The sequence below is a fragment of the Dermacentor andersoni genome, chromosome 10 (assembly GCF_023375885.2).
Source record: "Dermacentor andersoni chromosome 10, qqDerAnde1_hic_scaffold, whole genome shotgun sequence".
NCBI lineage: Eukaryota > Metazoa > Arthropoda > Arachnida > Ixodida > Ixodidae > Dermacentor > Dermacentor andersoni.
Window position 1 is genome coordinate 111,697,480 of NC_092823.1, and position 144,179 is coordinate 111,841,658.

The 144,179-nt window shown below is 46.1% G+C and overlaps 2 protein-coding genes and 2 long non-coding RNA genes across 5 annotated transcripts in view; 2 read left to right on the forward strand and 2 right to left on the reverse strand.

The window, feature by feature from the left end:
* Positions 1 to 9,597: 9,597 nt before the first annotated feature.
* LOC126543634 (endothelin-converting enzyme homolog) lies at positions 9,598 to 50,008 on the reverse strand. The gene is made up of 7 exons (XM_055077803.2): positions 49,724 to 50,008; positions 46,578 to 46,814; positions 40,360 to 40,964; positions 33,910 to 35,239; positions 29,553 to 29,859; positions 18,528 to 18,683; positions 9,598 to 10,548 (listed from the first exon to the last, which is right to left on the reverse strand). Exons 1-7 carry the CDS (start codon positions 49,912 to 49,914, stop codon positions 10,252 to 10,254), a joined length of 3,123 nt encoding a protein of 1,040 aa, XP_054933778.1. The 5' UTR covers positions 49,915 to 50,008; the 3' UTR covers positions 9,598 to 10,251.
* Positions 50,009 to 55,072: 5,064 nt separating this feature from the next.
* LOC126544686 (uncharacterized) lies at positions 55,073 to 119,871 on the forward strand. Of its 2 annotated transcripts, none has more exons than XM_072284992.1 (7): positions 55,073 to 55,405; positions 104,966 to 105,034; positions 106,390 to 106,461; positions 107,591 to 107,683; positions 109,930 to 110,031; positions 114,187 to 114,296; positions 119,722 to 119,871. In XM_072284992.1, the coding sequence occupies exons 1-6, from the start codon at positions 55,348 to 55,350 to the stop codon at positions 114,285 to 114,287; spliced, it is 495 nt and encodes a 164-aa protein (XP_072141093.1). In that variant the 5' UTR covers positions 55,073 to 55,347; the 3' UTR covers positions 114,288 to 114,296; positions 119,722 to 119,871. The 2 variants fall into 2 exon arrangements, with proteins under 2 accessions (XP_072141093.1, XP_050048095.2); XM_050192138.3 differs by lacking the exon at positions 55,073 to 55,405 and adding an exon at positions 101,364 to 101,528.
* On the reverse strand, positions 60,017 to 69,548 carry LOC129387945 (uncharacterized). Its single transcript, XR_008615089.1, has 2 exons — positions 69,442 to 69,548; positions 60,017 to 60,294 (listed from the first exon to the last, which is right to left on the reverse strand). It is a non-coding gene; the product is annotated as an uncharacterized lncRNA (long non-coding RNA).
* Positions 119,872 to 129,058: 9,187 nt separating the features above from the next.
* LOC140213589 (uncharacterized) overlaps positions 129,059 to 144,179 on the forward strand; it is a 19,729-nt gene continuing 4,608 nt past the window's right edge. Inside the window, exons 1-2 of the long non-coding RNA XR_011890476.1 lie at positions 129,059 to 129,159; positions 142,786 to 142,854. This is a non-coding gene — a long non-coding RNA (uncharacterized lncRNA). The remainder of the gene's footprint in view (positions 129,160 to 142,785; positions 142,855 to 144,179) is intronic.

The following is a 144,179-nucleotide window of genomic DNA, read 5'->3' on the forward strand; positions in this document are numbered from 1 at the left end:
TTCAATTTAGGTGCATATTAAAGAACTCCAGGGGGTCAAAATTAATCAGCAGTCCCCCACTACGGCGTGCCTCTTAACCGGATCGTGATTTTGACACGTAGAACTCCCTAATAGAATTGTTTGCCTGCTCCGGATCTAATACAGAAGTTATCGTCAGCGTCTGTTATCGCCGTGGTTGGGCCCGCTTTCTATTCCGCTCTTGCGCATTTCTGGCCCCTTTTGTGATATAAGCACACGGGCCTGGTGACGTTTACAACGACCCAGAGTTGTAGACACATTTTGGAGAAGCACATTCTAGCCACCAACGCAACTTGTATTTCAGTCGAGACATGACGGAACAGCTGATTGAGCGCATTGACAGGCGTCGCCTATCAACTTCATCGAGCTTTCGCTGGCGGGATTCACAAGTGATCCTCGGCGCTTTTCTTCTCGCTTGAACCGGCTTCAGCGCACTGCAAATGTATTTGCGTTTTCTTCAGCGAGATGCTCAAGTTGGAAGACAACAAGATGAAACTGGATTACGAAGAAGTTTCAAGAAGCGTATACGATAAAAGAAACTATAGTAGCAGTACTTAGAAGCGCGACACTGACAAGCACTAATCGACTTCTTGAGAATTTCGATCACGGGCCAATTCGCTCGCCTTATCGAGGCCCCAAGAAAATAAATAAAAAAAAAAAACAAGTAACTAAAGAGATAAAACTTGACACACGTCGTTTCAGAAAACGCATCTTCAAGGAGCATCTGATTCGTGTGCAAGCAACCGACTCTGAAAAGTGTGTCATCAGACTCGAGGCAAGCGGGGTCACCGCGACGTCGGTCGGGAAGGTTTCGTGCGTTTACTTCCCTTCGCGTTGCTCAAGTTCAACTGCACTGCTTCGGCGCGCGTATTACTCATGCGACCACTGTCACGTAGGCACCTCATTTTGAGTGCAAAAGGCGCCCTCGTTGAAGTATCGTGACGAAAAAAAAAAGTACTGAAGACATTCACATCGGGGAGGAGGGGACACACCCTTGGCTCGATGAGTACGTCAAACGGTTCACACATCGCAAGTGCAATGCTTGTTGTGAACGTTCGCAAACCTAGGTTTGAGGACAAGCCTATACCGGATTCCTTTATGTCGAAATTGTTTTTGAGTAGCACCACATTTCGGAACATCTTGAGTGCGCATAATTTAAAGTCTCGACAGGGCGTGGCCCACCGAGCTGTATGTGTAAAGCAGGCAGCGAAGCAGACAAGTATTTTTCTGTTTAGGATACTCTCAGTGACATTGCGAGTGGGGCTGCATGGTTTCTGGCATTCGTCAGCTGCCAGTTTTAGACTGGTGACCAAGCCCATCGACAATCTAGGGAACAATGGTGAATAACGCAGAACTACAGAAGGAAATGCACGCAAATAAAGAGGTCAACAGTTTTCTTTGTGTGTGTGCGTGCTCTGTTTAACTCCCGTTCCTCAAAGATTTACTGACTCGAACGATCGCTACAAATCTCTGTGGTGTCATGCAAAACCCCTGTCTCTTAAAGTTACGCGCAAAATTTTCGTTTCATCCATATTTGCGTGGTCCTTAACTTGTTCTCGACCTTCTTTGTTAAGCTGCAAGTTTTGTGCTCCATACGTTAGCACCACTACAATGCAATGATTGTACACTTTTGTTTTCAACGACAGTAGTAAGCTCCCAGTCAGGATTTGTTCATTCCTGCCGTATGCAATACAAACCATTTTTATTCTTCTGTAAATTTCATTTCATGAGCAGGGTCCCTTGTGACAAAGTAACGTAGATAAACGTATACTCCTGTACACCTTAGAGGCTGACTGGCGATCCTTAATTCTCATTCCCTTGCCAGCCTTTTGAACGCCATCTTTTCCTTCTCCATAATAATTTTCAACCCCACTCTTATTTATAATTTCTCGGTTTAACTCAATCATTCGTTATAATTTGTTTGCAGTGTTGCTGAACAGGACAATGTCATCTGAAAACCGAAGGTTGCTGAAATATTCGCTGTTGATTATCACTCCTAAGCCTTACCAGTCTAATAGCTTGAATTCTTCTTCTAAGCATGCAGTGAATAGGATTGGAGAGATTGTGTCTCCTTGCCTGACCCCTTTTTTGATAGATAATTTTGTGCTTTTCTTGGGGAGAACCTAGGTAGCTGTGGAATGCTTGTAGAAATTTCCCAAGGTATTCACGTATGCCCAGTGTACTCCTTAATTATGCAATCTCTCTATGACTGCTGACATCTCTGCTGAATCAAATGCCTTCTCATAATCTATGAAAGACATACAGAAAGAGTGATTGTACTTCGCAGATTTTTTTCAATTACTTGATTGATGACATAGATGCGATCCATGGCTATCGATCCCTTCCTGAAGTCAGCCTGTTCTCTTGGTTGACTGAAATCGTGTTGCACTGATTATATAGAAAATTAATATGGTGAATATTTCAGAATACTTAAAGCGAGCTAATGGGCTTATATTTCAATTATTTAACATATCCCTTCTTATGGATCAGTATAATGTTCTTCCAGCTCTCAGGTACCATTGAAGTCGTGAGGCGTTGCGTACAAAAGGCCGCAAGCATTTCAAGCATGATATCTCCTGCATCTTCGATTATATTTGCAGCTATTCTATCTTCTCCTGCTGCTTATCCCGTGGATATGTGTTGGAAGGCCCTTCTAGCTTCATCGCTAGTTATAGAAGTAGCCTTTGTATCCTGTTCATCGTTACACTGAATGAAAGTAGCATGGCTGCTCGGGGCACGCGTACGTCAGTATGAAATTCTTGCCATGAGGGAGGTATTGTCTGAATACTGCACCAGGGAGGCGAATTCCTGTTCTGGTGAGGGAGCGTATTTGTTGCAGTTTAGTGGAACTTCGCAATTTAGTTGCACCATGTCTAGTGTAGCCCCACTGGCTATCGGCAATTTTTTTTTCTTGCTGGTGGCAGACGCCACTCGAAGCCTGAAAAAATGTAGTGGATTGGATGAAGATTCGAACTTACGATCTTCTGATTAGAAGCCCTGTCTTCTACCTCTGCTCCAGGCCATCCGCCTTCTGCCTGTAATTGGCGCAAAAAAAAAAAAAAGAAGCCAGCACATAGAACGAGACCGGGCAAACATTCATGTGTACGGTCATGTTCTTCGTCTTGTGTGTTTTGGTGTGATTTACAATTAGGCGCCCAAACCAACTCCCGTGTTTATCTTGCTATTCACGGTTTTATCTCAAACGGAAATCGTATCCACACCCGGTAGATACGATTATGCGTTGCGTCAAGTGGCTTCCCAATTTAGCATTCACGGGCGGACCAGCTATACCCGCGTCCGCCGAAAAAGAAAGAAATGAACAAAACAATGACTTATCGTCTGCCACTTCACGTGCTGTGTGTGCCGTGACCACCCACCAAGACGTGCCGACACCAAAAAGCCGGTCTGACAAAAAAGAAAAATTATGCCTACCCCACGCACTGTGGGAATCCATGTAAGCGAAGTTTTTGCTTGCCTTAGCTGACGATAATTAGCGGTGATGTCCGCGGCGAATGTTTCATTTATTCAGCACTTACGCAATACGAGAGTGGTGAGTTGATGGTAACCGTTACATTGCGTTCGCCCCCGCTGTTTCCCTGCGCAGTACACACAATAGACAGCGAGACCTGTTTCCTTGAGACGTTGTTGGGCGCCATGGTTCATAACCGCCAACAAGATTAGCATTATCATTGCCTCACACGGCGCATCGCACAATGACAGAAATGTCAAACTTTAATTGAAATATGGGGCTGTACGTGCGAGAACTACAACTATAGGATTATGAGGTGCGCCGTAGTGGCGGACTCCGGATTAATTTTGACCCCCTGACGTTCTTTACGTGCACCCAAATATAAGTGCACAAGCGTTTTTTGTATTTCGCCCCCTGTCGAAATGTGGCTGCCCCGTTCGGGAGTGGATCCACTCCCGTCGGATCCACTCCCGATCCACTCAAGAAAGAAAGGCGTACTTCATTGTTGGCGTGGCATGGGTGTGCTCCGTGTGCGCCGGTCAATCGAACACGTGATTTTATGACGTTGGAACACCCACTCTGTAATGAGAGGTGATGGCCTACCTGTCCTTGAAAAGGATATTCCTTTTACGAAAATCCAATTTGCTACACAGTCAGATTTCATAAAAGATTTATATCGAAATTATTACTACAACGAAATCTCGGGCACGTTAGGGCGAATACGATATAAGTGATTTTGAATGCGTCTGGCAAAATACATCTTTTTCCAGGCATGGTCTTTAGTTATTCTAAAAGCAGTTCCAAATTCTGGCGTTTAAAGGCCCGAAGCTGCACAGCAGTTTATGAGGGACGCCGTAGTAGGGGACCCTGGTTTATTTTGACCACCTGGGGTTCTTTAATGTGCTCGTAAACGTACGGTACACGCGCGCTTTTGCATTCCGCCCCCATCGGAATGCGGTCGCTGCAGCCGGCAATAAAACTAGTGACCTCGTGCTCACGCAGCTAAAAGCCACAGCCACTCAGCCGACGCGCTATAGGTGAAAAGTTTTTAGTAAGATGACCGGGTGTAGAGGTTGGTGCTTAAGCTTGGTGCTAGAAATCTTGTTTTTTTTTATTTTTTACCATGCTTACTCCATTATACCATTATAGCCCATTTCATACTTAGCGGGCAACGCTGCAGAAGTTGTGCACGTGCCGCGGTCGTGACGCTCTCACTCCGCGCGGAATAACTGCGTCACATCTTACAACTGAATCTCTCAGAATTAAGGCTAAGTTCTAAACATGCATTAATTGTGCGCCGCGCTGCTTTCGGCTTGCGACGTACGATGTTTTGCTTCGTTTGAGAGCATGGAGGAAGGAATAAGATAGAAGGGAGCATGCTGCAACGCGATTGAAGCTATACCTGTCGGCCCAACACGTGGTCGCACGCCAGAGTGCGCGGTAGGTTTTAATGTTCCCGCTCGCCAAGCAGAGCCACGGCAGGGCAGCTGAACAAGCACGCAGCGAACAACATCTGCTGGCATAGCTACTGGGAACCAAATGTCTCAGCAAATCTCAATTCTTGCTCCGTGATCTCTATGCAAGGGGTCACGTGTCGGGCCACCACTGTGGCTTCACAGAGCGTTCGCTTGCCGAGGCTGGCTGCGTGACGTAATAACCCCTTCTATATTTTTCCTTCTTCCATGTTTGAGAGAGCGACCTGCTGATGCCGTTGGTGGCGGAAACGTGTCACTCATGCTCGTGGGGGGGTCAGTGTAGGTTCAGACCAGCAGCGGATACCATTAACCAATCATGTCACACCTTGCAAGATAAAAGTGTGAGTGTTATAGTCGTATCGAATTACGTGATGGTACCTGTACCTTTCTTTCACGTGGGACGCATTGTTTTGTTGGCTATATCTATTGCGAGCTGTGAAGAGAAGTGTCCGTAGTGTCGCCTACTACACGTGGAACGGAGTTAGAGAATAACGAACTGGAAAATGACTAAGATGGCATAATCTTTGTCTCACTCTTCGAAGGCGGCTTGGCGGAGGAAGACATGAGGTGCATACGCGCGATGCGCTCCACAGAGCAAGCCTCAAAGTGGCCCGATTTGCATGGCTGCCGCGGAGTAGACGGGCACTCGGGTGGCAGTCAAACGCGCTCGCGACGTTATGAGTCATTTCTTTTTTAGAGTCGTTTTCGCTGGATCTCTTTGTGTACATACTTGTTTCGCGTCTCGTCGTAGCGGACTCATCACCAGTTTAGCGGAGCGACGCTCTCCGCCTGTGATTTATCGCTCATTCACGGACCAGCGCAGATGTCCCCCTTACTTTTTCTTCCGCCTCTTGGAAAGTAGAGCAGCTAAAGAACGGAACTGAAGGCAGGGGAGAGACGTGGAGGGGGGGAGGGTGAGGACAGCAGTAGCTTTTTTATAGGGCGTTTCCGCAGGAGTGATGACATATGCCAGTATTATCCAGGTTAGCTGTCACTGAATTAAGTGCACTCTTAAAAAAAAGCTCGCTGTAGTTAATGCTTAGTCGTCATATTTACTACGTTGGTATTACCGCAGTTGGTAATGGTAGAGATAGTAAATTTACTAACTCACCGATGTAACTTAGCCACCAATTGAAAACGAAGCAAGCACTAGCGGATGCAATGTTTCTAGCCTGCACACATATGTGGGACCCAGAGCTGGTCCGATATATGGGATGCAGGCTTTAAACTTTGCATTTGGTGGTGCTAATTGCGTTTGTAATACGCAGCTGAGACCCATATGTAATAGTCACTGCACTTTGTTTTGTATGTAATGTTGCTAACTGTACCATTACCTACCGAGGTTATACTAATGTAGTGAAGAGTGTGACATCTAAGTAGTAACTACAGTGATCTTAAGAGTAAAACAAAGTTTTCGATGTGCATTCACGTACTGAACGTCGACTATGCAGCTTTCGGCCAAATCGCCATGCTAACTTAAACCATCGGCGCTACTGCTGCCGTCTGCGTCACCGATATCTCGGTATTCCGTACTTTCAATACGAATGAACGATTTTCGTTTCACTTTAGGAGCACCGCCATCTTGGGCTGTGAAACAATTTCTCAACTTTGCGCTTAGTTACGTTGCATTAACAAAATCGTCGTGCAGAAAACGCTTTCGTACAAGGTTTTTTTTGTGCTTACGAATCGACCGGATAGTAGAGTGACTTTCGTCATTGCGTTCAGAAAACGGTAGCACCAGCAGACCGGAATGGTGACACTCCAACGATATTGTGAAACACCCTGTGCAGAGAAGTGCGTTTATTCTTTAAAATCGTAGAAGAGAGAGTTCGTGCTCACCGCCCCTCTGCTCTTGCTCGAATGCCGGGGAGAGATTTCACTTTATTGTCCAATTCCTTCAATATAACATTCGGCATTGTTATTTGCCCGCCTTGTCAAGGGGAAAAAAGCGAGTTTGTATCAGCCTGCGCCCTCCGCATCAAGTGATGTTTAAAGCATTGCGGCAGTGTCACTTCCTGCGTCTGCAGTACGACAATGCATAGCGTCAGTTGAGACTGGTTTTCATTTATCTCTCAGGGAAAGAGCGGACGAAGCTGCCAGAAATGGACTCCGATACCGCAAGTTCAAAAGAACATTTTTTTACAAAAGGCGACGCTTCAAACATGACAAAAAAATATGCCTATCAAGAAAAAGACCGCAACTTGAATCTGCCGCTTCACCAAGATGACTTCCTGCGTTACATTGACCCAGAAATGAGACCGAAAATTCCACACCACTTCCTCGACACTTAGAGACATTGTACCATCATCTTCGACTGAACGTGGCATACACGAACAATTATCTGTACCGCATAGGACTTACCACTAACCCATACTGTGATAACTGTCGCAACTTAGAGACAATTGAGATAACTGTCGCAACTTAGAGACAATTGAGCACATATTACTAGAATGCCCCGCGTACCGCGACGAGAGACAATTTTTTGAGCACCAAATGGACACGATTTGCCACAAACCGTTAACGTTACCGAGCATCTTAGGTCCAATGCCTGGCCCTTCAAAACAGCGACGGGTTTTGGATTTATTGTTCAAATACCTGACAGAAATTGGTCTAATAGGAAAGATTAAAAAATTGCACACTTTCTATACAAAAGCCTAAATTCCCCCGCCATGTCACCTGCAAATAGTATCAGGTCCACTCGGACATTTCATATTTACTTTTATCCTCTTTTTCTCCCACTCTTTTCTGGAATCTTTCAATCCCATTCCCCATCCCTTTACAGAGTAGCATGCCAGGAGTTATATACGCGCCGGCAAAATTCTCCGTTTTTCTAATAAAGAGCCCTCTCTCGCTCTCTATCTCTCAGGGGTGGGGCGTCCGAGAGGTCTGCGCGTGGATGTTTGTTCAAAGGCGTCATTCAAACCACACACTTGAGGAGCGTTGGCGTCTCCTCATGTACTGTGGAGGTCACAAGAAGTAATGGTTAACCACGGTAAAGTCGTTTGCACTGCCCAGGCTCAGATCTCTACTTACCTACGCTGAATTTTTGTCACAACTGTATGGGTCTGAAAAGACGTGCCCGCCAAAACCCTGCGCAATCGGACATGCATCTTTTTACGGTTGTCCTCACGCAATAGCCAATCTCTGGGGTCTCTGGAGTAAAATTAATGAACAAATAAAGTGCTCTAGCGGCCGAAGATGGCGCTGTGTGCAGAGCGAAAAAGTTCCTTCATGGGAAATCGGTGGCGTCCTGCTTCGATTGCAGACATTATAGAGCTGGAGGAGCCGCTGATATCTGCTGCTGCTTTTTTCCTTGATAGCTCTCGTTATTTACAACTGACTGGGAATGCAAATTAATGGGAGTTCGGCGTGTGAACACGCTGACCCCTAATTTGAGTACCGGGGCAAGATGTTTTCTGTTTCTTTTTTTCGAGCGGAACAATGGAAACAGCAGTAGACAGTTTCACGCGTCTTTGCGGGTGATATCACTGCAGTGTTCAGGCCACATATAAGAACTACGCTCGAAAGCGTTAGTATTCCGGTCGGCTGACTGGCAATCCTCTAATCGACTCATTATTCTCACAAAACCGGCAGGGGTTCGTCTACAGCTTTCTACTGAATCAACCGATGACGATGGCCGAGAGTCCCACGTGAATTTAGCGATCGCATCAGATGCGCGACCCGTTTCCAGCGAGAACGTGTCGATGTTTATTTTGAAACCAGCGGGATCTGCTAGGCCACTCCTAGATGGCGCTGGAGTTCCCACCGAAAAACTTGCCTGCAGGCGCGAACAATACCTGTCGCGATTTGAGGCAGACGACAGTTGTTTCAACACAAATAGGTTGCTGGGCAGAAATACGCAGCTAGAATCGCGTGGTTATCTCAATGGCAGGAACCGTTCATTTTGCGAACGTGTGCCTATTACTGTGCTTTGTTTGATATTTTTGCGAAAATTGTAGTCGACGCGACACTCCGTCGACACGCCTGTATAACCTGACGCAACAGGCTGTGCCTTATAAAAGGCGATCCATTCTAGATCCGTTCCGGGAACACTAAATGAAAACACTAAATCACTTTACGGACCGACAATTCTTTCAAAACTAATTTGGTTAACTTAGCGGTAATAGGTTATTGGAAGAGAAAAATAAAGGTCACCGGTGCATTCTTTTGAAATTTTCCGCCGAAACCCCAGCGCGCAAACGTCAGTTTAACGCCACCGATCTGAAAGTACTTCTTTTCGTATTTGGGTCATGGCGACTCTAAAGATGGTTATTGAAACTAGCTAAATATAGTATTTGCCTCTTTTAGAATACAATACGGTCCATATTTGCGACTAACATATACCTTAACTTGAGCAGACGGCGCCTAAATTTATGACGGCCCGGCAAGCTGTTGAGGAAAAGTGAAGGTGGCGTTGCCACCGGTTAAACACTTTGCGTCGCGAAGTGTCCTCTCACGGTCACAGCGCCTTATTCTTTTGCTATTTTACAAGGTTAGCTAACTATACTTCGGATGAAATGAGTGTTCTCTTTAGGGCCCGCTTATAAATGTACCTCACGGACACGCCCTGCTTCGTGCTCCTAAATACGCTCACAGCGCAAGGCTAAACGTGACGAGAAAGGACACAGACAGGGCTGACTTCCAACAGATTTTAACTGCAGAAGTAACACTTGTATAGGACTGTCTAATGAAAGCACCAAAAATGCAAAGTAAAAAATAGAAAATCACCAGGCTATGGCATAGTCACATCACTTGAAACCAGCGTTCGTTCTATAACGCCAACTGTTACGTTATACACTGTAAACCCGTTTAGTAGGGCCTCCAAACTAACTGATACTTGTACCTTGCTTCGTACTCCTTTCGTGTGCCTTCGCTGCATGGTCGCAGCACACACGGTTTCAGTTTTCTTCCAGTTCATCTTAACCATAAGCATCGACTCAATTCTGTACGAAAGCATTGGAATGGCTTCGGGGCGCCGTGCACAGCTCATGCACAGGTAGCAGCTAGCACAATAAATACAGGCGCTTTGACCAGTCACAGGCGGACAATAGCGAAATATGCATGACCACATGGAGTGAGAAACAAGCCGCATGAGAAAAAATGCACTGATAGTAGTAGCACGATACGATCAATAAGAAGAGCACATAGATTTCGTCGAGCAAACAAGAAAATTCAGTAGATAAGGCCTCACTTCTCAAGGTATCCCCAGGGTAAGCAAAACTAACGGATCCGGTATATACGTAGGGTGAACGCCGCCGCAATGATCGTCGGGAACTTCACACTGCAAGTCTACATTCGGCAGCGTCCCTTGACGTAGCGCGCGCTGTCGGAGCACCCGAAGGCGTCACTGAACTCTGGCATGTTGTGAACTGGCAGCAAGCACATCTCGCGCGGTGTCAGCGGATGGGGCCGCCGGGATGCGCTGCACCAGAGCAGGCAGTAGCGCATGAAGAAGATGCGCGTCGCCTCCGGCCAGTGAGCGCTGAAGACGCCGTAGTTTGGGGCGTGGTTTCGAAAGTCTGCGGCCATGGCGTCGAAGGCAAGCCGCAGGCCCTGGACGATGGTGTACATGGTCGCCTGCTGCTCCTGCGTTGCGTTCTTGTGTATTAATATATCATTATCTTTTTGTTATAAAAGATGCGCTACGGAAGGACGCCCCAAAGCATAAATTTTCACCAGTACTTCCTGTTCAGAACGTGCATACAATGATTGCTATGATTTGCTATAAACATTTTAGAACAGTACCCACTGACATAACATTTCAAATTTCCTTGCTCTACGTTAAAGGTGAATGTAAGTGCTGGACCTCAACATCCTAGAAAAAATGCCGCAATACGCCAGAGTGTCCTAAACAACTTAAAGGAGCCCTGAACCACTTTTTATCGAAGTGGAGCAAAGGCATTTGAAGTGAAAATAGGCTATTTCCAAAATACATTGCCGCAAAAGGTACTTCAATAGGTTAAGCAGAAGCGGAGTCATTCGGAATGAAACACGGCCTCCGCTGTGCTCCCGTTCCTTCTTCAATGACTTGCACTGTGGGCTACGGCGCACTGGGGCGTGCCCACAATTATGTCACCGCGGCGCGCAGTTCAAATGTCATTTTGGATGGTAACGTAGACGCCACGACTTTCGCCTTTGGTGCCTACGACGCGCTGAACATAAGCCGAACGCGATTGTCCTCAGCTAGCCGCGGTGCGCTTAGCCAGTGGACTCGTGGCGGCACCCAGCGGCGGCGGCGGTATCTACGCGATGTAGCCGACCGCAGCTTGATGTCAGCTATCGGCCAATAGCAGCCGTCTAAGGGAATGACGAAATAGTGCGTCCGATGACAAAACAGTGCGTCTAGAAGAGAGTGGAGACTGGGCCTTCTGTTGAAAAGAGAGTGTTTGAGAGAAAGGGGACTTCGCGATCCGCTTGCGAGCTCCACGCACTGCGTATACGGCAGTAAAAATTGACTGAGATGATCACAGCAGCGTGTGCTAACCCCCGGACTACATTATTTCACCAAGCCCGAGAAGTGGTTCAGGGCCCCTTTAATATAAGAGCTTTTCTACGAAACAGTCTTGGTGTCATTTCACAGGAAGTGCACGTGCCATGAGGTCATGATGCTGAAGCTGGTCCCGTGGATCAAATGGTCGTCTTCAATATGTGCTGCTATACAAGCACGTACCCAGGATCTTTTTCGGGGACGTGGGGTCCCAACCCAAGGTGGCTTTTGTATGCAAAAGAAGGGGGAGGGGGTTACCTTTACTAGCACAAATCTGAAGAATGCCCACCTTTCGCCATAAAGAAGCGTAAACCAGCAAAAGAGAAATTAAATAAGGTGTATAATACACCTCTCTTTTAGAATATATACATATACCTATAGATTTCAGTGACCCCTTCGGCAGAGTCATTTATCGATGGCGTGTGAAATGCACGTGAATGCTGTGTGTCTCAGTATTGCTTCTCTTTACAATAAGCAGCGCTAGCAACTCTGAAAAAACACTTCTAATAATTTACAACATTTATTAGGGTTGGAAACATCTTTAGTTGCATGCAAAGGTCACAACTATTTACAGGGTGTCCCAATTAGTTATATGCACCAAGATTCAAAAGAACAATGCGTTACTCGAAGAAAACCTAGTTCATGTTGTGTACAGTACAGTGCAGTAGCTGCCAGTAATTTTTTCGTTGTTGAAAGTTAATTTGGTAATTGTAAGTAATTATCTAACCCGAGACGTACTATAGTAGTTATGAAAGTGCTAACAAACTTTTTTGCCACTGATAAATAAACCCCTCCAAATATGGAGAATACCACGTGACTGAGCATTCCCCAGGATCATAAAGCAGCGTCCTCGAACAGGCTCTCTTTGAGTTATCCAGAACGAAATAAAGGAAAAAAAAAAACATCCTGCTCGAGCTAGTGCCTAAACTGCCGCGCCCCGGCCGAAGTAACACATCGCGTTTCGTATTGGAAACAAGCTGAGATATAGCTATTCTGTTAGCGTAAGTAAAGTGCCCGGATGAGTTCGTTTTTGCCACAAAACCTACCAACACAAGAGCGAATTGACAACGTCAGTACATAGGTGTAAAGGTGGTTTGGTTTCGTCGCTGTTTCCATGTCTTTCTCTAATGAGCAGAATGTAAACATGATCCTTGCTTTGGGATCTGCAAATGGCAATAATAGTATGGCCGCAAATATATCTATATCAGTCACCAGGCGAAGTGTGGCGGTAGACCAAACGCATCGACTATGATCAGAAATAATGAAAACATGAGAGAAACCGGCAGCTTCCAGAAACAGCGACGAAACACTCAATTTTTCAGTCCTAGCCTACGCATGGATGTTCTAGCCTTTATGGCCTCAAAGCCTCATGCTAGCGTGCGCGACGTGGCAACCCAGGTGTCATTTCCAAGTCGTCCGTTTGGAGGATTCTAAATGGCGGCCTTTCACCCGTACCACCTTAACCAGCACCGATGCTTAAAAGATAGGGACCTGTAGAATTGTCTAAACTTCTCGAATAGGATCCTCACAAAAACCGATGAATCTCAGGACTCTCTGAGCAAGATCATGTGCACAGATGAAGGCAATTTTCGCATAAACGCCCTGGTTAAGTTTGCATAATGCACACTATTGGAGGGACTCAAATCCACACTCGGTAAAGCGCAACCGGCACAAGTGGTCACTCAATGTGTGGTTCGGAATTTACGCTGGTGCTATAATTGGTCCCATGTTCTTCGATCACACACTGACTGGGCAGTATTACTTTGCCGGATTTAAAATAAAGTTGTTGCCATCCATACGTGAACGAAATCCTCGAAGGAGTGGTGGATGAGTTTCTCAGCGAAGTCTTGCTGTCACGTTTTTCACTTCAGTGGTATCAGCAAGATGGGGCACCCGCACTCAGCAGCAGCAGAGCACGAAACTGGCTGGATGCGACTTTTCATGCGCAATAGATAGGAAGACACGTGCCTGTAAATTGGCCGACTAGGTCACCTGACCTATCTCCACTCGATTTCTTTCTTTTGGGTTATGTGAAACATCATGCTAACATGATCAAGACGGACGTCAGATTAGTTCAAGGCAAGGATAAGGGATTTATGCTGTAGAAATCCGGCGTCGGTCATCAAGAAAGCCATTGAAGAAGTGATCAAACGGACACAGTACTGCGTAGCTGCAAAAGGAGACCTATTCGAACACGTCCTCTAGGCTGGTGCTCAACGGAGCTTACGAATTCATAGATAATAAGGGCACACTGAATTCTGATTTTTGTTTTGTTTTGGTGTAGACATCCTGATTGACAATTCGGCTCATTTAGAAGTGGTATATTTACTTTCTTGAACGCATCGGATTTGCCTTTTCTCTACACGTTGGTTGCTTCCCGGTCTGTTTATTTCGCTTTTACTTTTTGACACGAACCTGTTTTTGCAGCACGTATACACTTTCATGGAAAATAAAACGGTCACTTTAATTTGGCTTTGGTCTGAAGCAAGTTTCTGGCGCGAAATATAGCTTCGCGCGCAGTCTTTCGATGCGGTGCGAGCAAAGCCGATATTTTGAAACATTCTATGCCTATTAGATTGTTTTTCGCATTTCAGGCGTGGTCAGAGTGGCGCTTCGGCCACGTTATCAAGGGCCTTTTGTTGTCAATATGATCAATCGGCCTTGTGAGACGGATAATAATTGTGACGTAGAAATGAGAGGAAGGAATAGCTACGAAACCACGAAACCTGCTGTTGGTGCTCCTTCCGTACCATTATCAAGGTGATGCGCTGTCTCTTCGGGTTTGCGACAGGCAATGCAGTTGTTTTGAATCAGCTTATTTGAAGGCGTTGTTTTTTTATGCGGGTGGGAGCGCCCGTAGGTGGTATTTTTCGTACTTCGTGAGGTTTGTTTGCCAGTCGGTAGAAACTGTACGCAATTAGTACGTCGCTGAAAACACCACAGTTAGATGGCATTTTGGGGTGCCTACAAATGCCTCATTCACATTTTGATAATTAGGACAGTACTTCTCGTGTTAGATAATTATTTGCTTTTACCGAATTCAATTTCAGTAACGAAATAATTACTACCGGCTACTCCACTGTACCGGAAAAAAACATGCACTTGGTTTTCTTCGAGTAACGCATGTGCTCTTATTTTAAGTATTAGAGCATGATAGTTGGGGAACACTGTATAATTCACTCAGTAACCGAAATGAGGCCAAGCCGGTATCACTCGAAATCAGAATCAACAGCAGTCATGTGCAGCAGCGCTTATACTTGGACTCACAGAAAAGAGAGAGATAGAGAGGCTGCAATCTCGCTGTAAAGGCGAAGTAGTATTAGTGATAGACAAATATGCGATAATTACACGTAGGAAGATTGCACCCCCGAGAGGACTCGGTGCAGGGAAACTTCCCGGGCAGCCTGGCCTGCTATGGCGGCGAGAGCCATCGTCTTCAAGATCCATGTGCAGCCACCTTTGCTTTTATTTTTCGCTCTTCTTAATTACACGTTCCACATATTTTTCAATTTATTACGCAATAAAGTTTGACTATGTCACGTGGTGTGAAGTAGTCTTGATGCGTTTTAGCCTGCATTCGTGCTTTGTGCACTACAGAGCATCACGAGCTCATTTGTATAGCTTGAGCGAAAATATTTATAACAGCACATTCTGATTTATTTTTCAGTTCAGGTAGCATGTTGTATGCTATGGAACTCACTAATGGGTGGTATGCCGAAGAACTGGCCATTATTTCTGCGTCATGCTACGCAAGTATAGGTAGATATTTTACGAGGGGCCCCCACAAAATAGGTTCCAATTCACATTTAAGTAATGCATGGAAATCAGAAAAAAAAGATGTTTGTATTGGTGGATAGTGTGACGCCGACACTTTTTCCAGGCGTGAAGCATCTATTTCTTTAGGAATTCATTGTAACACTGCATTTTGTTTTGTATGCTGGTGTCACCCGCCGTGGTTGCTCAGTGGCTATGGTGTTAGGCTGCTGAGCACGAGGTCGCGGGATCGAATCCCGGCCACGGCGGCCGCATTTCGATGGGGGCGAAATGCGAAAACACCCGTGTACTTAGATTTAGGTGCACGTTAAAGAACCCCAGGTGGTCGAAATTTCCGGAGTCCTCCACTACGGCGTGCCTCATAATCAGAAAGTGGTTTTGGCACGTAAAACCCCACAATTTAATTGTATGCTGGTGTCATGCTTACTTTCCACCTGTAATTGCAACCATGATGTAATTTGTGGCGGAACCGCAGCATCACGGAGAAAAGTTTTCCCGGCTAGAAACTACTTCAGCTCTCAGGAGACCCAGCAGGGCAACATTTTGGCCGCAATGATGCATTTCATGCAGAGGTGACATGCTTGTTTCGGGCAAACATGCACATTAGCATGACACTCGTATACAAAACATATCTTTTGTTTATTTAAAAAGTAATTATTACAGGCGGCATTCAATGACTGGTCTAAGCAAGAAGTGCTTGTTAACCAACCAGGCTATGCTACAATATTTCCGGTTAACCGGCACTTCGTAAATAAAGGATGGCTCACATCTCGAACAACTACCCGTGCAGCACAATCCGACAACATAAACTTTTTATTATTTCCGTGTTTTATTTATTAATGATTTAGAACTGTGGATACCCCAACCAAAAATTTGTGAATGCCTACTAAAAGTGTTCAGTTCTTCTCGAGATGTCCGTTGCCAACTTTCAGCTTAACTTTAGCAGGGCTCACTGAAGTACCTCTAGCCATTCAAGGCTATAAAATGTTTTATTAAGACAGCTACTAGAATTCTGAATTAGCTGTTCAAGACGTCTGTCAGACCTCAGTTAGCTGCTTCAGTGTTCGATGGGCAGGGAACTTTATCGAATGTTGAATGGTGAACCTTTTCACAATTCACATAAAATAATTTCCAGGTACTATGATAACATTAGCGAGTATCCGTTATTATATCGCAACTTATGAAAAGTTTTTTTTATTGCTAACACGAATGGGGCATTGCAAAGAAATGGCTGCTTCGTTCGCATTCATAGGAGATTTAGAAGAGTGCAAACGACCACTGCATGACCTGTGAAGTCGGTCTCCGTGAGCAACCATGCCTGCAGCACTACCTAAATTTTGAAGTTTCATGCCTATACCATGCTCACAAGGAGGAAATTTGTCGTTATTTTACTTCAATTTTATGTTTTATTGTACCGGTCCCGAGCAAGTGCGCATCGATAAAAATCTATCGGAAGCTAAACATTCTCGCCAATTTTCCGATCTCGGCGGTCAGCTGTAGGGCCAACTTTTCGAGGGAAAAAGCGAAGTGAGTGCCTTTGCGTAGATTTGGCTAGTCAAGGCTGGCTGCATGGTGTAATCTCTCTGCTAGTTTAGTTCCTTCCGCCGTGGATTTTAGGCGACACCAGGCAAAAAGAAAAAAGAAGTTTTATTCTGGACAACTAAGCCACTGTAAATTTTTTTGTGACAACAAAGCCGTGGAGCCATCTATTGCTTGTTGAGCTAAATGAAATGGGAATCCTGTTTTGCCAATACACTGAAAGATGGCGCCACCTATAAGTACCCGCCGTATACCTCAGCTGAAAGAAAATGCGGTATCAGTGTCTCCGCGAGTTTATTATTTTGCGAAGGTAACTTTCAATTGACGTTGCCCCTAATGTAATGCCTTTTCAAAGGTGCGACCGCTCTCATCTGTTCTCCGCAATTATAAAGGCTGTTTGTCTTCCAAGTAAAAAGATGAAATACGAAGTATGAAACGACGTTCTTTCAGCCACGGTCGCCACAGAGCCCACTGACAGGGTTGCCAGGTCCAAAATGTGAAAAGTAGCCAAAAAATCTCAGAAAGTAGCCAGAAAAGTAGCCAACTCTGGCCACATACTGAAATGTAGCCAAAAAAGTAGCCACGTTATGGAAAAACGTTGCATTTTCATTTATTATGCAACTCTGAAGACATTATCACAGCCAACACTTAAAGCTGCTTTTAGTAAATGTAGGAACATACAAAAAATCTGAAGCATGTATAAATGTCTACAGCTAAGAGTGCTTTGATCAGCATGTAATATGACTAGAATATTATCACAAATCAGAATCACAGCTCCAGATCAGGTGTAAATGTTTGAGTTAATCTTGGCACACATTTCTCGAAGAATGTCAAAGCTCGAGGTATCCTCGAGCGATCGCTTTCGCGATTATTTACGTGCGATTTTGCGTCTTGGCATCGGATGCGTCGCAGGTCTTTTGTTCCGCTTTGCAAAATGAGATGCCCAGTCACGCGAAATCTCGCAAAAGTGATCGTATTCCCGAATGCAGCAGTATATTTTCAAGCAGGGAACACATAAATGGACCGACTATGCCGAGAGCGCGCCTGCCAGACCGGCCGCTGACATGCTGGTACAATGCGTTGGCGGGCTAGTTGGTGCGAATCCATGAATACTTTGTTTGAATACTTTGTTATACAATGTATACATGCTGGTAGCATGTTTACGTTTATCCCGCGGCCAGCTGTTCCATGTGTTCGATTTTGCAAACTTCGGGCAGCTTCGGGTTGTCTTAGGATCCCACCTCACGTTGACTTCCCCATCAGGACCGGCACTAGCTGGCTGCCGTCTGACGGCCAGCGGGCTGCCAGAACTCCAAAAATCGAAGCCCAATGTGCGGAAGGCCTGACGCGGAACGTCAATGCAAAGACGGAACACGCTGTGACGTCACCAGTGCGAAATCTTTTGCATGAAATGAAAGCGCCTGAGTCAGATTGACGATGATGATGGATCAGCTTGAAAAGATTTGAAGTGTCGTCATCGCGCGTTGGCCTAAATATTTGCTAATGTTGCTGCATAATATGAGCTGCACAAGTTTGTATCCAATTTTTACAATAGTCAAGCTATTTCTAAAATAGCCAAAAAAGTAGCCAAGTAGCCAAGGCATTTTTTTCCCCGCCAACAGCCTCAAAAAGTAGCCAATTTGGCGCAAAGTAGCCAAATCTGGCAACCCTGCCCACTGACCACTATAACTACCAGCGTGCTTTGCGGCGGCAGCGGTGGCACGGTAAAAATGGTCGTTTTGCGTACACTAGGTTCGCACCGTACCTGCGGAGATTCAGCAACTTGATCCTTGAAGCCGAGCCGGTAGTGAAGGTCGACGAGGCATCGGATGCGGAGGGAGTACCTGTCGTGGGTGTCCCTGGCCCACCAGGACACGCCTTGCCTGAACCCAGCAAAATCTGGGTGCATTATAATTGCCACCTGTAGGTAAAATTGGGTGTTTGATTAAAATCCTAGTGAACGAAACTGGAAGGGTACTCGGCGCCGGCCACTGCAGCCGCATGCAGTATCAAGAAGAGAGCCAAGAAAGCACGGCGAACTGCAGTAAGAGCCCAAACGCATGAACTCTCAAACTGACTGGAAGACACTTAACGCCATCATTATTCCCGGGAGCCGGCAAACGCCTCTCTAATTGCGGGTATCAGCGGCTTCGTGTGCTTCCCGAAGCAAATAATTTTTTTTTCACGCTAGGATGACGTATGAGTTATGTGGATAAGGCTTGAGCCGCGCTTATGCAAGAAGGAATACTTAACCACGCAGCCGTGGAAGGATAGAGGCGCTACTTTTCTACTATTGCACTAGTTTCAGAAAGCCAACGTAGCTACTTATTGTAACTTTCTTTAAACAGGAATGTGCAGTAAAGAGCGTGGAAACTCACATATATAATACAGAAAAAAAGCCTTAAAATTATGGCGCAATTATAGGCAGCCATTTATTGTTGACAAATCGCATAACACTGAACGAACAGCTTCATCATTTGTTTTAAAACATTTCAACGACCTTACAGGGTGTATAAAAGGTGCTCCGTTTATCTCATGTCTAGCGTACTCACCTTTACGCGTGACAACGTTAAGGGGTTGTGTATCATTGGTGAGCGTAAATGAATTTTTTCACGAATTTTTTATGGCACGTAAACGTAATGATAGCTGCGACAGATCACAGAAGTCTGCGGGAAGCAAACTTTGATAGCTCCTACGTCGTACACTCGGTACATAGCAGGTGCTAGCATTCCCAGGGCACTTCCCGCACTTTCCAGGGGCTGTCTGCCTGGCGATGTCTCTGACCGGTTTCCCGCCACTTGGGTCACTGGGTGGCCTATGGTCTAGTGGTTAGAGCATCGCGCCACTGTGATGAGGGAACTTGGGTCCAAACCAATCATCGGGCCAACTTGGGTCAAGAAGAATTTGACATTGCATATGTGCCGCTGGTCACTTAACCAACTGTTTACTGGGAGTGGGTGGTATATGGTCTAATAGGCAGCGCATCGGGAATGCTGTGCTGATGGAAAAGGGTTCGAAACCAACCGTCAGAACAACTGCATGAGGCATTGGGTATATGTCGCGTTTCAAAGAACCGCTTTGATGACAACTTGGAACACTGCTTATGTGCGAATTAGTCTGTGCCGCAATTCAATAAACCTGACGCCAAATTCGGCGACTAGGTACCTGCCATTGTCCAATGAATCTGCTTGAGGCCAACTTGGACAACTGAGTACGTGCCGCTGGGGATACACCACTTTTCAATGACCGTTTTACAGCGCGACAGCGTGACCATTTTACGATGTGACATACGCGCCGCGTAGCGCCGATAGTTCCAAACTTTGCATTGCAGTTCTATTATATTCCACCAGGTGTCCCGACATGTAGCAGTTGTATACAGCAGTGGCATGCTGTGCGTATCTGGACCTGATTAACTCAAGCAGGCTAGGTGGCTATTTGTTACCACCCTGTTTCGAAGGGAATGCCAATAAAGCATCATTATCATCGTCATCAACAGCAAGGTACCGTGCCAAGGGTCAAGAGCTGAGATATGTGCGCCGTGTAGTCTGGATACCTGTGTTTATTCTTCGGTACACGTTATGCCACCTCCTGACAAGGTGCGAAGCGCTGCTGAAGAAGCGAATCGCAGAGCTACGCACGCGGCTGCAACCAAGGCGACATCGGGCTAAACAGACCGCTGTGCAGAGAGCAGGACAAGCCGCAGCTTGTCGCGGGCGCCCGGCGGACAGTTCATTCACATCTTGTGAAAACGACGCGAAGAGGCTTCGCCGCGAAGGCCCTGTAGTGGCGTAGTGCCGAAAATGGAGCTCCTCCAGCTTACGCTGTGATTGTGTTGCATGTAGCGTGCATGTATGTTGCATGTGGCATGTGTTGCATGTAGCCTGTGACTTTTTGGATTCCAACTTGGGTGTCTGGGTACGAGTCACTGGGCATCTGCTACTCTTCAATGAACCTCTTTATCGCTAACTTTTGCAACAATGTTCGAATAGCTATGCACCACATTTTAATAGGAAATAAATTATTTAAAATTTATCCGCTGGGGAAAGAGGGAAAATCAAATTCCTGTCATATATTATCAGGCAAACTTCTCTGAATGTTACATTCACACGAGCGCCATGCGCGGACATCCTGGCAGCGCAGCTGGATGACGCAGCGTGTCCATAGTTAAGCGCCAGAGGGGAGCCCGGCTGCACGGGTGCTCTACATGACGCGTTTCTGCGGTGGCAATACGGCGTTTCGCTAAATTGCTTCGTCGCTAATCGCACTGACGTCGACGTTCGTCATCATATGGTTTCTGCTGCAATTGTTTTTGAGTTTCTTCTACATTTACTTTCTCGTGCCTTTTGCTAAACGTCCACTCGTATTTCAAGCTTAATATTGCTGCATGTAGGCCGGTTTTTATCTACACTTTTGAAAGCTAGACTTTCTACGCGGCCCAAAACTTCGCTGGAGTGGACTTTCAAGGATGCAGAAACATTCAAAGTCTACCGAAGCCTTAGAGTTGCGTGTCGACGCTTTCAGTATTACGCGACTTTTTGGCCATTTTAATATTACAGTACTTCGTTTGAATCACTCACGCTGAGCTCGATTCTATCGACAAAAGCGCATTTTTGTGGCGATTACCATTCTTAGGGAAGTTCGTCTTGCTTGCGGTTCGTATCCAACCTCTATCACATACTCAGTGACCGATGCTATCTCTTAGTTGGGACCACTAGGTGCTCGCCGTGGTCTTGCCGAGCTGAAACATAAGCAACTGTGTGTGTGCCTCAATTGACGACTTTCTGCTGGCTGCTGTCTGATCTAGTGAAAGTGCAAGTAGAAGTGCGAACATGTTCCACCTGGAATTGAATAACCTGAACATGTAACTTGCGATGTTGAACAGTGTTATCGAGAAACATATATCAAACGGCTCTTCTAAGTACCTTAGTAGCCTTCTCACAAATTAATTTTGATAAGTTTCTTCACAATAAAACTACCACTAGGTTTACTTGTCACCTCAACTTTTGTACTGCCTAGAATCCCGTTAGAAGACTTAAAAACTGACATCTTCATTTGCTGCTTAAAACTGTGGGATGGCTTGTCTTATTGCCTCAAATTATCCTGGCATCAATTTGCTGAGCAAGTTTACATTCCTTGTTATTTTGCTTTATGCTATTTCAATGTATTCAGTTAGATCCGAATGTGTGTAATTGCAGCACTGCATTTTAAATCTGAACCGTTGCATGTTCGTTAATATGCGCATCACACGTTATTGTTTGTTCTTTTTGGTTTGGTATCCTTCTTTGTGACGTTTCTTGTGGTTTGGTTCTTTTTCCGATTGATTTTCAATTTTCTATATTAGCCGAGGGACTCGTTCCAGTCTGAAACTTAAGGACAATTGCCGGTATCCTCACAAAATCCAACAAAATTATAGTAACTCAATATTGATACGTGTACTTATCTTTATCGGGCGACCCCGTTTCGCCGCTTAACAAATGCAATCGCACAGCGCGGGACGCGCCTGCATGTATCCGACGTTTCTGGAAAGTTATCGATGCTTCTACCCGGCTGTCTGTTGTCGCCGAACCTTGTGTTATCTGATTTCATCGCGTAGCGCGAATGGTGTAGAACTTTGTGGAAAGCACGCGGGTCCAAACGATTAGTCTGGAACATTCGACGACTGCTTTATAAAAGCCGACGCGCTTGACCCGCTGAGCAGATTTTCGACGATCGCCGAGCGTGTTCGCCGCTATCATTGCGCTATAAGTGTAGCCTGTTTTGTGGGCACAGGTTCGCCCAATAAAAGTTAGTTTTCTTGTTCACAGTATTGCTACTGTGTTCTTTCTTCAACGTCACCACCACGTGACATCTGGTGGAGGTGCTTGTGCGTTCATGTACCGAACGCCCCCGCAAAGCCGCGATCCAAGCCCGAAGCCCGAGGACAAAACCGACACCGCCCAAGACCAGCGTGCTAGCCGCAGACTGCAAGGCCTGCCCCCAGAGCACGGACTTCTACCTGAGGCGACAAAGAAGATCGTGGTCAAGACAACCTCAATGGCTGCCCCAGCGTCCCCCGTTATCCTACAACAACCCCGGGACCCACCGACCTTCCATGGAGCAGCGACTGAAGACCCGGAATCTTGGCTGGAGACCTACGAGCGAATCGCGACATTCAACAACTGGGACTCCGACGACAAGCTGCGGCATGTCTACTTCGCCTTAGAAGACGCCGCCAGAACGTGGTTTGAGAACAGGGAGTCGACCTTGACTACGTGGGACCTGTTCCGTAGCGGCTTCCTGTGCACCTTTACAAGTGTCGTGCGCAAGGAAAGGGCCGAAGCTATGCTGGACGCCCGAGTGCAGCTACCAAACGAGAACGTTGCCATCTTTACGGAAGAAATGACCCGTCTGTTCCGCCACGCCGACCCGGATATGGCCGAGGAAAAGAAAGTTCGCCTACTCATGCGTGGTGTGAAGGAGGAACTTCTCGCCGGGATGGTAAGAAGCCCACCGAAGACCGTCGAAGAGTTTCTTCGTGAGGCGACGAACATCGAGAAGACACTCGAAATGCGGAACCGGCAATTCAACCGCCGTACAAGCTCTACCCCCTACGCAGGAATTCAATCACTGGCCACGGACGATCTGCGCGAGACCATCAGGGCAATTGTGCGCGAAGAACTGCGCAAGGTCTTGCCTTCGTCGCAGCCTCAAGTGGCTTCGATCGCCGACATCGTAAAAGAAGAGGTGCACCGATCGCTTGGAGTTCCTGAGGTGCAACCAGAACCACCGCAGCCTCAGCCGCAAGCGATGAGCTACGCCGCCGTCGCCCGCCGTCAGGGTCCCTTTCCACTACCCCGCCAGGGCCCCGTAACGCCGCAATTCCGTCGACCACCACCGCCGCCGCCAGCACGCCCACCCGTTGCCCAGCGCAGCTACCCGAGGAAGACTGACGTTTGGCGCGCTCCTGACCACCGCCCGCTCTGCTACCACTGCGGAGAGGCAGGTCACGTCTACCGACGATGCCCATACCGAGAGATGGGACTGCGAGGTTTCGCCGTTAACGCGCCGCGTCCACAGCTTGGAGAGCGCCCACGTGACATCGCCGACTACCTCGCCGCTACTCAATGGAGCTCTCGACGACCGTCGCGTTCGCCATCACCAGGCCGCTACCTGTCGCCGCAGCGCCGACCATACAGTGGCCCAGCCCGGGGCCGGTCAGCGAGCCCATATCCGGAAAACTAAAAGCAGCAACCGATGGAGGTGCGGTTGCTGTTCGTCGAACTGACGAAGATCCTCCGCCGCCGACGAAAGCGCCGAAGAAACCATCTCGACGACATAATGACGACGCGCCACCGTCCCGAGGAAGTCAGGAAGCCAAGACTGCACCGACGAAAGACGACTTCACGACGCGACGTACTAGCTTCAATTCAACACGACACAGCCGCGATCCGACGCCAAGACCCAACTGCAACGCAAGACAAAGAACCACCGACCTCGACGTGCTTCTAGACGGCCACGCAGTCACCGCCTTAATCGACACAGGCGCCGATTTCTCAGTCATGAGTGGACACATCGCCGTCCAGATGAAGAAGGTTAAGACTGCATGGGAAGGCCCTCAAATTCGGACCGCTGGAGGACACCTGATTACGCCGACAGGAATGTGCACGGCAAGAATTACCATTCACGACCGGACTTACCCTGTCACCTTCGTTATCCTCCAACAGTGTTCACGAGACGTCATTCTCGGTATGGACTTCCTGGACCAACACGGCGCAATCATCAACCTGAAGTCGAAGTCAATAACGCTGTCGGAAGATAATGCGATACCGCCGGAGAGCCCTCGTAGTCACCACGCCTTGAATGTGCTCGAAGACCAAGTGAGCATCCCGCCCCGCTCCAGCATTGTTATTTCGGTCGGCACCGAAATACCCGCTGACGTAGAAGGCGTCATCGAAGGCGACCAACGTCTACTGCTAGACCGTGAAATTTGCGTCGCAAGAGGGATCGCTCGACTGCGTGGAGGGAAAACTGAAGTGTTGCTGACAAACTTCAGCCAGGAGTTCAAGCACCTCAACAAGGGCACGACGATCGCGTACATCGAGGAAATTCTGGAAACAAGTAATGCGTTTGTCCTCTCGGATTCCGCCGCATCTACCCCGACGACCATGGTTCCCGAACCAGACTACGACATTAATCCAAGTCTCCCAGTGATTAAGCAACAGCAGCTCAGAAGTCTGCTCCGACGATACAAAAGCTGCTTTTCGACGACATCGAGGATTCGACAAACACCAGTCGCCAAGCATCGCATAATCACCGAGGAGTACGCTCGACCACTCCGCCAAAGCCCTTACCGAGTTTCGCCGCGAGAACGCGAAGCTATAAGAGAACAAGTCGACGAAATGCTGCGCGACGACATCATCCAGCCGTCGAAAAGCCCATGGGCATCCCCTGTTGTCCTGGTGAAGAAAAAGGACGGAACCCTACGTTTCTGCGTCGATTATCGTCGTCTAAACAAAATCACGAAGAAGGACGTATACCCCCTTCCACGGATAGACGACGCATTGGATCGGCTCTGCAACGCTAAGTACTTCTCCTCGATGGACCTCAAGTCTGGCTATTGGCAAATAGAAGTCGACGAAAGAGATCGCGAAAAGACCGCCTTCATCACCCCAGACGGCCTCTACGAGTTCAAGGTTATGCCATTTGGACTGTGCTCGGCGCCTGCAACGTTCCAGCGCGTGATGGACACGGTTTTAGCGGGATTGAAATGGCAGACCTGTCTCGTTTACTTGGATGACGTCGTTGTATTCGCCGGAAATTTCGACGATCACCTTAGGCGGCTTGCCACAGTACTAGAGGCCATCAAGTCATCAGGGCTCACTCTGAAGCCAGAAAAATGCCGCTTCGCTTACGACGAGCTTCTGTTCCTAGGCCACGTCATCAGTAAATCCGGAGTACGCCCCGACCCCCAGAAAACAGCTGCCATCGCAAAGTTCCCGCAGCCCACCGACAAGAAGGCAGTGCGTAGATTCCTTGGCATGTGTGCCTACTACAGGCGCTTTGTCAAGGACTTTTCACGCATCGCCGAGCCGTTGACACGTCTAACTAAATGTGATGTTGAGTTCAAGTGGGAAACGCCGCAGGCCGACGCATTTGAAGAACTCAAACGACGCATGCAGTCGCCGCCGGTACTTGCGCACTTCGACGAGTACGCCGATACAGAAATCCATACTGACGCCAGTAGCCTAGGCCTCGGTGCCGTTCTAGTCCAGAGGAGAAACGGAGTCGAACAGGTGATAGCTTACGCTAGCCGGTCGCTGTCAAAAGCGGAAGGCAACTATTCTGCAACCGAAAAGGAATGCCTCGCCATCGTTTGGGCTACAGCTAAATTTCGCCCTTATCTTTATGGCAGGCCATTCAAAGTCGTCAGTGACCATCACGCGTTGTGTTGGCTAGCGAGTATAAAGGATCCTTCAGGACGACTGGCACGGTGGAGCCTCAGACTACAAGAATACGACATCACTGTAACCTACAAGTCAGGACGAAAACACTCCGATGCCGATTGCCTATCACGCGCCCCCATTGACCCGCCGCCGCAAGATGACGAAGATGACGCCTTCCTTGGCATGATAAGCGCGGAAGACTTCGCTGAACAGCAACGGGCAGACCCGGAGCTAAAAGGCCTGGTGGAATATTTGGAAGGGCACACCGACGTTGTCCCCAGGGCATTTAAGCGCGGATTATCTTCCTTCACGCTTCAAAACAATCTCCTCGTGAAGAAGAACTTTTCACCAGTCCGCGCCAACTACCTTCTTGTTGTCCCGTCAGGACTTCGTCCAGAAGTATTGCACGCCCTACATGACGATCCGACCGCTGGACACCTCGGTTTTTCCCGGACACTATCGAGGATACAAGAAAAGTATTATTGGCCGCGCCTGACCGCCGACGTCGCCCGTTATGTCAGAACATGCCGAGACTGTCAGCGACGCAAGACACCGCCGACAAGGCCAGCCGGATTACTACAGCCAATCGAGCCTCCTTGCCGACCATTCCAGCAGATCGGGATGGACTTGCTGGGACCCTTTCCGACGTCAATAACCGGAAATAAGTGGATCGTCGTGGCGACGGACTACCTCACCCGCTTCGCTGAAACAAAAGCACTGCCGAAAGGTAGCGCAGCCGAAGTGGCGAAATTCTTTGTCGAAAACATCCTGCTTCGACATGGCGCCCCAGAAGTCCTCATCACCGACAGAGGAACGGCCTTTACAGCGGAGCTCACCCAAGCCATTCTGAAATACAGTCAGACAAGGCACAGGAGAACCACGGCCTACCACCCGCAGACGAATGGTCTTACGCAGCGGCTGAATAAGACCCTCGCCGACATGCTAGCGATGTACGTCGACGTCGAACACAAGACCTGGGATGCCGTCCTGCCGTACGTAACATTCGCTTACAACACGGCGGTGCAAGAAACAACACAGATCACGCCGTTTAAGCTGGTTTACGGCAGGAACCCGACGACGACGCTCGACGCCATGCTGCCCCACGTCACTGACGAAGAGAATGTTGACGTCGCTAGCTATCTCCAGCGAGCCGAAGAAGCCCGACAGCTCGCCCGCCTACGGATCAAGAACCAACAGAGGACCGACAGCCGACACTACAACCTCCGACGACGCTTTGTTGAGTACCAGCCCGGCGACCGTGTTTGGGTTTGGACCCCGATACGCCGACGAGGACTCAGTGAGAAACTACTCCGACGCTATTTCGGACCCTACAAGGTCATCCGACGTATTGACGCTCTGGACTATGAGGTCGTGCCAGACGGCATTTCGCATTCACAGCGGCGCCGCGCACGATCTGAAGTGGTCCACGTGGTGCGCCTTAAACCCTTTTACGGACGCTGACGAACTTCGTCATTTTGTTCTTTTCTTTGCTACGAGTGCTTTTGTTTATTACCTTCGTTTGTTTGCAGCATCGGGTCGATGCTTTTTAAGAGGGGGGTATTGATACGTGTACTTATCTTTATCGGGCGACCACGTTTCGCCGCTTAACAAATGCAATCGCACAGCGCGGGACGCGCCTGCATGTATCCGACGTTTCTGGAAAGTTATCGATGCTTCTACCCGGCTGTCTGTTGTCGCCGAACCTTGTGTTATCTGATTTCATCGCGTAGCGCGAATGGTGTAGAACTTTGTGGAAAGCACGCGGGTCCAAACGATTAGTCTGGAACATTCGACGACTGCTTTATAAAAGCCGACGCGCTTGACCCGCTGAGCAGATTTTCGACGATCGCCGAGCGTGTTCGCCGCTATCATTGCGCTATAAGTGTAGCCTGTTTTGTGGGCACAGGTTCGCCCAATAAAAGTTAGTTTTCTTGTTCACAGTATTGCTACTGTGTTCTTTCTTCAACGTCACCACCACGTGACAATATCTTCTAAAGTCAGGTCGTGTGTTCAACTGGTCTGCTATGATTGCTGAAAAAAAAATGGCTGGACCACGGTAATGGGACCACATCCGTTCGCGAAGCGTCCGTAATCGCGGCCGTTACCACAGTACGGGAAGCCTCGAGCTCGCTTCTTTCCGACGCCGCCCCGGCTGGGGGAGGGGGGGGGGGGGAGGGGAGGGCGCCGGGGACCTTCTCCATCGGCGTCGGCGCCGCTGGGAGGCGGCTCTCAAAAGTTCAGAGCAAGCCAAAGATGCCGCTAGAGTCCAAGGACTTCGAGCCGCCACCTGAGGCCACCACAACGAAACTGCCGTACCATTCATTAATAAAGTTTCTTCTCTCTCTCTGATCAGATTGACCGGCCACATGCACGTATATATATATATATATATATATATATATATATATATATATATATATATATATGCAGTTTATCGCTCCACTTAGCTTAGATGAAAGCGTCTGTTTTGCTATACAGCTTCTAAAATCACATGGCGGTTCCTCGCCTTCCCATTTCTGCCTAGATTTTTTATTTATTCAGGTTTCCTTACAGGTTCCGTCAGGAACTGTAAGGTGTCATTTGGTGTCATTTGAAATCTACAACACACTTGCATACAGATGCACACAGCCCGTGTGCAACTCTCGTCCTTGGTGGGACGGCCCCTAAGGCTTTGCTACCCACTGTCTTCCTTTCCTAACCTTAAAGATGCACAGTTGAATAAATTCTACATAATTCAATTCGTTTTTCATTGTCGGTAACGATAAAGTATATATCGTACAAAATAGAAATTTCCTCGAGAACCACGGGCAACAAACAATATTGCGAAGCGCTTGATATATGGTGTAGCCTGCACCGAGCTGTATGTTACACCAAATTACTTTAGCTTATAATTTGTTGTTGAATATTTCAAAATTATGAAAGCTGTTGCCCATGGCGGTGGACACAAGATCTAATAAAGAGGGTACATTATGTGTAGTTTACTTGCTTAAAAATAAATTAAATTATAGGGTTTGACTTGCCAAAACCACTTTCTGATTATGAGGCACGCCGTAGTGAGGGACTCCCAAAATTTGGACTAACTGGGGTTCTTTAACGTCCATCTAAATATAAGTACACGGCTGTTTGCGCATTTCGCCCCCATCGGAATGCGGCAGCCGTGGCCGGGATTCGATCCCGCGACATCGTGCTCAGCAGCCCAACACATATAGCCACTAAGCTACCACGGCCGGTTAGCTCACTTCCTGTCCACTGAAAAAGCAAAAAAAAAAAAGCAAGAAAACCCCCCTGAAACCGAAAGTTCGATGGTGAGTAGTTTGGTGTGCGTAGTGAGGTGTGACTGTCAGTCGAGTTTCCGCCACACAACGTACCTGGCTTGCCAGGAGGGCTCCCACCGTGCCGTAGTTGAAGTAGGAAGGCACGTCCGAGCCGTACATGTACGGCTCCCTGTGATAAAGGCCGGGCACCACGACGACGCCTACGCGTCGGAAATAAGCCACGTCGCCAATGTAGCTATGACGCATGGACTGCTGACCCTGCATGGTTGGCGGGCTGACCATGCGAACCCGCTGGTCGTGTCGTCGCGCAAGCCAGTACTTGGACACGAACGAGTGCGCGTGGTCGTCGCTGTCAGTGAAGAGGGAGTCATTGTTGGCTCCTTCGCCGATGTCCAGGCCGCTGGAGAATTTCGGTACGCGTTTTCGTAAGTGTTTAGGCACGACACATATCGAGGTGTTTCAACAATCGAACGAGTATACACGCAAAATTTTTTTTAACGCGTTACGTTTCTGTGACTCTTGAGCCCCCTGTGCGGTTTGTATGTAATATGTGTGTCTGTGTGGCAATTCGTATGGCCTAGGAGCGAATTTGACAGGGTCAAATATATATATATTTGACCCTGTATATATATATATATATATATATATATATATATAGAAGACGCCTACCAACAAGGACGCCAAGAACAACATAGGGGAAATTATTTGTACTTACTCATTGAATATTGAATTACAGAAATCATGAAGTAATGGCAATGACAGTGGACGAAAGCAACTTGCCGTAGGTGAGGAACTATATATATATATATATATATATATATATATATATATATATATATATATATATATATATATATATATATATATATATATATATATATATATATATATATATATATAACCTTCTTGCTATTCTTGGCTTGCAACCTGCTTTCCCCAGCATCGTACTTTAACCATTAGGCCATGGACCCGTGGCGGAAAAGATTGAATAAAACACCTTCAAGAATATCCTTCTTAAAAGCCTTCGCTATGAGACGCTTGGCTTGCTAGGTACGTCTCATAAGAACGAGTTACTTGTAAAAAAGTGAGCATGCGCACGTTGTATATAGCTGACGGCAAAGATAGAAGTCACGGGACGTGTTCATCGCTGAAATTCGCTGCGTGCCTCCCATCGCACTCTGCCGCTGTGTCGCGTTCCCACAAGGCCAAGCGCATAGCGTCTTGGTTCAGTAAGTTTATTCACGGAATAAAAGTTCCGCTCTCTCTGCAACGTCCACCATGGTGTCAAGAGGGACGAGTTCATCACTGAAATCTGTAGCGCGTATCCTGTCGCAATACGCCGTTTTGCTTTGCTGGGTCGTCAAAGCTTCGCGAATGCACCGATCCTCGCGCGCCTGGGATCTATGTAACTTTCATTTCGATGGCTTGATGTCATAGCGCCAGCCTTCATCACAAGGCGTGCCTTCATAAAATCTCTACAGGGCAATTCTCCGTGCAAGCTTACCTTATGAATCTGCTGGGAGCTCGGTTTAGCGGAGGCAAGTAATACACGTTTTGACTGGTTGAGAACGAAGAGTAGTCTGGCTTTATACCACAGTAAAACAGGTTCGCCTAGTGGCAAACCTGTTTGTCCCACTGGAAGGTTGCTCTTTTCCATCACTGTCCGTACACTACAACGTGAGTTAATTTGGACTGTTCGATTATATGCTGGATACAGCGGTTTCAAATGGCTCATACGCCAGAGCCCCAGTTCCCTGCGTGGATTAATGACGAAACTATTCAGGGGTAAACGAAGACTTATTTCGGCAGAAAGTCAAAGCCTGAAGACGTTGAGCCACGTTTGTTGGCTGGACAGGCTAGAATTGGATTATAAGTGTGGTTTGTTGACAAGGCGCCGATGAGCAGAGAAACTTTAACTGCGTGATATATGGAGATGGATTCACCTGAGCGAAGCTTTAAATTCCAGCAGGCATCCTGCAAATGTGTAAATGAAGGGGGGTAGTAGTCAAGGCCGTTAATAAATAGAAGTAGCGCAGCAAAGAGGCAAGGAAAAAACAGATAATAGAGCTGCAGCTCGAGGAACAAATGAGTCATTTCGGAAAGAAGCAGGAAAACAGCTCATGGTCAGCGCATGCGCATAAAAAAACCTGAGCGAGGGTTTTAATAAAATTGAGCCAGAGACAATCGAAGGTGATTGTCAAAGTCAACGATAGCTTTCTTATGCAACCTACTGCATATTCCCACACCATACATATGAGTCACGGAAGCTTATGGGTATATCAGCAGGTGCAGGAAGTTTCGATTGGGCTCCTTTGATTGCACAAAGTATCTCGGCATTGTTTGGCATTGCGGTTGGCAACATGGATAGGCAGCAACGTGGATAGGATAGGACGCGGTTGGCAACGTTGATAGGTTAGGCAGTGTTACACAAGAAAGCTACCGCTGACTCTGGCCATCATCTTCGGTTGCTTCTGCCACAAGTTGCTGTCTGCTACCTGATGAGCTGTGACAATGCGCTTGAGAGGCATCATTTACGTAGGAGTGTATTGGAGTCCGAGGAGATTATGAGCGCGTATCAGACGAAGCGCATGGCGCTGCATCCGGTGAACGCGGTGGCGTGGCGGTAATAACGTCACCCCGGGTTCGCTGACGAGCGTGGTTGTCACGGGATTTCGGGGCTGTCATGCCACGCACTGTTCCTGTCCACGCTTCGACGCCGCTGCCCCACTACGTGACGTCCTCACATATGCCTCTTCCTCCTCACCTCTCCTCCTCCGTACTTGTATTACGCCTTGCGCTTACTTATTGTGCGGGATCGCCAGCCCCCGCTCGCCGTCCATTCTAACTGGAGTAGCTAAACACATCTATCGCTTGAAAACAAACCCCGATCCAATGTTTATTAGAACGAAAACTATAACGCTATCAAACAACCTTTCTCACCCTTCCTCAAGCTGACAGGCTTGTCAATACCGCGAACGGCGCCTCTGTGCCTGGTAAAAAGCTTGATAAACAGCCTTGTGTGTTGTTAAGACCCCTGGTGGCGTTGTTTTCGGTGAATATGCAGACAAATAGCTGTTTAATCAATGATTACTGGAATAAATCAGTTGTTAACTGAATACCAGCACTGCCGTAAGTCTTGTTCATGTCTTCCTTGTGCCATGGCAAGCTTTTAACTACACAATTAATCAATTCCGCCAACAACATGTCTTTGATATGTTCAAGGTGCGTAATCTCTACTCCAGAGTGCAGTTATATTCCATTAAAAACTTACCGGATTATCGTTCATTCTAGACCGGTATCGGTTACGAGATATTCGTCTCTAAATGCGCTGACTAAACACGTTGGCTGTGGCAAAGCAAAAGCGCGAAGTCTAAAACGGACACAGCAGAGTTCTGACTGCCAACTAACGCTTTTGAGATTTCAGCGATAGCAGTGAACATAAAAGCTAAACCCTCAGGAAGAGAAGCAAAGAAGTAAGCGGGAAAATGTGAATTAATTTAATTGCAAATGCGCTGTCGATTATAGCCTCCTTGAGAGAGCATTCTGTCAAGGTTATCGTAGTAGCTTCGCGCCAGTACATTGCACATCAAATGGCCGATCACACACTGTGTCATCATATTGGCCGAAAATGTTTGACCTTGCAATCTATTAGTCGCTACATATATGGTGGATATTAGCATGAAAATAGAGATAAAGTCATCAACAGTGGTTGACTAATAAAAGGATGCAAGCCATCGTTCCGACAAGGGAACTTGTTTTCCTCTGAGCAAGTCTCCTTGTACAAGAAAGGGACAATGCGTTTTTGTTTCTGTCATTGCAGAAAATGAGATAATTTTCTGATCTACATTGAATTTACCATTACGGATGACTGATCGTTATCTGTACACAATGATACCAGGCGACGCACGCTGTTTAGATGCATTGCGCTATATATAAAAGTGAATGCAGGAAAAAAAAAAACTTTCGAAAGGGCATCCAAAAGCGAACCTTGATGCAAGGTTCTTTTGTGTATAAACTGCCAGAAACAACAGCCTATAATTTCTGTTTAAAAATTCACTCAATCCGAAATTCCCCCTGCCATGTTTGGAATAAACTGCCGTAATGTGTAGATTGTGGATACCGCTCCCATTGGCGGCAAATTGTTTTTCTTGTATTTTCGTTTCTCTTAGCTTCTAATTTCTACACTTCATTTAACGCATCAAATAACTTTCCCTATGCTTCGCTTCGCTTCATTATCTGTTGGACTGATATGGTTGTAATTGAGAAAAATCGGGACCCTCGGTTCCCTCTTCTCGTTCATGGCATTACAATGATTCTATTCCGTTCACTGATAGTATTAAAACCGGGCTGTAGGATTCAATAGAGAGAAAACAAAGTGATCGAGCCATCGAAGTGCATTGGTGACACATCGGTGTCACCAATGGTGGCAGACATATACGAGATACCACACCTGTAATTAGTCTTCGGATCGATTGGCTCTTGGACGACCACCAGAGTGCTGGCAACTTCCTGACTGGCTACCCCACGACTTTTTTCGCCGAGCCACGTGAAGACCTTGCGACTCGTCGATTCCTTCTTGATGGTGGTGAATATGTCTTCGAGGAGACTTGCGCTGCTTCGCGCGCGTATCAGTGTGGCTACCAGCTGCGGCCACGTCTTGGTGAGGCACTCTTTGGCCCTGCTTAGGCACAGCCATGCCACGCTCTTCTCGCCGGACACCACTAGACGCTTGTCGTTTTCCATGGTGGCCACGTACGATGCCAAATAGGCGGACAAGTAAAGCGCCGCAATCCGGATGCCTTTACTGAAGAGAACGCTTAAGACGTGCCTAAGAATCTTCGCGTCCCTCATCAGTACGGTGCCTCGACGCCCCAGAGCGCGCCAGGCAGGAAGGATAACGTTGGCAGCCTTCAGCCACTCAGGGACCGTGACGCCGTCGACGAACCCATGAAAGGCGACGTCAAAGGGAGCACGCTCTAGAAAGGACTTGTCATATGTTTCCAACGCCATGTCCAAGTCGGCGTCGAGCCAGTAGAGCACCTGCGCGACATCCGTGGCGTTCTCGACGTCCGGGAAGGCTTCGAGCACCTGGCGCAGAAGACGCCAAGAGTGGCTTTCACTCGTCGTGGCGCCCATGCTGTCGCCGCTCCTCAAGAACCTCTTGTTAAGGGATGAACCCGGGGCTACGTACAGGGGCTCCTCACCTCCGTCCCGAACTATCATCATTGCGACCACGGAGTATAAACCAGTCTCCAGGCAGGTGCGCATGAGAAATCCGGCGACCACAGCTTTACTGTCGGCTCTTTGAATCTTCGACAGGGACAGGAAGGCATCCGCAGACTCGAGGGCTTGGGTGAGCGTCGTCTCGACAGCCGCGTACCGCTCGCAAGTCCTGTAGACCTGACTCAGCACCTTCGCACCTACTCTCTCGTAGTTCCCCAGCTGGTCGGATGCAATGGCCTCTTGCAACTTGACCTCAGACGCCTTGACGCTGTCGTCGCGGAAGCTGCCTCCGGTCTCGCGGTTGACCCATTGCCCGCAGACGTGGTCGTAGAAATCGACGCAAGGGTCTGCACTGGTGTTGAGAAGGGCGTACAAGTGCCCTCTGGCTGCGACACATGGAGATTCGATGCACGCGACTTGCTCGATGGTATCGTAGTTGGTCATGAGCACCAAGGTGACAGAGGCAGCGGCCACGCAGATGACGAAGAACGCGCTGCACAACACCTCGGCAGTAGTCATTCTCCGTTGGACAATAGGATGGATGTCGTGTGCTCGAACTGGGATTGAGACAAGAAGCGGAGATGTTCTGAGAAATTGGACACCGGTACACTATTCGCTGTGCCAGACGGAGTTGATTCGCCTCGACACCTGCTATCAGTTTTAAATTCTCTTTCTCTCGGACATCATCTTTCAAACGTCTACGTCATCTCGTTTTCACAATTGTGTCTGACTGTCTCTAGCATCATATATGTATCCATGCACTCTCCATACTCTATAGTGACTTTGATCCCTTTAGTTACGGTGCTGTGAAAAGCAGTTTGAGGCTTTTAGACTTGCCGAACACAGCAACCCGCCCTTTTATTGCGATAACGACTATATGGACACTCCAGGCGAATTTCCTCCGTCGTGATAGGTTACGGCTTGGTGTTTCGAATGAAGTGAAAGTGCGATAATATCGCGGTCACGTGCCATATGCTGTAGGTACGCGGAAAAGCATGCGAAGGCGAGCCGAGAAAGATGGTGGCTTGATGCGGCGGCGTCTGTTCACGCGCGTAAAGGAGGGTGATAGCGGAGACAGCTGATGACTTCGTGTGCGCTATATGTTCTCCAGCGCCTTGTTCGCGCTGAAGTGAGAGGCAGCACGAAGGGGAATTCGCTCGCCACCGCTGCCACTCTTCATCACGCAAACGTTCTCACTGCGAGTGCCCGCGGTCATTGAGTGAGATGTGTTCATGTCTGCCGGTGCAGGCATGGCACTTCTTAATTATTTGTTTGTAGGCTAATGCCTACAGCAGTTTGGTGAGCGTACTAACCTTACTGCGTACATAGCTGTCTTATAATGCGGCATCGCCATGAATGCTTAGCCTGCAGGACTATACTAGAAGGGACTGTGTTGAAAGCCGTTCTACGGGCCTAAACTGAGGGATAACTTTTGCAATCCCGTCGTCGTTCGGACCACACAGCTTCTTACTCGGTTTACAGGAAGGAACTCTTGCTACGATCATTCAGCTGCCATGGGAATAACCGTAGTACATGAATTTGCATGATCTGCATGATTGAGGGATCAAATATTCTCATGACGTTGTTTCGGGCGTTTTATCTGCCAGTATGAACCTAACCTGTGAAGTAATGATCCATTTATAAACGCAAAACACAACGAGACTCGTTGCTTATGCTTGATCGTTCAAATCTGTGGCAACCCTATTAAAGAAAAGAATCTGTATTCCCCATAAGCTGCTACACCCAAAAACATCGTAAGACATGTAGGAAAAACGGGTTTTAATATGAGATGCTGTATGTTTCATAGCGGATTATTCGATATGGGAGTTATGGGGCATATAGGCTGTTCAATAAGGAACCTTCAATAGCGCGTCAATAGCGAAGTCACAACGCCATTTATTGTCATAAGGACGAAGTTTCGGCAATTTTATGTGGTGACTATCATTCTCATGCTTTGTTGGCGTGCATTATTTCCAGCGCCAAAGGGTTCTGTTGTAATTTTTGTTGAAAATCTTGTTGTTCTGACGGAACTTTGCAGTTCATTTCCTTTCTCTTAGCGGCCGTTGCTTTTTGCGCTTCTGCGATAAGGGCCGCCATTCTGGACATTCCGCCATTTTCTTCGAGGCGTGACGTAGGCGCGACGCATTCAAAATGGCGCTGATGGGCCCGTTTTGCTTTCGCAACGCGACGCAAACTTCACGTTTTGCCTAAGAAACTGAAATGAAGGCACCGAACCTAACGTTCTTCGTAAAGCAAAACAGTTTTCTTCCTGAGTAAAAAATAAAGCAGCTATATCAAGACCTACGATTACTCCGCCGAAAGCGCTTCTCGCTTCCGTCGTCTGCTGCGTACAAGCCGTCGTCTGCTTCATTAACTATGATGCTTGCACCCGGCAAACGGAATGAGTCATCGTACATTGGCGCCAACGCGCTTGTTTTCCACCTTGAGACAACATACGTGAGCTACGAGTGGTGATGCGCGCACCTTCTAGGCCACGTTATCGCTATGTCGCGAAACGCAAGTGACTCAGTCCGACTCGGCTGGCTCAGAAACGGCCGAATATCACCGATAGCGTTGCGCGCGCCAGAGGTATCCGCTTGCGCGACGCAAGCGCCGGCCCTGCCATCTCTTGTTCAGTTCGCTGGTTACTCGCACCGCAGAAGGAAACTCCAAGGCGCCGCCTTACGTACTTTTTTTATAAATTATAAAGATGCCGTTGTCATAAATTTTGATAGTGCGAAAAGGCATTAATCTTGATTACAATACAAACGGAGCAGTGAAATGTGGAAAACGTTGCAGAAGGTTCGCTCTGTTCAACCAATATTATTTCATATTAACGCGTTCTTTTAAACGCCCAAAACACAAATGCCAACACCACCCGAGAGCGATGCAAATACTAATAGCATGCGTTATGAACAAAAGATTTTCATGGCGCCAAACGACGGGGAAAATGTGGCGGTACGCATTCCTCTCGGCCACCATTGCATATGGCTGCTCATTAGCGTAATTCGCGCGGATCGTCGAACCACAAATTATGGCGGAAAATCTCTGCAATGGTGGCCCAGTGCAACGTCACGCATCGTCAAAATCCCGTTTACGAAACAGCCCTTCCTGTGATGCTCCTCATGGGATATTCCTTCAGCCAATCAGCAAGCTGACATGGCGGCTATCGTGGACCACCACCACATATTCGCGAAATTGAAGAGGCATTGCACTGGCTTCTGTACGCTACCACTCACTTTCTTTTTGAAGCGCTAACGTAGCAATATAGCTGCCAAGGACCAAAATAATGTATTTGTGGAAAAAATTTGCAGCTCCACGTCACGTTTCGTCATGTTTATGAAAACGCAGAATTGAATTTTGCAACACTTCCGCTTCCCGGCAAAAATTTTAAATCACGTGAACTCTCGACAGCCAATCAGAGAGTAAACATGGCGGATAATGGAGGCCGTGCCACCGCCATGCGTGTCGAGAATAGCGCCCAAGGTGTTAAGTTTTCTTCTGCAAGTTGTTTTCTGCTAGGTCATGCGCAATTTCCGGTGGTTGACGTAACAAAGCACGGTACAGGCGGTCATGGGCGAAGTACTTTTCGTCACCTGCGGTTCTTGTTTACACAATATCTATTACAAAGGCCGGAAGGTGTGTCCTTCAGTTGCAAGTTCCCGCAGTTCATGCGTGTGCCTCTTAGTTTGCATTGTGTGGTTATCTCGCTGTCTTCCCACAAAAAAATAAAATAATTACTGACATGAAACTAGTATATTTGACGCCAGGCGGCGCCGCAATGTAATTATAAAAAAAGGGAACGAAAGAAACAAACAAACGGAGACGTACAAGGCAGAGTTCGCCATACGGGATCAGAAAATTTGGTTGTGGGAGTTCATAGTGTTTTTCTTGTCCTTTTTTATTGTTTAACCTAGGTAGGTCATTAGGCAGTATAATAGCAAGAGCTTGGTGGCGCAACCCACCGCCCGTTCCAAAGGGGACGCTGATAGCATCTATCCATCCATACATCCTACATGGCTTACATGTGGTTGCAGCATTGGTATCAAGACAGGATTAAGTACGCGGACCCTTGCTTCGTCAAACAGTATTCTCTTCTTGTAGTGCACTTTGCGCACTTTTTTTTAAAGACATATTGAGTAAAACTGATGTCCAGTTCAACCCACTCAACAAACGTGGAGAACGTTCAAGTACTTGAGCGGGGCCGGATCATGCACTACTGGAATTTTATATGTTTCTATTCGCCATCACACCAACATCGTGCCGCGCACCAGTAGCTGTACGTTGGGCTGCAGCCAAGCACACAAAGCAGAAGTAATGCATCATCGTCTGCAAGTGATCGCCCACTGCCATATGTTGTTAAATGGAGGAGCTGCGAAACGGTTAGTGTGCGTAGAGCAACTCCTCCTCTTCGAACACGCGGACTACTCTGACTACTGATTGGCTTACGGAAGCCTAAGCCTTAGCTGCACTGCGCGGAGTTCGGTAGACTGGTGCAGAGCGCTCGACGACGCCTATCTGCCGAGCAACGCGCGACACCTCCGTGCGCGTCATCCGAGCATACTGCTCTCGTCCCTTATCGACGCTTGGGGACACCATCGACGCTTGGGGACAGTTGGGGACACGTTAGCTTCCGATGTACGGGTGGCGATCACCAGTGTGGGTTTGAAGTCCAAGCCCGCTGATGTCATAGGTTTTCTATTCCGCGCCCCATGTGTCGGCTGCTTCCGACTTACAGACCCCAATCTCGAAGGCTGTGCCTGCATACACCGAAAGCGACTCCAGGAGGCAGATCACGCCATGGCTGGCGTGCTTTGGAATTTGCACCTCAACAAGAGCTTATTTTCTAGACATTTGAGGGTCCTTGCCGTACATATACGGTGCTGATATAATGTTTGATATTTCGCACGTATTCCATAACACTGGTTATTGAGAGGCGCTGCTACCTCAATGGAGTCGCTCAAAGTCATTTGAGATGGTATTTCCCTCCACCGGTGGGTTGAACTCGACTTTGTTTACGTTTCGCTCGGTCACGAGGTCGAACGCGCGTCGTCTGATGTCTTGAAGGCATGTGTGGAGGAGATGGTAGTGTTTTTACGGCCACCGCTATGGCGTTTGTGGTAGCGTGGGATGGCCAAAGCTTATAGATACTAATCAATTTTCTTTTCCTTTTCCTTCGGTAGCGGTTCGCATATTCTCGTACATCAGGTGCACGCTGTCCTGATTTCGGTGTGGCCGCGCCCGCTACCTCTTCTCGCAGCAATTGCTTAAGTGCTTCTTCTTCTGTTAAAACGTGTTTTTGGGACAACAAACTGATCGCCATAAATTGGGCTACACATTTTGGGCGGTACATTACTGTGTGGCATTGTGCGTGTGTACTTTCGATGCGAATAAAGCATTTGTCAGAAAAAAAAACATTTTCCACAATACATTTTTGCTGTGTCGATGCGTTTCCAATCATTTCTTGCTAGTGTAATCTGTAATAAAAAGAATTGACAACAGGCGCACAAGTTCTGTGAAGAATATGTACCCTTCAATGGGTATAGTATTGGACACCATTCTCGAAGGTTATACTTTTGTTGGCTGCATGAGCTGCAAGCGATTGCAGGAGCCGTAAACACGTCATGGCCGCCGTGTTTTGGACGCCACCTGATCGGGATTAGAATGTATACGGTACCTTTCGGTGGCTCGTTCGTCTCGACACTCCGGACGTCGTCCCTCGCGCATGGGCTGTTCGGAAGGGTTGCATCATTGGCCCCAGCAGCGACCCCTTTCGTGATCCCATCGCCAGTGTACGTCTGCATTAGGACAGTGGCTTCGGTTGCCTGATGCTCCGCGTCTCTGGAGGCCGGCAGCTCTTTAGTGACTTTTGACCAAGCAGCATCTCGGCCTTGGAATGACATCTGCGGCGTGCGGTCCGCTTCCTCACCTACTTTAGTAACGTGCTCATTGGCGGGTTCTTCGGCTAGTCGTTCGTATTTTTCATGGGCTCTTGTAGGGGGAGACGGATCGCTGGGAGAGCGCTGAGAAACGTCTTTCCCTCGACGGCCTGCTCCCTTAGTGCGTTTGCGCTTAGACGATCTCCTACGCGTTGGTGCGCTTGCGTGAGTGGAGGTAGCGGAGAGCCGTTCTTTGGAATCTGCCGGTGGTAAGAGAAGCCCTAAAGTATCCTGATGACCGGTAACGCTGTATTCGAGATCGTATATGGACGGCGCCCGATTGGAGGCGGATGACGCGGTCGCGTCCACATTTCGTGTGCTGGAGCTCCTTTTGCGGCTCGACCTGAAACGAAGAAGGAACCACGTCAGTGTGGCCATGTGAAACAGGGCGAAGAAGCGCCTGCTTACAGCCAACGCGCCATCGTTTTCATTTGCTTTGTCTTGTAACGTGAGCAGTGCGATTCCTGTTGAGTCAAGCTTGCTTGGTTATTCATTTATTCAAAATACCTTGCAGCAGCTTGTGCGGGACTTTAGGCAAAGGCCGCGCCACATGAGTATTCCTACTCCATCTTTGTCTAGTGTCTACGTCGTTAACAACACAGGGACAGCAAAAGTAATCCGCATGCACTTAATACATGAAAGCAGACAAATGGTGTTGCATATACGCGTAATAATAGATAATACTAACGCTTGGAGTACTTAGAACAGCAGAGGAGGAAAGGTTGGTAAATAAATCTGCACAACCGACAGAGTGCCTATGTAGTTTTACTTTTTATTGTGGTATTTTTGTTTCCGTTATACCTTAGCGCTTTCTTTGTTCAATCAATGTCTATAAAGTACCCTTTCTATCGCTGTACACAGACAAGACATAGCGCCAGTAGAAAAGACTCACTGTACCGGACTCGCGGTCTCTCAAATGCTATTTCTAGAGTAATTGAAAGCTTTGGTAGGCCATACAGTATTTGCATTAATTCTAACGGGCGACACAATGCTAACGCTATATTGCGCTGCAGAGCAGGGCCTTATCTAGCGTAACCGAACGAAACGCTAACCTAAAAAATCGGCGACGACACCTGGATATTAAATTTCGTGAAGCGCAAAGAAATAAAATGCACATTAAATGTCAACCTATTTCAATGGTGTACGCGAATGCCTGCACACTACCTACCAAATTGGCATTTACCCCTGCTTACTTTTCAGCAAATTGTGATGACCATTATAACTTCTGTCTGTAGCGCCGTCTATAAGAAATACAGAGCACAAGCAAACGTTCGTAGTCTATGGCTTCCGAGATCCGGCAGCATGGCGCGACGCCACGCACGCTTGCGAAACGTCGGAGGCCATGTCTATCGGTAAGAGCGCCGAGTTGTCACAAGTACTTTGTTGTCGAAGCAGCACGAGAAAAATCCGAAGAAAATACAAGCATGAGTTGGGAACGAATGAGCCAAACAGTGGAGCACAACGACTGTGCCCGCCATTTTCCCTGACGCATGACTCCCATTGAAGGCGAAATTGACCGCTTTCAACGCGAGATCCCTGACAGCTCGTCACACTTGCACGGCAAGTATCAAGCAACGCTAACCCTAAGTTCATGCGTATCCTGTTGTATGCTATACTAAAGCTATATAATTATACGCACCGCCGAAGCTCATTTACGCCATTGTCGTCACCGGCACCGCGGTCCCCGCCGAAGTGCTGTCCTGGCATCGACGGCGAAAGCGCTGCCCGCACGCTGAGAGTTAGAAGCTTGAAGTTTTTATCAAAAAAAGAAATTACTAAAAAAATTACTAGCGACAGCGTCTTTGGAACATTAAAGTACGATGGTTCAGCCGGATTGGGTATGATGCTCAGTATACATATGTGAATGCTGCTTATACAAATATGTATATGTAATGCAATGTTCGAGCAAACCCGTGCTATAGCGCGGGCTTGCTCGAACATTGTGCTTTTGGCTTGGAATGTGTGTATTGGTTGGCGAATTGATCATCTTCGAGAAAATACTGCCGCGTGAATGCTGCGATGACTTTATGCTCGCATAGCCTAAACGCCTTGTTGTGTCTAGAAAAAGTAAATGCTAAGAAATTTAGAAAAGAGAATTAAGTGCAATAAAGAAAGTTCCGATCGCAAAAAAGGCTTTAGAATCACAGCAACAGAGTTCTTACCACTAAATGGCAGGTATATTCACAGCATCGACAGACCCTGCAATATGTCTGCTGCAGATTGACAGTCGCCTCGCGTGTTAATTGCGTCTCACCGACATATCGCCTCGGATACTGTAAGTTGTAATGAGAAAACTTTCACGACCGTCCGGTTTCATGCCGCGACAAACGGCGTGCGGTGATGTGCTCAGTATGAAACGGAAATCTGAGAACAGCCGGTAAAGCAGCGGACGTCGAATTGGCCAGCTTTAGATTTGATACGTTATTATCGATGATTTTTAAAGAAAAGTAGCCTCGCGTATATTTCTTTCGAATGAAAGAGAAAAAAATGGCTGTGGCTTAGCTAAGGTTAAGCCCAGGATGCGAAGCATACTAGCCTTCATTTTAGTTGTTGAACCACTGTTTAGCCTGGTGAACTGCTGTTGCTTGGCTATATTTGGTTCGGCTAGTAGAAGAAACAACTCATGCGTTACTCTGCTTCGCCTTCAAGAGTGGAACGCGACAGCGTTCCCGTCGACCCGCCAAGGGGTGTAAGACAATGGGCTACGGCGCAGCGACTACGCGCCCCGCATTGGACGCGGTGAGCGTCGAGCAACGCAGCGTTCGGCGCGGCAACGAAATGTGCGCCTGAGCAAGCGACGCACGCCTGAGCCTTAGCTCGTTTCTAAGGCAACACCGCATTCACTAGAGGCGCTTTTGTACCGCTTTGAAGCATCGTACTCGTGGCTCAGTGGTAGCGTCTCCGTCTCACACTCCGGAGACCCTGGTTCGATTCCCACCCAGCCCATCTTGCAAGAGTTGAGCCTAAGCCACCTAGAAAAAGCGCAGCTGCTTATATACCGCCGCGACGCCGCGAGCGAAGGCGCGAGTTGGAGCCCCGTTTCTCCTCTGTCGTGACGTCACGGTGTCACGTGGTATTGAAGGCGACACCGCCGCGCCTGAGGAGCTGGGTTGAGCTCTCGTAATATGCTTCGCATAAAAACTTGTTCGCGTGGTTCCTTCAGCAAGTAATGGGCAAATTTGGTTTTCACGTCGCGTTTTACCGGGTCACGCTGGAAGTCAAGTAGTATTTCGTACGGCTGCAGTGGCAAAAGCTGACGGCGAGGTTCAACAACGAACACTATGCGTGGGCCCCGATGCGACCGTATAACCAGAGCGTCGCGATGAATCATTGCAGATGAGCCAGCAAAAAGAACCCGTAGTACTTCCGACGAAGGGTGTGGACAACTCGCTTACACAGCTTTAATGAATTCGGTGTACCAGTGCCTCAGATTCGCATACGTTCATGAAGGTTGTTTAGAGCACTGTCCCAGGAGCTCGAGCGTCACGCTAATCATTGCTATTGCTTTCAATGGCACGTTTTTATAACAGCGGAGCTGCGCTAAGTCAAGCCTTCGCAGTCCGGCGTCTGAAGTCACGCAGCGGGGAAGGTTCCGGAGGTCACCGCCGAAGGAAGTAGCGGTGGTTAAAGAGCTGGGCTCCACCTGGGTGGGAGTGGACCAATCAGAGGGCGCATCGGAAGGGGAGGGGATGAGCGGACCAATCAGAGCGCACGCCGGGGGAAGGGGAAGGGCAGACCTTTGGGCTAGTTGGTTCGTTGCCGCAATTGAAGTCGTAGCGCTGGATTGACAGGGACATGAAAGACGCACGTCCTGTCGCACGTCCGGAGAGCACACGTCCTGTCGTCTTTCATGTCCCTGACAATCCAGCGCTGTGACTTCAATTGAAGAGGGAGGAGAGGGGTACAGGAGGAGCTGTTTCGCCGGCGCGCGCCCTTCAGCCCCTTGGATTCCGCTCGGCGCGAGCGGCAGCACCGACTTCGCGCATATCCCGAGCCTCGAGAGCGAGGAGGGCAAGCCAAGCGCCGGTGGAGGCAAGCCGACCCCCACTTTTAAGAGAAGGAAACCCAAGGCAAGCGCCAGCAGAGGAAAACCAACCCGCAACTTCAAGAGTATAGTATGCCGAGCAGAGACATCGACGCAGAGAGATTCCTCCCATGGCGAGCCCCGATGGACAGTACAAGAGAGAATTTATCGACCGTGAGTGCGACCACAGCTGTGAGGTGTGTTATAGAGTGTCGTTTGATCACAACCTCACGCGACTGAAGAGTGTGCGCAGTCGGGAACTGAAGCTCGAATCTAGCAAAACGACGACAACGAGACAGAATGCTATCATGAAAATCGCGCTAAACACGAGTTCAAACTTGAGGAAACGACAACCAGCTTCTCTGTCTTTACAGCTTCCACTGCGTGGAACTGACTTTACTTTTTTATTTCTGCTGACAAAACTTCATGGTGCATTCTTAATATGGAAGGGATTGATAACGTTAATGCAATTAGGAATCTTTCATTATGACGGCTGCGTAATTGATGATGGGGATATGTTTTATATGTTATGATTATTGTTATGATTACGGGGGAGACAGGCACACCCAAGCTACAACACCGTGGCTTTTCGCTCGCCGCCCCGTCACTCCTTTTGAAGTGTGGAACAAAGTTCCATTCATTCATTCTGCCCCCAAGCGACAGCCCCGTGCCGTCCCAGAATCCCGGAACCTTGCGGGCGCATCGGCAGACTCGCAGAATGGCAATCTCGCTCCCAACCACAGCGCCGAATGATACTATCTCAAATTATATCTTGCTGTAATCACTGCACCGCAGTTGAAACTCCGTAGCAACCCCCCCCTGTCCCTAGTGTCCTAGCTCCAGCTCCGTTGCAGTTGATATCCATCAAGCGGCCGTATTTGAGGCGGTGGTGTACTGTTGCGGATTGAGGCACGATGGTTTCATTTAAGCCTACGTACCTCATGTGTGATTTGAACACATTAATTCTGAGCAACTGGCCTAGAATGGGCCGTGCTGATGCCACATAAGCAATGACGAAGTTGTCTGTTCGGGCTCGTACCCAGTGGCATATACCCAATCGACTAGTAGCGAAATTGTCTACTAGGCCAGAGAGGAGCCAGTAGCGAATTTGCTGTTCCGGTACATACTCAGTGGCCCACGTTGGTTCGGCAAGAAAGCGGCCAGCAGATACCTAATAACCCGAGCTATACCATAGAAAACTTAGCTCATTGGGCATGTGACTTTAGGTACATACCGCGAAATTCGTGAAGTGCACAAAAATGGGTAACCGCATAAACTCCAAAGTGTCGTTAGCTATCGCCTAAGAGACACGACCGCGAAAGCCAGCTTTGTATGAAGACGACGACGAAAGCGCGAGCGGTGGCACGAGCGGGTATCCGTGCGTCCGCACTGGATCCTAGTAAAGTTGTACTCACCCACTCGCTCACGTGATATTTTTAAAGCGATCGCTCTACTACTCCTGGTACAAACCCAGAAAACGCCTGGTTCCGTAAATCTGACCTTCAAGCTCAGCCAAAAGCGATCTTTGATGTGGACAAAGTGCGCTGAGTGCTGGCAGCTTCGTATGCGCTGTGCTTTCCACGCTTATTTCGCGTTTAATCGAGACGCAGCATGAAGATGTATTCGCTCGCTGCGGCTGCCGAGCAACGTCTGTGTCTTGCGGTTCAATTGCAGATGAGGTAGTTGTTGACGGTGCCGAGCAGCGACAGTGTCCTTTCACAAAGCAAGCAAAAACGTGCTATCGCTGGACAAACCTGGTTCAGCCACGTTCAACCACGGCTGTTTTTTGTACAGTCCCAACTTTACGGTCGTGGCTCTACGTTTCCTGGCGACAGGGTCGTTGAACGACAGCTTGCAATGAGACATACAAGACTATCGCCTTAATAATAGATGGACTAATATTATTTGGAAGGAACCAACGCTATCGATTACCTGCGTCTAGAATGCCGCTCCTTGCCGTCTTTTGTGGCATCTGGCGGAGGCTTAGATTTCTCCGGTAGCGAAGGAACCTGTTGGCGCGAGGTCAGCGTAGCGGCAGTCACGTGCGCGCTGCCAACGTTCGGCAGTGGCGCCTTGGATGGGCCGTCTGACGAAGTGGGTGGCAAGAACTTCGGGGCCGCTACTTCACCGACCTTAGTCTCACCAGGAGGAGGATTGTGCGAGTCCACCCTGCAATAATATATTTAAAGGGCGAATTATATGAACGCAACGCAAAGCACGAACGGTACAGAGCCGGTACAGAAGCGCGTAAAAAGCAGTAAACAACAAGTATGGTTCACTGTTGCGGATAGCCATCGGAATCACAACAACATTGCATCGCAAACAGTGCCTACACAAAAAAATAATGAAAAAAAAATATGCACATCCCACGCACTTGGGAATCGATGTAAGCGAATCTTACTGTTTGCATTCATTGACGTTATTTGGCGGTGATGTATTGACGGCATATGAGAGTCGTGACGTGGTATGAAATGTTACCTTGCCTGCTCCGCTCGTGTTTGTTGTTCTTGCTCCGTTCGAAGCTTTCCTTCATCTTCTCGGCACCAAGTGCACGATTCGGCGCCAGTCTGGGTTGTAGCTCACAAAATTGCCGCCTCTCTCTCTATATTCCCTCGCTAATATTCTTGCCACCTCCTCCCATTACTGACGTTGCTGTTGCGGGTGAGCACGGAGACAAGCGCGGCAGCTCCTGAACTGAATTTGTGGCGGGGTCACGCCCAGTTAGGGCGTCGACAGGGCATTGCGCACATGCGACGCGGAGTAAATGCTGACACGAGCTTCTCAGTCGTCTTTCCTTTGTGCCACACTCCTGTAACGTGCTAACGCGATAGGCCATGTGTCGCAGAAAATCCAGTGTTGACGCCGCAGGCGTCGCTTGGCGAATAATCATTCTGAACCGTAACTGCGCAGGCGCTCCACGTGGTGCTTACCTTGTCTTACATGCTTTACAAAGTGATTCCTCGGAATTTTGAGAATGACAGCTCATAAACAAATGTCGCGAAGGGAAACACCGACAGAGCATGCCTTTTATGATTTTGTGACATGACCACGCCTCAACCACGTCCCGACGTGGCCGGCGTTAGCGGCGTGCAAGGCGGCGGCGGCGGCGGCAGCAGCAGCAGGAAAGTCGAAAATAGGTAAACAAAGCTTCGCTTTAAAACGTAATGTTAAATGGAACATTGTCATGCGCCCGATAGTATCGACGCTATCGTCGTTGACAAACATAGACCCTGGACGGCTTCCGGTTTTGCTCACTGACTTTGCCCGCTAAATGTAGCGAGAAATAAAGGCATTCGTGACGATATCGAATTGCAGCAGTGTAATGAAATCTAAGCCCGCCGATTTTCAACACTTTTCTCTCTACATAACAACAATTTTACAAGTCAAGGTTGCCGTAACTTATACGAAAAACTTTATATGTTAGTCTTGAGGCGTAATGTGCACGTCTTTTATCTCAAAACTTAAAACACAGACTTTACGCATAGTGAAACAACTTAAAAATGCACTTGTTTTCAGGCGCAATAGACTGATAAGGCCCATGACCGGAAGTTTCTTGGGGCCGCACTCTCGCTGCTGTTATCGCGCGAGCGAGACCGTCTATAGTACGAAGCTAAAGAGGGAACCCACACAGGTTAGCTTACGCTTGCTTTGTAGCTTCGTACTCACGGTCACGTGGATGGCAATTATGCCTTTCATGCATATTCCTCCATCTTGCATGATTCCGCCGAACTGATTTGCCAAGGACATGATGTATTGAGGAACATATTTAAGAGGAAGCTTTAGGTGGAGCGGTTCATATCTAAATACGTGGAAAAGGACAAATCAATCAATGCACCATGTTTGATTATGTTTCTTGCTATAAAAAATAAAGGTTAAGATTTTGTGACATTTAGAAGCGGAATTTTTTATTTAGATCGTCAATGTATTTTTTCAATTGTTGAAGATCGCAAATTTCGAGAAACCAAAACTATCAAATTTACAGCTCTCCAACTCAGCAATGAAAAACAATATGGCAATTATGTAAGTTGCATTCATAGTAAATCTAAACCGCACAAATTTGAAGTATAATACATTGCACCTCCAATACACCCCTAATGTGCTAGTAGGACTTTTACAAACCCTTCGCAAGAATTGGGACAGATTTACCTGAGATACGAAATAATATATCCGTTATGTCCGTTTTGGCTGTTGTGACGGATACAATTGACAGAACTGCGGTATGCGTACTTGGTGCAGAGTTGCGGATTTGAATACTTTGTGCTTGTGTTTCTTTCGAGCTTACAGATCTTCCGAAATTTTTGTGAGAATTCCGGCCATATACCAAATTCCGTTTTAGACAATGACTAGCATCTATCTTTGTGTGAAATGCCGCAAATATTAAATATTGCCCAGGCGTTATCTCACAAATGCATTTCTGCGTTTATGTGAATAGGCAGCGTCGGAGTTGGGGCCGGGCTAAAGGTTTTTGATAATACGAGCAGCATGAAACAGACATCTTAGAGACCGTTCTGCGTTTTAGAGTGATAGCTCTACTACTTCAGGTACAAATGAAAAAAAACGTCTGCTTCCGTAAATCTGACCTTCAAGCTCAACCAAGGACAAACTAGGGCTATGCTTAGCCTGCCACCACCGGCGGCTGCTGCGTACGCCGCGGGGGCAGCCATACCTTGAAAGCGATCTGCGATGTGGACAAAGCGTACGGTCGCGCGGGCCTCATCTCCAAAGTGTCCTGCGATGTGTACAAAGTGCGCCGAGTGCCGGTAGCTTCGTATGCGCTGTGCGTTCCATGCTTAGTTCACGTCGACGCGAGGCGCTGCACGAGGGTCAATTCGCTCGCTGCTGCTGCCGCGCCGAGCAGCGTCACACACACACACACACACACACACACACACACACACACACACACACACACACACACACACACACACACACACACACACACACACACACACACACACACACACACACACACACACACACACACACACACACACACACACACACACACACACACACACACACACACACACACACTTGGTGAATTCAATGACATAAGCATCGTAGACTGAGGCACACACCTTTCCTGCGCGGCGTTGCCGGATCCGTGGCTACCATGCCTAGAACCGCCCTCATCAGGGCGCCCGTGGGTTTCGCGAGCTTCTGAGCCAGCGGTCTTGGTCTTCGCACTCGCGCGCTCCGCACGAGGGGCTGAGGAATCTCGCCTTCCTGTTGACTTGCGGTGCGGTTGAGATTCGTGCCTCTCAGCCATGAGTAATTGACGAGCACCGATCCACACCAGATGATGGCTTCTTCTTTCTCTTTTCCTTCATGTCGTCTTCAAGGAAACCGTAGATGTAGATGTGCAGCCTAGATGTTAGTGACACATATTCATTCTCTGGAGAGTTACCAAGAACTGGCAAGTGCAATATAGAAATAGGAAAAAAAGAAATGTAAATGAATGTAAACCGTGTTTTGTTATGTTCTTTCTCTAGCTTTGAATTCCTTCTGTTATTTCATTAGCAGAGTGACTGCTAAACAACACATTCTTCTAATGAATAAATGAATGAATGAATTAATTCTGGTGTTTTACGTGCCAAAAGCGCGGTTTCATTATGAGGCACGCCATAATCGGGGATTTGATACCGCGATGTCCTGCTTAGCAGCACAACACAGTAACCGCTAAGCCGCCGCGGCGGGTGCAACGAATTCTCCTTCAAATCGTGTATTCTTAAAGAAATATTCATGTGCATCATATTATTATGAATAATTTTTTACCTTCTAATATTCTCAACATACATATTACTGCTATCTCTCCCACTTCTTTTCTTATTGTTGTGTGACCAGGGGCCTACCTAGCCGCTTTCTTGGCCAATCCTATGGATATGCGCCATAGTCTGGAATCATCATCATCATCGGCCTCATAACTGTCTCGCATGGCAATAATGGCGCGCATTCCCGCGGAATAGTAGAGAAGAGTAGCGTGGGCGAAAGTTTTTGAATTTCTTAGCCTGATTTCTTATCGATGTTGATGGTGATTTCATGATGTACCGGCATGGAGGGGGGGATATTGACCACACATCGAGACATGAAATGACATTTAACTAATGTCAGAATTTGTACAAGAAAGAAACAACAAAATGATATATAACTGCAGGATGTTCAGATATGGGAAAATAACAGACAAGTCATGACACTAACAACACACTAACAGACAAACAACAGACAAGTAATACGTAATAAGGTAATAAGTTATAACGCGTAATGCTGTTCCTTGGCACTTTAAGAAAATAAATAAGAAATAAGAAAAGAAATACTAACAGTAAACAAGTAAACTAAGAGATAAGTCATAAATAAAAAAAAAAACGCGTTGAACTACACAAGTGCAGCAGAGATATTACCCAAGCCAAGGTGGCCTGAACTTGTGTCGTGCAGTGAGAATCACCCTGCGGCTTAACTGCAGAGCTCCAGGTGACAATAAATTCGGAAGAGTAACAAAAACGCGAAGTGCTTCTAGGTAAGACCGCTCAAAAGAAAATTTTGCGGAATGAGGTACAAGGGTGTTGAGAAAAAAATTAACAATATATTTTTCATTGCCACTTTGCCATGTGCCTTGAAAGGGTACTGACAACGTTTATTGGGGACAGCTGGTTCCTGGAGAAAATGGCGGTGAGACCTAAACATCGAGCTTGGTTTGGTTCGGTGCCTACGGATATGGCTCAACCCACTACAGGGGATGGGTCATAATTTAGATGTCAAGGCGTTAGTGATTTTAGTGTCAAGACGTTGGTCACTAACGTCCAGGCGTTAGTGACACATAACCATTCTGGCGGATTCGCCAAGAACCGGGTAGTTCCATATAACAATAAGAAAAAACAAACATTATAGATGAATCGAGCGGGGCGGTTTGCACGCGCACTTCTTCCTTCTTGTCCTTGCCCGCCTCTTCCCTTGCATTGTGCCCAGTACTGTAGGTTACAATATCGTCATCCTTATAGGTCGTATTCACGTGACCGGGGCATTTATCGGCTTGTGCCAAGTGAAATAGTGCAGCTAATTGTAGATGATAGGAAAAGAATGAGGCGTTTTTGACGAGGGTTCGTTTATGTATTCTGTATAGGTGTCCACACGCGGATGTATTTTTCTTTAGTACACGCTTATTAGGGTACACCGAGTCTTACCGGCGATAGTGACGTCGTGCAGCTATCGCTTTCCGTGCTAGACAGGTTGCGGGAACTGTGGCTTAATGTTTTTGCACAGGAAGTACACACACCTTTTTGCTATAGACTCTCTTTACCTTCCTATACCACTGCTTTTGCTTTGCTGCGATAGCTATTATGGCTTCTTCATGCAGATTCTGCGGATTCTATAGTAGGTATGCCATTATTACATTTACCAAAAACTGATATAGTTGATGGTATTGGAAATATTGACACGTTTGGCCACTCGCTATCCTTCAACGCATGAATGTCGAATGAAGAGAAGTGATGTGAGGGAACCAGGAATGGAAAGAGAAGTATATGATGGCAACTATCCAAAGTGGAAACTCTTTCATCGATGGCAAATGTAGGGAAGGAGTTTATCCATATTGTACAATTTGCATATAAGTGTACAGCCAGAGAATAAGAAGCATTCGACGAACACGCTCAAATAGAAAGAAAAGAAAATCGCGAAGCTAGGCAAGTGCCGAAAGACACGAAAAGTGAACACAAATGTGGACAAACTGGGACATTCCATGCACATTGGAAGGCACGTCTGAAAATGAAAACGAGTTATCATATACGCAAGAAAACCCAAACCAGAATATCGACGTTTCCCACCATGTTTCCTCCGATTGAAGTTAACAAAAACTTATTGCCGTAATAGTTTGGATACCAGTTAGACCCCATGTATCCCATCGCGCCCTATTCACGCAGCCATCATCGTCTTCGTGCTCTCGCAATGGAAGCCATGCCTCTATTTTTATTGTTGTTACAAAGTAAAAATTTGACTAATATCTACTATACAGAATTGGGCGAAAAATGGAGCAGTTTTTTCAAGGTATGATCCGAAATTAATTTTACATAATGATATGAAGTAACCTGCTCGTTAAAGCAAAATTACATGTTGAAACATGAAGAACGGCAACAGGCAACAATCAGTAATCATTAGTTGAAAAAAAAAAAAGGATTGCTTGATTTCTGAATGAAGGTAGATTACCGCAGAAGCTGCAACCTCTGCTGAATTGTTTGCTCTCGTTGCTGTTATCCCTCTTCAGGAAGATGCGCAGGGAAATCAAGGACGTCACTCAAGTGCGAAGTTTAGCCACAAGAAGCTCATGACTTTAGGATGCGTTAAAAGAGAATAAAGCCAAACACTAAATAAGTATATACTCATAAAATATCCCGTAAAAAAGTTGCATGTTCGTAAATTTCCCTGTAGTAGGTGGATTAATAGAATGGAGAATGAAGATGAAAGTGCTACTTTGTAAAATATTCCAGCGAAACCCGGGTGCCAATACGTCAGTGTGGCGTCACGCATTTCGAATGTTTTTTTTTCGTATTGGGGCCACGTTGGCCCCCCACAAGAAGTTCCCTGAATAACCTATGTTCAAGCATTCGCTCCTTTGGAATGCAATAGAGTTCATATTTAACGATAAACAGATGGGTAGGTACGCGCAGCAAACCTAATCCAGGACCATGCTACGCGCGTGTCGTCTGCGGTGAAACGGCTCAAAAGATGTCTATTTCTCTCCAACAAAATGGCGATGCCATTGGTGACCGGCTTTCACCGTGCAACGTGTGTCACTTTGTTTTCACTAGTTGTTACAGATGACACCACGATGTTGTTGCACTCACCTCGCATACTAAGCGCATGTGACGATTAGCAAGGCTTTCATACCCCGACAACGAGAACCGATCTCAAGAAGATCGCCGAAATAACGCACCAACTTTGCTGCTGAGGTGAGATAAAGTGTAGCGAAATTGTACGGCGCCGTGTACTTGCCGTGAAGGGGATTAGCCGATTACAAACGGCTACTCGTTGGGCATGAAGCGTACGGGCCTATGTTAGCCAGATGGCGCCATCTCTGGCAATGCCGTAATTTCCTTCTCATCCGCGCAACGGAAGTCGGCGGACGCATCGATAAAAACGACTTCTGCTGTAAAAAGAGGGTAGAGAGATACAAATTTGGCAGACCTGTTCTGTGGGGCTGAACAATAAATTTCTGGCGGAGTAAAGTCATTCTTTTCTGAGTGCAAGAGTCGAGGCTCTATACAAAAGAATAAGAGGGTCTGCTAAGTAAATGCAAAGTGTTGTAACGTCATCGCGTCGTCATCGTGCTGTTGCCGAGGGCCAACGTCTACATGCCGCCGTCATGAATTTACCGTCGTCATCGTTATTATCGTTCTTGTCATCAATCTCAAAGGGTCCGCTACAGCGGTTATGAATGGCACATAAATATACAATAAAGGGGAGAACGTTGCTGGAGCTCTATAAGTGGTGTCAAACTCAACGACCCTGCCAGCACTGCCCCCATCAAAGTATCAGAAACAGATCTGGAAGGCTATGCTTCTAAAGGCTGCAAACACCGGAAATGATTGCGGATCCGGAAAGACATCATAGTCACAATGCTTTAGGCATGAATGATAAGTAAATTGGTATTCTATAGTACCAAAATCAATCTACTCTTGCCATAAGAGAAGCATAATAGCTACGAAAATGGGAAAAACCGAGAAATGGGTGGCGCCTCATAGATTTCGATTGTCTATGCTCGGGCTTGTCAATTTATTATTGGCAAAGATGGATCATATTGTGGTCTAAAAGAACCAACTCAAGTGTCGCGAGCTGAGCTACATTGGTTCAAGTAAAAAAAAAAAATAACTACTTTGAGGTTCTTGACATACCACGGACGAACCAGCGTGGTGGTTTCGGCACAAAATGCAAAAAAAAAAACGAGTCAAATTTGGACTTTCATTGTGTTTTCTAGTAATCAACCCCTTTCAGAAAGAGTAACAAGTGTGTAACTTTGAGAGCATGCTTTGCCCGTCGAATTTGACTGACTGCTATTTCTTTCCTGTTCCTTTTACGGGGGCTCCATATGAGTGGCTCCTTACAATGTTCAGTTACGGAGAGTGAACAGGAGGAGGAGGAGGAGGAGCAACAAGCACGAAGGTGCGAAGAGAACGAGGAGAACACGAAGCGCACATGCATTAAGGGGAACGAAGGAACAAGAACAAACGAAAAACGAAAGTCACCCAAGAGGCAGCACTTTACGCTCCGATTCTGCAGTGCCCCAGTCGCCGTGCGCGCGCGCGCGCAAGCAGCAGCTGCGTCTTTGCGTCCTCTATCAGGTGCTTCTCAGCGCCGGTGCATGGCTTCTCGACGCACCTGCGCCATAGCTGACCCCTGCGTGCATGTGTGTGCATGTGCCGAGAGAGAGGGGGGGAGGGGGTCTCTAGGTCTATTTGTATTGCAGACATGTCGCGCCTCCGCGGACACTCACAATGCCTTCTCGAGCGACTCGCTCATTGTTCGAGGAGCGAGTGTGCTCAACTGTTATTACTGCTGCTGCAGCCACGGCGAAAGCGATCCGTAGAAAAGAGGAGGGCAGAAAAAAAAAAGAAAGAGGTGTCGAAGCGTTGGATTTTGCGGCCTGGGTGTCAGGCTGCCACCCCACAAGCCGCGGCTCTGGGAGAGTGAAGAACAAACAAAACCAAAACAGTCTATGGCGTCCGTCAAGTGGTGGATCCTGGCCTTGGCCGTAGCCTGCGCGCTTTTGCAAGGTGAGTTACATGGTTCCGAGTATGAGCGATGTAATTTTCGAAGATGGATTGGGTATTGATTGACACTTGAGCGTGGAATTAAAGAAGGTAAAGTGGAGTCGCTCATGCTACATACTCCATAAGACAAGAGATAAGCGGTCTAGACAGAGCAAGATTACATAAAGAGAATGGCTTGGGCTACCATGAGACCTATTAACGATATTAAAAAAATGCGCGGATATGGGTCTTTAAGGTAGGAGTAAGCTAACTGGATAGCCTAGGCTCACGTAAATGTTGCTGCTGCCAGATTACGATACATAGACAACAGGACCGACGGTTACTTTCGATGGCGATACCACGGCGTGCAACAGCTTAGCAGAGCGATTGTATTGTCGTCGAGACGTGGCTACGGCGCTAAGCACAAAACATCGCAGGCATCACGTGAGGCTACAGAAACAGACAAAGATGGACACTTATGTGCATTGTGAGATTAAACAGATAACTTGTATTCGAGTGACGACTATTCGGAAAGCGGGGAACGGCGCCTGTGATTATGAAGCGGAATGTTTTGCTGGCAGACACATAGACTCGTGGCATCGTTTCAAAGTAGGCCTACACACATATGTGCCACTTACATGCATTTATACTCCGATTGTCTAGTGAATGTAAATTGAGGTGCTCCCTGTCATACAGACCACACGTTTTGCCAGTGAGAGTAAGTACAGGGAATGCGCAGATCACGGAAAAATTAAGCTTGTTCTCAGCCTTTGCGCATAACCTCGAAGTGAGAAAGACATTGCGTAAGTCGCTTGCTGATCCCGGTATCTGAGTAAAATAAGTGTTCTATTTTTCTGTTGTATTTCGCAAATGTCACCACACGTGCACATATGCCAACAACACCAACATCCTAAATTTTGGCCAAGTCCTTCGTTAGAAGATGTTTTCAAGCGAACTAGTGTTTGCACTAGTGCCTTACCCTACGTATATCTCATCAAATACAGGCACGGAAGCAATAACGGAAACGTTCTAAATGTGTTAGAGCATGTCATTCAGTGCAAAGGTCATTAACACGAGCAGTCTGATAACGTGTGTCAGGTCCAGCAGCAGCTGTCACTTAGCCCTTTCACTTCGCATGCTTTCTCTTTGCATCGCCACATTGCTATATATAACCCGAGGCGCCTGTGAGAGAACTCTCATTGTCTCCATGTATAGCAAGCCGGTATTGTGCGACAGTGTGCTTCCAGTGCCAACTTTCGCGGTTGGATCGCATGAAGTAGCAGGATACGCTGGAATGAGTTTAACGAATAAGGAACTTAATATATCGCTGAGTCCTATCACAAACTGCAGAAAGACCTCTGCGCCGAGTAACTTATGTTCTCAATGCTGTAGTTGGATTCTTGCTCTGAATAATAAGATATGAAGGCAATCCAAAGAAGTTTTTACGCAAAAACACCTATAAGTAAGAGGTCTTAACTTCTACATTGCGCCTTAATTTTGAGGCTTTAGACGGCTCATTTATTGAGTTTCAGTAGCTGTAGTCCTTGCACTGTCAAATCAATTACATATGAAGCTGCTCACTTCACTAGTTTGAACAGAAATTGTTGATGCAACAGGAAAAATATAAAATTTGAGAGAAGTCTTGCAGCACATGGTTTTATCTTCTTAGGAACAGAACTTCAGGAATAGGGTGACATGTTCAAACATGGTGAACTTCACGTGCCATACTTCAAACCTTCGGATATATATATATATATATATATATATATATATATATATATATATATTTTCAGATATTTAGACAGCACTTGAATGAGCCACGAAAGCAGACAAAATTGATGTGAACTTTTTAAACTTGTTTTGGGTGCGAAAACATTATTTCATCATGGGAACATTAGGAAAGTACAGTTCACAATATAACGTTTCTTGTGGAACTGTGTACTACACATCACTTTTCAAAACCCACTCCCACATCACAACCCACTGGAGTGGGTTGCACGACTTTGACACCACTTTTTCTTCCTAATGAGACAAATACAAGAAATAGTCACTTCCATTTTCTTATTTGTTTCGAACAGCACCGATTTCTGCATTGACTGTCAAACCTTTGTACAACAGACCTGCTCCTATCGACCCTTACCATTAGAAGTTTTCTCAGGGCAGGTGAGGTTCCATCAGAATTCGCTGCATAGATGACGGAGGAGAGCGTCACTTTATTTTGAAAACTATCATGGTAGACAAATCACATGGCCACACGCTTAAACTTCTTCTTAAGCTGAACTTTAAAACGCCACCTTTTTTTAAAGGTAATGTTGGGTGTTCCAGGAAATTTGCTGCGACCGATGAAACACAGTTTCTACTCTTTATTCTCGGAAGCAGCAGAACAATCGCACTGAGTAAAAAGAAACGTTGTTGCACAGCATTTTCTTCGAACAGGCATATACAATAACTTGTACACTACAAATATATTGTGGATTTGTGTTCGATATCTTAACGCAAGTACCTGAAACTTCCACGCTACCTTAAAGCGCTTAAGCTATATATTGACCACGGGTACTTCAAGTTGAAAATGTCTAACTTTTCTGCAGAATAAGCTGTATCAAGCGTTCTTTGAACTATCTAAAGTGTTTTCTGTGAACCATTGGTAGGGAAGTGTGTTGGCGGTTTTATGGCGCAACGCTAGGGAAATGCAGTGCCGGAGAATGTGCGAAAGGTAAATAATGGGAGTTTTAAGCAATAATTCAAATATTTACGGAAATTATTATTATATTTTACACTGTAGCTAACCACCTTTGATACTTTTGCCAGTCGTTGACGTTCTCGCAATAAAAGGTCACCAGTATCGCTTTTCATTTTATTCACTTTACAGCTGCAACGATCTCGCAGGTTTGCCCGGTGTTGCTTCAATAGGGCAACATTGTGAAATATAACAACGTATGCAGGGAAAATTTTTCGCGCCAGTTTCCATGATCTGAAAACAATATGTGAAACGTATTGCGATCAATGCATTGGCGTAACATAAAGGAATTTTACCTCAATAGAGGCTTGCACTTGGTGCACTTGAAGTTTCATGCAATGCATTGGCATAACATAAAGGACTTTTACCTCAATAAAGGCTTGCACCTGGTGCACCTGAAGCTGCATGCAATGCCGCATACATCCACCTGCTGTATTTTCTTTTCAAGGACAAATTCAAAGCAGAGAGGATTAAAATCGCGACGGGTACCTTCCTATATATTTCCTGCTATGACAAATGTACGCTATTTTAGCAAGCACACACAGAAGCCTACCTCTGGATCTTGAACCTTGGTGATGCACAGCCTCTAAAAGAGAAGATTGGTGCATTCGGCGCGGTGCCTATGGTTGCTAACAGAAGGTACTGCTGATTCGGCTGTACATAAGCATGCTGGGACCCAAATATGTATATAGAAATAGTGTCGGCATCATTCTCAACGGTATAACCATTCTGACGGGCATAAAGTCAGGTATCTTTAGAGGAATGAAATGCCCTCTCCCAGAAATGCTGTTAACGGGATAACCATTCTAATGTGCATGAATTGAAGTACATTTCAGGAATAAAAACTATCTTCCAGGAACATTACCTTACCTTTGCCTTGCGTGAACTCTACCAACCTGGTATATCTAAGCTTTGTAATTTCACCAGTCAGCGTGTGTCTCCGGCAGAAAGCGCGAAACACAGTACAGGCGCGAATGCGTACTTTCGTAGTGCAGCACCTTTTTTGATCTTTACTCTACATATGGACATGGAAGTGTACTGTGAATAAGAAAGAATAGTTTGTTCGCGCCTTTTCTGGTGGGATTATTCGTTTTGCGGAAACTTAGCTTTGTTTCCTAGAGTTGTACTACACTGACTTCAAAGGTAAATTTTTATTTGTCATGAACGTTACTGCGGGCCTACTATTAGCTTCACGCTGGCGCAAATAAACGTGTTCGAAAAAAAAAAGAACTCAGAAATAACACTGCGGAATAGCAATATGGCAGCGTATCACCGGACCTGAAGAGACAAAAGGAATTCAGCAGAGAGCATTTTAATTCAGGATCAATGAGCTAGCAAGCCAAGCGTTAACGTGGAGCAAATGTTTCGACAAGGAGATTCGTGTTTGAATAGAACTTGGCGAAAGAAAAATGGTCTCCAATACACGCTGTGAAGGTGGTTGGACAGCGAAGCTGTAAGCGACAACTCGAACCCATTGCGACGTAGATTGAAATTATTCACGTGGCGACAGTCACACGTGCATTACTGAACTGTTAGCCTAGGAGGTTTCGACGGCTTGCGATTTGGCTTGCGATGCTGCTTGGTGCACCTAAATAGACTGGACCAGAGAGAGGTGAAATTCGCTACGCCTCGTAGGCACGCCGCTCCTGAGGAGTCCTAACTATACGTGGCCTTCCCATAGCGACGTGACAACACAAATAAGTTGCTAGTCGGGTTCTTTTACGTACGAAAGTGTAGTTACGTCACTCCCTGCTTACTAAGCCACAGTCAAGCTGCCGTCACCGCAGCAGCTTGCGCAGCAGTAATCTTCACCGGGAAACGTACACGGGGAGCGATACGTGCTTGACATTGTACGTAGGCGCAGGAGCGCCTTGTTATCAATTATGTGGTTCGGATACTTGTTTTGAGCTTGTTCTTTATTGAAGCGTGTGCGGTTCTGTACGTTGTATGCGTCGTTCCAAACAATGTATGCAGTGTTCACTTTGCTGAGTGCCTGTAACATTTACCTTACGGTAGTGTGAGCCATGGCACTTGGGGATATGAGCTATTGATGATGATAGTTTTCTGTCCGTTTGTGTCACGAAGAAATTCCGGGATCCTAGCCACAGGCAGCTTCACTCTAAAAAGTACCCTGGCGAAACGCTGGTTGCAGGCGGAGGCGGCTTTTCTTCTCCCACTGTTATCAAAAGAAAAGTTATTGATGACAGTGGCATGGAATACCTAAACAACAATAAATGAATAGAAAAAATGAAACAGGAATGAACAGCAGCAAACTCAACAGACATAACGCACATGATAATGCATATTAAGCAATTAGTTCAAGATGAATCAGATATGTTTAGTACGATTCCTTCGATGCGGGCACCAGCAGAAAAAGAACACTTCATCCACAGGTACGAGAGCTAGGTAAAACCGAATTAACCGTCCTGCAATCACTCCTGCTTAAAGGGATTGTCAGAATTCCATTACTGTTACAATACTCTTTAAACTTGTCACTTTATTCCCGCCATTGCCTAACTACTCTGAGTATAAACCACGCGGATATTATAGACAGAATATACTTACATTTACGTTCTAGCCTAACGAATTGAGCTTTTACACCACAATTTACAACAAAAGCAGCATGAAGAATTGCAATAAACTCTCACGGGGTGTGGGGTCTGCAAGGAACAGTTCATATCAATGTGAACCTCAGTGCAAGTTCAAATGCGAACCAGTTGAAGACGGCCAGGGTGTGCGTCGACATTCATATAACATGAGGCCCAGGACGAAAAGTGTATTCTACTGCAGCTGCTTGCCTTTTATACATAGTATAGACATCATCGTTGCCAGACTGGCTACGCAATTCCGACGCAGGTCCCGTCCTGTGGAGGCAAAATGTAGGAACAAAACAAACGTGAATTAAGGAATCTGCCGGGTCTCTTACGTACACGAGACGAGAGGGCTCTTTTCTCGTCCTCGTACTTCGGCTAGTAACGCGGGGATCGCGGGCGGCCGGCGGGGTCAGGGAGCCGGGGGCAGTGTTGCAGCTCGGAGTTCCAGGGAAGTCCCGAATGGTTGGTGAGCTTTGAGTACGGATAGTAAGGACCATGGAGCGGCTGGCAGTGGTTCTGGTGGTGCATAACCTGCTCCAGAATGGCTGCAGTCTGGGCGCCGGTCGTCTTGCAGAGCGCTCCTGCTCGGAGCGCGCCGAATGTTCTCCGGTTGTGCTGCTGTGGCATCTTCTCACTTTTCGTGCGGTATCTGACCTTTGCTGAAATTATCGTTGATCTTAAGCAGGTGTTGAGAATTTCGACGAAGGTGGTCTCCATCTTCCATGCGGGCATGATAAGACCGCGGTGAGAGAGGCTTTTCGACCCACGCCTTCGTAGTCCAGTCGCTCCGCTATAAATTTCTATCTAGCTTGCCTTCTGTCAATAGTGGAAGCGGATGCATCGACCGGCTGTCTTGCGTGTGTTTTTTGACATCGGGATCCCGGCAGTTTCGTCGCTTGCACTCCCTTCTCTGCCAGCCCATTCGAACGAAGGAACCTGAGGCCCGAAAATACGTGTGTGAAGTGGCACTTTCTGGCAAAGTAACGGAATTCTTCTGAACCAAACTGTGGTGCGCTATTTGTGCATACTTCCAGTAGAAATTCGTTGAGGACCTCGATATTCCCAGTCTCTTTGAACCTGAAGGCACTGCACCCTTGTGACTAGACCGAACCGTTAAGAAGTCTCCAATCTCAACATCGCTTGCTTGTATTTTTAACCCACAAAAAAGTCCGTGAGCTCCTCAATTTCGCTGATTCTGAGCGGTAGAGTCATAACTGCAGAATGGTTGATTACGCCACCACAGTAGCCTGTCCCTACCTTTGCTGAGGGTCCAGTTATCACTTTTTTACCAAGCTTGAGAACACGAGTGCGGGGAAGAAGGCAGGCCTGCGCGACCTTGTCAATCTTAGGCCTTGCGTCATGATCAACCATCTTTGTGGTGACTACCCATTCCAAGCTTCTTCGCACGTGTTTGACGCTCACTGCTAGATTTTGAACTCATCATTTGAGTCCTCAGTTTCTTCTTGTGCCTTTCGGGTCGAGTGAACCTGCTGAACATTTTTTCGTGCCTTGAAGCAGCCTGCGACGTTATTCGTGTTATGTCAGATGTAGCACGTCTTGTCCAAAGCCGGGCACAACTTTGGTTGATGCTTTGACCCACAGTAAAGGCAGTCCTTCCTTGGGCATAGTTCCCGTTGTTATTTTTGTACAGCCTTCAGCTGAGCTTCGCCTTTTACCCAATCTTGGTTTCGTCTGGAATTAATTCCTGCTGTTTTGCCGTATTTCTTTCTCCAGCGTACGGTTTCGCTCTCGCAGAAGTCTCGCCCTCAGTTTGGTGCGTTTCGCGCGGCGCAATAGTTGGTCTTGAACCACTTGAATCTTTCAGCGCTCCGAAATTGCAGTTCCGCGACTTAGCTGAACATCCCTCAAAAATTGCTCGAATGGTTCGTCTTCGAGCTGCTGGCGCGTTCTAAAGGCATAGCGGTCATACATTTAATTCCATTTCGGACTACAATAGCCTTGAAACTTCTGCGCACTTAAATCCTTATCGTCACGCTACTCAGCCGTCGTTCGAAACGAGTTGAAATACTGATTGCTTCCTGACCTGCCACGCGAAGCAATAGTGCTGCCTTCTGGGCCGTTGACCACTCCGTTGTGCTCGCTACTGTCCATAGCATCGTTTCAGCGGGCGGGCCGATGGGCATGAACTTCTGAGACCATGCGTCGACGTGCAGATAACTTGAGGCTCAGAACTATAAGTGTCTTACTGCGGCGGCATGCATATTTTTCATAATATAGGAATCATCATTGCCGGACTGGCTGCAGAATTTCGATAGAGAATGTGATGCGCTTCGAGTTTGGGGCTAAGCTATACTTACCCATTGAAAAAGAATCAATTGCACTTTATATTTCTTCATAAATACACTAAACAAGCACTTTGTTACACTTTTCTTTAACTACGCTTATCAGCTTAGCACGAGAGTATGGCAGTGTGGGAACACGATAATTTAACGGTGTGCCATCAATGACGTTCGTTTGAGCGCAATCTCATTGCAAAATCTGCCACAAAAGGTCAGCGAAAAAATCTCAAGTGCTGAAAAATTACCGCATGAGACCATACATGGAGAAATGGGCTTGTGCAAAGCAGACATTTGGCGGAAGATAACAATTAGGGAAGCAAGAAAATGTGCATTCATGTATATGTTTGTTGTGAAAGCGCGAATGAACTGCTGGAACAAATATTCTTCAGCAAATCCTTCAGCAATATAGCCTGCACCTATAGCTCAGAAAACACTGCGGATTCTGCAGGACTTGTGGCAATCTTTAGTTTGCGATGAAACCCACTCTTGCGCCTTTTGTTGGCCTGCAGTTGATAGAGGTAGTGCACGTCGTGTAGGCTTGCTATATGCAAATCTAGTGCCCCACGTGCATCATAATCCAGGTTGGGCTAGCATAAATAGAGCTCCTATTGTTCAATCGAACAATACCGTCATTTCTTCTTTGGTAAAAGTCCTGTCGGTGCTGAAATGGACCTGATTGTGACAGAAATGTGGCCTTTATGTTGCTTCAGCGCAGCGGTTGCTCTTCTTGCCTGAAAATATTGTGCTGCCTTGTTTGTAAACTTTTTTTCCCGTAGGTCCTTTAAGTTAAGGAAACAAGATCGACGCCCATTCTGCTGAATTTACGGCGGGGGAAGCACTGCGGTAGTTGCCCACACACACACACACACACACACACACACACACACACACACACACACACACACACACACACACACACACACACACACACACACACACACACACACACACACACACACACACACACACACACACACACACACACACACACACACACACACACACACACACACACACACACACACACACACACACACGCACGCACGCACGCACGCGCACACACGCACACACGCACGCACGCACGCAAGCACGCGGCGAGACATGCATTCAACCACATAAGCGTTTATTCGCTGCCATCGACCATAATAGCTGCAGGGAATTTTTGTCACATGTTATGTTAGGGACAGTGCACTTTCCTTACATTCCTAATTTCCAATTTTTAATAAGTATGCAAAGTTGTTAGTAGCACTTCTACCGTGTGTCTCGCCTGCCTTTGTCGCGACTATCGGGCTTCACCGTAGTCAAGCATGCATAACTGGCACAACATTCTGCGTTTCGTACACCATTTTCTTAATCGCCGTGCAAAATACAGAAGCTGGCTTCATCAAAAAGAATAGAGCGAGAGAGAGAGAGAGGGAGAGAGAGAGAGGAAGAGATACACAGATCGGCATGAGACATGCTTTTGAGAAGAAAGGAAATATTGACCACTTTGGCCCAGTCGCTTCTTTTGGAGAGGCGGCAGAGCCCAGAGGTGAAATAGAACGACATATACTTTGTTCATTTTTCATAGCCTGTCTTTTGCTTCTTACAGTTCGCTTCGCTTAAATTCTTTCACCTGGATGCTGGTTTACGCATAACCTATATACAGAACGTGGGGTCAGCCCTTAATATATCAAGTGACGGCACCATCGTGCTCTCCAGTCGGAAAATGAATTTTTGTTGTAGCATCGATGTATACACCAACGCTTCTGTAGTTCTCACATACAATGTTAAGGTTAAAAAAGACCTCAGTCATCCTTAAAAGCTTTGTAAATGTGTGGTTCCGGTACTCGAGCCTTCCTAGTGCAGTGCGACTTTTGTATTTATATTATTCTCGCAAATCTCATATTGACACGTGTACTTATCTTTATCGGGCGACCACGTTTCGCCGCCTAACAAATGTTATCGCACAGCGCGGGACGCACCTGCATGTATCCGAAATTTCTGGAAAGTTACCGATGCTTCTATCCGCTGTCTGTTGCCGCCGAACCTTGCGTTATCTGATTTCATCGCCTGACGCGAATGGTGTAGAACTCTGTGGAAGGCACGCGGGTACCAACGATTAGTCTGGAACATTCGACGACTGCTCTATAAAAGCCGACGCGCTTGACCCGCTGATCAGATTTTCGAAGATCGCCGACAGTGTTCGCCGCTATCGTTGTGCTATAAGCGTAGCCTGTTTTTGTGGGCACAGGTTCACCCAATAAAGGTTAGTTTTGTCTTTCGCAGTATTGCTACTGTGTTCTTCAACGTCACCACCACGTGACGATATGATTGCCGTGGCTTTCAACCGCGACCAAGGCGGACATCAATATGACTATGGGCTTGAGTCCAGTATACCTATCACGATAAAATTGTTGCATTGCCGAGAAATAGCCGCAGTCCGCTGTTCACTTGTAAGAATGACAGAAATTGAGAAGTTTTACGTGCCGAAACCGCGATATGCTGTAGCTGGGGAATCCGGGTGAACTTTGACCACCTCTGGTTCTACGACGTACGTCCTAAGCACAGTGCACGGGTGTTTTTGCATTTCGCACCCATCCATATGAGGCCGCCGCGGCCGGGCCTCGACCCCGAGCCCTCGGACATAGCAGTGCGATGCCGTAGACATTACGCCACCACAGCGAGTTATGGCAGGGATGCTACGACATGCGTTGGGAGTCTACTTCCTGCGCAATGTTGTAGGTAACGACGACGTGATGGTGGCAGACATGGGGCGTCATCGTACCTTCTTTTACTTGAGAAGACAGAAGGGTAAGCTGAGCGGCGGCCGCAGCGTCCAGCCTGGCGAAGACAGAGAGTGCATTTCGCTTAGCAAGCCTTGCACGCTTGCGAGCCGAGCTACAGAGATCGATCCGTGGTGTTGACAATGACGCATGATGGTGATGGTGATGATGGGTAGCGATTATGACGACGCTATTCTGCACACCGCGTAGCGCATATCCTATGCCCCTTGCAGCCACTACCATGCACATTTTGCTCACACCCAAAGCCCTCTTGAGCTCATGAACTACCCGGCGTGTTTGCTTAGTGGCTATGGGGTTTGTCTGTTAAGCACGAGGTCACGGGGTTGTATCCCGGCCAGGGCGGTTGCATTTCGATGGGGGCGAAATGGGAAAACATCCGTGGTACTTAGATTTAGGTGCACGTTAACGAACCCCTGGTGGTCCAAATTATTCCGGAGTCCCCCACTACGGCGGGCTTCATAATCAAATAGAGGTTTTGGCGCGCAAAACCAAGTAATTTGAATTTTCAGCTCACTATTTTTGAAGTTGTTGGAGATATCATTTTCTTTGAACTGACCTTAGCGCGACTTAACTTTGCAACGTGCCGGATGTACATGCAACTAAGCAACATCTTTTTATATCCACAGCGTGGTCACCGATTTTATGTTTCTTAAATCCATGACTACGTCTCTCTGGAAGCATTATTTCCGTAAGGAACGTGATAGGCTGCAGTCTCGGCACGTCAGGATTTCACCTTCGGATCTCGTAGTAATGACTCCTCGAGGTATCCTTCGTGAATGAAACACTCATGACCTCAGGTAGGGGACGTACAGGCGATCTCCGGCTCGGCCTATCCGTCACTGCCTTAACTTGCATTAAAAAATGAGGCCTGGATAAAAAGAACGCCATAGTTTCCAGTGTACTGATTTTACATAGAACTGATTACCGCAATTTTGAGTCATTTCGCTTGTCAGCCGTTCAATTTTGAAGGACTGCTAATCTCTGGGTGCCTGTTTGGCTGCTCTGCCATAGCTTTGACCGCTCAGCAGAAGCACTGAAACCTACCGTACACAGTGATATCTCGATGACGTGTTGTGTCAACAATTCTTGGCCTCAATCATGTAGCGCAGTGCTCTTTCCTAACGTTTCCTTTCTCCATGCCTATTCCACAGTCCTAAACATGGGACTTGGGACTACTCCTTGGTTAGAAGCCAGCTACAAAGGGCTCGAATGCCGCAATCTTGTTTCATTGCGCGTAAAGAAATTATGATAGTTTATTTTCGGTAAACGTTTAGAATTATGCTGATTGTACAAGAGGAATTCAGGTAAAACTAAAAATGATTTTTTATCGTTGCTCAAGTGTTCCTAGAAGCTTTAAACACAGTACCAAGTGTAATGTCACGAGGCTTATATGTGAGCTCATCTATTTTGTACACATAGTGCACGGCAGCGAAAATGAAAGAGAAAAATATCCAGATCCAAGTAAAAATATGGCGTACAAGAGCAAATTTCTTGAACTAACATTAGAACATAAGCTACAGATGCATGACGCATATTCTCTACAACACTCCAGAAATACTACAAGCCTACAACAAGCAAGGAGCTACGTTGTAGTAACGCAAAGGCGTATGTGCAGCTGACATAAAAATACAATACAGTACCTCATTAAATTAGGAAATTTTGAACAAAGCAGTAGCGGTAATACAAGAGTTAAAAGACGGCCGATGGAATTATAGTATAGGAAAATGAAATAGGGCAACTTACTTGCACTTAGCGTGGGGAGTGTCAAGCATAAGGCGGTATACAATTCTGGACAATTTTCAATTGCCATGTGCAGAAAAATAATGGTGGCATAGAACATTAGAGAAGCAAGTGTGGGACACAAGCGTATTAAAACAAAACAATAAGATAACGATTGTTGTAACGGGGTACTTGTTATAATAAATAAAAGAAAGTGCGCTGTGAGGTTGGTTTTTGCGAACTATTTTATGGCAGCGGGTACAGTATTCCAACGTTACCGTGCACGTTTGGTACGATTAAGTTGCTGCACAAGAAGTCCTTCATAACAAAATGTGCAGTTTACGCACGTTAAGCACTTCAATTTAATTTCATGTTGTTGCTTACAGAACTGCTATAAACTGTTTTGAAGTGTAAAAAATGATCCGTGACTAGGATCTACTTTATCCAGTTCAATCCTTTATTTGGAAACGTGCATTTCCAGGCGGTTTAAAAATTTTCTATTGTCATAATATTATCATTTCCATAAGATTTTTATCGCCCGAGGTGTCGTGTGTGCCCGACATAATTGTTCGTAATGCTTTGTTAGCAATTATTTAGCAGCTATTTTATCAGGATAGAGTGGTTGTTCTTTACGCTATTGCAGCCACAGTTATCCCGTTTATGCGAGCGAACAGTTACATGAGTGAGGAGTTCAAAAAATGCAAACAGATCATTTTATAAAACTCAACTCTTTCTGGTTTCATTAGTCGAACCAGGAGAGCCCAGTTTAGAAGGAATGCAGCGCAGATATACTTCTAGGGATAATGGTCATGGTGATCAACCATGCAGCCAAAAAGACAACTATATTGTGTTTCATTCACTCGAGCAGCAGTGTGTAACCCTCTTTGTTGTCGCTTTCAACGTTACTGCATATATATATATATATATATATGTCCATAGATTCCGTGTTGCCAAACTAGCCCATGCTTGTGTGGCCACAACATTCCTGCTTGAGTGCTTCTAACTATACATACGAGATAGTAGGAAACGCTATGGTGTGGGTTAAGGGCGCAAACTTTCACCAGGTGTAATTTCGTTGAAGAGAGGGGTTTAATATCTGAGATATAGCTACGAGATAGCCAATGCCCAAGTAATCGGCGGGCAGCCATCTCCTATAACTCTTGGAACGGGAGAGCTTTCAAATATAACAAAAATAATTCAGTTTTGTTTGGCATAGTATTTCACCTTTAATGCACACAAGCCACATTGACGTGCTTAGTTCTCGCGGTTTTCAAGACGTCGCGTGTCAGAGACAAAGTGGGCGCAGACTGAAAGCTTTTGTACTAATAGCGGTGGGCTACCGGCGAAAAAGGTGTTCAATCGCAAATATTATTCATGTTCGGTCTAATAATGAATAAACCATGTGTACACGTCATATCAGATGGCTAGTTATTGCGGATTTCCTGACATCGTTTGAAAGACAGTGAAGTTCCTTTGTCCCAGAAAATGTGTGGCTAGTCGTATAGGGCGAATTGTAGAAATTAAATACGAACAGTTTGGAATACTCCTACGTTGTAGTGCCACTGAAGACAAATTTTCGCGCTCCTTCCTCGAAATAGAATAACAATGTTTGGTAGCACCAATGCCTATGTCATGTGAAATTACTTTCTCATTCTTGCCAAGTTGTATGAAAATTAAATTTCGATTGGTTCAATGGTTGTTCATTGACGGCATGCCAGCACATATGACAAATATTTGCTTAGATAAATATGGGCCAGTTTAATTTATGCATAACATTTGCTGAATCTTTTTTATTTCCCACGACAAGCCCACCCGGCTAATAACGCTGGCAAATTGCTGTCTGATACCGCCGCCGAAACGTCAATTGAAAACTATCTGGAAGGAAGTGGTGGCATTTCAGCGGCCCAGAGTCGACCACACATACCTGCAGTTTATTCCGAACGTTCAACTTCGAAAAGAACTGCTGCGATCACTTCCGTGAGGCACGACGACGTTACTGTCATTTGTAGTGTAACCCCCTCTCATTGCTCCACAAACTGCGCAGGCTGCGTGCAGGGAAATTTCCTGAGCCGTTTCCGAAGCTGCGTGCTACCGCACGAGAGACGGGCCCGTCTGTGGGAGCGAATGGAGCAGTACTGCATCGGCGGCCGCCACCTGGAGTACCGGCGCCGGGCGCAACGCTGCATCTGCCAGCCCGGCTACTACCGCGATGAGGAGACCAACAACTGCTACGACGCGAGGCGCTGCGGCCAGTGCGACATCTCCAAGCACGAGCGCTTCAACAGCTGCGTGAACGACTGCGAGTCGGTCTGCGGCAAGCGAGTGATACAGCAGTGCGACAAGCCCTGCGTACCTGGCTGCGAATGCATGAAGGGATACATCAGGTATACACAAAAACTTACTTCCTTCGTTCGGTCCCTTAGCGGGACAGCTCCGCATGCACTTAAACGTATGTGTATGTTTTATGGGCAGTTCAGTGCCACTGTTAGGTAACGAAAACTTATTTCGCATAATTGCTGCATGGTTCCCCTTAAACGTTCTAGGGAAGACAAACTGAATTACTTCGCTGCCTAAATGGTAAGTTTGAATAAGAAATTTTGACCCTTACATATTCAAATGCATGAAGGGTGAAAATAAAACAAGAAATCTGACGAGAGGATCTATTTTTGACGAAAGCCATGAAACGCCTGACAGCGATTTCTCCGTGAGGAGAATTGCTGTCCTTATTGAAGCAGTTCCGACACTGTGTCCTAGTGTTCTTTTTTATTTGCTTAGCTCGATCCCCATGTTTGTGAACAATGTTGGATTTATAAACAGCACAAAGGAGAAAGGAGAGGACATGAATGTTTGTGCTGTTTATTTCTAATGACGAAAGCCTGAATGTGGTGCAAAGAAGATCACTTACGGGTTTTTGCAGAGCTCTGCTGGCAAAAGTAGCATGGGAGGTGTGCAGATCCAATACACATTCAAGGGAAGCGGTTCAGAGCTTCCCTTGAAAAATAATGTTATGCAGATGCAGTTCGCATGCTCTAATCTGAGAAGCAAAACTTTCGAAAATGGTTAAAAAATACCATGCAACTGATTACATTCTACACAGTGTTTTTTACCACAGCGATTACGCGTGCCAGTAAAGAGGGCAAGGCGCGTAGACAACCAACATGTCACCCACGTGGCCGCGCATTATGCTGTCTCCTGGATTAACAAATCTATTGAGTTTTGCATGGCGAAACCACTAAATGAATATAGAGCAGGCTGTAGGCAGGAATTCACGCATAATTTTGACCCGCCTGGGTGTTTACTGCGAAAGCATTAGATGCCCCATTGAGAGAAAATCCGTCGTAGTCGGCGCAACCGAAAGATGGTACCGAAAATGGCCGGTGGCACAAACAGTAAAAATACGCCAAGAAATGCTCAGATTGATGTGAAATTTCCCAGGGAGGTTCCTGTAAACATAGTAAATTAATGGCTTTGAAAAGAAAAATTGGCACATTTCAGTGAGGATGGGAATCAAACCCGGCCCTCGGGGTGCAAGATGAACATGATTTCCCAAGACCACGGTGGCTCGGTGGTTCTGGCTGACTAAAGGAGTGCCTAGTGTGTACGTCATTGGGCACGTGACGGCGCCGCCAATGGGGAGGAAGTGGTCCCACGTCATGAGGGTATAAAATGAGCGCGTTCATGACGTTCCGAGGCCTACAAACGGTATAATGCTTTCGCATGCCGACCCGTAAAAGAGTGTCTCTACCGTATTTTTTTAACAAGCACTCAATGCCCGGTACACGGGCGTTTTTGCATTACGCCTCCATTAAAGTGCATCCGCCTTGGCCAAGATTTGATCCCGCGCTCTCGGGCTTAACAGCGCAAAGCCACAGCTTTTACCCTGTCCGGAGAGAACGAGTAGGGGCCAATGACCCCCGGGGGAGGCAAGACGAGGTAAACCGGATTTCCGCGAAGCGGTGACAACGTAGCTTCGGATGGTCGCTACAACGCCACCACGGCGCGTCTCCGGGTTTGGCTCCATTTGCTATGACACTGTATCCAGGGTCGGCTAACCGACAAGGCGGGGATGGTGTTTTAGATAATGCATTAATAAACTGCACTTTATTCGGCGAACGACTAAACAGACAAAATAGGCATAGAGAAGCTTGCATGATTAAATGAAATGTACTTTTATGACGTGTGTTTGTTGCAATGGGGATAATTAGGTGTCGTTTGTTTTATCACTGCCTAATTCTGTAGAAGAGAAAACCCACAGCGAGGACATTTGTAGGGTTAGTAAATATGGTAGTGTTGCTCAGTGTTTGAAGTATGCGGCAAAGAGCAGCAGCCACGTCGAGGATAATCCGGGAGTCTACGCAAAAAAAGCACTGCATTATTTTTTTTTTCACTGGAAAGTTTTGACTGATGTCTCGTATGCTAGGCATCAGGTTATTTAGGCAGCGCCGCCAAGGTAGTGTCTTCAGAAGACGAAATATGAACAAATTACAGGTTGTATCGATGGTGAAGGAACAGACAATACCATGAGTGTTAATAGGGAATTTAATGTTGTGTTGGGTGAATCTGTGCCCAGAAACACAGGTGACACACAGAGCACAACGATAGCGGAGAGTGCAGTCATCGGTCGCTGAAATCGCATCTATTGGTCAAGCGTGCCGACTATTTGTACATGACTCATCGTATACTCCAGTGCAATCGCTTATATTCGAGTGCGCTGAAAAATTTACCGACGTATTCGCGTCGTGTATGCAATGTGCTTATACAAGGGTCCCTAGCTATAGAACCGGATCCAACATTCGAGGAAACGCCGATATACGAACGTGCGTCTTGCGCCGAGCGATAACATTGTAGCATTGATTGGCCGGTGAAAAAGATAAACGATGATTACAATACTCCTTAATGCCAAGCTTGAGCTCAGCTCAAGCTGTGTCTTCATCTCGCGACATATTGGCTAACGCAGACAATCTGTCTCGTGTGTCACGTTGCAAACCAAACGAATTGTGGCGCGAATGCCTCACTAATCTGGGGATCGCGAGAGCCAGCTCGTGTGATGCGCATGGGCGCGATGGATAGCAGCCGCCGCCGACAGACCTCCCAGACGACGCGCGCTACACTGGCGCCATCTCGTAGCCATCACCGCCACACTACGCTGTTCTCACACTTTCGCCATACCCTCCTCCTCGTTTTCTGCATCATGGTTCCGCTAATCTGCCTCCTCCGCTTTCCTCCTCGGGTCTTTCATCCCACGCTGCGCTTGCGTTCGCTTTTTCATCTTTGGCAGTGCTCGTTCGCTCGGTTACGCCGCCAACGCCGCCGAGGCCGCCGCTAACCGCAAACGCGGGTGCCTAAAGGCTGCGTTCTAAAACACTTCATGCGCGTGTCAATGCCTTCTCTTACAAAGCATCGTCCGGATGCGCCAAACAAAACAACAAATTAAATAGAAAGGTACGGGCACAAAATGAAAATTAACAAGACAAGTAATAAACGAAGTCCGAGATTAAGCTAGTGTTTGTAGAATGGCTTAAGGCGCGCTACGTGGAAGAGCTCAGTTCGTGCGTGGCGCCACTGTGATTACGCAATGCCCTCGGCCGTGACCTCACAGTGCAGTGTGCGGAGACGTCGGAGTATCTTGCACGTTCTGAAAAACGCGGTCTTCTCTCGATCCCTCTCATCGACTTTAATTTGCCAGTAACCAGACTTGAGACCTGTAGACCAAAAAACTGGAACTTCATTCCACCCTGTGAATGTGGTTGACCAGCGAAGCTGTGTTAGGCGGCACGGCGGTACGACTGCACATGCAGCCCAGAGTTACACGGAAGTGTTTTTCAGCAGCGCAGGCACACTTGCGACGAGTAGAATCGCGCCTCATGTGGTTCCTCAGATCGAATTCTATTAACTTCGGAGAGATCGTTGTCGAACCATAGCCTGTCGCACACCCGGCAGCTCGATCCAAAATGACGGTCCAGAAGTCTCTCCGAAAGCTCACTCTGTCACCGGCGAAGGCGTTGTTACGGCTATCGGCGTCGGCGTCGGCGTCGCCGTCACGAGGCCGTCTTTTGTGCTCGGCTCCGCGGGCCCCCTTTTGTTCCCGCGCAGCCGAATCGGCCTAACGCCTCAACTCTCACCGCCGGGCCGGCGGAACGACGTCGACGGTCACGTTCCGGCCGCTGCTATCGGCGTCGTCTCTCGTACGTTCGCTCTTCTTCGGGCGTACGAAACACTCACGGCCGTCCCATGGCAACGTCCGAGTGAAAATGAGTCTCTATCCCCTTATTGGACGGGCACTACGTCACAGACACAAGTGTCGGCTACAACCGCGCTTCGTTGCGAGCGTGGTCTCTTTCCTTTGTGGCTCAACGTCGGAGACAACTACGTCACAGACACGTAGTTTCCGACACAGGTAGCCGCTAAAACCGCGCTTCAATTCGAAAAAAAATACTGACGTTCCATGTGCCTTTGTAGTTTTTTTCGCGCCTTCAGTCTCGGTTTTGCGCTCATTCACTCGCCTTGTGGAGAAGGGGTTTCTGCTAACTAACAATTGGTTTCCCCTAGCCATAGTCAGCTTCACTGTAAAATACTCTGTTTCAGAGCAGGTCTATGCGTGGTGTATTCGTGGGACTGGGTTAACGACCTTCTTCGCGACTTTGTTCAGGTCACGATAACCAAGGCAGAAATGCCAACTTGGATCCTTCTTCACTAAAGCCACAGGATGCGCCCATCGGTTCTTCGACGGCTAGATAATTTCGCCTCGCAGAATTTTATGACCTTGTGGCTTTATGGTTTTTCGTTCTGATGTCTAAAGTTGATACGGGAACTCGCGGAGTGGTCATGCACTTCGATTATTACGCGATGCTTAACCACTGGTGCTCGCCAAATCTGATGATGACGAAAAGCAGTTTTGTGTCGTTGGGGGATGCTCTTAAGCTGTTCTTGTTTAGTCCTGTGTATTCCTGGAAAGAATCGTATTAAAATTTATATGCTTGTTCACGTAACTGAGCCGTCGAGGAAAGTTGGATACAATTCGAGAGAAAACCCATTGCCGGCTGCCGTAACTTCCATGTAGGTGATCTTCGTGCTTTTGTTGGGGTGGTTACATTCCTGACGAAAGTTTGTCCCCTTTACATAGGCTTTTCCTCCCTGTGATTAGACGATTCCTCTTGCGATGCCGATGTCACGGTCAAGCAGCAGGTGCTAATCGCTCTCAAGGTTGATTCCCATGTCTTTGGCTGCTACTGAGCTGACGGAAATCATGGTGCTTGCGCGAGGCGTGATAATGATTTGGTTGTCGAGTACGTTTAAGACATCGTGCCTAAGTACCTTCTCAGGCGAAATCGCTTGGTCTATAGTCAGCGTTATTGACTTTGAGTTTGGGTCGATGACTGCGCTGTGTTGACTCAGCAAGTCCATGCTGAGAAATACGTCCCGTGGGCATTGTTGCAGGATACCGAATGTTGCAAAATAGCTGCGGTCATGAACTGTGAGTCTTGCCATGAGGGTTCTAAAGGGCCTTATTACGTGACCTCCAGCTGCCCGGATTTGAGGGCCTTGCCATGAAGTGTTAACTTGCTTCGACTTGGTAGCAAAGCATCCACTGATGACTAGTCGGCTCCTGGCTCCTAGTCGGCTCCTGTGTCTTATAGAGTAGTTCATTGTAGCCGTCGAGAAGCACGTCGAGGTCAGTGGTTCTTCGCCTTGCATTGCAGTTAGGTCATGGCGTAAGATCACGACTGCATCGCGTTGTCCCAGTGATGTTACATTGAAACATCAGGTCTTCTTTAAGCGGCATATTCTTGGCTTCGAGGCCTTGTCTGGGTGGCGGCATATCATTGCTACGTCGTCGGGATGGCTTTTGCAGTGACGACGTCGCCGATGGAGAATGTGTGGCGTCTCGACGAACAGCAACCGCACGTCCATCGTTTGCTGTTTTCCGATTTCTGAATATGGGCAAACGGACAAGCCACGGATACGACCCGTTCACTGCAGGCACTGCGGCGAGATACGGTCGGCCTGGCGACTGTGAATGGGAAGATCGTAGATTTCTCCCCTGAGTTGTTGCCAGGTAGCCGGTGGTGTGACGTGGTCACTGGCCTTGATGTGCACGACGCGTTGATGGGGAAGCCTCGTAGTCTCATCTCGCGATATGCGCATGGCAGACTTCGCTGGCTTCTCTGCATCTATAATTGAGCAGGCGGCGGTCGGGGGTGCGCCAAACGTACGTCTTCCTTAAGGCTTCGCGCGGGCCCACGTGGGGGCTGGCAGCGGCGGCTGCCGGCGGAATAGCGCCGCCACGGCGCCCTGACGCGGGCACGGTGGGGGAACGTGACGGTGGCCGCCAGCGGCGTAGCCCATCACTCCCGGCTGGGGCTGCGGCAATTCGGGCTACACTTTGGGAACTCGGAGGAAATGCTAGATCTGTTTTTGAACAATATCAGAGATCGAAGCCACTTGAGGCTGCAACACAGGGACAATTTGCGCTGTTATTCGCGCAAAATGTACCCGATGGTCGCTGTGAAGTCTCCGAAACCTAGTGCCTGGAGTTGGCACTGCGGCCTGAGCACCTGTTTGGCTATACCGCCTAGTCGTACACGAATCCTTGTGCCCATTTCCTGCGCCTTATTGATGGCTCTGGATTCGTCAGGCAATTCCGTGATTGCCTTGGGCGGGTTGCGCATTTTCCGGCAAAGAGGTCTTGCTTAGCACCGCGCATCCGAAAGCGAACATTCTTCGTTTCAGACGTGCTAGGTTTGGTGTGTCGAAAGGGGTGAGTTATTCATTTAGTGAAAATCACAATTTTTCAAAGCACAGCTCTCAGGCGCCCATTCCTACGGCGAGAGTCGGCGTTCCCGGCGTAACCGAATGAACGAGCACAGCGAAAGATCAGAGCAAACTCAGCGTGCAGTGAGGGTTGAAGAAAGCAGCGAGAGAGAAGAGGTGCGAGGTGGAAAGCGGAGAGGAGAGTGCCGCGGAACCTTGAGGCGGAAAGCGGAGGAGGGTATGGTGAGAGCGGGAGAAAGAAAGCGTAGTGCGGCGACGGTGGCTACGGGACGGCGCCAGAGTAGCGTACGTCGTCTGGGAGCTTTGTCGGTGGCGGCTTCTGTGAATCGGGCCCACGCGTCCCCCCCGCGCTGGCCCTCGCGACCTTCAAATAAGCGAGGCACGTGCCGAACAAGGTCGACTGTCCACGCCAGCCAACATAACGGGAAACGAGAACACGTATAGAGCTGCTCTCAAATTTCGCGTTAGGGAGTATCGTAATCGTACATGATCTTTTTAATAAGTAGCTGCACACGAACTTCTAGTAGAGCGTCATTGAAACTGAGAGTTGGGCGACTTGGTGCGGTTCCATCTCAACGGGAAAGTGCACGAAAAAGACGTAGACGAGAAAAGAGAAATGAAAAGCGCCCTTGTTTGTGGTTTCTCTTTTCTCGTATACGTCTTTTTCGCGCACTTTTTTGTTAGTGGAGCTTCGGTTGTCTCATGTGATACGGTGCTCGTGAAGGTGTTTATGAATGTGCTGCGGAAGTGGTGTACCACTGTCAGGACGAGCTCTCGAGTCATGTCCCGACGGCGTCTTCCAAGCATAAATACGCATGCCGCTACTTGTCGCCGCAGTTCCAGTTGTTGAACATAGGAACCCTTTCATATATTTCCAGCTAGCTTTGTGGGTCTTCAAGCGATGATCCTCAGAAGGCAGATGAGCCCCTGTGCTGCTGCAGCACGATCACTCTCGGCAATACCAGAGCGGTCGTGGGAGTGAACTTCCTGGTCTTCTCAGGAAGGTACCCGCATGGTAACCGAAATCCTAGCAGCCTGCCCGTAGCTTGCTTATAGCTGGTGGCGTTAACATTGTAAAGAAGAATCGAGTTCGTACGGGGTCTCCGGTACAACATGTAAAAGTACATCTGCGAGATGTCACGTTGAAACGACAGTTAAGAAAGAGACAGTAGCAAAACTTTGAGTAAGAAATTTCATATTTTATTGGGCGAACTTGTTCACAGGAAAAACAAGTGCCACTCAAAGTACGATAGCACCAAGCACAGTCATCGGTCGAGGAAGTATTATCTATGAGTCAAGCGCATTACCTCTTTATTCATCACTTCTCGTAGATCCAGTGTAATCGCTGAGGCTCGCGTTCATTCCGGAATGCAAACCCTATTCGCATCACGCATGCAGTCTGATTAGACAAGAGTTCTATTGACCGTTTAATTGGCGATGAGGAATCTATACCTCAGAACGCGGGTGCCGCGCCGTTCTCCTCGACGAAGTTGTATGTGCGGATCGCCGATTCTCACAGAGCCAGCTAGGAACGGTAGCGGCGTGAGTGTGAATTACTGTGGTTGTAAGGTTTTCTATCTGTCATTTTTGCGATGTCAGATGACACAAAGTCAACGGGCTACCATTTTACTGCATTCGGCTACAATAACTGTTTTTTAGAAGGGCATGTGAAGTGCATCTTCAGCCGCGGTTACTTCATGGACTTCACCACTTTGGTAGCAGATAAGCCTCGTCTTCGAATTACCAGTATAAACAGAAAAGACTTGATGCTATCAGCTTCATCTTGTGTATGTACAGAAGATTTCGTTTCCAGTGAGCGCACGTCGACGACCTCAGCACTTATTATCAGTCTGGGATATTAACGAAGGGTGCGTATTCGACTCGGTCAACTAGTGTGAATAGTCAACTATTTTTACGTCCACTTGTGTTAAAGTCAGTATCCTGAAATTTGTTCTACGATTATCACGCTTGGAACACAACGTTCTGGTTGAAGTTGATTGGGGGCGTATATGAAGACCGTACGTGCCGTTGTTCTGGTCAGTTTTTGTTCTGTAACCAAAGCCTTGCCTACCGTCTGCCCATCGCCCCTAGTTCAGATGGGTCTCTCCCGTGCTTCTGAACCTCGCCGGTAAGTGATCTGGCTTACGACACGCATTGCGCGCTGTATTACTTCAGAAAATAAAGTTCTTGCTTCCGAGAGCGGTTTCTTGCTTTTCAGTTCTCTCGAGTAGGAGAATTGCCCTTGCTGAGGCACCACTCGGGACGTAAGATTGTGCATATTCTTTCAACGCGTTGGGTACGTCTTGTTCAACGTGGTATATTCACGGCGGCATTCACCAGGTCACTTTATTGAGTACTCCATTTTAACAGCGTTTCCAGTCGAAGTATTTTATACTTATATTTTGCAAAGCTTGAAGCCCTGGTGGCAGGTAAACAATGCTTACAAAATTGTACCATGAAAAATTTAGGAGCGCGAAAGCAAGCAAAACGTATTTAACCGGAGTTTCGCTAGCTACCTTGATTGGAACTTAACTGGTGATGGTATACGGCATGCCACACGGAGACACCTGGGCGAGTTGGTATGGTAACATAATCTTGGATTGTAGTGCGAAGTGACACAGATGAAGACTAGATGGAGATAGGACTAGCACTAAACCTTAACAGACCTGAAGGCTAGACCTCAGTAACAACACGTTGCACGTATGTTATGTATCGACAATGCTCGGACTTTACGCGCCTCCTACTTAGATCACGGGCAGAGCGGTGGCAACGCCTCTAGGATGGTCGCCCACATTACGGCTATATCGACGCGCAAAGCTTAGTGGCAACACGCTAAGAAGTTTCCCAATTACAAAAGTTTGTTGACAAGTCTCGGGAGAACGCGAAAGCTTGCCACTCGTTGTAAACAGCACTTTCGCTATGGACCCTGTAGCGCTATCCACATGCCAGCATGACATGTACGATAGATTACGCTGTGATCGAAAAATGGCGGCGCCGTTGATAAAACGGCCTACAAGATTGGCGGTAACGTTCGAGAGAGTTCCAATACATGAACGCGCGTCTTGCGAGTAGCGATATAATTTTGACAGTGATTGACAGGGAAAAACCGCTCACCAAAAAACAAGCAATTTGTAGTCGTGCAAATGTTCGCCAACTACACGTACGTGATGATGCAATTATACACGCGATCTAGGATCAGTTTTGCGAGGTACTAGAGCCTTGTACTGTAAGCATTGAAACAATACGTGCGCGACAGTACAACGAAATACTACTCTTTGCCGGCCGACAGGTTCTCCGTGCAATGAATACAAAACCTCGAACAGATGTCTGAGGAAATGTGCCTAACAAGTCTCTATATATCAGATTATAGTGCCAATAGAAAGCAAGAAAGCTTATTTGCGTTAGTAAATGGTTTCATTACCGCGTCTATGAAAGAGGCATGGCTTTTAACCTTTAGCTAACGCCTTTATATCCCCTTTACTCTTGAAATCAGCCTCCTAGCTTTTTTTTTACCTTACTTTTACCCCATGAGAGATATATTTGAATTCCACTATATACTGTCGAGCCCGAGGTCAACTCAGAAAATGTGTAGCCGTGGTAGACGCATTAAGATGGGGGCAGAACGATGGGAGCAGTACGGGTGTTACCTCACCATTTTTTGCTATTGATTTTGCACCATAGCGGGAATCACTCATAATGGCGCAGTGGACAAGAAAGCTTGGATGCTCTGATTAGGTCACCATGACGAACCCCAGCTAAGCAGCAAAATTTAGGAGCCACCCGTTGTGATCTATCTCATAGTGGATATGCTGCTTTGTGATGTGAAAAATGTATTATTAAAAGCCACCAAATACAACGTTTTGTTGCAATGTTCAAAAGTAATTGTTATCGATGCCCCCATCAGCATTTCCAAACAGAGAATGATTTTTTTTTTTGCTCCAGCAGACCTAATTACCATGGTTCAGTTTATGAAGGCCTAACAATACTGACGCTGGCGTTCCTTTATTTGCAGGAAGTACAAGAAAGGACCCTGCGTCCCAATCCAGACCTGCCCGCCGAAATGTCCAGCTTACATGACATTTGAGATGGAGCGCGAACGCTGCCCTCGTGTGTGCAACGTGGCTCGCGAAGATAGCTGTTCAGAGACGAACGAAGGACCCGGCTGCTCCTGCAAGAAAGGCTTCGTTCTCAGGGCACCGTTTGGCACCGTTCGCACCCGCGTTTGGTGCATACACGAATCTATGTGCAGTTTCCCTGACGAAGACAAAGGCTCTGACAGAAAACCTGAAGCAAAGAGAGGCCAAAGTGTTAAAGGAATAGGCGTTGGAGCGAACAGCTTCTGGCGCGCGAATCAGGGCCAGCAGGACTTGGAGGTGTCGGTGCCTAAAAAAATTGATGATGACTTGTTTTTGGGAAGCAAGGGATTTCCTACTCTAGGAGGCTTGGGTCACAAGGAAGCTCAAGGTTTGCAATTAGGTCGAGACAAACAGCACCTATATGGGGGTCAAATTGTTCAAGGAAAAGTTGTTCCCGGCAGTGACAACGTCTGGGGCTGGAACAAGGGTCAAGCTGGCTTGGAAGATTCGGTACCTGAAAAAGTTGACGATGATTTGTTCCAGGACACTAAAGGATTTCCACCCTTCGGAGATTTGGGCAAAAGAAAAGGCCGACGACAAAATCTAGGTCAGGAAGAAATTGGCGTGAAGAGCGGCCAGGAAAGTCACGGAACCGGAATTTCTGGAAGCGGCAACTTCTGGGGATGGAACAACGGCCAACGCGGCATTGAAGGTTCTGTGCCTAAAAAAAATGACGAAGACTTGTATCTCGATGTAGATCGGTTTTCTAACCTCGGAGACCTGCGTCAGATCGCTGGCGAAGGCTCACAGCTTAGTCAACAGGAAGTTGGTCTTAAGGGTGGCCAGAGTGATAATGAAAGGCAAGTTTCGGGCAGTGACCGTTTCTGGGGCTGGAATAAGGACCAGCCTCAGGGTTCCACAGCTAAACAACCTGACAATAATTTGTATCTGGGAGATAAAGGATTCCCTCCGGTAGGACCATTTGGTCTCGAAAATGGTGAAGTCTCAGCGTTCCAACCTGACGAAATTGGTTTTAAGGGTGGAAAAGGTGGCCAGAAGGGAGGAGCTTTAGGTAGTGAGAATATCTGGGGCTCAAGCAAGGGCGAGGGTAGCTTGCAAGACACCATACATGAACAGAACAAAAATAGCTTGTATCTGGGCACTAAACAATTTCTTTCTCCCGGCGAATCGGACAGTACAAAAGATCAAGGTTCAGAGCTGCTCCAAGATTCGTTTTTGGGAGGCAAACTGGGAGGTGCTTCTGGTCAGTGGAAAAAAATTCATGGTGACGAAAAGCTTTCGGGTCTGGGAGGCCTGCAAGACGAGAAAGGTCCGAAAGTTGACACGGAGGATTGGTTTTCAGGGCAGCAAGGCACTGAGACCATCCCAGACCTAAACAAAGGCCAAGAAGGCGACGAAGGCCTGATGTCGAGCAAGGTGGTTGAGGATTGGATTCCTGATGAACAAATATTGCAGAAAGGGGGCAGTAAAAAAGGAGGCCTACCCAGTAGGGAACAAGAAGAAAGCAATATACCCGGTGTCGGGGTACCGGTGGGGAAACTACCTGATATAGGAAAATTAGGCGGAACTGGTCCTCCAGCTGGTATTCCCGGTGTCGGACCTCCGGTAGGGGAACTTCCGAATATTGGAGGTGTTGGCGCAAAGGGGATGGCATTCGGCGGGCACCTAATTTCTCAGAACATGAACAATGAAAATTCTCCTGGACAGATAGAAATATTAGGCTATGGCTCAAAAGGTGGGAAAAGAAGTCCGCTTCAAAGTGGCATAGAGCAGAAAACCGCTTCTATTGATTTGGTGCAACAAAACGAGGCATTCCCCAGGCATCTACAGTTTCCGAAAGCAGCCGTTTCTGCTCCTATTTCTGTTCCCCCATTTAGTTCTCTTAATCAACAAAGCCAAAACACAGTGAACAATGAGAATTATCCTGGACAGATAGAAATATTAGGCGCTGGCTCAAAAGGTGGGAAAGGAGGTATGCTGCAGGGTGGTAGGGAGCGGAAGACAGCCTCTGTTGGTTGGCTGCAGCAAAACGAGGTGTTCTCACCGCATCCAGAGTCTACAAAAGCAACCGTCTCAGTTCCTATTTCTGTTCCCACATTTAGTTCTCTTAATCAACAAGGCCAAAACGCACATTTCGTACACCAAAGTTCGCAAAGGCATTACGCAAACACAGCTCAACCTGGTGCGGTTGACTGGACACAACAAAAGCAGCTGCCGTCAAGCCTTCCGCAGTTGCAGAGAGCAACTGCTCCTTTACGTTTTCCTAGTGTCACTGCTGCCTCTACTAATCAACCTGCAGAAAGCACAGGTCTCACGGGTTTCACAGGTCGAGGCTGGCAAAGAGGCCGTGGCAACACGGCACAACCTGGTGCGGTTGATTGGACGCAACAAAACGAGCTCTTGTCGGGAATTTCGCAGTTTCAGAGAACAACGGCTCCTGTTCCAACTTCTGGTGCTGATTTTGGCCCTTTTAATTCACAGAATGAGGCCATGGATATTACAGGCCAAGGCGCACAAATGCGTCCAAGTTACACTGCGCAACCTAGTGTAGTTGACTGGAGGCAACAAAACGAGCCGCTTTCAACGTTTTCATCGTTTCAGACATCGAGGGCTGCTGTTCCTGTCTCGGGTGCCACTGTGGCCCCCACTCATCAAGAAAAGGAAGGCATGTATTTCACAGGCCAACCCTCGCAAGCACGTCAACCCAGCGCGGCTCAACCCGGCGCACTTGATCGGACGCAACAAAACGATGTGTTGTTAATGCATCCCCAATTTCAAAGGCAAACTGCTTCTGTTCCTTTTTCTGGTTCAACTTTTGGTCCTCTCAGTCAAGAAAAACAAAGGACGGGTTACACAGACCAAGGTTTTGTTCCTTTCTCTGGTACCACTTTTGGTTCCCTTAATCAACAAAGCATGCATTTCCTAGGCCGAGGCCCTCAGACGCCTAGTCTTAGCACCGTTCAGCCTGAGGGAATTGACCGGACACCGCAAATCAAGCCGCTGTCAAGGTTTCCAGAATTTCAGGCAGCAACGGCTTTGGTTCCTAGTTCCGTGGCCACTGTGCCATTTGTCACGCACCAAAACGGAAGCACGGATTTCACAAGACAAGCTTTGCAAATGCGTCACGTTAGCATTGCACAACCTGGTGCGATTGAATCGGTGCGTGAAGAGGAGCCGCTCTCAAGTTCTGCAAAGTTGCAGAGAGTGCCGACTTCTGTCCCTCTTTCTAGTTCCACAGTTGGTTCCAAAAATGAGCAAAAACAAAACATGAATTTTACACACAAAGTCTCGCAAACTCATCTTGGTAGCGCGATAAAACCCAGTGCAGTAAACGGGAGAACCCAAAACGAGCCACTTTCAAGGGTTCCAGAGTTGCAGAGAGCAATGGCTGCTGTTAATTCTAATGCCACCGTTCGTTCTAAACGTCAAACAAAAGAAAAAACAGATTCGACAGGCGCGGACTCGCACACTCGTCACCGTCGCATGCCACACGCTGGTGGGGTGAATAGGACACAACAAAAGAAACCGCTGTCGCAAGTTCCAGAATTGCAGAAAGCAACAATTTCTGCGCCTCTTTCTGGCACCACCGTTGCTTTCAAGAATCAGCCAGGAGATTTGACAGGACAAGATTCGAAAGCGCGTGATGGTAACACGGAACGAACTGGGGCGGGAAGCATAAAAACAGGTGAAGGCACGGCCGGTGTTGCGACAAATCAAAAAAGGGACGTATTCTATAGGATTATTAACTCTGGTGTGCAGCTAAGAAGAAAAACTTTCCGTGGCCTGCCGAATATCTTTTCCTTAGGCAGCTTGTTTCCGTATTCTTTGCCTGTGGTAGGTACTGCTCAGCTGTTAGCTGGAAACTATCCAAGCGGCTATGGAATTTACACTGCACTACAACAACCATTCTATGGAGAGAGTCTGATACCGATTGGATATCCAATGTTCTATCCCGGCATCTATGACCCAATGACATATATTTGGGCCCAACGCAAGCAGGCACCGGATGACCTTCTAACTCAACAGCAGCCTGTCATGGAGAGTGAGAGTTCATCTTCGCCAACCCATCTGTCTGACCAGAACCTTCAGCAAGGGAGGAGTGAAGTTGCAGGAGGTGGAGAAACAGGAGCCGGTGCTTCTGGTGTGCCGCATAAATTACCTGTTGGTGTTGTGCCAGCAGAAGAAAATTACGCTTTTGATGACCGTAGTCTGGACTCTTGGTAGCATGTAGTTGGGTGTTCGCCATGACGCAAACAAACCATGGCACAAACACCCCCCGCAGAGCTGAAATGCCGGCACCAAGCGAGTTAGTCTGGTCAGAGTTCCGATTGTAGTATGGCGGCAAACCTGTTTAGTCCACAGCCTCATTCTTTTTAAAGTTGGTAAATGAAGAACCTTTATGCCAACAGTACTGTAGTTAAAGGCAACAAACTAGACTAAGATGCTTGGTGGTGAGCACCATTCTTATAAAATGGCTAATGATACCAAAAACCAAGATAAACTTTTCCTTATAAGTTCACATGTCAATGACATTGCTAAAAATTCTGATGTATATGGAGTCCGGTTGAATCATAAAGTACTAATATTTTTTTAAAGTTGTGCGTGCGAGGCATCGAAACTAACAATAGAAAATGCTAATGTCGTATGGATTCTCGTAGCGCGAGAACACACGTCAATAGGTATTAGCAAGTGGAAAAGACACGCAAATATGACGAGATAAAGTTAATGTTAATGACCTAATTTTTGTGAACTTTCCTTTTGGCACGCATACGCTGACTCTGTCCCTTTCTGGTTGCCTGTTATGAAGAGTAGCATGAATCCTTTTAGTAATCACAGTACCAGGCCATTACAATGGCCTCGGCGCCTCACCTTTTTTTTTGATTGCAGGCATTCGCTGTGTCCAGCCTCCAATTGTTTAAAAGGTTTTGTTAGGTTTTATCGACATCGTTCTGAATTACTGCTTTCATATAAGCAGGAACGTGTAAGATATAGCGGGCAACATTAGTAGGCTTCACGATATGCCGCAGCCAAGATGATGCATGCACAGCCTAAAAGTTTAGTTGTTCGGCCATGTTAGCGTTACCTTCAAGTGTTCATGGCCCTGTCGTCTCAGGAATTCTTCTGCAAAGCAGGAAAGCCTCATGACACGCAGTAGTCTTTATGTTCCTATAGTGAGTTTCACTTAAGAGCAGATATATACTGATTATGGCTTCACATTTCTTGATGTCATACGAGGTACTCATGATCAAAGTAACCATGTGTTGAATGTGCCGTGAACGCTGCGCACAAGCTATTGATGTGCGAAGAAGACTTTCTGGTGACTGTCTCAGGTACCGCTTATGATTACGTGTACAGTCGACACGTTTTAATAAACAGAAGCGACTTCTTCAAAGAACGCTTTGAAAGATTATCGAGCAAAAAGCAGTAGCAGTGCCTCAGAGCTTTTTCTGCCACGCTTCTTGCGCGATAGCCTGCTCCGGAATAGGAGTAATGAGAATAGGACCGCAAGTACCATATATCGCTTATTTTTGTTGAAATCATTTGACACATGCTGCATCCATGTAATCCAGTTCTTGCCATGCCACGCCATACACTGCTTGAGCTTGTCAATTTTTTGGAACACTCGGGGAAAGCGCAATATTTTAAATATGATCCCGAGATATGTTTCAGAAAAAATCTTGGACTCCTGGAACAGTACAGGATCACTGACACACCAGTACATACGTGCGTACATTAGATGCAATACATGTGTACATTTGAGGGATGGCCGTTTCGAAACTTTCGTGTCTCAAGACACCTAGTTAGTTCTACGTCTTGTGTTGTCATATCACGACGCATCATTTAGAGTTTATAGCATAATATACAATAAGCAAGTGTAGGAAAATGATCACGGTATAAAAGACTATCACACATTTAGCATCCGTTGCGATGAGTACTATGGTGTTAAACATAACTCCTCGCGTTCTCAAGATGTCTCTCTCTTAATATTCTCTAACGCGCTTCCACTTCAACCTTTTCTTGACTCCATTGAGCACTGCATGATGTCAAATTAAGTAGTCACTGACCTTTTATAGCATTCTTGGTCTATATGTGAGCTATAAATGAGGAATGAGGCATTTGCGACAACCGCGCAGTGGTTCTGCAGCGGTGGAATGTTTCCCAAGCTACTCATATTCAAGTGAAGAGTGCATGGAAGTCGTCAAAGCACAAATCGTCCATTTGTAGCAGCATTGTTGCACTTGCTTTAGACAAGAAAAAGGCTGCGCTCTAGGCATAAATGTCAAAATTGAACACAGAGTTATGTCCACGCTACACAGACATTAAAAGTTCCAATAAAGTCTCGCTCGCGCAGCTGTTGCTTTCGTGCCATGCATTAAAGAGTATAATGAGAGTAATGCATGTTCTGTATTCCAAAAGTACAAGTTCTCAGCATGGTGAGCACAAAACGCAGAATCCCATTCTTTACTCCTGGCATGCGTAGGTCTCCTTATCCAAAATTTTCGCATTGAGTTCGTGTGATTGTGCAGTGTATGTGATTGCTCTATTGCCAAGTGGCCCAACAATGTATTTTGTGCACGTATATTTTTTAATAAAGAAAGAAAGTAAAGTCCTGATGGCGCATTGAATGGAACGCCGACTTCAGAATCGAGAGAATTCAAGTTCTATCGAAGCTGAGGCGCTCATATCATCAGTGCGGCTTCTCAGAACATATTAATCCCCCGTTAAACTTACGATATATACTTTCGACGACCAGTACAATACCGCAAAAACCATTGCTAATAAACAAGACTACCACAGGGTAAATGTAATGAAAAGTGCTGTAAGATCACAAAGTCTGTTGGAATAGTAGCCGCCACGGCAGTGGGCATGAACAGGTAGTGACAAGTGCGTCGAAGATATAATGGAAGAAGTCGCTAATGGTTGGTGGTGACCAAAGCTTCATTTAAAGAGATGCTTGGGATGTGCTACAGTGCACCAAGACTACAATTTATCACAAGACATCTGTCATCGCCAAGAAATTGTGAACCCTTTCTTTAGTAAATTATCGATGTGATAACTCCGAAACTGTCTTCACCCAATTTTGGAACTGTGTTTTGCCGTAGCGGGCGGAATTATTTACTTGTTAGCTTCATCTATTGCTTGTGATAGCAAGCGTCTACTAAATCATACAATTATAAAATGAGTCTGACAGTTACAATGTTTCAAGAGACCACTTCAAAGCGGTCTGTTGGGCTTCACAGCTGCCTTTGCCGCTTTGAGTTGAGATGATTGGTCCTCATGCAGTTTCTCTCTGCACAGATGATGAATGAAGTCTTTCTGAATGTTCTGATAAACCTTTCTGAAGAATCCCGATTAATATTTCGTGCGATAATTTTACAGCGAGCTCTCTATGCGTACGCTGTGTCGTCATTGTCGGACTTCGCTAAACAGGAACCACGGGACCTAGCGAGAGGAGAAGAAGCGCTGAACAGGGGGAAAGGGGTTGGAGCCACCCCCTTTCCCCCTGTGAAAATGCTATCTTATACACGAATCTTATGCGGTTGTCACACGTTGCGTTTTAGGCGACAGAGCCAAATCGGCATCGAATATATCGGCGATTGATTCCACCCTGCCGCGAAATAAAAAAAATGTCGTGCTGGCGGTTTGCGGTCCAAGAACGGTGCCCAGCTATTGAAACGCGATGCTAGGAGCGCGTGAATACCGGCACCTCTTGTTCCAGCAAGAATGCAGCTCTGCCAATTGTCAAACCAATCCAACTACTCCAATCCAAGGCCTACTTCCAGTGGTGGGCCTTGTGCCCAATATAGGGAGCTTTGGATTAGTGGTGCCGCACATTCCACAAGGTCGATCCAAATAGGTCACGAAGCTTCGGGCGAAAAGCGGTTCAGCATGAATTGTCACCGACATCAGCAAGGGTGGTTATGGGAGCAGCGATTGAAGTGCGACTATGTTTGGAGGGAACAAACATCGGGAAAGAAAAAGTTCTTTTTTTTTAATTCAAGCGAGACACAGTTAGACTCATTCAACGAAAATAAAATTCCTGGTCAATTTTATATATCCGCGACGAGTTAAGAAAATACAAGTTTATTTCATTTTATTATTATTAATAAATAAATTTCTTTTCAGCGCCCCTCGTTGCAGGGGGCGTGGACGCCGCTATCACTCGCGATGCAATGCACGTCTTGAAATGTGCAGAAAGGCGCGCTCGTGAAGTTCACCTGTTGAAGTACGCCCCCCTCACACGTTGCCCTTTTTCGTTTGTCGTAGTTTGCCTTAGAAGCTTCATTGCTTCTAAACCTGTTCAGTCAAAAGTAGTGAGTTACTAGCGCCAGATTGTGTAGTCGGTTTCGTACGACTGCGCTGGCCGAGGGGCTTGGCATCCGACGATAGTATCAGCACTCTACACCTGAAGCTTTCGTCGGCCTCCAAAGAAAGTATGTTCTGTGCAGGGGTGCGACTTCGACAACCGTACGGCTGGCCTTTTCCTGCATCGCTTTCCGCGCTGAAAGCTCTAAACGCCCATAGAGTCGAATGGCGGCGTATTTGAGTGTATAGCTCTCAAGGCAGGCCAACAAAACAAATTTCACGCCTTCGAAAACAAAATTACGTCACTTCTGTTTTTAACGGATATGACGTCACATCCTTTTTTCTTCCGCCGGAAGTGTCTCCTCCACATACAGATGGCGCTAAGCCCCATGAACCACCGATGAACCGCCGTGTTTCGAACGTATAAGCTCCTATGGAAGCGTCGCTACCAGGTATATTTACCTTGCATGCAATTCCAGCTACAGCTATGGGAAGATCACGAGTAGTGCGTACTCCCGAGGAAGACGCTGCCTACCGTGAGCGTCAGCGATAGTCGGCTTGTGAGCGGATTCGTCGTCGTAGGGCCGACCTCGAGCTGCGCGCCAAAGGTGCAGAGCTTAAACGGCAGCATTCCTAAAGCATGCTCACCACGCGAAGCACGCAAAAGAGAAAATGAAGCGAAAGAGTGGTGAAACAAAAGATTCAAAATATAGGCTGCTTGCGAAGTTTGACTTGCATGGTGTAACACTCGGTGTAACTAACACAGCTTCGCTGTTTGACCATCTTAACGTGCTGGAAGGTGCGGTGATTATTGTGCTAGGTTAAAGAAGTTCTGGTGCTTAAGCGCAGAACCCCAATAGCGCAACCTCGTCCTGCTTACTTTGGAGGTAATTTGGAGTGGGCCAGATGTGAGAGTTTGGAGATTTAGCTCAATGAACGGTGCCTCGAGATATTAGGTTGATTGAAAGCAGTTATACTGGAGGTCATCGTGCTCAACATGAGAATGTACGATTCGTTGTGCACAAATATTTGGTTTTGCGCAAGGGCTTCATAACATGCCTGTACTAGCACTCATGCGAGTACTCTCGTGCGATTGAGCATGCATTCCACTTACTTTTTTTTTACTCAGAACGCACTGCTGAGCGAGCTCGACACATCCGCAAACGAGATGCATATCTCTTCATGATTATTGCTCCAAGCGAGAACATGCGTTTTTCTTTACTGGTGCAACACGTTTCAGAAAATAAGTACTGCCACTATGTCAACGCTTTTTTAAACAGACGAACAAGCTTGCTGATAGCAGCTGAGCGTGGATTATGGTCGCGCCCAGTTTGCCCTGGTTAGTGACCCGCCCGCCCCATTTACTGCGAAGAGGAACCTGGGTGGCTTCTGGCCTCGCTGTGGAAAGGAAACACGACGAAACTTCTGCAGTGCGATACTCAGTTAAGCATACCTGAGTTTTGTGCGAATGAATAACGAATGAACATACTGAACCGATTAAAAGTGAGTCTGTCGATAGTTTTTAACATAGAACCGCTGACAGCTGATAGTTTCCGCCCGGTGTCCTGTGCTTGTGTGTACTCGCTTCATTCTGTCCATTCGTTGTTCTGGCGCAAGGACTCTATTAGAAAGTACACATAGGATAAGAGAGTTTCTTTAGGATTAGAAACAAGTTATGTTGAAGCAAGAGAAGCGTTTTACGTCACCGCCATGCCAAGTGGCTCTACAACGCCCATGAAACCTCAAAAGCACAGAAGCTTGCGCGAGTATGCAAGGCATGACGAAATAACTACATCGCTGAAGAACGACACCAGGTGAAGATAGGACAGAAGAAAAGCGCTCGCCCTGTCTGCTCTTCTCGTCTGTCCTCGTTCTTCGACGCTCTACAGTTATTTCATCATGCCCATGAAGCGCCCAGTCTAACGTAGGACCTTATTACGCGCAGGTGCATGACGTTGCGCTTCCACGTACAACAAATTGAGAAAAGCAGCTGTGTTCGTGTGGGCTTATAAAACTTGTGTTGCCACGAGCAGTTTCTAGCCATAGCTGCACCGTGAAAAGTACGAACTGTCAATGAGAAGTTGCGCAAGCGATCCAAGTATGGGCCACGGTTCGCTGATCTGGGTGGCACAAAAGATAATTACATGGAAATTCTTCAGGAGAAAAAGCGAGCTTGCAGGGCATCAAAGACATGGAGCTAAGGGTACTACAAAGGATATCGCGTATTTAATCGCTCTGTTCGAAATCAATATTTTATCATTTCGGAGCGCTCTTTGAGCAGCAAGAAGATGCGGGCTGTCAAAATCCCGAGAATGTCAAATTAGTTTAAAGCAGTCAAATGGGTCTGTCATGCCATACATAAACACGACTTCTTAGACTAGATTTCAGTCATGCAGAAAAACATTAATTAGCTCCAGTGTGTCTACTTACATCAATAATGTAGGGTGCAGTGAATGTCGCACCTCTTGAGAGCCGCTCCACGCATTATTCGAAGTCTATGTAGAGTTCCCGAGTAGGAGTAGATTTTAATGGAGAGAAAGGAGAAGAGGTCGGCCTGGAGAGCGTGTCTCTAGCCTGCTACTCCTCAAGTTCCCGAATATTGACAGGGAAGTATAGGGACGCCTGTGCTGGCTTATATTCCGCCCAACTGCAATGTTCTCTTAATTAACATCATCATACAGTCGGTCACTGACCATGGTAAGTTCAATATGGCTGATCTGATTAGGCCACTGTTGGTAAGTTTTGTCTTAGGGGATTGGAGGCGACACAAGTGAGAGCACCTAGCGCTGACAGCAGCAGCTGCGCTGCAGAATAACTGAAACATTGAATTTGAGCGTGATATTTAGCTATCCATAACAGTACGTTTTTATCCAACTTTAAATTATCACCACCGCACTCCGCTTCTCGTTTCTCGTTCTATTAGCCGGCCACCGCGTTTGAATTTAACTGCGCAATTTAAAAGCTATTGGCTATTGCCTTAAAATCCAGAGAGCTGTGGAGGGCTAGCTAACGTTTATAATCAAGAAGTAGGATCAAAGGGGTGAGCTGTAGGCATGCCAACGTTTCGCCCTTGAAATGTATGCACTAAAAATGTACACTCCCACATAAAAGAAATATTTTTAGCCTGATCTCGCACCGAGTGGACCATGGACCTCCTCATTTCATATCATTGCTACCATAGCGCAGCAGTCGCTCAATAATAATCGAAGATATGTCATTGATCTAAGACCAAAATGAAATGCTGGTAAAGAAATCACTGAACGCACTTCAGCTGATTTTAAGCCTGGTACTAGTTCGATGGTGCCATAACATAAAGAACGTACAATAATAGAACAGCAATGCTTCATGATTCAGCCATTGAACTGTGCTCTATGGTACATGACTCAGAAGGAAGGAGCTACGGCATCAATGTAATTTACATACGCCTACTAAACAATAAAATATATGAATTAAAAATTAGGACGCTTGTTCTTTAAAAAAATTATCCGGTTTACGAGCCAAATTCACGATCTGACTATGAGGCACGCCGTAGTGGGGACACCAGAAATTTGGACCACCTGGGTTTCTTTAACGTGCACCTAAACCTAAGTACACTGATGGTTTGGCATTTTGAACCCGTCGAAATGCCTCTGCCATGGCTAGGATTTGATCCCGCAATCTCTTGCTCAGCAGCCCAACACCATAGCTACTGAGCAACAGCTACGGGTAGGACGTGCGTTCTTTAAACTGGAAGAAAAGAAAACAGGAGCGGCTGCATCATCACACAGCTGCTTTTGGCACGTGCGTCTATTGTAGATTCTAGGAGGCCATCAAGCACCTGTTGTGTGCACGTGCGTTCGACTGCAGAACGTTTCCAGAAGCTCTTCTTTTGCTATTTGTCGTGCTTGCCTCTCTATAACAATAAAGTACATTCAATCAGTGAAGAAATCAATCAAATAACTGCCATATAATAGGGATAAAACTGCGTTGAAATTGTGATAGAATGGTAAATCATAGAACAGTTTAGTACTTCGCCAGTTATAATTAAGCAACGCTTTCCGAGGGCTCATGTCATGTACCGCATTTCATTGAATTCACTGACTGAATACAACTGAAGTACCATCAGTTGTCTGCAACATGGAACCCAAGCAGGTAGAATTTAATCAGATTCCTGGTACGCACACAAAAGTGGGCAAGGCCATAATTTGGCGATTAGTTTCGGGTCTAGAAGACATTCACGAGGGATAGAAAATCTTTCCTGATTACTCCAATCCCATCAGGAAAAACAACTCCATGAAATCCCGTTGTGCGTGCATTGGGACTCAGTGCGTTTTTTTACCACGTAGAAAATCAGATTAGAAAGATGGCTTAAAAGCAGGTCCACAGGAATTAGCCACCTTTTGGGCATACACGCTTGGTATGATCATATGAGATACTGAGGCAGAACAATTGCAGGCCAAGCATGCCGGGCTAGCCCTAGCACCTTCGAACAGTAATCAAAGCTGGCACGTGGAAAAATTTTCTTGTACTGATTGTTAAGTAACGCATTTATTCCACGATGAACCACGGGTATAACCAGATAAAGCGTTACACATCAGCTACGTAGGCACACGGTGTCTGCTGCAGAACCACAACCATCACCATTCACTATTCGTTTGTAACTACCAGTTTCTTATTAGAATATAAGCTCTGAAGATAAATGTCAAACTGCTCGCTTCAATAACCCTAGGGTGCTGTGTTGGGTTGCTGTTTATAATTTCACCACTGCACTATATCTCTTGAATCTTGTGTCCGCGCCTCAAGAATTCTGGACATTAGAGTCAGAAATAATATACTGAAATGAGTATTTCTTTTCGCAAACACTCAAACACAATTTTCAACGTTGAACTTCCCTATAGGATACGCTGTCAACATCAAATTTAATCTTGTGCTCTCTGTGGCTTTTCAAACATGCAGAACAAGGAGTTTGTTTTACTCTACTTTCAACGGCCGCGCTACATTTCTATTCAATTTTTATGCTTTAGCGCTTGCTATATCTGCGCAATGGTTCCACAATTCATTTTTGTGTAGCTACAATTTGCCCTGAGTACCATCGTGCACTGTACTACAATTGCGTAACAAGTTTTGTAACTATGTATTACGACCAGATATATTAGGAAATGCTAGGCCTTGTAGTAAACAAGCAAATACACGCACATGGCCATCGCGAAATACGCGGCATACCTGAGCTGGCAATTATACTTCCGTCGGTGCAACTCACCATTGTGTGATCTGTCTGCCATCTGAAGCTCATAGCTGCAACTCGTTCCAGCTGGATTTTAGAATGCAGCGAGCGTAACTCTCCGCAAGAAGGTCAACAGATGCAAAGCACCTCATTCGAGTTTGCAAATCCTGTGAACAAGTTTATTTGTATGCAAACGTTTTCACAATTTACATTGGCCTGCCCAATTAGTGCAACTTTTTTCACACGCGTCGGATACGAACTAGGAGCTCCTGTAATTAATTTTGAGCAAAACAGTGCAAAGTTTGCAGTAGTAAACAAAGAAGAGAAAATGATAGAAAAAGGATATATTTCTTGAAAATACCTTGAGAGTTTCAAAGCAAAGCCAGAGGAATACAATGAGATGTAATCCGTCAACATGAAGTAAACTAAAAATAAAATAAATTTCAAGGCCTGTTCCCAGAAACGTCGAGGATGGGCGGCAGCCATTGGTATAAAGAAGTGCAGTGCTGGGATGTGCGCAGCTAGGTACACAATTTGTGAAACTTGCACTGCGAACTTGGCAACGTTATTACGAAGCCCGTAGAATGAACTTTACTTCGGCGTGAATTCTCAGAAGGATGACGATGGTGGATTCACAAAAAAAAAAAAATAACAAGTCAGCCGTGAAATGGGGCTTGAGATGCACTTTGCGTATGCCTGCCATAATGCTTCTCCAGTTGAAAATTTGGCAACGCCAAGCTTTCTATTTATCGTCACAAAAAAAAGTGGTGGGAAATGCATGGAAAGGGAGCATTCAAATTGGTCCCGTTTGATATGCACTTCATATGCGTTAGCGACAGTCGAACGTTAGCAGTGTGGTGACACACTTATATTTTTTGAGCCACCCCCGAATCTCCGAACCTAAGCCAAAACAATGAAAGAGGGTTGAATGTATTTTTATTGCACCGTAAGTTTCTTAGTGAAATCGGAGTAGTATCGGCACTTCGAAAAGGCGTAAAAGCGGAAGACGTACACTCTAAAAACAGTTTGCACCCTTTGGAGTGTATATTTGTCCCACAACAATAATCGTCATCTGCCTTGCTTGCGTTTCCTTTCTTGAAAACTTGGCGCTCGCTACTTTCCTGTCGAGAATGCTGCGTCACACTGATAACGCGCATGCCGTTCGTGACTGGGAAGTACCGGGCTCGCAGCATTAAAGAAAGGAAACGTGGGCAAGACAGATGACGATTGTTGTTGTGGGACAAATATACACCCCAAAGGGTGCAACTGTTTTTAGAGTGTAGTTGCAGAGTAATTAGTCCGATTTGTATGCAGAATAATGCTTACCATTTTAGAACTCTCGTTCTTCCTTTCATTACGCTGTCTCTTGTGCGGGAAGGTTCTGGTCCTGATGAGGTGTTCGACTTAGTTGTACTGACGGCCATAAATATTGCTTGACACCACGCGTGCAAGAAAAGCTTCTGTTTTGCATCACTTAATAGCCATGCAACGATCACTGGAATTGAGCTGTTAGTAATTTTGCTTTTTGTGCGTAAGTTCCATTGCGTGATGTACAAGGTGTTTGGAAGTGTAGCTTTTCTTAGCTCTTTCCGCAGTTTCGCGTCATCGTCGTCACCGTGCCCGTATTCACTGAGCTCGTGCTGGTGGGCGAGTTGGTTATGCATGATCACAACGAAGGCGCCAAATAAAACAACGGATCAAGGAAGGAGACACGAGACAACCACGAGGGCGCACTAACAACTGAGCGTTGTTACATTTCTTTACACAGGATTAAATACTTGCTGTCAAGGATCAAAACAACAAGAAGAAACAGGGCCGTCATCTGCATCGCACAAGGAAACCACAATACAGAACGACTTCTAAGTGCCGCTCCCAAGATACGCCAGTTACTTTTTCGAAAGGGAAACTGAGGCTTCACTGATGCAATCATCACCACGCTTTTTGATCTCAAGCGCTTCAAATATCTCCCTTGTCAGTTGTTCATCAGCTCTGTTCAAAACACAGGTTCTATCAAAATCTGGAATGCACTTGTGAGCCTTGCAATGTGCACTTATGTGACCAGAGAGCTGGTTTTCCATTTTATATCGATGCTCATGTATTCTGTCATTCAGACATCTGCCCGTTTAGCCTACATATGACGAACCACCACAAGGGAACCAAATAAACTACTTTCTTTACGCAACCGACATGCTTCTACCCATGTTTTTTGCGCACATCTGTTTATTTTCCCGATGACCTGCGTTCACCTTGGCACACATCAAACCAAGAGGTTTCGGAGTGGAAAATAAAGCCCGAACACCACCTCGCTTCCCAACTTTTTTGAGGTGGTTCGCTTGTCGTCTGGTTCATCACATCTAGGCCAAACGGTCAGATGCCTGAACGCTAGATTGCATGAGCATCGGTATAAGATGGAAAAACCAGCTCTCCGGTCGCATAAGTGCGCATTGTAAGGCTCACAAGTGCATTTCAGATTTTAATGGAACCTGTGTTTTGAACAGAGCAGATGATCAACTCACAAGGGAGATATTGGAAGCGCTTGAGATCAAGAAGCGTGGTGATGATTGCATCAGTGAAGCCTCAGTTTCCTTTTCGGCATAGTAACTGGCGTATCTTGAGAGCGGCCCCTAGAAGTCGTTCTGTATTGTGGTTTCCTTGTGCGATGCAGATGACGGCCCTGTTTCTTCTTGTTGATTTTATCATTGACAGCAGGTATTTATTCCTGTGTAAAGAAATAAAATGCTCAGTTGTTAGTGCGCCTACGCGGTGGTCTCGTGTCTCCTTCCTTCGTCCGTTGTTTGATTTGGCGCCTTCGTTGTAATCATGCCCATATCATGGCCGCTTTAAACATTAGTTATATTAGTATATAAATGCATACCAGATCAAGCTTGGCAGATAGCAGGTGCTAAGAATGGCATTCGGCACTAGTGACATTGTGGTTCAGGTTGACTTGATGGCTCGGAAGGCAATGTAGTTTTACTTGCTCAACATGCTCAGTTTCCTGCAAGATGTCCAGATAGTATTGCCTTCCGCGCATCAAGGCTGTGTGGAAGTGTGGGCTTAGAAAGGCGGAGAACACGCGGGTACAACCAGATAAAGCGTTACACATCAGCTACCTAGGCGCACGGTGCCTGCTGTAGAACCACCACCATCACTCGAGCTTTGGATGGGAGTAAAGTTGTTCAAGCCAGGACGCTGTAAAGCATATTTCACACTGAAATGTCATGTTAGAAGCGGCACTTTTGACCTCGAAGCAGTGCGGTGTAACACGCCTCCATCACACATCATCTAATGCTTAAACATTCACGTTACAAACTATGAGCAAAACGAGAGCAAAGGGAAAGTGGGAGCGAATGTTTCGACAAATGGACTTCTCGTTTTCAAGGCCTTGAAAAAGACAAGTGAACTTGGAGAAACGTCGGCTCACGTTTTTACCTTGTTCTCGTTTTGCTCACCGTTTTGAATTTCCATCTCCCGCTTTCCCTCTGCTTTCCCTACGTTACAACCTAGTGAGCGTTGTTCGAGATTCTTTAGAAAACACTAATTTTGTATGAAACGGCTATTAGTGTGGCGAACTTGGTGTTTTCGCAGAACAATTACACGGTGAAGTAGGCATACGCTAGTGCGAATAACGTAAGGTTTTGTAAGATAATTAGCAACAATATGTAAGTTAACTGGTTTATGAGAACGTCGAAAATTTTGCATTTACATTGGAAGTATTGATGGGAAGTGGCCGCATCCATGAGGTGTCCAAATACACCTATTACGTGACGCCTTCGAGTTGGGAACAAATACCTCTTTCTAAACGTTGAAGCCCCATAATGTACGGCTGGGAGCGCACTTGTACTTATTAATAGAATTAGATGGATGGATAGATTCATCCATCCATCTTGTGCTGTTCATTATGCCGTTCTGAGAGTTGCTGACGATCAGCAGACGGTAATAACTTGATCCGGATCGTTAGACCATGTAGCAGCGACTACTGTTGATCGCAATCGCGATCAGAAATGTAACTGTGACACCGGTATAAAAGATACGCGGCGATTATTTCAGCAACCATCGGTTTGCAGATGACATTGCCCGGTTCAGCAACACTGGAGATGAATTGCAGCATACGATTGGGGACCTTAACCGAGAAAGTGCAAGGGTGGGGTTAAAGATAATTATGTAGAACACAAAGGTAATGTGCAATAGCCTGGCAAGGAAAGAACAATTCACGATTGCCAGTCACGCTTTAGAGTTTTTGCCGAAGTGCATTTATCTGGGTCAGTAATTTACAGCGGGCCCTGAGCAGGAGAAGGAAATTTATAGAACGGTAAAAATGAGTTGGGGCGCATATGGCAGGCATTACTAAATTCAGACTGAGGAGGTTGCCTTAGTTTAAAAGAAGTGTACAATCATTGCATTCTGTCGGTGATAGCACATGTGGCACAAACTTGGAGGTTAAAAAAAGAAGCTCGAGGACCAATTAAGGAATGGACAAGAAGCTATAGAATGAAAAATGTTAGGCTCAACGTTAAGAGACAGGAAGAGAGCAGCATGAGTCGAAGAGCAAACGGGGATATCCGTTATTTTAGTTGACGTTAAGAGAAAAAAGTGAAGCTGGGCCGGCCACGTAATGCGTAGGTTAGATAACCGGTGGACTATTAGAGTTACAGAATGGGTGCGAAGGGAAGCGAAGCGTGGTCGAAAAAGGCAGGAAATTAGGTTGAGTCACGAAATTAGAAAATTTGCAGGCGCAAGTTTGAATCAGCTAGCATAAGACAGGGGTAATTGAAGGTCACTTGGAGGTAATTTCATCCTGCAGTGCACATAAAAATGAGGTGCTGCAGCTGACGATGATGTATAAAATATACGAAAATTGCGGCAGAAGCCATCTCATGATGACTGTTAACAGTAATTTGATTAGCGTTGAAGCAATATAGAGACAGACCACACGGCTGAAATAAGGTTTATTCGTGATCTGTAGTGATCATTCTGAGAGTTTCCTTGCTTCAGTTATTAGAATATTCGCTGTCGCCTCCAGCTCACATTTCTGTGAGACTTGCGTGCCGAAGTCGCCAAGGAGAATGATGACGGCGCGGTAATATTATGACGACGAAGCATGGCCGGCGATGAAAGACGAGGATGGAATGGCGTCGATGGCAAAGGCGGTAAGACGACAACGGCCTGACACAACAAGATTAAAATTCGTAAATTATGATGTTGTTATGACGAGGCCAGCGTGATAACGCCGGCGTGAAGTCAGTGGGATGATGAAGAGTTTAAGAAAATGAAAGCTTGGCGACAAGCAGTTGAAAAAGGATTAGAGCGACTGCCTGACGACAACGTAATGACAACGATGTCATGAAAACTGTGGCACAATCAATATTAAATGATGACAGCGTGATTATGACAGAATGAAGACTGAATGACGTCAGTAAAACTACATAGGCACTACAATGACGATGGCTTGAACGCGAGTCATAGGCTGGCGTTTCTGAATTGAGGAGGGTGTTCGAATGACAGCGTTACGGCGACTGTATTACAACAATGCTGTGACGACAACGGCGTGACGAGAGTCAAATGACGAAGTTAAATTGGCAACACTGGAATGTCCACGATGGGATCATGACGATGGTATGAAAGCGAATGCGAGACGACGGCTCATTGACGACGATGGCGTAACAACGTCGTCATGACGAGAATCGCATGGCGATGCCAGCGTGAAAGCGATGGAGTGGTCACCACGGCATCGCGATGGATTCATAAGAACGGATGTGTTGTGACTGTGCGACGATGACGGCGTGACAGTGGCGGCACGACAATAGCAAGATGACTAAGGCGGAATGAGGACAATTGAGGGTCAGCGTTTTGGCTGTGTTGGTGTGGCGCGTGAGCTAACAATCAGCGCAGGAATCTTGTGACAGGGACAGAAGGCAAGGTAATTACGGGTTCTAACTTTGCACTATGGTTGTACATTACTGCATCCTTAACTGTAATCTTTGGACCAAGACGCATGAATGAGCCCAATGACGGCCGTATGCTCACAAGACCGTCGTAAAACATATGCGGCTATTATTGTGGTAGAAATACATATCTTCGCCTCACACGACCTGACTCCGTCACACTTACAAGAGTAAAAATTGGGGCAGCAATAACCCCAGCTGTAGCCTAAAGACGGCGTCATGGCAGAGCGGTCCCAGCGCTTATCCTGACACACCACCCCCAGCGAGCAAACTTCCGAAATTCCTTACCAAACCGCAACACAATTGGAACACATTTCTTCGGAGTGCGGTGCCCTGGCCGACCAAAGGCCGTAGGCTTTGCAGAGACTTTCTGTGGCGGAAATAACGTGGCCTACAAAAATGGTGTACGTTGAGCAGCAAGCTCACGTACACGAGTCTTCTTGGTTTTATACAGAAGAATGAGCTCTACGATTTCATTTAATGCGTAGATCCTGCGGCAATGTTAACGTTTGCTTTGCGATTCTTAGTTTCTTTATTCACTTAGTTTTTATAGAGGAGTCGTATTACTCACACTTTTTGCCTTTGATAAAACAGGGAGACAATGATAACGTCTAGCGGGGCAAGCTTGTGCATTACTGCATCCTAAACTGTAATCTTTGGGCCAAAACACATGAAAGCAATGCTGCAACTGAGCCACGCACCCTCCCGTTCTGCAATGAAGAACCCACAAGTTATAGCACCTTGTTTCATGAACTGTCATGAAACTTTACAGTTGTTTTTCAGACAAGACTCTTTCTTTTTCTTTGGAAATTCAGAGAAAGATAATATAGTGTGTGGCGAAGGTTTAAAGGATAACTAATACGCTGTCGCTTGCTGACCAGTCTCTCAAACACTGCTTAAGCAGTCTGCTAATGCCGAAATAATTAAGCTATGAAAGTGGTGTTAGGCACCTACTGTCTCCGACATAAATGATCCCACGAAGCATGGCCTCATATGCTGACTGCGTTTACTGAGGATTCACTACAGTTGTTGTGAGTTCAGCTTTCAACTACACTTGTTGCGAGTTCAGCTTTCAAAAACAAGTTTGAACACGCTTTTGCGATATTAGGCTTCCAGCATTTTCTACACATCTGTACCGCCGATGTTCCTTGTGACACACGGTTAGACCCGATATGTTTTTTCTCATGAAGGCCAAACAAAAGTTATTTGTGGAGATGGCAGGCTGTCGATATAAAAAAGACAGAAAGCTAGAATAATATTCAAGGAAGGTTGACATGGCGATGCACTGTCGTTTCTGTCGGCAGCTCAGGGTCTTGTCATTTCTCGTATTTCTTGAAGTGTTATTTCTTATGGCGTGCGCCAACTGATCTAAGGGTGCACAGTTATAGAGGTCACAGTCATTGTCCTTCTTTGAGCTTTTTTTATATCGGATATGACGATGAGAAGGCGCTAGAGGGATGTCTACGACAAGGAAGATTGTTTACCCGGCGTTGTTTACCAGGCTGCGCTGATGTTTTCAATGCCGCTGAAACAGGGCTAAGTTCGCGCCCGAAACACCGCTTCTCTAGTAGTGTAGCCAGTTGCGTGCTCGGTTGCGCAGGCGGAACAAGCTAGTGGGAAACGATGAAGTCGCTGGCAATGCTGAACACCATGGTGGCTGCACTGGCAGTAGTAAGAGTTACCTATGGTAAGTCTCGCCATCACTTGGTGGCCTTTCGATTTACTGTTGCTGTTAAGTTTTAACTAATCTGGTTCTACACTGGCGCACCTCCTGCGTTTGCTTAGATCTTCAAAGCAAGGATGTGTATCCATACCCTAATACACCGCCATTAATATTCCTAGACTGACCAATTAAAAAGCTGCTCATTTCGCGGACGTGACAAGCAAGATGTGGTTTCAATGTGGGGTTAGTAGTAAATTCTGAGAGTTTAAGGCGTCATGAGCCAACAACATCTATTTGGGCGATAGTTCTACCGTGCCGTTTCATTTTAAGATGGCAGCGTTATATGCTGAACCTCATCAAAAATGTGTCAGGTCTACGAAAATCACGCCATAATCATCATGCAAGTACTCAAGATGGCGGTGATTTGCTGTCATAATGTGTAAGGGAGTTGGCATACAAATGTTTGGAAGGTTAGTTTTCATGAAGGAATTGTGTCGATAGGACGTGTATTCGTTGCAAGGAGGTAATTTGGCTACAGTTTTCCACTGACTAATTTTTTAGAAAATACCCGGCAGCTTACACCCCTACAAGGGTAGTAAATATGTGAATGCTTAAAAATGTTTTTTCGGTCATATTCTGGCAGTTTGTGCCTACCTAACTGTTAAGCAAGTATGCATAGAAATGCTAGAAAGGTTGTACTTTTTAAGAAATTGTTCTGTTCATGAAGTTTATTTGTATCAATGTGGACACTTAGGCGTCTTCTATTTGACCACTGAGTAATGGCCTGGACAATATGCTATAGAAGGATGCTAAACATCGTAGCATTTGGAAGTGTGTTATTGCCGCACTCAGTCGGCCTTCTCGGTAGGTGTCAATGGTCATCGCTCGTTGGCGCATACGGACTGACCGTCACCGCCGATGTACCTATGATGCCTGGAAGCCTGTTAACGCTGCGCAGCACCACAGACCACGCGTGGTTGCTATCGCTGGCATTGATTCACCCCTCTAAAGAAACTGCAATTAACAAAAGACTGCACATGTAGGAGACTGCGCTTGTGGGTGTGCCGGGAATCTTCCACTGGTTCTGGAAATATAATTTTAGGCTTAGGACCGATTCCTTTGAAACAACCGCGGCAATTTCTTTTCTTAGGGAGCTAAATTTATGTGCTGAGGCGGATACGCGGTAAGGACATTGTGTAGCGTTTTCGGGAATGATTGACTGCTAACTAGATGGAGGGCTCAAAGGGACATTCCATACACTGTCATTGGGAAAACAATGTCACAGCTGATTGGAATTATGTATGCAACTCCCATTCGCAGTGTCCTATCTCGAGGCATCCGAAAAAGAAGCATGTGAAAATCTCGCCGAACTATGCAGATCGCAGCCTTACAGAGTCCCTGTCAGATTTTCACTGTTGTTTCTGGGTCTGAGCTTGTGCCTTTGGTTCGACGTATGAACGCGCTTATGGCGTGAGATGAACGGGCGGATGCGCATACACAAGAAGAAACTCATAACCCCCAGTATCACTGGTTTTAGTCGCGCCTTCGCGAACTCTAATTCTCAAAGACTGGCAGTTGTCGTCGCTCAGTGGAAAATGTAGATTCATAGATATTCATAACCTTTCCTTATTCATCCGAAATGGCGAAAGCGTATGCTGCGTCTTTACATAACCAGTTTCTCCTTCCACGGAGCTTCCATAAAAAGGAACGGAAAGCCACTGACAGCTCAGTTGCACTTTTGATTACCCAGACCATGTTAAGGGATCTGTGATTCAGTAGGAGAAAAATTCACGTGAAATTACGAATGGAAGTTATTAACAGGGGTATAACAAGGAACGTATCGGACTACAGTACAGCGTTGAGACAATGAGATTTGTGTGCGGCTCCCAGTCGAGGGCAAGTCCCTTCGCTCAAACACTGACTTCAAGGGTCCACCTTCACAAGTCTTTTCTTTGACAGCTGCTGATAGCCCGTGTTGTTTCGGTGGATTGCGGGGAACAGTAGTTATTGTGCGTTTGCTTCAATCCGCAACCTAAAGGAATGTGTGTGGCGTTGCTGCTCTGGCCGGCCATTGCAGCTTATAGTAGGCAGGTTGAACACTGTGGTCAGCGTGAGCGCAATCTATATTCTAAGAAATTGGAGATGGGAAAGAGTATAGGACACTTGGACTCAAGCCTTGCGGCAGCAGCATCGCATTTTACGCGAGAACCAATACCACAGAAACTGACGAAATAAGTGTACCGTAAAAGTAAACATGTCCTATATTGTGCGTGCGAATTATGGTAAAAGGTTTACAATTTTTTCTCTCTGGGCGTTTCCTTAACGGCAAATCCGATTCCTAATCTGCGAGCGTTGGTTTTGTAAACGCGACACCCGCGAACGCTTTATAAACAAATTACTTTACGAGCTAGAATGTTTAATAACCCAGCATCACAGGCTACATCATCATCAACAGCATCATCAACATAACCTATTTAATGCACTGGAATCAATTCAAAACCGTGCAGCCCGGTTTATCTACTATGAATATTTTTATCATGCAAGCGTGTCTGAACTAAAATCCCGTGCCGGTCTTACTAATCTAGAATCGCGACGTCTTATTTCTAGACTGTGTATTTTTCACAAATTCTATCATTCACCACTCCACATTTCAGCTATATTACCAGCTCATCGTCAGTCCAGCCGCATTAACCACAGCAAAGCCGTGTATCCTCCCCCGGCGCAGACTACCTCTCATCTACGGTCATTTTTTGTGAAAACCGCCAGGGACTGGAACGGTCTGTCTGCCGACATCACGCACCACTCCGACACTCATTACTTCAAGGCTGCTCTCGAATCATTGTTTTGTTAAAGCCCATCCCTCATGTAATACCCCATCTCTGGGGCCTTTGAGGTATAATAAATAAATAATCTGACCGCATGCGCTCCTTCTCCGCGCTGCCTCTTCCATAAATGGCGCTCGTAGCGACATACCACATGCGCACAGTGCCTATTATAACTATAATGGGTGAAATAGTAACGAAATAATAAATTTTTCGTTCGAACTGTTTCAGTTTGCTTGTTTGTGAGCCCATTACAAGTATGGCACGTCGGATGGACTTGGCGTACTAGGGTTGGGTTAACATTACCATATTGATAAAATAGAATTGCAAACAAGCAGGGTATCTCGGTTCTTTTGACATGAAGAGTAGCAATGATGGGATTCATTGTTTCATTAATAGTTATTTAAAGGCATGAATCTTTTGATATTTTGAGGTGGGAAGAGTAGTAAATGTCTTAGCTTCACATGTATTCAAAGACGTCAAGAAAGCTTGCTACAGGAATGAAATGCAGACATGACTGAAAAAAATTGTTTTCCATACCTCTTGTTTTTACTTCAGCCAGTAATCATACACTCCAATACCAGATGATGCAGTTGGTCGTTGCTTTTAATTTTTTTTTGCGGATTGATCTCCTTGCAGCACAGAAGATCCCGCAGGATGTGTTCAATGAAGGATTTAGAGGAGGTCAGCTTGATGTCGGTGGCCCAGGTAATGCTCATGCGTTGTGCCAATGTTGAAACAAATATGAAAACTGTGCTACGGTATTCCGGTTAGTCAGGTCACTTTCGTGGGCATTTGTAAGGTCCCATGATTGTGAAACTTAATTACATATTGTGCTGAATTATTTCACCTGGGCTCTTTCCTGATATTCAGGAAAATTTGCTTTGCCGTATAGTTTGAAGCTTCGCTGGCTGTGGGCCACAAAATAATTCGTGTCTTGTGTGGCGCCTCCGTGTATCTCTTATGATTGCCGATTGGTTTAAACTAGTTCCGTAAGAGCCTTGAAGGGAACGTAGAAATATATTCAAAAATTAAAGTGACCCTCCTGAGGCTTGTGGTCCCGAAAGAATACGCGTAATGATCTTTGCCCAACTAAAGGAAATGGCTGAACACGTGAATACTTTTAGAATAACAGCGCATAAATATGATCTCCAAATACCAAATTCTCAGAAAGAGGAGAGCAAACTAAATTACATACACTTTTAGTTTCCTCGATTTTCGTTCAGACAAAAAGAGATAACTAATGTGACGTCACAGCGCACTGACACAGGCGAAGTCGTAATGTAGCAGCACCTGCCGACTTTACGCTATGAAAGGCAAACATAATCAAACATCAAGGAAAACTGTAACAATGGGCTCCCCTTTTTTCTGACCATCTGGGGAAAGACAATTATGAAGTGGTGCTCACCGTCACTACCTCGTGACAATATATAGCACTTGAGAGTATAGCTTCAGGATGATTGCAGTGTAGTAATAATTAGCTCATAATTAGTTTGCTGAAGTACACACTTCTTAATACTCGGTACAGCATACAAAAATCCCTGATAGACGCTATGCATTTAGTTTCCAATGCTTACATCACAGTTTTGAGCTATCAAACGTGTTGCAGCCAAATGATACGTTCGTCATAGCAGAGCTAATTAGTTGGTGTTTGCTAATAGCCACTTCTACGTAATTTTGGTCCGCCCAGCAGTCTCTTTTTCACTGTAGGCGCTTTAAATTGCTTTCAAAAAACTGCAACAGAAGGGTGGGGGGTGCTTTGATAAAGTTGCACCAAATGGCGCGTAATTTTCGAAAGTTTTGTAAATGAGCTACGTAGAGCATGGAGAAATAGCCTGATAGAATAAGTAAATCGCAAATACAACGTAAGAAATAGTCCAAAAACAAGATCACAGCTAGTGTCTGGTAAGAATGCCGCCTCATTCTGTACGTATTTGAGTCAGAAAACTGAATCAAGGAACAAACTGAAACTTGCTGGAGGTTACCAACATGCGGTAAAATCATTTGAGAATACCGACAATTGTCTTTTTATTTGTGCTCTCATTATGACCATTGGCTACCAGTTGGCGGCTTCCTCGGCCAAATGGAGCCAGGTGCAGGTACAGGCTACGGCATTCCCGGTGTCGACTACGGAGGTTCGTAAAAATCTTACTTTGGCATCACCACCAACAAAGTTGCCTCAGTGGCGCGAAGTGTCTATTGGACGTCTCTGTAGTAACAAAATATAGCACGCGAGTGCGATTTGGGTTTTGCCTATGAGTTTCTGAAGCTAGCGAATAACTACAGTATACAGTATAGTCAGTACTAGAAGGCTTGACACAATTCGAGAGAGTGAGAGTGAGGAACTTTGTTGCGATTAGAGTGGTTTGAAATTTGAAATCAATATGCAGCGTGCGCTTTCAAGAACATCGGTAAATGCATGAATAGAAAAATTAGTGCATGCGCAGTGCACGAGCCTTTGCGCTTCAACGGAAATGACGTAGTTGCTCTTGAAAGTGTGATTTGGGGTTCGAACATTTGAATGAAAACAATAAACGGGACAAAACACAGTACTTCGTAACGCGCAATTGCAGTGTTAGATTTTAGCTGCAAATTTGCTAGCTGGAGTTGCTACGATGCTTTCTTAAAGGAATATCTTATTGTTTCTTTACATAACCTCATTTCGAAAGCGCTCTTGAAATCTAGAGATGTTTTATCAAACTTCGATATAGAGCAAACATTCCCATTTCGCCCTGCGCCCCAATTAGTACAATTTGGAATTTGCAAGTGTAATATTACTTTTTTTCTGTGAAAGCGTGGTCGCTATAAAGTCAGAAATGATTTTATATGTTTGTCAGTAGTTGTGGCAGCAACTACCATACTATCTTTGAGAATTGCTGGAGTTTCCTTGACGTGCAGTGCATTTATTGCACGGTGCTGCCGTGATTTGCTGGCAATAGTATCGATTTTTCGCTCTCTCTCTACCCCCCACTCTAATTTTTTATAACTTGAAAAGTAGAACTTTGGGCCAGTTGGTGATGAATATAATGAGCATTTGAGTATGGTGAACTGCGATAGACGGGTCAAAGCCGGACGTGGCAGACGGGCTCAGCCCTTTTCCCTCGTCTGTCTCGCCTTACTTTGTCCCGTCTAGCGAGTTTCACCGTAGTTTAATTAGCCGAGTTGTCCTTCAGTTGAAGTATGACATACACGACCAAATGACGTCCGTTTAGGCCTATGTGACCGGACAGTTTTTTGTACGCGTTTCACGGACACCGACTTTAGGTCCCGGAATCTATGGTGGAAACATCTTGGGTGGAGGTGCTCTGACGAACTTGGGTCCCTACGGTCCTGGATTCATGAGTGGACAATTGGGAGGTTTGTAACCACATTGCTGTTATATCCCAAGCCGCTGAGTCACCATTACAACGAGAGATAAAAGTTGGGAACATTGATGCGCTTTTAAAGTTTCGTACAGTTTCCTACAATTGTCTGAAGACATTATTGAGCCGCTACTGAAGGGTTCAGTGGCGTCAAGACACAGCACGTCGCGTCAACGAACGCGTCAAGACAACTGCACAGCCTGAATACGCATTCTTTAATGGCTCGATTCTCTTGACACACCAGTGAGAAGCATTGAGGCGCAGTGTACTATTGGACTTGGTACAGCATAGGTGCGCATTGCCACGATTCTTCTACGAATCTCCCTAGCAGTGACATACAATTACGTCTTCACAAGAACGACTCCGATTGAGCAGACGTGAATAGAAGCCGAATTGTAACACCGATGGGCTTCGCAGTTGCCCAAATGGAGCATTCTGAAATGCATGAGCGGAGACTTTCCTTGTATTCGCGAACGGTCTGACCATGACATCGAGACAAGCTTGAGCACCCAAAAGCATATTTATTGAGCGGCTGTGAGTTGTTCACTCCGGCCTCCGAAAGAAAAGGCGGCCTACAATTACAGCCACGTTCGGAGACTGCGCCGATTTCTGGCAATGAACCATTCAGTAAATAATAATGCAAAAAAAAAACGCCACACCTAAGCATAATAATTTCTTGTTCGATGTGTTGTTGTGATGACATTGTGCTTTCGCAGATTTTGCTGTATTTGGACCGACTTGTTCACTTTAACGAAAACTGTTGTGCAGTAGTTTCCAAGCTAGACTGGGGTATATATTTAAAGACACTATATGTTTTATTGCTAATACGCAACAATTCGACTGGTCCAGTCATTGTCAGAACATGCAACATCACGGGAGTCGGGCATGGGAATATTAAGCTCACGTCGCTAGCCACGTAGTGCCTTCTGCCAAAATGAAACTATTTTACGAATAACATTCTTTTTTTAAAAAATTAGAAATTGAGACTTCTCATTACAGTCCCACTTGAGGGGTAAATTCATACTCTATGTCTCAAATTGCACAAAATAGAATCTATTTTTTTAGAAATACACGAAATATTTATTAAAATGGTCTGAGTTCCACGAGCGTGGCGTTTTTTCGGAGCGTTAGTAAGACTTGGTGGACATACATTGGCACTAATAACGGGAGTTTCAAAGCACTAATTATCAAAATTTTATTAATGAACATTTCTTTTTACGAGAAGCTTGCGGGCGGTTGTGCATAGGCAATTTTCGAGGCAATCACATTTTAGGGCACCCGCATTTTTTCAAAATCTTCAAAAGCAGACCTACTTCGAGATGTAAATAATCGAAATTCAATGCTCGATTTTGGTAGTATCGAAACCGAACGCACAGGGAAAGCATACAAAGCAGCCTTGCCATTAGGTCAGATGCAATTACCACATTCCAGAAAGAGGGACGAAGTTTGAAATTGCACGTCGAGGCCGATACTGATAAATCGGGTTTCGCTTGGCAAGCAGCTGCCGCAATTTGCCGTATCAGTAATTTACATAACATGATACCATTCGAACTTCGTCCCGCACTTCGTCACGGGGCGTTTCCTTGTGAGGTCAAAGAGAGCAGCCTTGTCCCCACCCCCAATTGGCTCGGTTTAAAAATTGCCAGGATTGAGTATTGAAATTTCATTAAGATAATCATCTGAATTAGATGCGTTTCAAAATTTAAAAAAATGACGTTGCAGTAAAATCTGACTGCCTCCAAATTGGTCACATAAAGAGCTTCCTCCAAGGTTGTTATCAAAATTTAAGTAAGAAGTTTTCGCTAAATATTCTTTTGAAGCTCGCGTTATATTCGCCCTGCCTGAGTATTGTAGTGGAGAAATGCCACGACCGTTACGCTCACAGCCGTCTTAGAGAAAGCAATCCGTATAGTCAGAAAAGAAAACATCATGTCTATCTGTACTAGAAAGGATATTCGAGCTTGTCCGGTGTTCGTGGTCATCTAATAACAGCGCTAGAAATGGGAGGCGATCACTGAAGAGACATACGGCGCTGAGAAACGCCAGTCAGAAGTCAGCGCTGTGTGCGTTTTCTCTTGTGTGTGTATCCCTTTCCCTGCGCGATGTCATTAGATGATCATATATATCTGGTTCTTATTAGATTTCTTCGCGCACAATGACAGGACGTCGAACGAAGAAGAAACTTAGTCCAGTCACTGAGACAAGGTTTGTCGTAAGTGCTTAATGTATTTTCAAGCGTAGGTCTGGTGGGTGGAGGTGCCGATCTCGGTGCCGCAACTGATATTGACGGAAGACGCTTCAGAAAGGAGGAACGAGAGGATCGCCGGCAATGGAGAAAAGAGGGTAGGCATCGCACACCTTCGGTGTTTGATTTCCTTACGAGCAGCGAAGAACGTTGACGTGGTAATTTCAATGTCTTTTTAGTTGTTCCTGGTCTGTTCTGCTGTTCTGTGTTCCCCGAATAATAGAATGAAGCAATTTATTCTCCAACTCTGTTTATTTTTATTATTGCTGCTTTTCAGCTCGAGTTCTCGTACACCTCTTCCACAATATTGTTCGGTTGGTACGACGGCCCTATTACGCACTATTCTTATGGCGTTCTTCCTGATGCATATTTCTTTTCCCTCCTTTGAATGATTACTTGTGCTAAGTTTCTTTCGAGAATATATTCCAAGCCTATCCGTATTTTACATGCTATATTCCAGGGGCAGCAACATTATCCTCTTTGACATCACTAGCATTAGGTTGTAACATTTCCATTTGTGCTAAGAATTTTGTTTGAGGAGTCACGATGCTGGCGGCATGCAGGAAACTGTCGAAGTTCACGGTCCATCTGTCGCTTCACATATACCTCATTTACGTTGTCGATGTTTTGTGTGTTCTTATTTACCTTATATTCTGCTGCCTTAAAGTGCATACATGACCAAGAACACGCTTGCGCATAGCGACATGTTTCTTTTTGCAATGAGCATTAGGCGAAATGCGGCCCGATTCTGCTTTAGAGGAGACTGCATCAGCACGCGAAGCGTTAGATCACCCTCACCATTCCTTATGAGGTTCTGTATGGCGGCGAGGTGGTCGTTGGTAAGAGGTAAGTGAAAAAGAGCAAACGTAAATCTACAGTGCGAAATGCGCTGCCGCTACGTAGCATAGGTCAATGACGAAAAGACAGTTTAAGGCAGCGCTTGCGCAAAAAATAATGGGCAATGCAAGAACAACATTAATAATCATAAATGCATGTATTTTCCACCGACTGCATATTCATTTTATCAAGACCTACTTATTTAGAAGATCTAACAAGGCGCTTGTAATTGCACTTAAACTATATTGTGAAAATACCTTGTTCTTGTCGACTAGCGGTATGCACGCCTGAATACTATGAACGTTTTCTGCACCTCGCCTTATGATTAGTAATTGTGAATAGGCAAGACGACTTTCCATGCAAGATGAGGTTTTGGAGTGACACTTTTTGGGCCATTTCAATCTTGAATTCAAAACCTAATGTTTGAAGTATCCGAATTCTCGGGTGCGGGCAATTGCCCAGAAGGACCGTGATTACGGCATACTTGATGGGGCTCATGCCTACACAAGCTATGCGTAATTGCTGGCCCATTCAATATATCATCATGAATACAGGAATTAGCTACTACGAGTCAATGACAATTTTAAGCATGAAGCATTCTTTGCTCTTTTCTTTAGGTGAGTAGGCCGGTGGGTAGGTATGTTCCTGCTGCGCCTTGTTTCTGGTCTCTTCAATGAAAAAGTAATCATTCGGTGTCCAAAGGTAGAGTTGAACCAGGGTTGCCCAGCTCACGAATCTGACGTTTTAAGCGAGGTTACGTACTTTGTATTTTTTCTTCTGTAAGAAGGACAAAAATAAGATGAAAACATCCTTTATTGTAGTGCACGAAGGCACCCCTTTATATCCACAACTGCCGCCTGCTCGATTTAAAGGGGTCGTGAATCACCTGTCAGGCTTCGTGAAAAAGCATAGTACACGGATAGCAGACGCTACTGTGAACATCTCAGCCAAATTTTGCAGTCATACACGAGACGCGGAGCTCGCAAGCGGAAAAGTTACCTTCTGAAACGCTCTTTTTCTTTTTCAACGCAAGCCTGCTATTTGCTGTTACCCGCCGTGGTTGCTCAGTGGCTATGGTGTTAGGCTGCTAAGCACGGGGTCGAATCCCGCCCACGGCGGCCGCATTCCGATGGGGGCGAAATATTTCCGGAGCCCGCCACTACGGCGTGCCTCATAACCAGAAAGTGGGTTTGGCACGTAAAACCCCATAATGTAATTTTCTGCTATTTGCTCTATCCGGACGCTTCATTTCGTAATACAGCAGGTCACGCGACTACTATTGGTCAATACCTGACGTCAATCAAGAAGTGTGCTTGAATCAGTGGGCTTCTTCCGAGTGGTAATGTGCATGTTCATTGACGCCGTTCAATACACAGGCTGAAGTAAGCTGAAAACTGCTTTCAATTTCGATAATAATTATGCGCCTCTGGAAAATGCAGCAGTCGTCTGCTCCCGCTCAGCCGCAAACACCCGCGTAGGAATTAAGCTTTGGACACCCCGATTACCGTTGTCGTAGGCGTCACGTCTCACTAATTTCGACTCTTTTTGAACACTCAGCTAGCCTGGGAACCACGTGACACTTAAGGTCAGACCACACGCACACTTGCCAGCGCATACTCACTCCTGGGCGCTTCTGGTTAGACGTCTTGGCAAACTTCGCTTCGCACTGAGCTATCGATAGCGCGTGGAACTGCGCAGGTTTGATGTGGCTACTATCCGTGGGGCAAGCTGGTGCAGGGCAAAGCCGGTCCGCACGACGTAGCGTGGCCAGACTGGGGCATATGAGCATGAGTGCGTACTCAAGCCCTGTCGTGCAAAATGCAAACGCTGCGCATGCGCACAGTAGTCGCATGCAGCTGCGGTCTGCTAACTAGAGTCGACACCGCGGCCTGCGCGGTGTACCGCGACGAGCCCGCTGACAGAGCGCCCTGCAGCTCGCTCAGGACAACCGCGTTTGACATGTCATCATCATCATCATCGTCGTCGTCGTCGTCGTCGTTGTAGGCAGAAAAAGCGGAAGTACCGGCGTCTACGTGAGCATCCAAAATCAAATTTCAACTGCACGCCACGGTGACGGTCAGTAGGCGGAGAGTTGTGAGCTCGCCCTGCTCAGTCGTAGCCTTAAAAAATTAAAATTAGATTATGGGGTTTTACGTGCCAAAACCACTTTCTGATTATGAGGCACGCCGTAGTTGGGGACTCCGGAAATTTCGACCACCTGGGGTTCTTTAACGTGCACCTAAATATAAGTATACGGGTGTTTTCGCATTTCGCCCCCATCGAAATGCGGCCGCCGTGGTCGGGATATGATCCCGCGACCTCAGGCTCAGCAGACTAACACCATAGCCACTGAGCAACCACGGTGGGTTCGTAGCCTTCGCAGTGCTAGTCACTTAAGAAAGAGAAGAAACACCATGACGGGGATGTTTGATTGCCAATAACTCCGCTTCTACTGAACGCATTAAAGTACTTTTTGCGGCAAAGTATTTCTGAGATAGCCTATCTTAATTTCAAATGCATTTATGGATTTCGATATAAAGTGCTTCAATAAAACAATTTTCAGTCTAACGGTGAGCTCGAAAGAAAATTTCCGAAGTGAACTGAATAAAAAAATTTCGGTACAATACTTTTAAACGTACAATAAAGCAGCAAAAGCTTCCTCGTTGCTAAGGAAAGGGAAAACGCATTTTGTTCGAGGTCCTGCTGGTAAAAAAAAAATCATACTTACATTACTTAATGCATGCATTTATTGTCGTTCCCAAATGAGCGTCCGGCCAACTGAGGAGCCAGTGAATGACAACTTCAACCGTGTTTGGGCACTACAATCTCAGTGTTTAAAGTAGAGAACTGTAATTGCTTACAGCTGCATAGTCTTGTATTTGTTGAATGATCCAAGTGTAACATTACAGAATTGCACTTTCGATGTGCAACAGATGTGCAACAGATGCAACAGGAATTGGACTGGCAAGAAATATATTCATTTGCCCAAATCAACAAATCGCCTAAAGTCAAACATGCTTTTGATTGACTCGAACTTACTGTACAGAAGTTAGCCGCTGCATATTCTATGTGCGAGGACAGTGCCTTTCTGCCACAGCTAACCTGCAGCAGAATAATCGTGAACAATGCACACTTGCGCTGGTATAGGTCCCTCGAGACTCCAATAAGTGTTGAATAGAAAAGTACACGTTCAAATCGTGAAAGCTAAAAAAGTCATATCTAGGAGTACACGTCTTGTTTTCCAATTGAGAAAGATTTACACGCTGTTAGAATTTTTAGATTTCATAGGGCTTGCACATTAAGAACAGTGCCTCTATTCTATGTGTGGCGGTGATTATCAATTCATAATTACTGCAACGACCGGAATCTGCTGCTCATTGGAATAGGTTCATGCTCGTTTCTCTGCTATTCCGCAGAACGGGAGAGACGACGCCAAGAGCGCCGGTGGTTAAGAGAAGAAAGGAGGCGGCAACGACAGGAGCGAAGGCGTCTGCGTAAAGAAGCGAATCTGAGGTAGACCTAGCCGGTGAGTCACATTGCACATGCATTTTCTTATTTACCAGTTCTTCTTTATGTACCTTACATTCAATAAAAAATTGAAGGACACCGCAACGTTTCCTATTAGTTGCGAATGCGAAAGCATTAGTGTTCACTTGAACGCCGCTGAGCAGTCTTCGAATTAAGCTTTGGGGTGGGAGTAATGTTTGCGAGTTTTATGGCGGGGCAGATTCTGTTGTGGACAGGGCACTACTATTCTGAAGCGTGTTTCAATAGGAGCACTCGGTTGCATTACCTTTCAAGCTAAAGCACTGGCTAATCGGGCCCAAGCTTCGCACAGAGCGAGCATTTAGCAATGAACTCGGTTTATGACTTGTTTGATTCTATTACTTGCCTGTTTCCTCCACGATAAATTCTTGTGCGCGTTGCCTGCGGCATGGCCACTAACTTTTACGGGGGTCGCACTCACTATGGGAATGGATGTCCATTCAGGGACCTTAGGCTACTAAACGCCACACATCATCATCACGTCATCCAGAGCTTTTTTGTAGGTACCTGGCTGGCCAGAATCGCCTTAGTTTCTGCAAAGCTTTATTTGTCGGACCAACGTGTTCATGTAAGGCGAGCGATTGTGTGTGTGACGTGGGCCTGTGTGTGCTACAATACTAGCAAGGCGAGGATGATGATGAGAAGGGAAGCATGGATTACGTAAAGGTTTAGCACTAGCAAACAATGAGGGAAGGGAGAACGTAGACAGCACGATGCGCTAGCGGTGCAGCAGGGCTCCCTTGTATACTCAGTGTGCGATTCTGTCCAGGCCATAAACATAAGGATGCTCGTGAAATTACAGATGCACAGACTATCAGGTGGACTGGAGAGCGTTTCGTAACTACTGAATCTGTCAAATTTTTCGATAGAAAGGCGGCATGTTTGCAAAGAGCAGTTTTACGTGTTCGTCAGGAGTGGCGCTATTATGCACGGTATACAAAAGTATACATTTTCTTTCTGTAATAAACTGTCGCAGTTAGTGAATTACGCTGTCTTGGTCCCTTTTTTAAGCTTCTTCGTTAGACCTTGCATGTCATCCAAGCTCGCACACCAACACGCTCAACCTAGAGCAGTGCGACAATATGATGGTGATGACACAACGTCTTATTTGTATCACACCAGCGAAGGAACGCTAAAGTGATTTGCCCAACTGGTCACAACAATAATCTCGTGTAAAGCTTGTACAAGGATAAAGAACTATGCAAAAATGCAAACAAATCTCGCAGTTTCATAGTTAGACATATCGATGCGGCATTGTCACCAGAACGAAGACTATGTATGATGCTTGTCGAGAAAAGAGGGGAAATGACAGCTGTTGAGGGGGAAGGAGCAGGCTTAAAAAATTATGACACGTACCTCACTGAGTTAAATCATTGCATACAACCTCCTTCCACAGTTACGCATACCAAAACTAGAAGATCGTCCAACAATGGCGTCAGACGCAATTACGCATAGCTAGCGCATCTTCAAAGAATGGGTAACCGAAATGCAGAGAAAGTCACGAAAGTAAAAAAAAAAAACAAGCCACTTATTATTATTCTCTATTCCTTTGCCAGGTATGTGCTCTTATATATAGCTGTAAGCCAACACTGTATATGTAAAGGTTTTACGCTGTGACATAACTTTTATTGTGCAAAACAGACCGCACACTTCCATTGGTTGTCGGTGTATGCATTGTGCTACTATTTTTGTCGGAGTACGGCGTGGCATATGCCCAGCTCCTCCAAAAAAAAAAAACGCTGTACTCTAAATGAAAGAAATATAATCAAATAAAAAAAGCAATGGCAAGCTTGCACTATTCAAATGAGATGCCTATGTGCTTTCGAGGTACGTGTGATCCGACATTGTATGTGCACGTTTCATGCCGAGATTAATTGTTTGATCGCTGAAAATGCAGCTGCCCATAGTGACACTAATTTGTCGGCCAAATTTGGTTGGAGCAAGGTAGAAATAAATGCGTGGATTGCGGACAATAATGATCCACATTTGATTATCGATTTCGCCGCAGTGAAACGACGGGGGTCCTGTGTCACTGCTACAGCGAATGCCTTGAGTTATTTTAGTGGTGACGCATGGCGCTACCGCTGCTGAGCGAGAGGCGCGTTTGTAGAGTAGGACAGTCGCAGGCGATACGCACTGACGATTTATCGCAGGTTGAGCGTGCGAGTAATGGACTCAAAACTTTACTGCGAACTATCCAATCGTTTAGGTGGAACAACCATCCCTGCTTCGAACTCTTACCCTTGCAACACTGACTGTAACCATGAAAAAAAAAGTATACCTATTATTTTAGCGTATACCTAACCTTTATAAGTATACCTACATGGTGTATACCAAATCTTTGAATGCTCTAACTTTGAACGCACCATCAGTGGTCTACATTAAACCGGCTAACTTATTAATTTAGGGTCCCGCTATTACATAATGAACAGAAACGCCGCACGGCCATTAGAAGTGCAAATGCAAAAGATTAGGCGAGAACATTTTCCGAAATTTACGATAACAGATATGCTCTTGATCCACACCGTACAACCCTTTACCTTTGCATACCCGGCCCAGAAAACACTATCGACAAAACACACTAATACCATACTTTGCAGGCATTGGCCTGCTCAAGCAATCTTTTTGCCCAAAGGCTTATAAGCCAGTGAACTTATTTCACTTCAACAGAAGATCAGAATGCGAGATGAAGTTAGTTTGATTACACCACTATTGTCGGTTTTGCTGCCTAACGCTGAGTTGTATTCCTGTATATTGCCTAACTTCCTTGGAGCTTGAGTCTGCAGTATGGAATAAATATAAAAAGCAACAAATAGGCTATTGTTGTTGCATGGTATTCTGAAACTCCCCGACGAAAATTTTATAAGCAGTTTATATGTATCAACAGATTTCTCACGCGTGCGCTCACGCGTGCGCTTTTATTAACTCTTGTAGGCTGTGTCGGCGCCGCCATTATTCCAAACAAAGAAAATGGGTTGAGTGTGTTGATAGAATGCAAGAAAGACAGTGCTGGTAGGCATCCCCTTTCCTGTATGTAAAAAAAGGACAGTGACTGCCATAGAAAACTAAATATTTAAACCATACTAAATAACATTTAACATTACAAAAATATGGGATATTTCTTGATCGAACAAGTGAATATTGCGTAGACAACGGCATGAGGGCAGCCACGGTGTTAGCGCACACTTGTGCTGGTTGCTAATGGAGTTATGAAGCTGTGCGGTCGCCAAGACTACCTTTAAGTGATTTTATCTACAGCAGAAGATAATTGTGATCATGGCTTAGATCTAGTTGCTCCCCTACCTCCCGTGCCTCCCCTCCCCCCAACTGATGTATCAACAAATGAGCAGCTGTTAAACTTCTTGTATAATCACAACATCATTCACCTGACTTGTAGCAAGAAGCTACAGAAGACCCATACGGGTTTCTCAGAAAGAAAGCTTCCCAACTGAATAAAAGTTATTCCTGGTCTGGGATCCCAACACGGGACCAATGCCTTTCGGCGACGCTCACCTTTTGTAGCTTCGTGATACAATTCAGGTGGATGATAATTTTTCCATTTCATGTACTTCCGTCCACCATGTGGGCTTCCGCAGAACTGATTTGAATATTCAGTGTCCTAGTGCGTCGAGTTGCCGGATAATTCGCATTCGCTCTGCTATCTGCTACCCTACTGGTTTGCTCAGATGGTAGAGTGACTGCCCCCTAATGGCGCAGGTGCCGCGTTCGAATCCCGGATCAAGGCGAAGTTTCCTTGTACTGAGAGGCTTTTTTTCTGCATCTTCGTGGTACAGTTCACGTGGATGACAATTTTCTCTTCAATGTTACGTAATAAGTTTCGGTTGCGTGCGACGTCGCTGGCTGGTGTCGCCGTTCGGAAGACGTTACAGCAGTGTTTGCATTGCATGTGTTGCACTGAACACACAGGAAACATACGTTGAAGCGTCTAACCGTTTGCCCACCAAGTTGCTGAGCTTTGGCTGGCAGTAGCAAGGTTCGCGGCAACTTCTTGTGACGATTTGCTTAAATGTCATGCGTTCCCAAATTCTATTTGTATTGACTTGCGCCAGTCAGGTTGTTGACGAGAATTATTATGTCGCTCTAGACGCTTTAAACCAGCATTGAGTATAATATGTTACTTGCAGTATAACTTTTGTGTGCTGTTTGGTTCGACACTGCGTCATCAGATGTCGTTACTGATGTTGTTTCTGCCTCAATCCTCTCTATTTGCACGATAAACCACGCACGGTGAGAAGCTTACGGAAACGGTAAAACTCATTATTGCCGGAATCATACTCGGCAGTGGAATTATATGCAACGAAGCATCACGATGACTTAGCGATGCGCAGGTTTCGCACTGAATATGAGAAGAACCAAGAACACATGGTATTGTAGACAGTAAGCCAGCGTACGTCACAGGTCTGCGCGCTCACGTGATCATCGCGGTTTCTAAGCATGCCCCTTACGTCATAGTGCGCCAAGTGCTCCTCGAAATCGAAACCGCGACTGGTCGTCATGTACGAGTACATAACTAAACAATCGTCGCGCGCTGTGGCAAATGAGTGTGCTTACCATGTTTCCCCATGTGAATAGCTACTGAGGAAGCTCTAAAAACAAAGCCTTAAAATTGTTGTTTCAGCATTCCTTTAAGTATTATTGAGAATATGGTTAACTTTTCTGAAAGTTTTGCAGAAGCCTAAAGATATGCAGTCCATTAGAAACCTAGATTAAATTTGTGCATACAAGTCATTAGTAAATTCAACCAATTGCGCCTTGCGTAAACCATTTTCTTGTAAACCGTGCTTGTCTGAGATGTCAAAAATTATCTGAATGGAGGAAGCTCGTTAAATGTGTGAAAAATTATCTTTCACATGGAACAGACGCGAGAGAGGTGCGCCTATAGCTACATTTGGATATGCATGTCGGCATATTTGTCAAACAGAACCACCTTTCGGGTTTATGAACTCATTTGTTGCGTAATATCAGCAAAGTCTTTGTGAACAAGCAACTGGGAAAGCTGCGTACTATTCAAGGTAAGAAATGAAGTTGCCTAAGACTACTTTTCTTGAAAGCATGAAAACGTTATACTGCCGGAAGAGTCAGCGTTGAGGAAGGCCATGCTGTCTAGAAGACGTTTAGATACTGCGGAAAGGCGATCTTATTTTTGTAACATCTAGGAGATGAAATATTTTGTGCAATTGTTGAACGATGTGCACTCGAAGGCGTTTACATTAATCGCTCATAAGCGGTTCAGTAGAGTTATACTGCTGAAACTACTGCACGATAATGGATTGGTTAGTCAAATGTCTCTGTACGGCTATTGATGAAACGAGGACTAGAAATACCGACACAGAATCAGGCATGACGTATTTTCTCAGGTATCATACGTATGCTTTCGGTCGCAGGGTTCGATGTGGGCTCCTGAATGGCTGTCATAGACTTTAATGGCAGCTTGACCTTCTACTGGAGCTCATCACACCACGAGGGGACGGATGACCTGCGCATTCTCCCGAGAATGTTCAACACATCCATCAATAAAAAAGGCGCAGCTTCAACTTTTCGAGTGTAGTTGATGATTTCAAACTTCGGCAAAGGGGTCATTCAAGGTATTTCCGCAGGAAGTCCCACAGAAGTCCTCCTTAACGGGCTCTATGCCCCAGGCCGAGAAATCTTACACGCCGGTATGTTCAGAAAAACCTAAGCGGCAGTGATCACATTCACTGGCAAGGCTGTATTCGTTTACGTGCGATACTACAGCCATGAAGTACGATGCAAACCATACCAGCCAACCACGCAATTCTGCCCCATCTGCCACCAAGTCGGCCGCCCGACTGATGTATGCCCAACTCCTGAAGTAAAAGTATGCCCCCAGTGTGGTATATGAAGCCCCCTCAGGACCACCCCTGTCACCCCCGGTGCGCCTTGTGCCAGTGACCTTATCCTACGGCTTCCAAGGGGCGCCCTGATTGACTGAAGAAGGCATCCTCAGCATCCCAAAGTACCAAGCCACCGGGATTAGTCACGATCGAAGTCTCGGTCACGTACAGACCAACAATGGAAGCGTTCTCGCTGCAGGTCTCGCTCCTGCTCGCGGAACCTACAAGGAGCGACCCGGAACCTCAGCGGACCTGCTGCGCTGGGATAACATGCGATGAGCTGGTCAGCACGGCTTTTCCCCTCTCACACAGTCCACCGAGACGGCACCCTCTCATCACGTCTACACAGAGTACCCACCTCACAGAATTCTTCACCCATGCATAATACTGATATTCAAGTGCAAATTCTAGTTGAACTAAGGACCATCAGCAAAGGAAACAAACGCCTTCATGAAGAAAACAACAAACTTCGCACGCACATTGCAGAACTATACACCAATCGCACTGCCCCTCAGCCTTCGACACCAATAACCGCACTCTCAACGCCATCATCTTCGGAACGTTCTTAACCCATGATTCTCGTGGAATAAGCAAAACAGACAGAAATCGCACAAGTCGAGGAGAAAGTCGATGTACTGCAACGGTAGCTTCTAGCAGCAACACAGCATCCAGCAACTGGCAAGCGTAAGTGCAGAGGCACGGGTTGCATAAGATCAGTTTCGCAAGAAATGAGAACACTGGCACAACAGGAAGTAGAGCTGGGACACCCTGCCGATCCACCCGTAAGCCAGGATGAATAGCAAGAACAACAACAAGAATGGAAACCCACTCCTAATGTGCCAATGGAATTGTCGCAGCTACAAATGCCAGCAAGGATCATTGAGACAGTACATAAGTAACGCCAAAACGACTGCAAGCGTAATCGCACTGCAGGAAACAGTCACGCACCCAACTAAAGCTGGCTACGACACGCATACTACCACGCCTGAAAGCAGCGTGGCTACACTTACAGCTAAAACGCTCACAACCACACAACACACAATAGACGGGAGTGACATGGATCATAACCTAATTGAGATCCTACCGCTCCAACGAGGCCGAAAGACCCTTCTCATACTGAATATCAACAGCCCACCCAAGCAGAAGGCCAAGTTCGACTACTTGATCACTAAAACGATCGGCATAGCCAAAAACAATTGTAGGCGTCTTCAACGCGGCTCACCAGGCATGGGGCTACACGACAGCCACATCAAAAGGCACTGCACTCCATTACACGATACGGTAGCACCGTCTCACCATCCTCACAAACCCCGCATACCTCAAACCTCTAGGAAGCAGCGCATCCCGAGATACATGCCCTGACCTCACCCTCACTAAAGGGATACAACATGCTACAAGGCACAACACGGAGGAAACTCTGGGCAATGACCACTGCATACTTGCCACCACATTGAACGTTACGCATGCAAGCCACCCGAGAAGAAAGAACACTCACAAACTGGACAGCTTTTCGCAAAGAGCGAGCGGATGACTCCTCAACAGGTATTACGGATTTCGAGGAGTGGGTTCAAGAGCTTCAACAAGACGTAGACAGACATTCAAAACAGATCACACTCACCACAGACCTACCGGCCGTATACCCGCAGTTTATTCACCTGTGGGAAGCACGTCGAGGCCCAGTTAGGAGATGGAAGCGCCAAAAACATAATCACAAACTGAAACTACGTATAGCAAAACTCAAGGCAACCGCGAAATTTTATGCTGGGGAGCTCACCCATGACAAATGGCGACAACTATGCAACAAGTTGCAGGGCAATCTTAGTATGGCCAAAACATGGTCGATGCTACGCCATCTTATTGACCCCACAAAAAGCAAGGCAGTTAGCCAGCAAACAATACAATGTATCCTCCACAACCATCCGGGTTCTGATGACGAAATCCTGTAGGAGTTGCTGGCGTGGTACACAGGTGATTTCGAACCCGCACAAGGACATCCTTTTGCGTACCGCGGGAACGACAATTACGATCTCGACAAGCCAATCACTATTACTAAGGTGCAAAAAGCACTCCATGCACTCACACGAAACACCACCCCAGGCAAGGACAAAATAAATAACAAGTTCCTGGCAATCAAGATGATGGCACCATTCAACCTCTTACTGACGTTTTTAATCATCACTGGGAAGCGGATACGCTACCCGCAGTCTGGAAGCACGCGGACATTATACTCATTCGTAAGCCAGGCAAACTGACCAGCTTAGAAAATACGATACCAATATAACTGACTTCATGCCTAGGCAAGCTTCTGGAACATGTCATTCTGAACTGACTTCAATCTTACCTAGAATCCAGCGACCTCTTTCCCAAAACAATGTTCGGATTCGCACCTTTCTGCTCATGACACCCTACTTGAACTGAAGGAACAACTCCTTGAACACATCTCACCACACAACACCAGAACGATTATAGCACTCGATCTCAAAGGCGCTTTTGACAATGTGGCTCACCATGCCATCCTTACAAGCCTAAGTCTCATGAAAGGTGGTCATAATGCTTACAATTACATACGCGCCTTTCGAAGCAACCATACGGCCACAATAGGCATTGGCTCACTGAGAACCCCGACGTTACCTACCCGCAACAAAGGAGCGGGTAGGTAGCGTAGGTAAAGAAGCCCTAGGAGTACAGAATACAATGAGAGAAATTATAGACGCCCACCTCATGAGCCAACGAGAACGCCTAGCCCTCACACCAACAGGAACAGTCCTAGCGCGCCTAGGCTACCCCACACACGGCAAAGGCAACGAACAAGCAATCCATCTGGCCCCCAACTCCCGAGAGCACATCAAGGTAGCCCCTATCCCCAGACGCATGCACCCGGAACATCATGCCGGTCGTCGCCAAGCTCGCGCAAAGACTCTACAGACAAATTATGGCAGTGTCCCCACCACACTTACACAGATACCGCGCAGTACACCCAAAAAGCTGCCATGACGGCCAGCGTTGTCGACCATAACCTTCAAGAGGTGGTCTCGATGGCGGTCTGCACTGCCAGCGCCCTCGTAGCGAAGGAGACAACCACCGCCTTGGCCATCACCTCTAGTCTGACCAGTGAGTACGTCACAATTATTACTGACTCCCAGGCAGCTTGCCGTAGCTACGCGAGAAGCAGAATACCTCCAATCGCCCACCGACTCCTCAAAGAAGCCTCCCAATTACCGGACGTGGAAATAGTATGAACTTCAGGACACAAGTCCCTCCGTGGAAATCAGCGTGCGCACGCTGTAACCCGAGCTTATGCCTCCCGGGCGCCACAAGAGAGGGATACGGCCGCATTTATGAAGCCCGTACCTTTACAATACGCCATACTACAACACCAGATAATGAACAGACGACAATACCCACATCCACACAAGACCCTGTCACGTGAAGATGCTGTAACATGGCGACAACTACAAACCAATACATACCCCCGTTAAGGAGACTACACGCAATACACCCTACACTATACTCATACAAATGTCCCCTTCGTAACGACTACGCCTGCTATATCACACCACATGGGCGTGCCCCAACCTGAAGGAAGCCCCACAAATACGCAACCACACACCCCAGCACTGGGAAGCCGTGCTGACTAGTTCGGAACCTTGTAACCAGCAGCACCTGGTGCGGCGGGCTCGGGAGACAGCACGAGCCGCAGGAGCCCTGGACTAAGGGCGCATTCCGCACAAGCAGAAAGACACCTGCTAGTCCTTTCCTTTTTTAATAAATGTTTTTCCTCCTGCTTGTCCTCCTCCTCCTCGATGAGAATCAAAACCTACCTACGACGCTTTTCAGGTTATTTTAAAAGCTGGAGCTTGTCTCATCAGACCGTAGGGAAGAATGTTGCATGCAGAAACCTTCACTTCCGCTCCCCCTTGTGCTGAGACCAGATGCCCTCTCGTTGCGGAAGTCACCGGCTGGCAATTTTATTTCGTCATTAGACGTATTATCATTTGCGGAATACGGCGTTACCGTAGACTTAGACGCAAACAACCGCGTTGGTGGCGTCTTATTGCGGCGCAGTTCAATGAAGGAATGGAGATGGGTATTGTTGGAGTCATCAAACCTACTCTATTTAGGCGCTGGTGAAAAGCGCTTGCACAGACATCCACGCCAAAAAACATTATTTTTTTTCTCACACGTGAAGGCCTACGTATCATAAAACCATTTCTAACCTATTGTGGCTCGACAACACTTCGCAATATATTGATCACACTGAAGAAAAGTCGAGAAATGCACAGGGTAAAAACAAAATAGGGCCTGAAATTTGAACGGTAGTTCTGTATTTCTTTTTTTTCGTCATCGGTCGCGCAGTGTTGGAGATCCCAGAAATAAGTATGTCGTCATGCAGTAAGAACTAATCAGGAAGGGGAAATGTAATTCGAAGGGAAAATATTCTCCGAAAAATAACCTTCCGGCCTTCTTGTAAGAGCCGTTGCGAACTAGTAGCAGCCATTTCCTTCCCGCAAGGACTATATAGGCACAAGGTGAACCAGACATTTCACATAAGCAGAAAACTAGAAAAAACAAGTGTGAGCACCAAAGCAAAATGCTTAAATTTCCATATTACGCTATTTGATATTTTTGGCGGACGCGTTGTTCACCCGCCTTAGAGGAAGTTCACGGTAAAAACTAACTGCAAGATAAACGTAATATGAAATTAGATAATATATGTCGAAGCCTTCGGGGGATCATTGTCATGGGCAAGTGACAGCTTCACGGTAGAGTTCGTGAGATATCCTGTTGGGGAAGCTTAATGGTTCGCTAATATTGGTTACCCGTGAATACCGGCGAATTCTTAGGATGAACTTGTGTTTGTGAGTGACCGCTGAAGAAAGCCCACACAAATAATCTGTTAACGTTGGGTACAGGTGAATTCGTACAATGCATTTTTGTGTCTACGACTGCTGAAGCGAGCACGCTGCAAGCTTTTAATTAATAGTGTAATCGCCAAGGTATTTGGCTGCGACCACGGAAGATCGCATTCAGCTTCTGTTTAGTTTCTAGAGTCCTTCGAGCATTTGAACACTTAGAGTGAATTCGTATCTGTGACCACTCAAGTGCAGCAAGTATCTTGCAACTTTTAATACCTGTGAAATCAGTTTCGTTTTGTGCTGAAGCAAGTGTCTTGTAACTGATTTTGTACCTGTGAACTTTCCAGTAATGTTCGCGTCTGCAACTGATTAAGTAATCCTTCGGCAATTTTATTAATGCCCCGTGTACCTACATATCATTAGTAATATTACTGTGTGCCACCACTGGGGCTGGAGTAGGCTTCCTTCATGGCTAAGACACCTTTGAAGTTTGCGGCATATACTGCATTTATGCGCCTGCGGCCGCTAAAGTGAGCCAGCCTGTAGTAGGCCTCCTATTAACTTCATTTGTACCCCCATCCTCGTAGCGGCCTTTTAAAGTTCTCTTACTGGCCGAGGTGCATCTGCAAAATATTAGCTCAACTGAAGTGGTCTCGCCAATACATGAAAGTGTCAATGTTTGCTCTGGTGACCTGTCCCGTAATTTGTTATGGATACAGAGTACATTTGCTATATAAATGGATGATCTTGCAGCACCTGTTTGTGTCTATATAGGACCACTGAACTAGTCTCAAGTAATTTCGTTAATGCCTAACGTAGTCGTGACGTCTTTAGCATAACTCGTGTTAGCGTGTGTACCTACTAAGTATGGCCTAGAGAAATGCTCTGGTAACTTAACTGGCTAACATATGTGAACTTTTCAGCGAATTTTGCATTGAAATGCCTGCTACCACGGAAGTGAGCCCACAGCAAGCCTCATGGTAACATCCGTAGTGGCGCCACTGCGAATCCTTAAGTTTTCTTGCTACCCGAAGTGCATTTGCAAACAGTTTAATTCATGGCTACTTTTACTAACCATGGTGCATCATAAATAACTAGCAATGGGTGAGCTGGTATGAAGAAATTATTGAATTTTATTCTTTTCCATTGATCTGCTTTACTGAAAACTGCTGAGTGCATTTGAGGGCTGAACGTGCGACGTTCCTGCAACGGTTTTATTGAAATAAATGCTCATTTTAATGAGATTGTGAAATGATTCAGCGGCCTGTAGAAGCTTGTCTTTAGCTTCGTTCCTTCTTGCAGAAAGAAGTATATCTTGCATGTCTATATTTTCCTACTTACTACTGTTTTATCAAGTTGTAATATAATGTATTAGCTTACCGTAGCAGGGACTTATGTGCACAATGCTTAGCTGCACTACAGCCTTTTTTAGCCTGCTTTAACATGCGGTGGTCTGTATTCCTGGCCTATCTCCTGGTACTTAAGCTTTTACCTGACAAAAATGTTTGGCCGGCTTATTGGACCACGGGGATGGACCTTCAAGAGCCATGCAATTCTTTTTCATCATTGGCCCACAGGCCAATACAAAACCAGGCCAAGCTTTCTCAATGGCATGTAATATGCAGCAAGCCCGCTGAACCGCTAGGGTATGTTATGAGGAACGTCCCTATTATGTTTATTTATAACCAGTACGCACGTCCTGTGGATATCCTAAATCCACCACCAAATGTCGGACAAACGTCCTTTGGACGATAGGCAACACAAGATTCCCCAAAAGCGTCCTACATCCTGACAAAAATGTCCTTAGGACGTACTTGGGATTATGCAATAAGAATAATCCATATTTATACATCTCTTGGACGTCCTAATATCCCATTATGACGTTTGTGGGACGTTTTATGCACATCGATTCGCGTCCGTGGGATGGTCTAACGGACATCCAAAAATGAACCACAGGCTCCTTAAGCATGTCCTAGGGACGTTCGAATGTCTGGCTCCGGATTTCTGTTCGGCATCTCTGGGACGTTGGTGGTCCAATGGGATACATCCAATCATATTCAAACGTGAAAATTTGTTAAACTTCATTCAAAGCAAATTATTATTTCAGATTCCCTAAATTTAAGTGATTTCGACCGCACTTTCTGAAAAACTCGGTGTATTCCGCATAAGGTGCAATACTAATCCCTTTAATTATTACTAATCCATTTCATCCTTTCATTAGGTCCGTGTCAAATTAATTATCCATGTATTCTCCTTCAAACTGATTCCTAGTGTGGATAGACCCTCTGCGTTTGTCGGTGCCTGCTCCCTTCAATATTGCATAACCCCCATTTTCATGCACAATTGAGCCTAAGCGCGGTGAATTCGACGTTATAACTTCACCACGAAATAAGATTCAACGCGCAAAGATAACGGTCAAAACCACCTACAGTTTACTAGACCGCAGTTAAACACTCGAAACTGGTCTTGCGGTTACGGTTTGTCCACCCAGCCAACTTTCTTGTCGCGCCGTCTTCACCATATCCCTTTGGTGATCGCTTTATTGACGACTTCACTTTGATCCATAGATTCCGCCTGACCAAATAAGGCTCAGAACTACAAAACGCTTACCACTGGTAGGGGGGTCACATTCCTGCCCCTAGAAAATGTGTAGTTGGTAGCCTCAGCCAGCGCGCAGACACAATGACTGTGCTGTCATTCAAGTTGTTGAGAAAAAGCGCACATCCAACGAGCATTCTGTCAAAATAAGTTTGAATGAGGCAGCTAATTATATCCCATGCAAATAAATCTGATCGATACAAGGTCCTTCACTTTGAACATATGGAACGTGTGATTTCATGCAACATTTATATTTACGCAATGCACCGGTCCCTAATTGAATATCATGCTCTGTTTGTGTTTATGAACCGCACAAGTTATAACGCTATTGACCTAAAACGTCAAGGTTGATGCGCGGCGTGGGTCACAAAGTTAGCCTCATACAGGTTCTGTGTTACTTTAATGCATGCTGGTCAGAAGCATTGCATAAACGGAAACACCAAATCAAGCGGGTACAATTTATGAGATGTCGAAGCAGTGACGTCACGAGGAAGAAAGCTAAGCTTAATTATGTTGGTATCGACTGTGAGATTCAACGAGGGCTTGCCTCTGTAGCAGTAATTAGGTTCAGAACGAAATGAGTCGGTGATGTGTGCTGAATTTTCTTTTATCCTTGCGGCGCCAATAACTCGCCAGCAGGGACGTCATCGGCTACTGGAGACGTAGTTGGGAATACAACAATGTCCTCGACTGGAAACTGAGGCCGAATTCGCGAAGCTTTTCTTTAGTAACCGCTCTTCGCCATTGGCCACGCGCTTTCCCAAATTATTGGTCCAATATCGCGATTGGTTCGAATGTGGCTTTAGGACAGATTTAGCGAACCAAGGTGGTTGTGAATGCGGGCCTCGAAACGGAATAAAATCGAACTTCACGGACGGAAATCCTCAACGAAAGCCTGAATTCTTTTTCTATTTGGCCTCTTGATATGGAATCTTTATCTCAGTAAACCAATTTGGAAACATTGAAAAACTTTAATTACAAAGTGAGGAAGAGACCATCACCGAGGGTAGGTACACGGAGCACTCGGCGTTTTACATGACTACGAAGTTGCTACCGTTTCATAAACGAAGGCATACGCAGCTGCAGCTATTGCATCATTGTTTTTCTCTGCTCACCGCTATCATACCCGGTCTTCCATTAGGTTCATAGCTCCTGCGGAAAAACCGTCGAGCTTTTGCTTTGTTTTGCGATGGGCAAGCTGGACAACATTCTGGAACGCACAAGCATTGCATCAACTTTCTCTTTTCCTCATTGGTCATGGAAATGAGAGGAAGGTACCAAGGGAGCTTGCGCGATACGTGATAAATCAGCTTTCGACTATTGTGGAGTCGATCAGGGCTTGGCTTTGCGACATCATTGTGCAGAAGTTGACGCGGTACATCTGGAAAGAAATTTCTTGTTTAAGTGCTGAACCATATGGGCGCATCTCAAAGAAGGAAATCAGAAAAGATGAAGAGACTGGTTCTCCTGAGTGCGCTTGTGAGTTTAGTGGCTGCAACGAAAATCAATAATGGTAAGTGTTGAGTTTTCTTACGACGGTTCACTGCATGCAGCAACGCTTTCAGTACGCTGTTGAATTGCTTCGGAGTAAGAGAGTGCGTGTCTTCATAAAGCTCAGAAACAAGAATCTGCTCCTGGAAATCTGGAGCGGGTCCGAAATGGTTTGAATATATCATTAAAAAATAAGAAAAGACGCAACAACTCAGAATCCTTGAGTTAGGTAATGCCTCAATCACAGCGAGAACCTGCAATAAGCCGCCAAATCCTCAATATGTTTAGAGGCAAGCATTTGATAATGAAGACTCCGTACATTCGAAAAATTTTATACAGGCACAGTGCCACCTAAAAATATATAGAGAATGAAGATTGCACCGAGAATAAAAAATATGCGATAAAGTAGAGGGGCAAGGTAGACGGAACACTACTTCTTTTCTACAATTTTTTTCTGACTCAGCGCAATGCTTAATATGCAATGACAACTAACCCTATAAACATCCTAAACAATAATAGAGTTCTGGGCAACACCCAGATGCTGCATAGGAATTCCAAGGACTTCGAGACGCAGCAGATGTGTGTGCGCGAAGCGCCACCCAATGGCAAGCAGGGCGTTTAAAACAGTCCCGGTTCCCAAAAACCCCGAGAGATGACTTTTATTGAGTTTGCTTTTACCCGTGACACGTTTCCATAGCGAAAAGGGCAATGACCTAGGGAACTTACAGGAACGAGACGCCGTGCTCAGTGCACCAGAAAAAATTTTGGGAGGAGCCGTTTAGGAGTTCGCGAATTACGAAAACAATAAGCTGGGATTGCACGAAATGTCAAACTTTTGTGTAACGAGTGAAGCCACAATTCTTGCCCAATTTGCGGGTTACATCGAGTGTAACGCTCGATCTAACACTCAAAGCCCACTTTGTTAAGTGATCTTGAGGGGTAGCTAGTGCTCTCGAGGGCTAGATAAAAAATGTACTAAAGTAAGATTAAGCATAGGCAATGTCGATGAATGTGGAATAAGATTTACAGAATTTTAAAGCCGCAACCCAACCAGCGTAGCTTTCTGCGCAGAGATCATTGTCCTGTCGTCAGCGCTCTTGTCTCAAATGCAGACTTTATTTTATTCAGCGAATCGACGTTATCCCATTTTCGTCATCACAGCGTCATCGTAGCTGCCATCTTGATTCATTGCTGCTCATCATTGGCCAGTTTCCAGGCGTTCGCCGTAATTTATTCAGGTCATACTGGAGGTTACTGTGTTTTACAGGAGTACAGAGGTGTACCTAAGATGATGCATTGCTTCATAAACGCTTTGTGCACAGGAAAGTAGTTCACAGGAACTAATTTAGAAAAATCGAAATTCAGTTTATATTTAAAAACGCGACGAAAAATAACGACGTGCTAGAGTCTGCCTGTCTGGGGTTTCATTACATTGCTTAGGATCACGCAATCTGCGTAAAAGCTTGTGATGCCGGGATCTTTTGCATCCTTGTGCAAAGCCAGGTAGTAGACGAGGGGAGCGTGACTTCCTGGCCGACACGTGCTGCCCGCCTCAGTAAATGTCAACAGTCTTAAGGGAACCCATGCTGCGACGATTATGGGGACCATGAACATGACAGCAAGTGTTTCTACAAAGGCAAACGGCGCTATATATAAGGTCGTGGGAGGCGATCAGCACGCAGGTAATCATTATCAACAGCAGCAGCACCCTGGCTACGTCCACTGCAGGGCAAAAGCTTTTCCCATACTTTTCCAACTACCCCGGTCATGTGCTAATTGTGTCCATGTTGTCCCTGCAAACTTCTTAATCTCATCCGCCCACCTAACTTTCGGCCACCCCCTGCTACGCTTCCCTTCTCTTGGAATCCAGTCCGTAGCCCTTAAGGACCATAGGTTATCTTACCTCCTCATTACATGCCTTGCCGTTGGCCATTTCTATTACTTGATTTCAACTAAGATGTCATTCACTCGCTTTTCTTCCCTCACCCAATCTGCTCTCTTCTTAACCTTTAACGTTACACCCATCATTCTTCTTTCCATAGCTCGTTGCGTCGTCCTCAATTTAAGTAGAACCCTTTTCGTAAGCCTACAGGTTTCTGCCCCGTAGGTAAGTACTGGTAAGACACAGCTATTGTACACTTTTCTCTTGAGAGATAATGGCAACCTGTTGTTCATGATCTGACAATGCCTGCCAAACACGCCCCTGGACATTCTTATTCTTCTGATTATTTCAGCCTCATCATCCGGATCCGCGGTCACTATCTGCCCTAAGTAGATGTATTCTCTTGACACTTCCAATGCCTCGCTGCCTATCGTAAACTGCTGTTCTCTTCTGAGACTGTTAAACATTACTTTAGTTTTGTGCATATTAATTTTACACCCACGTTTCTCCTTTGCCTGTCGAGGTCAGTGAGCATGCATTGCAATTGATCTCCTGAGTTACTAAGCAAGGCTATATCATCCGCGAATCGCAAGTTACTGAGGTATTCTCCATTAACGCTTATACCGAATTCTTCCGAATCCAGGTATCTGAACACCTGCTGTAAACACGCTGTCAATAGCATTGGAGAGATCGTGTCTCCTTGCCTAATGCCCTTCATTGTTGGGATTTTGTTGCTTTCTTTATGGAGGACTACGGTGGCTGTGGAGCCGCTATAGATATCTTTCAGTATTTTTACATACGGCTTGTCTACACCGTGATTCCTTAATGCCTGCATGGCTGCTGAGGTTTCGACTGAATCAAACGCTTTTTAGTAATCAATGAAAGCTATATATAAGGATTGGTTATATTCCGCACATTTCGATATCATCTGATTGATAGTGTGAATAAGGTCTATTGTTGAGTAGCCTTTACGAAATCCTGCCTGGCCCTGCACGCAGGTACAGAAATTCAAATGATGCACCCGTATGTTGGAGTTGTGTGGAGTGGTCAAGTTGTAGATGAAACGAAAACCCTTCAGTATGTTGCAGCAGAAGCAGATTTCACAGACCTCGCAATTTGAGTCATTGCCTAGACCCACAAAGGATCCAGTACTATACAGCTCTTTTGCTGTTTGCCGAGTATCTTTCAAGTCAGTAACAGAAAGATTGAAAGCAAGGAATGTGAAAAGTTCTTAAAGCAGCGCTAGTAGGTATTGGATAGGCATGCTTAAGGTTGGCGACAAAAGGAAGCTACCCAGTCAATGGTTTTTAACTGTGTCTTAGTGAGGCAGCACACCAAACGCAGACGACATGGGTAGGGCATTAAATGGCACCATGACAGGGACATGCGAAGCCAGTGATATTCCGCAATATTTCTTTGTTGCTGTGTAATGAGTTGGTCCTCGGAAAACCAGAACAGTGCGCTAATTGTCACGTTTTGAGAAGGAAGATGTTCAATACAGTATTATTATGCACGTCACGGCTTCGGAGATGTGTCTTAGAGCCGAAATGGCCCCGTTGATAGAAGAGGAAATTATCTCAGTTATTGGCATTCGATGTGTGTGCGGTGTTGCTGACAACCATCTCTGTGAGCCATCGAGCGCAGAGAACTTGCCGAGGCAGCGATCTAAACTTTTTTCACCTATCTAATGGGTATTGGACATGGAATTAGGTGGTATGCCAAATAATGCAACATTATGCACTTAGCTAGCGCTAGCACGAATCCCACGTGTCGGCAGTTGCTGCGTAGTGCGTTCCAGGAAACACCTTCACCATTTGACGGTAGCAGTTGTGTTGACCCATAAAACTATGACAAAGCAAATAATATGAGCGTTCGACAATATACATTAGCAGATAGAGAGAGATAGATACTATTATGTAAAAACGATTGTTCGAACGCTGCAGAAACCGGTAACTTGTCGTACACCTTCAGCACTGCTTGCAGGCAAGAGTGATGTCTCAGCTATAAAGCTGACTCAGTAGCATTTCATCTCACACACAAAAAAAGAAACATAGCACCCCGAAACGTTGCGCAAGCAAGCGTTGGCACTCTTTATCGACCAATATAGAGCGCAGCAGTGACCGCGAGACGTCGTGTGTATTGTGTGCGTGGACATTTTAGCGCCTCGGTGGTGCCAAGACATGACAGTATGCAGCTGTAGTTCTCTGTTCAGCGCTCCAGGAAAATGCGAGTCAGCTTGTAAGACAGATGTTGTTTATCAAAACGTCGAGCCGTTCTTTTCCTGGAAGACCAACGAAAATATTGTTACAAAAATAGCATGTTCTCTATGTTCGGTCAAATGTGCATGTTATACAAAGAGTAATCTCCGCACGAAGGTTCAGGCTTTTGAAATTGGAAGCATAGGAATGTCGCAGCGAGCCTTCGCTAGCTCCGACTAATCTAGAGAAGGGCTAAGTGCAATAACAAAAAAGAAATCTCAATGTTGATATTCATGAACGCTCACATGCTACGAGGTTGGGTTCAGATACCATCATTTTTTACATATTGTAAAATAGGACGCTGTGCTTCACTCTATAAATTCACATGCGCGGCCTCGGTAGTACGACGTGCTTGCCGGGTTACCTCCTCTCACTCCACGCAGAGAAATTAAAAATAAAATTGAGGCGTTGAACATAAGCATTAGCTTAAGCTTCAAAAACTGTGTGTATAAATATGGCAGAGGGAAAATGATGTCAGATCCAACTCTCGCTGACTGATTAGGAAAAGTTTGAAAGGCGAATTGTGCGACCGTCTTTAAGTGCTGTAGCGCGTCGTATCGCGTTACTGCGTGAACTTTCCGGTTTCATTTTTTCCCTCTTCTTCTTCTTTCTTCTTTTAATACTTTCACCCCTTTCCCCAGCACAGGGTAGCCAGCCGGTACTTACACGGGCTAACCTCCCTGTCTTTCGTCTGCTTCGTCTCCCTCCCCCCCCTTGATTACGCTCTCTGTTTAAATTCTATCAAAAGCTTAACGAGCCACTGCTGTGATAAATCGAGATTTTTATCAGCAACTTTCTTGAACCGTCCAAATGCAATTCCTGTAATATTCTCACAAGCCACTCACATGAAAATATTGAAAGGACAGTGCCCAACGAGTTCCTATATTTACCAGTTTCCAAGGTCATGGCAATGAAGGCACAACTAATTTAGCGGGCAGGTGATCTAAAATATTAAGGAAAATTACCACTATGGGGTGTATATAGTTAACTGCAGCTGAAGAAGAAAAATTTGTGCAGATCCCACGCACTGTAGGAATCTGTGTAAGCGATGCCTTCTTTGCTGTTTAGGTTCATTGACGATATTTGGCGACGATTCTGACGGCATACAACAGCCATGATTAGTGTCAAATATTACTTTGCATGAATCACTTGCGTTTGTATGCGTAGCACACAGAGTGCACCGCGAGAAGTGTTTGCTAGATGAGTTCTAGTGCGCCATTGTCCGTATAGCCGTTGAGAACGTTAGCACTGTCATTCCCTCACACAGTGCATTGCATCGTAACTGAGTGAGAGCAATCTTATAGAGCGAAGCTGTATATGGCTAGCCGACTCGTCCGTCCATCTGTCGCCTGTACGCCTAAAACTCCTCAGGCTCAACCCCTTGCGTGTGCTCGAAAAAAAAGAGATAGAAAGGCGCGTGATTAGCCAACACCACTTAGATAGCACAAGACCTGTTTACTCCGAGCCATGACATCACGCTACCTGGCCCAAAATTTCCATTGATAAAGCCAGCGTTACGAAAGCGGTGGTGTCAAAATCACTGTTGCCTACCCTAGAGCACCTCCATTAGATTCTATGGCAGTGGGGCCTGGTAACATGACGTCATGGATGCAGTGAAAAGGTATTGTGCCATCTGTGTGGCGTTGGATTAGCTGCGCGAGTAGTGACGTTGTTGATCTCCGTACCATCCAAGCGCGCGCGCAGCAGTTTCTTTCTGTCTCCGAAATGGTTACGCCATGCGTCATAGGCTCTCCTGAGGAGCAGGCAGTTTTGGATTAGCAACGCCGCGAGCAGAACCGGGAACGAGCCCTTCTACGCCGTGTCCATGCAGAAACCCGAGCACAGGAACAGGCTCGTGCAGGCGAGCGCAAGCAGCAACTGGGTACCGAGGGTCCTGCAGCCTACCAAGACATTGCTTAATGAACCATCGGGGTTAACCCATTGATAAACGCCGGGGCCGGAAGTTTCAACTTCGCTGGTTAACAATCTATAGGGAGTGCTTAAGGCTGATTATTGGGCTGACTGGCTCAAAGACTAGAAAAAACGTGAGGCCTTGCCTGGAGCATTGTAATAACTTTTCACTGGAAGAAATACCTACTTGCAGCGATTACAATAGCTTTAGGCTGCCCCATGTTTCTAGATAAAAAAAGGGTGTGCTGAATCAACGTCATGGGCGCGTGGCGAAGCAAATTAAGACACCCCACATGTGCTATTAGCTTATCTGCTATAAGTCCTGCAGAGGCAACAATTGTTCGTGAAGCTTAGAACAACGACAAGTCCTGCGCTGGACATTACCAGGAGGGTAATATACATGTGCGACGTATGTTTTCCTTTTTTGTTGCTGTTGTCTTATGCAACCTTCCTCAAAATATTGGCAGTGTGGATGCTATAATTATTTTTCAGCCTCCCTTCTAAGTAGGGCATTGGGTTGCACAGAATTTGTTTTTTTTCCTTGTTTATTCGGGGTTATACAACGAGCTTTTTAAAGAAATTATCGTCACTTAAGCCCGCTTCGCCTATATAGCGTGTGTCGCAAGTAATTTTGCCATAATTTAAATGTATTCGAGAACCATGTAGCTTGACCAAACCAAGGTAATGCTACTTGCTGTCGTTTGGAGCAAATCAGAATATTTTTGTATTTTGCCTAAGTACATATTTAGTTATTATTAATTTGAAAACCATCATGAAGGGTACAGAAAGGTCTAAGGGCGTTCGCTAATTATGTGTTTCATAATTATTAAAACTTGCTATTGAACACTTGTATTTTCTCAATTTTTGTGCGATATACAAGGCGTGTGGTCGGTTTTACCGGTCTCCTCGGTGAACAATTCCGGGTACTTTATATTTGGTCCAAGTAGGGAATTTGTGAGTGACGAACAATAAATATGTGATCGATGTGCGTTAATTACATCCTTTGTAATTACACCCTTAATTACAGCCAAGCTCACAGAACAACACGACAATCTGCGCACGTGCACCCATCTCTTGCGTACAATGTGTCAGCGAGGCATCGTCACGCGTGTTTTTAAAATACCACTTGCGCATTGCCCACATCCCGACCAGGAAGGCGCGGAACCAGCTTATTAATGAGAAATACAAGTTGCCTATTGAATCATTCCAAGGAATCGTGTATAAGATACCAAGCGCTGATTGTCACCACGTATAGATTGGCAGAACAGGCAAGTTCTCCAGACAGCTCAAAGACCAGAAACATGACGTAAAAAATAGATCACACGACGAACGCCATTGCCATGCATACGCAAAAACATAATAAAAAGATGGCTAGCACAATGACACTGTTGTCGCCAAGGAAAAGAACATGCCATCCCGGAGGCTGCTAGAATCGCTAATCATTCAGTCGACGCCAGCTGCGATGAAGTGGACAGCAGGAATTATACCTGCCATTTACGCAAGCTCGTTACGTCACGTGCTGGCTACAAAAGTGACGTGAATTTCCTTCCCATCTCAGTGAACAAGGAACCAGCACGCGGTTCCGAAACGTCGGATATTTCATCAGATTTGGTCAGTGACTCGTGATTGGTTTCAAATTTATAATTTGTGGAAATGGGGGTTCTCTCAACTGCAATATGCGGCGAAACATTGTCGTTCCTTACCTAACTAGAAGTGTTAGAAATACACCGAACCGAAATGCGTAAACATTTCTATGCCTGAAGAACAAAAAATTTGTTCATCCGTCAAGTATGACTAATGCAATAGCTCAAGCACCCCCCCCTCCTTTCCCAACGATGGTTCATATCCCCGTAAGCAATAGCTCATACCCATCTAAAGCAAAGGCTAGAAGCGCTCTGCAAAGTGAAGCGAATAGTGCATACATTCATTGAAATCACCTACAACACACAGAGAAGAGCAAAAAAATTAAGTTATGGGGTTTTACGCGCCAAAACCGCTTTCCGAATATGAGGCACGCCGTAGTGGAGGACTCGGGAAATTTCGACCCCCTGGGGTTCTTAACGTGCACCTAAATCTAAGCACACGGGTGTTTTCGCCTTTCGCCCCCATCGGAATGCGGCCGCCGTACCCGGGATTCGAACCCGCGACCTCGTGCTCAGCAGCCCAACACCATAGCCACTTAGCAACCACGGCGGGTGCAGAGAAGAGCATACGTTTCAATAAAGAACAAGCTCGAAACAAGCATCCGAGCCATCAATAAAGCATTGAATACCACCTCAGCAAGTGTAGTGACGGTTTTTCAACAACTTAGGCGGACATCCAGGTTGATAAAGACCGCTAAAAGGTTATAAGGGTCCGATCACGTTCGATAAGGTTGATAACGACTGATGAGCTTTGTAGAGGGTTTATACTGGTCGAGTCAAGTTATTTAACTCGGATTATGATACCGCGCTGCGTTCAGATTAGCAAGTGGAACACTGCATAGCCAGACAACTCCCAGAGGAGTTTCTGCGTAAACATTTTTATTGTATTTTTTACACATTATGCGAGGCTTGTAGTACGTTTCCCGTGTTTCCTCTGGGAAGTAAACGGGAAACCTTGTTCGATTTGCGCACGTTGGTGATGCGAGGAGGTTGCGTAGCTCGGCTACTTACAACTGGGCCGAGTTTTCTGTCGGCACGAAAGGGCCTTACGAAAAACGTAAGAGCTCCGCTGTAGAGAGAGGCCGGTCGCCGAACATGCGATGTTCACATGCGCAGCCGGAGTCGCTCGCCCCGGTGGTGTGTCTGGCGCATGGCACATGCATCTGGCTCGTCTGGCGTCCGCCGTTAGCTTGTTGCTAGGTGATGAAAAACGTCGCTAAGGCTCTAAGTATAAGTTCATTTGTACGCAAAACTCTTTAGTTCTAGCAGGAAAGAATAAAAAAATATAAAACAACGTCTGTTAACTTCACTTCACATTCTTTCTTTTTCGATGCTCGCCGCAGCTGAAGAAAGGCATAATACTAGCGTGACGTATTTGCTGTTGCCAGTTTTCGCCGAGTGTCCCCTCTTGTTGAATTTCTTTCTCTATGACAGCTACTTGGTCGGCATGGGAGGCGGGAAGAAAACAGCATGACCAAAGTGAGATAATGAAGCTCGAATGACAATGACGGAATGACCACGACGGCATCCCAGCAACGATCCTATACCCAGTCGCCCTTTTTGGAAGGCCGCTTGGGCCCCTTTGATCGCTTAAGATGCTTGATAAATCGGCAGGCTTAAAACGCCTGAAGTAGACAAATATAGCTAATCTTATTAAAAATAAAGAATAACTACTATGACTTCATTACAGAGTGCACAAATTAAAAAGGTAAATTCTGTCTTTTAGCACCGCGACCACTATCTGATTATGAGGCCCGCCATACTGGGTGACTTTAGATTACTTTTGTCCACCTGGGTTCCTTTACCGTGTCCCCAATGAATGCGACAAGGTGGTTTCTGCATTTTGACCCAATCGGGATTCCCCCAGCGCGGCTCGGTTTGATCCGTCGATTTCGTGCTTAGGAGCATGTTGACATAGCAGCTAGCCACCGCAGCGGGTGAGTGCACGAATACTGTTTTTCGACTGCTAAAATCGCCTGAAAAATATGTCGCACATCCACGCATACGTGGCCATGAGCCACTGCATTTATCGCTCGCATACTCGGGTACGAGCCATTGATGGTGACAGTCTTCGAGATGCTGTCATGTATGTTGTGCGCTTGATTAGAAAGAATGTAAGTACTTTTCCCTTCACTTTGTTGACTGCTTGTAGCATCTGCCGCACAGGGCTATGAGCCATTGCATTTTTGGATGCTCACGGAGATATGAATTTGAAGCGGAGCGAATATCGCCTCCAAAGCAGGCGAAGAAAAAGATGGGCTCACATGCACGTAGCGCGAGAACAGACAACTCTAGTGCGCTCGACCCGCTGCACCATGGCGACGGCGGCTACCTCTTTCCGACGCCTCCCACAAGTGCTTACGGGAGTTGAGCCATTGATGATGATAGTTTTTCTGTGCGGACACGAAAATTCTGTGGTACCTTAGACATATACAGCTCCGCTGTAAAAGGAGAACTCATGTTCACTGAAACAGGCTCCGATTTTTCAGGCCTATCCAAAACGAACAGGAGCTCTCAAGGTAACGAAATTCTTTCCGTAATTCCTACCACATAGGCACTGTGCGCAGGGTCCTCACGCGACGTGAGAATGCTAACGTCCCTGCCGGGAAAAGCTTGTACATTACTGCATCCTCAACTGCAATTTTTGGGGTAAGACACGAGAAGCAATTATGAAACTGAGCCATGCACCTTCCCGTTCTACAATGAAGAATTAACGAGTTATAGCACCTTGTTTCATCAACCGTCATTAAAGTTTACGTCAGCGTTTCAGACAAGGCTCTTGTTTTCTTTCGGAATTTAGAGAAAGTGAAAATATTGTGCCGCAATGGTAAAGGATAACTAACACGCTGTGACTTGAAGACCAATCTCTCAAACACTGCTCAAGCAGTCCGCAAATGCCGCAATAATTCAGCTAGAAAAGTGGTGTTGGCCAAGTATGGTCTCAGACATATATGCTGTCACGAAGCATGACAGCATATGCTGATTGCGTTTAATTAGGATACACTGCACTTGTTGAGAGTTCAGTTCTCGTTTTCAAGAACAAGTTTGAACACGCTTTTGTGATATTCAGCTTCCAGCATTTTCAGCCCATCTCTACCGCCGATGGTCGTTGTGGTATGCGGTTAGACCCGATATGTTTGGCTCATTAAGGTCAAACAAAAGTTATTTTTGGAGATGGCAGGCGGTCGATATCAAAAAAGACAGAGAGCCAGAATGATTTTCAAAGAAGGTTGACAGGGCGATACAGAAACGCTGCTTATTTCCGGGACGTGACGACAACCAAGATGCGGTTCGAATGTTGCCTCAGTAGTAAATTCGGAGAGTTTAAGGCGTCATTGGCCCACCACATCGCTTTGGACGATAGTTCTGTCGTTCCGTTTTATTTTAACACGGAAGTGTTTTATGCTGGGCCACATCAAAAATGTGTCAGGTGTACGAAAATCACGCCATCATACTCTTGCAAGTGCGCAAGATGGCGATGCTTTGCTGTCATAATCTTTAAGAGAGTAGGCATACAAAGGTTAAGAAAGTATGTTTTAATGAGGGAATTGTGTCGATTAAGACGTCTGTTCATTGCAAGGAGGCTATCTGGCTACAATTTTTCACACTGAGTAATCTTCACGAAAATACCCACCAGCTTGCACACCTAGAAGGGTAGTAAATATGTGAGTGCTTAAAAGAGTCTTTGCAATAATATTCTCGTAGTTTGAGGCTACCTAATTGTCAAGAAAGTAAGCATAGAAATGTTAGAAATGTTGTACTTTTTAAGGAATCGCTCTGTTCATGAAGTTTATTTCTGGCAATTTGGGCACTTAGACGTCTTTTATTGCACAATTGAGTAATTTCTTGGACAATATGCTATAGAACAATGCTAAACAAGGTAGCAATTGGAAGTGTTTTATTGTCACACTCAGTGGGCCTTTTCGATAGGTGGCAATGTTCACCGATCAGTGGCGCATACTGACTGACCGTCATGGTCGATATACCTAGCTATGATACCTGGAAGCCTGTTTACGCTGCGCAGCACTACAGACTGCGTGCTTCCTATCGCTGGCATTGATTCACCCCTCTAAAGAAACTGGAGTTAACAAAAGACTGCACCTGTGTGACACTGCGCTTGTGCATGTTCCGCGAAGCTTCCACTCGTTCTGGAAATGCAAGTATCATCACAGTCTGAGGACCACTTGCTTTGAAACAAGTGTGCCAATTCTTTTCTTAGGGTACTAACTTCATCTTTTCAGGCGGATATACGGAAAGGACTTTCGAGTAGCGTTTTCGGGAATGGGTGACGGCTCGCTAGATGGAGGGCGCGAAGGGACATTCGATACACTGCCATTGGGAAAACAAAGTCACAGCTACTTGGAATTGCGTATGCAACTCCCATTCACAGCGACATATCTCGAGACATCCGAGAAAGAAACATGTGAAAATTTCGCCGCACTACGCAGGTCACAGCCTTACACTGTTGTTTCTGGCTCTGAGCTTGTGTCTTCGGTACGGTGTATGAATACGTTTATGGCGTGAGATGAACGGGCGGATGCGCATACAGAAGAAGAAACTCATAACAAGCAGTGTCACTGATTCGAGTCGCGCCTTCGCGAACTCTAATTCTCAAAGTCTGGCAGTTCTCGTCGCTCGGTGGAAAATGTAGGTTCATAGCTATTCATAACCTTTCCTTATTCCTCCGAAATGGTGAAAGCCTATGGTGTGTCTTTACATAACAAGTTTCTCCTTCCGCGGAGCTTCCCTAAGCAGGAACGGAAAGCCACTGAAAGCTAAATTGTTTTCTTGATCTCTGACCAGCCGTTGCAGCTTAGCGTAGGCAGGTTAAACACTGTCCTCAGCTTTCCTAGGTATACTTTGTGGCGCAAAATACATTTCTGGAAAAGGGACAGAAGAAAGAGAAACAGTGAAGCGCCAAAATATTGGCGCTTCACTGGCTCCCTTTCTTCTGTCCCTTTTCCAGAAATGTATTTTGCGCCACAAAGTATACCTAAGAAATCTAAGAACCAACTTGCCCAAGAAGAAGTCCTTTTGGAACTGTCGTCAGCGTGAAATCAATATATATTATAAGAAATTGGAGATGGGAAAGAGTATAGGACACTTGGACCCAAGCCTTGCGGCAGCAGCATCGCATGCTGCGTCCGAACAACTACCACAGAAACTGACGAAGAGTACCGTAAAACTAAACATGTCCTATTTTGTGCGCGCGAATTATGGTATAAGGTTCACCCTTTTTTCTCTCTCGGCGTTTCCTTGACGGCACATTCGATTCCAAATCTGCGAGCATTGGTTTCGTAAACGCGACACCCGCGCACGTTTTATAACTAAATTACTTTACGAGCTAGAGTGTTTAACAACCGAGCATCACAGGCTAATCTGACCGCATGCGCTCCTTCTTCGCACTGCCTCTTCCCTAAATGGCGCTCGTAGCGACATACTACATGCGCACACTGCCTATTATAACTTGAATGGGTAAAAGAATAATGAAATAATAAATTTTTTGTTTGAACTATTTCAGTTTGCTTGTTGGTGGGGTCATTAAAAGCATTGCACGTCAGATGGACCTTGCGTATTCGGGTTGGGTGCGAAGAGCTGACATTCACATTTTGATGAAATGCAATTGTAAACAAGCACGGTATCTCGATCCTTTTCACATGAAGAGTAGCAATGCTGGAATTGATTCTTTAATTAGTAGTGGCTTCAAGAAAAAAGGTAATATTGATATTTTGAGGCGGGAAGAGTAATGAATGTCTTAGCGTCACGTGTATTCAAAGAGGTCAATAAAGCTTGCTACAGGAATGAACTGGAGACATGACTGAAAAAAATCATTTTTTTTTGCACACCTCCTCCCTTTCTTGTTTTTACTTCAGCCAGTAATCATACAGTCCAATACCAAGTGGTGCAGTTCGTCATTGGTTTTTTTTTTTTTTTTGCTGATTGATCTCTTGCAGCACAGAAAACCCATCAGGACGTGCTCAATGAAGGGTTGACAGGAGGTCTGCTTGATGCTGGTGACCAAGGTAATGCTCATACATTGTGCTAATGTTGAACAAGTGTGTACACTGTGCTACGGTATTCCGGTCAATCAGCTCCTTTCGTGGGCGTTAGTAAGGTCATATGATTATGAAACGTAATTACAGTTTGCGCTGAATTATTTCACCTGTGCTCTTTCCTGCTTTTCAGGAAAATTTGCTTTGTCGTATAGTTTGAAGCTTCGATAATTGTGGGCCACAAAATAATTCATGTCTTGTGCGGCGCCCCCGTGTATGGTTCATGAGTGCCAATTGGTTTACACAAGTTCCATAAAAGTTTTGAAGGGAAGGTATAAATATATTCAGAAATGAAGATGACCCTGTTCAGGCTTATGGTCCTGATAGAATATACGTACGGATCTTTGTCCCAATAAAACAAAAGCTGAACACGCAAATAATTTTAGAACAATAACAGTGCTTCAATATAACCTCCAAATAAATACCAAATTCTCAGAAATAGGGGTGCAAGGTGAATTACATACACTTGTATTTCCCTCGACTTTCGTTCACACCAAGCGTGATGACGAACACGACGTCACAGTACACTGACACAGGCGAATTCGTAATGCAGCAGCACCTACCAACTTTAACGGTATAAAGCGCAAACATAATACAACATGAACGAAAGTTGTAACAACAGGTTCCCCTTTTTTCTGACCATCTGGGGAAAAGCAATTATGAAGTGGTGATCACCGTCACTACCACGTGACAATATACAGCAACTGAGAGTCTATCTTCAGGATGATTGCAGTATGGTAATAATTTAACTCGTAATAAGTTTGCTGAAGTACACACTACTTAATACTAAATACAGCATACAGAAATCCAAATTTGGTTTCCAATGCTTATCTCACAGTTTTGAGCTATCAAACGTGTTGCAGCCAATTGACACTTTCGTCATAGCAGGGCTAATTACTGGATGTTTGCTAATAGTCACTTCTACGTAATTTTGGCCAACCCAGCAGTCTCTAGATCACTGTAGGCACTATAGATTGTTTTCCAAAAACTGCAACCGAAGTGGGGGGAGGGGGGGTGCTTCGAGAAAGTTGCACCAACTTGCGCGTTATTTTCAAATGTTTTGCAAATCAGCTACGTAAAGCATGGAGAAATAGCCTGATAGAATAAGTACATCGCAAGCACAACGGAGGAAATAGTCCAAAAAGCAACATCACAGCCAATGTCTAGTAAGAAGGCCGCCTCAATCTGTACGTATTAGTCAGGAAACTGATGGAAGGAACAAACTGAAACTTTCTCGGGGTTACCAACATGCGTAAAATTGTGTGAGAATAACGCCAATTGTCTTTTTATTTGTG

Coding starts and splice junctions, on each gene's coding strand:
- LOC126543634 (XM_055077803.2), bottom strand. CDS start 49,914: ATGGCTGAGAGGCACGAATCTCAACCGCACCGCAAGTCAACAGGAAGG. Junction 46,815..49,723: donor GGCAACGCCGCGCAGGAAAG/GTGTGTGCCTCA, acceptor ATATTATTGCAG/GGTGGACTCGCACAATCCTC. Junction 35,240..40,359: donor GACGAACGAGCCACCGAAAG/GTACCGTATACA, acceptor TCTCAATCCCAG/TTCGAGCACACGACATCCAT.
- LOC126544686 (XM_050192138.3), top strand. CDS start 101,465: ATGAAGTCGCTGGCAATGCTGAACACCATGGTGGCTGCACTGGCAGTA. Junction 101,529..104,965: donor AGTAGTAAGAGTTACCTATG/GTAAGTCTCGCC, acceptor ATCTCCTTGCAG/CACAGAAGATCCCGCAGGAT. Junction 106,462..107,590: donor TCCCGGTGTCGACTACGGAG/GTTCGTAAAAAT, acceptor CACCGACTTTAG/GTCCCGGAATCTATGGTGGA.